The sequence below is a fragment of the Perissodus microlepis genome, chromosome 9 (genome assembly GCF_051167445.1).
Source record: "Perissodus microlepis isolate ML-2025 ecotype Zambia chromosome 9, ASM5116744v1, whole genome shotgun sequence".
Classification (NCBI taxonomy): domain Eukaryota; kingdom Metazoa; phylum Chordata; class Actinopteri; order Cichliformes; family Cichlidae; genus Perissodus; species Perissodus microlepis.
In genome coordinates, this window is record NC_140469.1 from 17576537 (window position 1) to 17718038 (window position 141502).

A 141502-nucleotide genomic window follows, 5' to 3' on the forward strand; every position below is an offset into this window, starting at 1 on the left:
TCTGTTGTATTTCTTCCTGCAGTGCTAGAAGGCAAGCGGAAAAGAACTTCCCATTCTGCTGACTCGTCCCTGAGCTCCCATGACTCGTTCTCCCAGTTCTCCTCAGTGGAGTCTGAAAGTGAACTTGATGAAAAGCACAGGCGTTACAAGCAAAAGAGACATTCGAAAAGTAAACGGCCTAAAAAGAAAAGGAGACTGTCAAAGAAGGACAAAGATGTGGATAGTCTGCCTTCCAAGCAAAGGTGATTTTTATTTATTTTATTATGCAAGTTCTTGTTCATGGTCACATTATAACGTTCTTTAATAAATACTTACACATATCTTGTGTGTTGTCAGTTTTCACCAATTGACTGTATAGACTTCAGTACTGACATCTGTAGGAGCTTTTTGTTGTTTTCTTAATAAAAATATAACTGCTGTCACAGCCCTGTGGGAAGAGAGCTACGGGAGGGAGAGAACGAGGTGGAAGAAGAGAGGGAGCTGGGTGGGAAGAGAGAGAAGCCCGTTGTTCGGCCAGAGGAAATACCACCTGTGCCAGAAAACCGCTTCCTGCTGCGACGGGACATGCCATCTCAGGAAGATAAAGCAGAAATGTCAGTTCAAAGTTGTTCTTCATTTATATACTTTTTTTTTTTTTTTTAATGAGCAACCAAAGCACTAATCTAAGTAAACACAGCAAGTGCTGCAATTTGATTTCAATTTCAAATTAATTTTCAGAGTTGAAAAAGAAGAAGCAACTCTTCCAGCTGACCCGAAACCAGCTGTGTCAAAGTCTGGACGGAAGATCAGAGGCAGAGGAACGATAGTAAGCTCACCTCAACTAAGATCAGAGATTGCTAACATAATGTATATGCAAATATTCAAATTTTTGGATTTCTTTTTGAGTCACAGGAGTGAATTTTGTAAAACCTGTTTATCTAGTCTAACTCTTATGCAGAATTAGTTTTAATGAATTGTTTGCAAATGCACAGTTTTTACTTTTTTTGTCTTTCGCAGCGGTATCACACTCCTACGAGGTCTAAATCACGCTCTGCATCTGTAGAGGAGCGTGGAAGCAGTGAAACTCCACCGCACTGGAAAGAAGAAATGAAGAGAACCAAAATTTATCAACCCCCAAGCATCGAGCGGTGGAGCAAAGGAGACAAGTATGACCAAGTGTTTTCCTTCCTAACTTTAAACACTAGTTTTCCTTCTATTTGCTTTCATGCGTCTTTTGGCTTAACAGATTGAATGACCATTCCTCAAGCAGATGGGACAACAGAAGCGACTCTGCGTGGTCCCAGTCTGCAGAGCACTCCTCAGACCGCAGCTCGGAGAGGTCCAGCCAGCGCTGCCAACAGAAGAAGGCGAAGAAGAAATCTAAACACAAGAAAAAGGCCAAAAAGCGGAAACATAACAAGAAGAAGAGTTCTAAGAGCAAACATCAAAACCAGTCAGATGGAGAAAGGTCTGTGTCTTCAGAGAAAGGGTTCAGAAAATCTCGTTCGCTAACTCGTTCTTCTTCGAGTCAACACCACTCTTCAAACAGAAGGAGACGCCGATCCTCGGGGTCATACGGAGATTCCCGATCCTACTCTAAGTCATACACATCCAGTCGATCCAGATCTCAAGGAAGGTCCCTGTCTTACTCAAGATCTAGAAGCCGGTCTGGATCTAGAGGGCGATCTTTCTCTAGATCTAGGTCTTGGTCCCATTCTCACTCCCGGTCTAAATCAAGGTACAGATCCAGATCCAGATCTTTGACGCCACCCAGAAAAAGGAGTTTTTCCAGATCTCCGAGAAAGAAAAAAACAAGCAAACCAGACGCCATGATCCCTGTGAGTGAGAAGCTTCAAGAGAGCAAAGTCGCACCTGTCCCCAGACCGCCAGCTGTCCCAGCTCCTGAAAGTGTCCCTGTGATCCCATTGAGCGACAGTCCACCGCCCTCTCGCTGGAAACCGGGTCAGAAACCATGGAAACCCTCCTACATCCATATTCAGGAAATTAAAGCTAAAGTAGCTCCCAGCAACATTTCCTCCACTGGGCAAGCAGTCGATAGCGCAGCAGATAAAGCTCAGACTTCAGCTACGCCAAAGTCTCTGCCAGGTGACTCTGAAGACAACACAGCACAAAAACCTTCACGGCGCTCACGCAGCAGGTCATCCAAGAGTAGATCTTACAGCCGTTCTTATAGTCGCTCACGGAGTCGGAGTTACAGTAGGTCCAGGTCCAGGTCCACTCACCGGCACAAGAGCAGGTCATCGTCCTACAGCAGATCAGAGTCTGAAAAGTCCCCGAAAACAAGTAACGCAAAGAAGGAGTCACTAGACAAGGAGTGGAAGGAGTACTACAGTTCTCTGAGCAGAGTAAAGAATTTGGATAAGTTAATTTCAGTAAGCCTTAGTCAAGATGGTCACTCAGAATCGGAGAACAGGACAGACAGTGAGCGCAGCCCTGGTGTCATTGGCTCTGTGGAGCAAATAAAAGACAAGGGAAGCTCAGAGGATCTGGAGACGAAGCATTGCAGTTCAGTGCCAGCAGAGACTTTCAATAACAGGTCTGAATGGGACAGTGACAGTGATAAGGTGAGCCAGAGCAACAGCGCTATCCCATTGAAAATGCAGATAAGGGTGGCTCAGTATGCCGAGTCTCTGGAAAAGAAGTTATCTTCTATCTCTGGATGGAATTCAGAAAGTGACTCTGAAAATTTAACAGCCAGGACATTAGCTATTTCTGAAAAAGAGGAAGGGGAAGCTAGTTCAGAATCAGATTATGAGATTTCCAGAAAAACATCTGATGGAGGGAATGCTCTGGCAGCTTCTGGTCAGTCAGAGGAAAGCCCAGAGAAAGCTGCAGAGCCAGAGAAGCACAAGAGCAAGAAGAAAGCTAAACGTAAGCATAAACATAAGAGGAGAAGTGAGAATAAAGGCGGTTCCCACCACAGTAAGGACAAGGCCAAGAAAACTAAACGAAAACATCAGAAGCTGAAAGAGACTTTTCACTGGCAACCACCTTTAGAGTTTGAAGAGGAGGAAGAAGAAGACGAATCCAAAAGGGAAAGACGTAGTCCTGGAAGAGTTGTTAAAAAAAGTGCTGACATTAATAACCTCAATGCAAAGGACCAAACTGCAAGCTGTAATCCTACTAAAGAAGAAGAAAGGGGGCAACAGAGGACAAAAGAAGGTATCAACAAAAATGCAAAACACACTGAACCTCATCTAGAGTCATCCAACAGGAATAACGCCAGCGATTCTCACTGGCCAAGTGTCCAGGAGCCGGCGACATTAGATGACATGGACATTTGTACTCCAGAGCATGATGCTGAAATTGTTGAACCTTCAGTCCCATGTCATCCTCACAACAGCGTTCCTAAAATAACCCTAAAATCTACCTCAAACTCTTCTGAGATGGAAAACAATGACACTGCTTTATCTCATAGCAAAGAACAGTCTGCCGTTAGTTCCACAACAACAGCTGGCGGATCGCAAGACAAAGGAACCGCTGGCAAGCCTGCTGCCACTGTAATCAATTTAAAATGGAGGCCACTGAAAGGAACGTCAGCTGTACAGACTGTGAATGCTCCCCCTGTCACTGTGAAAAATGTCCAGGCTCAAGAGAACCAGACCGGCAACATGCAGGGAGTGAGAATGGAGATAAAAAGCAAAAGCCGGGTCCGACCGGGATCTCTGTTCGATGAGGTCCGTAAGACCGCGCGGCTCAACCAGAGGCCGAGAAACCAGGAGAGCTCCAGTGAAGAGAGATCCCCCTCTGTGGGAAATGCAAAGGGAACGTCACGCACACGCTCTCCAAAGACGTCCAGGTCCTTGTCTAGAAAGTCCCGCTCTGTTTCCAGTCACCGGTCACGCTCCCGGGGGTGGTCCCACTCCTACAGCAGGTCCAGGAGTAGATCCCGCAGCTCCAGCTACTCCAGGTAAGTGAGAATAAAACACTGCGATGATTTACAGACACCACCTTTGAATCTTAATAAATTGTTTGATGTGAGTAGGAATGGTAATCAAGAACCGTTTATTTTTTTTGTAGAAAACCGATTCCCAGTAGTCCAATTCCTTGGGACTATTAGTCTGGCTGCTTATCGATCAATCTTGCACTCACGCTACAATCAGCTGACTTTAATTCACGTGACAAAGGAAAATACCAACTTAGTCTAGAGCGTGGTTATGTACGAGATCAATGGTAAAGTGGAAAACTGCATCCAGGACAGAAACAACCGTATTATGCTGCTAACACAACTTCAGTTCTTTGCAAACAGCATAGTATAACAAATTACTTGTCCCAGTAGTAATTAAGTAACATGCTGCATGACTTTTAAGAAAAGTGTTGTGTGTAATAATGACTTTTTTGAGTAACGACTCTAACACTGATCACAACAAAGAGGGGAAATCTCAACACGCACAAACATTTGACCCACAGCATGCATTTCATTTAGATGAATGTAATTTCTTTACTGCTGTGTAACAATGGCATTGACTCTCAAAACTGAGCCAGTGAGAACCCAATAACAATTGATAAGAGAATCGAATGAATAAGTGATGCTGATAATGGAATCGCTAAATTCTTTTCAATTTCCATCCCTGAATGTGAGTGAGATGTAAGTTACAGCATCGTTGCTGTTTTAGGAGCCGTAGCCGGAGTTGGAGGAGACGTGGGAGAGGACGATCTCGCTCTCGCAGCACCACGTACCGCAGTTACAGGAGTCACAGGTACACTATGAAACACTCATGGGACAAGTGCAAGATCTGATAGGGAATATTCTGTAGTTGGCATTTTAGATTTCTGTGTAGATTCCTAAGAAGAAAACTCAAAAATGTCTTTATAAATGTGCCCACAATGTTTTAACAGTTACTAACCTATGATGTTGAAGTTAAACCTCTGATTTTTGGTGTTTTCCGTTGTTCCCGTCAGCCGGACGTACAGTAGAAGTCATTCCAGAAGCCGCTCATATATTCACCGGAGAAGATCCAGGTGTGAGGACACTTAAGTCACATTTAGAAATGTGGAATTGTTCATAGAAATGCAATGAAGTATGTTGAGCTTAAAAAATGGCAATATAATTGTAACTGAGAACACGCATAGAAACGATGCGTATACGTTTGTAAGAGATCAGTTGATTTTTTTTACAGCCCTCATAATTTTGGCTGAATATCGCTGAGGTTGTGAATATTTTCTGCTTCGTCTTATTAAGCAGCAGGTTTACCAGCAGGACTGTTGGTCAGACAAAGAAACGTTTAGACTTTTGATAAATAGTATAGATATTTCAAAACCTAAAAGCATGTGCAGATCCATCAGTATTTTCAATAACATTTAATGTGGCACCAGAGAAGATGATTGCTTGAAACTGGAAAAACAAAACTCGGTACAGTCAGATTGATGGGATTGTTGTAATGATCAGACATTAGACCAAAAACAGGATCCATATGTCTTAAGATAGACACAAAACTTTGAGCTGAAGGTCTTTAAACAGGGCTTGAAAGGTTTTACAGTAGGGCTGTGTGATATGACCAAAATCTCATATCCCGATATAAGACGTCTATCGTCCTGATAACGATAAAAATCACAAAATCTTCTGTAAATTCTGTGAATCTCGGGCAGCTCGACTTGTGTGAAGTGTTTCCAGCTGGGCGTCGTGTACCTGGAGTCGAGTGTTTTAACTGACGCGTGAAACTATATATTTTTAGACATAAGTTGTAACGGCCGCCGTTTTCTTTGTGAGTATTTATTACACGACGTGCTGCGGGGAAACGCCTGTTCTAACATTTGAGACTAACTGTTTTTAGCACCTGACGGCTCTTTTTTGCTTCTCATCCGTAAACACTCTGCATACTGTTTCACGTGATTCAGTTTATTTTGAAAAGTCTCAACAGGATCTTGAGCTTTATTGTGAAAGGTTTATGTGGAAAATAAACAAGCGGACACGCGATGGTTTTACCGTCGTTGTTGCTAACGACAATGCATAAAAACAGGCGCTTGTCCGTCTGTAGTGTGGTTATATTACATATAAGAGAAAGAGAGAACTTTAATAAATTAATATAGCCACTACAGTGACCATCAAAACGATGAAAAAATATTGCCGTAAACAGTTTATTTTGCGACACCACAAAACAAACGATAGCGTAAAATGTAACGATAGACGTTTTTATATCGTCATCCGATATATATCGTTATATCAAACAGCCCTATTTTACAGGGTAGTAAAATTAATACTGAAAAGTCTGCTGTTGACACTAAATGTCACCTTTTAAAATACAGTGTGTCAAAGAGAATCATCGGAATTAAAAATATATTATATTTTATAGTAATGGACATAAAATCTTGAAGTAAATAGCTTAATATAAAATTTTACACACAAAATTTTAAATATCCACAAGTGCTCAATGTTAACACACGGCATATATCCATACGATAGTCAAACTATTCCAGTACTTTTGCGAGCACATCTGGAGCCACAGCTGTTGTTACGTATCAGAAACCACATGAAACTCACCAATCCGCTCTTTCTAACAGTACATTCTAACAGCCGATTCCCTGACACATTGTGTTCCCTTATACCTTATACCATTGTTGAGCTTGTTTTTCACTGATTACAACTATTAAAATATTTAAATTCTCAGTGATGTTGTTCTTGTTTGCTCATATCTATTATTTTTGGACTGCATGTCCTTTTAAAATGATAAGTAACTCACTTTTTGCTGCTTAAAAATAGTTAAAGTTAAGCTTATGAAGCCCTGATAATTACTTTTGAGCTGTATTTGTAACCGTGTCAGAAATGGGTCTTAAAGCTCTACATGTCATGACTGAATTCGGTGTCATTCTGTTGCTATTCCCAAAATAATATCTGTGTTGTCACCTGGCTGGATGTTAATGCAGGTCAGACTCCTATGACAGTTATTCCAGTCGGAGTCGGAGTGTGAGCAGGAGACGAGGGCGCAGGCGAAGTGACAGCTACAGGAGCTCAGACCGCCGATCGCGGTAAGACTGACTTCCCAGGTGAACTCTGACAGACACTAACGATGTGGCCGGTCTCACTTCAACCTTTTCGCCCTCTCAAATCTTTCTGTCCTGTTGAAAATCATTGTTTTTTCACATGTGTTTTGGTGTCTTTAAGATAAAAGAAGCCAAAACACCCCACTAAATGTTCTCCACACATCTGTGCATTGTAAACACCTCTGCAGTGCCTCAAAGGTGAAACGTTTTCTTTTGTCTGCAGGTCGTATGGCTCATCCAGTCGCAGTTCTTCTAGGCACAGGAGCCACAGTCGCAGCAGTCGGTACAGCTGAGCTGCGCCTTAAGGCAGCCTGCTGGTTTACACCCGATGACAAGGATCAGAACCACAAAGTCTGGACACTGTCATATATTCAAAGATCAGCTCAGAGGAAGAATTAAATCCAGTCTTATGGTCAGTTTAACATGGTTGTGTATGTCCACCTGGCACAAGCTGGCATTATAATTACTGAGGAAATGAATGTAAATTTATAAACCACTTTACAGGCTGATACAAAGGCCTCCTTTTTGGGGCTGTCACAACAAGTGGCTGAAAATCTGCCAACACAGTCCATCAAACAGAAAGTTTGAAAGTGAAATATACTCTGTACTTAATACTAATATTATGACAAATATACTCTAAATAATTAAATAATTTTATATTCATGGATTGTGTTTTCTACTTCTTTTATACACTGAAGTTGTTACAGTATAAGAGTCTAATCGTCTCAGTCTTGATGTGTTTTTGAGGTTTTGCATTAAGCTTTGAAAGTTTTCACTGAATGGAATAATTTGTTTTTATAACTTTTTTTCCAGTGCTTTTATTTTATTGTATCATGAATGTTCAAACTAAACTCAAAGTATGGTATCACAGATTTAGGTTTATTCAGTTCTAAATGTTTACATTTAATAAATACCAACACATGTTGAACTCTGGTCTGGTATTTTGTGTTTTTCTTTGCTTTCTCAGGTTCTCTGAATTATTTGTACCTCAGCAATGGTGCCATCTACCTTCAGTTTATATCTGTAGTGTGTTTAACTATGTGTGCTTAAGAGAACAAAACGGTAAGCCCCACCGTGAAGTCCTAACTGTGCCATATTCCGTCAAACGGATGATATGGATTCCAGTTTTCTTTCATTACAAATAGAGCAATGATTCCAATCATGTGTTACTTGTTCTAAGAGCTGTCCATGAGCTACATGTTATGCTCAATAACCACTGTATTAGGTAGTGCTCCAGTTTGCCTTTAGGACTGCTAAATTCCTGTAAACATTCCTCAGAGATTTGTCCATATTGACATGACATCATCACACAGTTGTCGGCTGCACATCCGGGATGAATCTCCCGTTTCACCACATCCCAAAGGTGCTCTATTGGATTGAGATCTGGTGACTGTGGAGGTCATTTGAGTACAGTGAACCCACTGTCATGTTCAAGATTGTGCTCAAAACAGCCAGGAGAATGTAGCTACACTGTGGTCATAAAGGGAAGGATGTGGTGTTTAAACTATGTACAGTCGGTTGGTACTAATGAGTCCAAAGTGTGCCAAAAAAATATCCATCACACATCACAGCACCACCACCAGTGGCTTGAACTGTTATTATGATGCAGGATGGATCCATGCTGTTTATGACAAATTCTGACTCAATCATTTAAAAAAAAAAAAATTCAATCTTGTCCAATTTTGGGGAGTCTGTGTCAACTGTAGCTTCAGTTTCCTGTTCTTTGAGTGGTGCTGGGTGTGGTCTTCTGCTGCTTCAAGGTTCAGTGTGTTTTCAGAGATGCTCTTCTGCATACTTTGGTTGCGATGAGGGGTTATTTGAGTTACTGTTGCCTTTGCCTTTACATAAAAAAGGTCATTTTTCAATGTTATAGAAAAGCTACGACATCTCCCAGATTAAAAGGCGTTAAAGAACAAAAGAAAAATAATATATTAAGCTATATCGCTTGTTCTTTTCTCTTGTTTTGTCTAAAACGTTGAATTCCTGGTTTACCTGAGCAACCTAAACAGCATAATGTGTTTGTTTATGCCTCCTGAACATGAATTAATACAGGTATGGGACTTTCTCCAGGTTGTAATTCTTCCCACCTTGCTATGATTCTACAGATTTACTAGAGGAAACCTAGCCTCGGCCCAGGACTCCAGGGATGTCAGGAGGTTCCAGTGAGTCGAACATGAGAAAATACAACTTTTGTTGGACAAAACATGAAAGGTGAAATCTTGTATAAGAAAACGCGTTTAGTCACTCCTTTCTGACCACTCAGTGTGGTAAAGTTGCCCTGTACCCTTAGCAAAAACACAGCCCAAAGCATGTTTCCACCTCCGTGCTTGACTGTGTGGATAGTGTTCTTTGGATCATACTCAGCATTTCTCTTCCTCCAAACATCAGGTTGAGTTCGTGCCGAAGAGCTCGATTTTGGTTTCATCTGACCATAACATTTTCTCCTAAACCTTCTCTTATTCATTTAGATGTTTACTGGCAAACTTCAGATGGGGCTTCTTGAGCAGGGGGAGCTGCAAGATTTCAATATATAGTCTGTTACTAATGGTGTTCTTGGGACCACAGGAGGAGCTTGTGGGTGGCTGTGGCTCAGGTGGTAAAGCAGATCAGCTACTGATTGGAAGGTTGGTGGTTCGATCCATGGCTTCTCTAGTCAAATATCCTTGGGCAAGGATACTAATCCCAAGTTAGCCTCTGATGTGTTCATCGGAGTGTGAATGTTGGTTAGTTTGCACTTGAGTTTATCCATGTTGTATACAACGCTTTGAGTACTCTGGGAGATTAGAAAAGTGCTATATAAGAATCAGTCCGATCCGCCACCTTTCTCATGATCATCCTCACTTGATGGGGAAAGATCTTGCATGGAGCTCCAGAGTGAGGGTTTGGAGCCCATTCCAGCCTTGTGCAGGTCCACAGTCGTGCCTGGATGGAATTGAAACTAGCATGAAAATAAGAGACTGTTTATTTCCTTTGAAGTGAGCAGACCACTGGGTTCTTCTTGTATATAAAAGATGGGCGGTGTGGTTCCGTTAAGTGTTTCAAAGCCATTCTTGGCCCCCAGTAGCAAGTAATGGGGCCCTTATGTAAAGGGGGAATTGCAGTGCGGATTTTTATTTGAAATTTTGCACATTTTGTGGATTATCTCTTAGTTACCATTTTGCACAATGTGCATAACATAACCATATTTCTGCGCTCTTAGCACGCACTCAAAAAAAAGAAAGTTACGATAGCGCAGATGTGTGGCGCCAAATGAAGTTAGGGTGACTTCTGTAATATGGGAAACCGGTGAACTCTCTGACCTCCGCATCTGTCTGCCCGCCCTGACGTCACACCGTTACAGGAGCGCACAGTGAGAGAAAGCGCACCCGGGGCTTTGCGCCATCTACGCCTGCGTCTGTATTCCTCCTCCTCGCTTTAAAACGCTCACGTGCAGTACAAAAGGAGGAGAGAGAGAGAGAGAAGCGCCTGTCTCGCAACTCCAGCGTTAAACAGTACCGTGTCCCTTTAAAAACGTCTGACAAAAAAGCCCATATGATCCCTGAGCTCCAATCACCAATTCCTTCTGCAAAAGCAGCCTCTGCATTTTTGTCTGTCTGAATGCTACAGCAGCACGGGGGGGAAAAGATTCAGGATAAGGCAAAAAAAAAAAAAACAAACTGGAGAAATGTGACAATCCAACGGTCATTTTCATGGCGAGGGGGAAACTGGTGCGAAAGGAGTTATTCTGGGACTCCTTTGAGCCTCGAAACGCTGGATCAAAATGGTAGGCTACAGAGCAGAGCTGCATTTTTGTTTATTTTTTTCCCTCTCTCCCTCTCTCTCTGTCCCTTCTTGATCTCTTGCAAATTTGAGCTACTTAGCAGGCCGATCAAACTTGCCACACTTGCGCGTCGTCGCGATCCCCTACAGCTGGCTGTCACACGCGTGTTTCGTGCTTTGTATCGTTTGCGGTGAAGTTTGTAACTTGCCGACATGGCACAAGTTGAGGGGGCTGGTGGTGGCGGTGTGGGGGGTGGATCGAAGCAGACCCCCTCTGAAAGAATGCGATGGCTACAATAGCCACATTGATGCGGAGAAGGAGTTAAATTCCTTCATATCGGACGCTTCTGCAAAGCACTCAGGTCGTGACTGGTGCGAGTGAAAGTGCCACCTTTCCCTTCCTTCTCCAAGCGAGCCAGACAGCCGGTGCAGGACAAGTTAGCGAGGCTTTCATGAGAGATGCCGCTCTTCTCGTCTCCATAACTTTATTTTGATTGCGGCTGACACTCAAGTAGAGGTGAAAAGAGGTGGAGATGGAAAACATCACCAGTGAGATCTGATAGAAGAAGCTGCCTGGTTATAAATAAATTAATAACGCAAACAAAGTCCAGCTGAAGCAGAAAATGTGCAATATTTTATTGGCTTGTGACGAGTTTTCTAGGCTGCTGCATGAGGTCAGTCGCTTTAGGGAGACGACTGATTCGTATTTGTACTGACTAATGCTCTCCTCATCCTCTTGTCAGCGTGGATAAGTTGTGTTTTCCTCCACGCGTTAGCAGATCGGAGGGTGATTGTGACGGAGAGGCTGAGTTGTGGGAATAGAGGCCGACAGTACAGAGGCAGACAGTCCGCTCTGTCTCCAGGGTCATTTTAGGATGCCTCATTAGGAAAGCATGTGGAGCTTGATGCAGCGGTGGAGTAATCCCAGTACGCGTTCACATCTGGAGGCTTGGGTTAATATCTGGGTCAGGTCAGCGGGGTTAGCCCTGGTGCTCGCTGGGTGGCTTCTGGTGGAAGCAAAGAGGGTGAGGGAGGTCTGATTGATGTTGTATTTATGTTCTACTTGTTTATTTTATTTTTTTCTCGTTTTTTTCTTTGCAAGTGCAGAAGAATAAACTGAGGTCAAGTGCACAGTGCACAGTGTGCATGGCGAATGCAATGCACCAGAGATCAGACAAAGTGAATCTTTTAACTGTTTTGGTGATTATTTCATAAATTAGATTGTTGATATATCCAAGGGGGGTTAATCTGGGTTTATGTTGATTTTAATCAATACCGAATGGCTGGATTACACAAAGGGTTTAGCAGCAAAGACAACAGGTGCCCACGGTATCATGGGGCCCATGGACCAGATCCTCACTATGCAATTGTCTCTTAACATTATTATAAAGTCGCTCAGATGACCAGAAATAGAAAAATAACTCAGTGGAAGGAGCAAAAAGTGAAAACAACAATAACAAAAGCTACACCTTTGGGACAAAATGTGTAAGGTGACACACGACAGATGGAAACAATCAACAGGGACTTTCAAAATTAGTACAGAGACACAGTAATAAATAAAAGATTGAAAGTGACCACAAAGATTAGTTGAAAGGGGAAAAAAAGAGACAGAACTCAACCACAGAGGGACATAAAACATCCTAAAAAAAGATGCAAAATACAAAAACGAATGGTCGCAAGAGGTGCAAAGCTACCGCAAAGTGATCTTTAACCTGTTGAGGTGCAGTGGTTAGTGCTGTCACCTCACAGCAAGAGGCTTCTGGGTACTATCCTGCTCGTTTGGCTTGGCTGCGATGCTTCTGAGTGCAGCTTGCGTGCTCTCCTTATGCCTGCGCTGAGTTTTGTTTGGTTCTGCTTCTTTTTCTCCCACAGTTCAAAGGCGTGCATGTCAGACTAGCTGCTGATTGTTAATTTGCGTGTCCAGCGTGCACTCTTGCTCCCTTCCCATCTCAGCCTAGTTAGGCTTCAGCTCCACCCCGACAGGTTTACTGTTGAAAATGAATGGCTGGAGTCTTTTTTCCCCATGTAGTTTGCACTGAGGGGGGACGTTTGCATGGAGATCCTCCTATTCAAATGAAAAGACTTTATTTGGCTTTTTTGTCTTCATTTATTGTGAAAATGTAAATCTGCCTTAGTTTCGCACACACTAAAGACACTTATACTGTACGTTTCTGGCCCTGTGATACAGTTTGGCCTCAGTCAGCATTGTGAGGTCCTAAGCAGCTCCTTCTCTATCCTCCCAGGGTGCTGTGAGTTTTTACGTAACTGCCTATTCAGGGCATTCTTGCCCACCCTTGACTTTGAGGCTTCACTGTCTCTGGGTGCTGAGTGAGAGAGCTGTCTTTAGTCTTTGTGACAAGTGCAGTCATTCCCCGAGACCCAGCAACAAACTCCCGCGGACTTCTCCGCTCTCTTGGAAACTCGGAGCATGCTGTAGGTGCTGCTAATTTATGCCCCTGAGATTAAGAACAGTGGACAAGGCTGCGCAGACAGCAAGGTCAAACTCACTGGGCTTATGTAAGGTTTCCTTTGTTCTCGTTGGTTCAAGTGGCACCAGCTTGCTTGAAGTACACTCAGGTTGTTGTTTTATTTTTTTACGTTTTCAAATAAAGATGTGGATTTATTCATTCTCAGCAGTGCCACCCAGTGTTGTTGTCTTTGTATCCAAGGGGGGAAAGTTACTCTAATTTAACACTATGGCATTAAAAAAAAAAGAAAAAGACATTGAACTCCATTATCAAAGAAGCCAGACAGCTTTTTATTTTCCTAATGCTTGATATGAGGATTTCTATTAGCCTTTCATTGTCAGGCATTTAAAGATATTAAGAGAGTTTAAAACGGAGCGGGCTTCTAAAGTGTTCTTATAGCTTTTAGCAAAATTCAGGTCAGCGAGAGAGACTTAGGAGAAGCTTTAGTACAGATGAGTTTTTGTGCTGTTTTCAGACACTTGCCAAGCAGAGAAGAAGGGATCCTTGATCTAGCAGTCATAAAAATGTGTCATAGACATAGATTAATGTTTGGATTTTGAATGGGAATGACATCATTATCCGTTTTAGCTGCTTATCTGTATTAAGAGTAGTATAAATAATGAAAATAATAATGCACAGAACTGATTTGAAACGAAAAAGGTCAAGTTAAATTAAAAACCTTGTGCCGCCTTAATCTAATATTTATTTATTCAGGATTAAGCCTTAAAGGAACAATTTGATGCATAAATGCATCTAGAAAAAGATAGAACTTGATTAAAGTATGAGCCATGAGATGGTGAGCTGAAGTTAGGCCAAAAGCGTGAACTTTTACCGGCATCATCAGGGAATCGCATCATTGTTCTCACCGGTGGCCTCACAAATCCATGTTTGAGACCCTGAACTAACTTCTTGCTAGATGTAGCTTTATATAAAAACAAGCATATGTTTTCTTATCTTACAAAGCAAATGTGTACATTTGCGAAATGCGTTAACTGTACTGCTGCTGGTGTTCCTTTAAGATTGCATTCATTATTTCCCTGCTGTCCACTTATTGGTTGCAGCTATAGAAAGCTGATGCTCCTACTCTACCTTTTTTTCCCCCTCCTTCTCTGTCCTCTCTGACCTTCTCATCAAACACATGCACGCACGCGCATTTTTGCCACAGCAGAGAGATTCCTGTGATAAGGAGCTCTTTAGAGGTTTGTGTTTGCCTCCTCTCTTTTTGTGTCATGCTATGAAAGGGATAATGAAGATATCAGAGTTTCAGCCTGTGTAATAACCCTCGGGTATGTCTGCACCTGCTCTCTGCTGCACATCAGAGTTATCTGTTGTCTCTAATAGATCACTTCAAAGGTGCATCTTTCAGCCAGTGTATCATTCACATGGACAAATTTAAATTTAGTCTCTTCGGACCTGATTTTCTTTTTTTCTTTTTTAGAAATTAAAATATCTCTGCAGTTTTTTGGGGTTTTTAGGTGCCACAGGTATTTGGCGTCACATCCCTGCGTGTATACACGCATGTGCACCCGTGTCGTGCACATGCGTGCGCGGTGCTGGCTTGGCAACAGCGTGTTATGACTCCAGTGGGGCGGTGGTGTGCGAACCATTGTAACGTGTGTGCGAGGAGGAGATGCCAGCACCACAGGCCCCTCTCTTGGCCGGGGTTCCTGACTCAGCGCTTCCTCTCCCAGCTCATTGGCCCAGACACAAACTTCCTGGCAGAGCTTCAGTGCGGACACTCTAACCTCATCACCCCACCTCCCCCCCTTTCACCCAGCTCCTTTGATTATCCCAACCGCTCGTCATCTCAGTTCCAAGCCACCGGCGGTTGATGTCTTCTTTCAGCGTCGCTTCTGATTGGGCGATGCAAGCACTGTCTCCAGCCTCCTCCAAACTGATAAAACCCGTCATCGACCAGTTCTCAAAGGACTGGCCGCTAAAAGGACTTTGCAAATCGTGCGGCCGAGGCAATCCCGCTCACGCTGTCAAATTTTAATGTACTGTACGTTGCCAAGATGCTGCTCATGCCGTGTTCTCATCCTTATTTTTGTTTGTGCTCCCCAATTTCATGCTCGGGTAAACGCATATCAGTTGTAGATTGGCTTGTCACCTGTGGTTGCATTAACATATAGATGGAAATGTATTTAAATCCAATCAAGGAAGCTGGTGGAGATCCACCAGGGCAAAGCTGGGGCAAGTCCAAACTGCTAGATTAGGATGAGGGAGGGAGGGTTGGGGGGGCAACAGTGTGAAGGGGAGATTGGATGTCTAGGATTAGAGCAGCATTAATGCTGATAATATTGTCTTTATTAATTGCAGCCAGCAGTGAATGCTGTGGTTAAGAAAGTTAAATGTTTTAATAGGCTAAAGGGAATAAAATAATTAGCTAAAGTGGTGGAAAGAGAAACTGAATAACCAGAAGCAAACTGTAAAGTAATTTGGAATTTACCTCATCCTATATCTGAAATCGTCTCGCTGTACATTTTACCTGAAATCTCATTTAGCTTTCAGGTTGTTGATGAAAGTCGTATAGAGTTCATTTGACTTTTTCCTCTTTGGATTTGAGGCTTCGTGCCTGCAACTAACAGTGATTCTAATTACTGAGCTTTGCACTTGGACTTTTCCAACAGAAGATCTGCTGTTCCCGCATCGGTTTGACAGAAGACATTATCCTAAAGCCGGAAATGTAAAAATACAATCATTTGTGTCTTTAATGACAAGTAAGTGAACCACTAGATAATCCATCCATCCACTTTCTGTTGCTTATGTAGGGCCATGTCACGGGGGCAACAGCCTAAGCAGAGAAGCCCAGTCCTCTCCCTCCTCCAGCTCATCCGGGGAATACCAAAGCGTTCCTTGGCCTGCCGAAAAATTTAATCCCTCCGGCCTACCCCTGGGCGCCTTTCTCATATTAAAACATGCCCAGCACACCTCACCAAGAAGGCATCCTCGTCAGACCCAAGGTTATTAAAGTGAACTAAAACTAAACGAAAAACTAAAACTAGATGTGAAAAACCTAAAATAAACTCAAATTAAAACCAGGTTTTTGAATAAAAACTGAAATGATTTTGTGAACTTGTAAAACTACCTAAACTAATTATTAAAAATATAGAGAAAAATATATTTAGTTTTGTTACAGCTTGCCTGTTGAGGCATTGATGAACATGTTTATTGAGACTGGAAGACTCCAAGACTGTGATTCATCTGCTTTCAAAAAGTTTTTCTTGTAATACCTGTGGCTGAGACACATGCAAAAACAATTAAAAGACTAAAACTAACGCTGAGACTAATAAAGACTAAACTAAAAACTAAACTGAATTACGACATACACAGATGCAAGCAAATATTTAATAAAAGGTAAACTGAGGAGCTGGCTGAGGAAGGCTGTTCCACAGGTTGGTCGCAACAACCTCAGGAGAGCGATCATGTGGTTTTAAAATCAGAGCGAGGGGAAGTCAGGAGACCCTGGTTAGATCGGAGAGACTGTCTGTAATGATAAGGTCTTAAAGGCCTGTCTGTGTAGAGCTTTATCTTTAGTAACAGGATTTTAAAGTGGATTTTGAATTTCACTGGAAGTCAGTGAAGAGATGCAGGAGTAGGTATAAGTTCCAGATGACTGAATGACAGAAAAGGTTTGTTTTTTTGCAATATTTCTTAAGTGAAGGAAACAAAAGTGGGCAAGCCAAAGGCGTAGGCCCTGCCGGTCCAATCCCCGGCTATTTAGTTTGACTCCTCCACCCATGGATGAATATTCTAATAACCTCAAATCACTGCAGGATCTGCTGATGAGACCTACCACACAGTTCAGGTGAATGTTGAGCCATTCATCTGCCTCAGCTCAGACGTGTTATTTGGATGTCTGGTGTGAATAACTCTCTTGGGGTCATTCCACAGCATCTCTATTAGGTTAAAGTCTTGGCTCTGACTGGGCCTCTCCAAAAGGTAGATTTTTAATTTGGTATATTAACTCGTGCGCCTCATCCATCTTCTGTTGAGCTTCAGTGGGCAGGCAGCGACCCTGATATTATTATGCAAGATACCTTGATAGACTTGGCGGCCCTGAAAACCTCTATGCTCCCTCCATCGTAGTTCACTCTGGGACTGTGTTCATGTTTGTAATTAAGCTGTATCCGGCGCTGGATGTTCTTCGCGAACAGCTCGTTTCATTAGCCCTCAAAACATTTTCTCAGCAGAGTTTAGGAAAGAGCTGCAGCTTTCTCTGTGGTGTCCTGCCACGGACAGCGTGCCTGTTCGGTGATTTTCTCATGACATATTTACAAACAGTGTTAACTACCTCCAGTGGTTCATTTAAGTCGTTAGCTGCTTCTCTGGTCTTCTAATTCACCTCAATGAGCAATCTGCAGTATGTGTCAGCCATCTCAGCGGAGTGCCTGCTCTTGGGGAAGCTCACCCTAGAACTAAACTGATAGGATTTCTAGACACTTTGGCTGTGGTTCTGTCAATAGTTAAACTGTTCATGTGTGACCTTTACCAGCTGTATGCAAATGAGGAGTTTTTGATTGGAGCTCTTCTCGTTCAACGTTCACAGATGCTTCTTATGAGAGCTCTACCTCACGCCTCCGCTATCGTCTTGATTGTACTCCAGGTTGCTCACTCCTGACTCCAATTAGCTTGAGTTGATGTCGTTAACCTCAATGATCGCATGTTTTTCAAACCCGCTCTGTGAGTCTTTTTCGGTGTGGGCGAGAAAGTTGAAACATACTAGGGTTTGTTTTTGTTTTTTTTAAGTACTGTAACTTTATAAAAATCTGAACATGTTTTGAAAAAAGCCCCAAATTATATGTCACTGGTGTTGTTTACAACTGATGTACTCACTTTTTCTTGCCATTGCCTAGTGCGGTAACTAATGGCATCATCCGAAAGTCATAATATGCTGACTGAGGAAAGTGTTCCAGAAATTATATGCGTACTGAACAATTTTGCACTGTGCAATTACCTTGAAACACCAACCATCAGTGCCAGTACAGCCTTGCATATCGAAGCAAGAAGCAACATCATCTTCAACTGTATGATCTGCAGTAACGTCTGTGTAGGTTCTCAGTCGTCCAGGTCATGGTAACCTAAGGAGCTTGGAAGGAAAACCGACTGGACTTCTTCAAAAAACTTAAAAAGAAGTCCCGTCATTGGTTCTGCCATGACGGGTCATCAGAGTCTTATTACCAAATACACTGTTTAATTTCTCCATACCAACAAATCATATATAATCAGATATTCACTGGCAAGCAAGGATTCTGCCCAGACCCTACACCCCTGCTGGACTGTATATATAAAACTCTTGTGTTATTGCCCGTCTAGTCTGGACAGATGTGGGCAGATACTTTTGCACTTATTCTGTTTTAGCTACACAGTGAGTCAGTAGCTCTCCATTGATAAATTCCGACATTATGGCCCTCATCTTCTATGTTGAAGCCTCTGGGCTTAACATTTCTTCTGGTGGACACCCTGCACTGTGAGTAATCTTACACATTTGGATGTCTTTGTAAGCTGTTGCTACATTTGGAGCTTTGGTCCTACCAGAAGAAACTTTGCAATTTAAACATCATGCTCACTCTTCATTCCTTAAATCTCCAAGAGTTGTCTTCAGCAGTGGAGCGCTACTCCAATGCTTTCTCTTGCTTTCTTTTCTACGAGTTAATGCTGATGTTTTTATCTTCCTGTCATGTTGGACTTGGGGCCAGCTCGATGCTACGTTGACTTTGCGCACCGTCTTGTGTTGCACAAAAGTATGGCTGGGCCCCATTTTAACTTCCACTGATATCTCAGTGCCCAGCTCGGTACCTTAGTGTTTTGGAGACAAAGTCATAGTGGTTTGTTCTTCTTCTTTTGAAAGCTTTACTTAAGTTAGAAAATTTGTAGCTATTTTTAGTTTCCAGTAAGTTCTCTTAAGGCACTTCCATAACCAGGATTCATAAGCAGTCTGTGGTTCATAGTTGTAGTGTTACCATTAACTGTCAGAGTTTTCATTGGAGGACAATTGTATTTGTATTTTTTAAGTATTGCCCTGCAGTTTGGTAGAATGGTTGGAATCGTTTTTGGCTTTGAGTTTGTAAAATCGCAATTTAACACCTTCATCTTCTATTGTTCTGTAAATGTGGTTGGAAAACAGCTTATAGGTGCATTACTAACACTACCAATCTTTCCTTAGATTTGACAGTTTCTGTAGTTTCCATGCGCAGGTATCATAAAAAGCTTTAAAAGAATAAAGATTGTTTTTTTGTTTTATATATTGCGTACTGAGAGTAGTTTTTAATATTCTGATATTTCTGACCACAAAGCTGTTTGATTGTTTATGATGGCTGATTTTGACTTTTTCCCAATCTGCCTACACTCACAACTAGTTTTCTGGATTATATACATAATCCCTTAGTCTACTATCACAAGGTATAACTGTCAGCCTTAATACCATTATTATCCGATAAACAGCGCCTGCCTGGAGAGTATTAAACTCCACTTTAATGTGGCTGTGCATGTGACCGTGCCGTATGTGTGACCTTAGCAATGAGCTACCCGCTGCTGTGGCTTCCCCTTTAGTCATTGAACACTGATTTTTATTTGCATTTTTTATCATAGTACTGTAACGATCACCACAGGGCTTGTTAAACGCAAGACCTTGTCACTTGTGCTATTATCAGTCTGGCTCATTTGTGCAAGAGCAACACGTCTGATGAAGGGATAGCGGGAGTCCGGTTATAGTCGAGCCTCACCTTTATTTCTGCAGTGTCGTCACCTATGCCAAATTTCTTTACTTCCTGTTTACTGAGGTAGGAGCAAATGCATGTTTACAATGAAGGAATGCATGCATAGAGTTGCGGGCTCATGGTTGGATGTGCTCATGCATCCGCTACTGTATATTCTTCTGTCTCAAGGTCAGCGGCAGGTCGCTGTGCTGATTGGATTTAGAGAGCAGAGGAGGGAGTGCAGACTGCAGACAGACGTGATATCTTCTACACAAGGATAAATTACAAGACAGCAGGCCCACGGCACAGACATGTAAAAGGCCCAAACCACTCCCAAAGAGCCGTACACCAGAGAATAACATTCATTTTTGTGCGTCTTTGTGATTCATTGGTGGTTTGCAGCTATTTTGTTGGGTGATCATTTTAATCATTTGGCTTCCCATATGGTTATTTTGCATCAGTAGTTGTTCTGTGCCCCTTTGTTGTTGTTTGAAGTGTATTTATTAACAAAAAGACACAGCTTTAAAGTTTTAGGCTTCAGATAAGGTCCACAACTTCAGGTCTTAGGGGTCCTAACAGTGGACTGCGCCTTGGGGTCTGAAAAAAAAAGCCAATACTAAAATGCCGTAAACCTGAATTCTTTCTCGTGGTCAGTAGGGGGCATTCTCTGTTGAAGCTTGTTTTCTGCCACTGAGACAAAATAAGGAAAGCGCAATCAATAACTCGAAATTTCAAGTTGGGTATCTCAAACTTTTGAGTTAATAAGCTCTGCCAATCAGAGCTTCCTGATTGGCAGAGCTTATTATCGTTGCTAACAAGTAAAGCTTCCGGGAAAGCTTCCTTCCTTGTTGGCTGGAAACAGAAGGCACAGATGCAGGCACACTCAAAATCAGGTAGTGGCAGCACCAGTGAGCTACCAGTGTAGTGCAAACATGAACAAATTGGCGCCAGATTCTCCAGCTTTGAGTGCCTTCTAGCAAAGGATAACTTCACAAAAGATGTGAAATCATTGTGTTCATGTCGAACTGTTGCTAAAGTCTTCTTTAGCAACAGTTCGACTGCTAAAGACTGCTAAAGTCTTCTGCCTTCTGCTGCAGAGTAACAACAAAATGTGTAACTTCACAGAGTTTCCTGATTGATAGAGTTAAAGGAGCTAACTTGATTGCAAAAATCTGATTGCAAACATAAGCGTCGTATTGAAATCTCTGGGAAAATTACTCTCACCTAAGTTGGTACACATCCACACTAAAAAGTCTCCCAGTAAATTGGCTCACTTGCTTGTTTTAAGTCTTATTGATTACAATGCGATATTTTTTTTGTTAAATCGTGGTTCTTGGTGGCAGTCATAAGACAATAAAGCAGGGTTTGCTATAGGGTGGGGCAACTTGTAAATAAAAAGCAACTGTACGAGCGAGCGGTTTCTCTCGGTTTTATCGACTCCACGCTTGTGCAGAAACAGGAACTCATGAATGAATGGGTGATACAGTGGCTACTTCCATCTTTTTATACAGTTTGTGTTGGTAGACCTATTCAATAATCTATCCACAAGCTGACAGTTTTGCAGGCGACTTTCTGTCCGTACTTTCCACGTATCACGAGCAGATTTCACCAGAGGATTAAGCCCTGCCAGGATATTCGCCCAGAGAGTCAGAATTCACCTCTCCTGATCAGCATCTCTGGGACTAAACCTGTTGTTTGGCGTCAGCAGCAGGGACCGGTCTGGTGAGCACACAGAGGACACAGTGTCAGTCATTACCCTGATGACTTTTTAATGGCTGTCTGATTGGACTCTGCCAGAAATGACATGCCCTTGTCCCGTTCTGTTTGGTTTTGTTTACTCGTGAGCTGATTATTTTCCCGCCACGTACAAGCGCTCTGACGTTACTGGGAGACTGAACTTGCTGCTAAAAAGTGGGTGATCCGTCTGTGGGGAGTTTATAATCAGGCCTGTCATGCTATGCTCCCGACTGACGATGACTCAGGGATAAGAGTGTAGGGGGTGGGCACTGCTCTCCTGCCATCTCCGTGCCAGTGAGTGAGATCTGGCCTGACACTGTGCCCACTCTCCTTCCTCTAGGTGTCAGTCACGTCGAGTTGTGCGCCGGACCCCTCAGCAGGAAGCCTGGCTGTGAAGAGGGCTGCTGAGTGTGCTTTTTAGTGCAGGTTGATGTGCTCTGCGGGTGGAAGTGGCAGAGCACATCAACCTGCACTGGCAGATCTCCTGCATCCCTGATGCTCATGTACAAATGGAAAGACTTCACCGTGCTTATGGAGAGTTTGGCATGCACTTATTTGTAGATCCCTTCAATGAGCTTTTTGTGAGATTTGTAGTGAAATCCTGCTGAGATTAGCAGAAACACTCTAAATCATTGTCATTGGCAGCAGCTTTGTGATCTGATGAATTATATCTCTGTTATTTGAATTAGGGCCACGTTAAAATGTCAAAAACATCAAAAACACAATCACATTTCACATTGTTTTTTTGATTTGTTTGTTTTTTGTTCTTTTAGGTCAAGATAAAATCCAAAACTGATAATTTCAGGTGGCCAGGATCACATTTTGCGTATGGACACTTGTGTTTTTGTAGGAGTAATTTCTGTTGTTCAACAGTTGTTTGTGGCCCGGCTCACACTTGATCTGTTTGTCTCAGTCACTGTTATTTGAAGTACATGAATCATGCAATACAGTGTCAAAGAGATGCCAGATAGCTTTCTCGAGGCGTTACTGCAGAGTGAGACAAAGTGAGAGTGCAGTTAACTTTGATTTTGGATTTTATTTCTACAAAGAAGGTCTGTGCCGCACCCTGGAGCTCTTTATTTTGTGTGTGAGTCGGACTGGAAAAACGTCCTCTGGCACTTTCTCCAAGTCTGCAGATTAAAGTTATTTAGCATTTTAATATGAATATGATTTTAATGTTGTACTGGGACAAAAACTGCAAGTAATCATGTATTGTGTCAATTATGGTTCTTAAAAAGAGACAAATTGCACAAAAAATTGCGATCCAGCATCCAGCTGCACATGAGATGAGGTAGTATCATCACATTTAAAATGCTGGAACATCAAGTTTTTCCTTTTTTTATGCTGTGAAAATTCTCAAACAGTCAGTTATTATTTCTTAGCTGTTGATCAATTTTCTGTTGATTTCTTTTCTTCCAATTCGTGTCTGAAACACTGACAAAAAAGTAATGACCATCTACAAATAGATTGTCTAAGGCAACAGTAATATTCCCATTGAAAATAAATGCTCAATAATATCCTGTGCTAATACAGTCACCAGCCACTTCAGCTCCTTGTAAACACAAATATCTAATCTGCCAGGGACATGGCAGTATCCTTGTGTCTTTAGGCGTGCAGACATGGTCAAGACGACCTGCTGACGTTCAAACTGAGCATGAGAATGAGGAGGAAAGGTGATTAAAGTGACTCTGAATGTGACACAGCTGTTGTTGGTCTGAGTATTTCAGAAACTGCTGATTGGCTGGGATTTTCCCACACGGCCATCTCTATTGTTTGCAGAGAATTGCCTAAAAAAGACAAAATATCCAGTGAGGCACAGTTAACTGCTAATATCTAATCAGCCAATCACATGGCAGCAGCCCAGCATATTTAGGCATGCAGACATGGACAACATGAGCTTTAAACTAAGAAGTTTGGACAGAAAAATTCCAAAAATTAGGAAATATTCTGGGAGCGGCGACTCTCTTGGAGAAAACGCCTTGTTGAGACATAGGTCAGAGGAGACTCCTTCGAGCTGATAGGGAGGCAACAGTAACTCAAATAACCGCTTGTTACAAACAAGATACACAGAAGAGCATCTCTGAACACACAACCTTGAAGCTGCAGCACACTGGAGCACTCAGCTGAGAACAGGAAACTAGAATTTGCAAGGGTATAACTAAAATTGGTGATTGATCGGCCCAAACCAGTACCAGTAAGGTGTACCTAATAAAGAGTCCAGAGACTACATGTGTATTGAATTGTATGTAATTTTGCAAAGCTATCTTTACATGCTTATTACTAATGTGAGCCACAGCGCTCAGACATGGTTGTGATTTAACTGGTGAAGCAGGTATTCAGTAAGATAATACAATAACAGATACACAGTAGTGGTCATTTTTGCTCTAGCCGGCTCTAGCCAGACTAGTCCCTTTTGAAACGATGAAGAAGCTGATGTAAGAGGACACTGAGTTCAGTCGAAGCAGTGTGTGGGCAGACTGAGAGAAAGCTTTAACCCCCTGCAGTGTTTTCCCCCTGGGACTCCCTCCTGCCTGAATACAACCTGCCCTCCCTCGCACTATTGATGCATCCGTGACTCGGTGCTATGCTCTGACATTGGCCCCTGCTAATGGCTCACCGGTCAGCAAGCAAACAAGACAGCCAGGGTAGATGTTGTTTGCCTCTCTCCTCGTAATTCAAGGTGTGTGTGCAAAACACTGACTGAATTATGTAGATTTTGTAGATGTTAAAAGGGGTGAACAACACTGAGTTTTACTGGGGATACGGATTAAGACATGCATGCGCTCCCCCTGCTAGTGGCCTCGCGATCGTTTTTAACAGATAAACATCTGCGTTGCCTGAATCGGACTGGGGAACCTTTAAAATGGCAGCTCTGCAGAGGTCACGGAGCAGTCGCAGCCTGTAGTCAGACCGCGCAGTGATCGAGACTTTATAGAGCAGTAAATCCACCCAGACTATCCGTGAAAAGGTGTGGGAGAGAAGGAGCATTCTCACCAGAGAAAGTCAGATTAGAAAGAAGGGTTTCATCCTCACGCTCAGCTCTGTCTGGCTCAGGTCCAGCTGCCGAGGCGCTGCCAAGAGCAGACCATCGGCTCTGACGTGGCTGAGCCGGGTGAGGATTCAGCACTTCTGATTTTTTTTAATCACTTTGACTGACGTATTAACTGTGGGCTTGACTTGCACCTTAGAGTCTGACTTCTGTATGAAGATAATTAAAGCAACACTAATTCGACAACAATAATTGGTTTTTAAAACAATGCTCTCGTGAAAGATGCAGGCACCTTTTGGTCCAACGTGACCCAGTTCCTATTCCATCACCTCTTTATCAAAATTAAATTAATGATAAAGAAGTTTAAAACCACCAGTTTCTATTAAAGCATTGCTACTGGCAGTTTGACACATGCACACATACTTGGGTGAATTATGTTTTCTTTAATACAGCTTCCCATTATGACCATTAAACAGTAGCTGGCTGTGGATTTGTATAATCTGTTGCCTTTCAGATTTTGACATTTACAGTCATTCTAAATCCTCCATCAGGTCAATTAGTGTAATGTTTAAATGGGAAGTACAGTGAAATAATACGTGTACAATAACAGTACCCCAAGTAAGTCTTCAGTGGATGGAGTGTTACCTTATTAACCTATGGCAACAACAAAAAACATGCTTTATTGCTTCTATGGGACTAAAATGCATCAGTCCTGAGAGCAACCTTGCAAAAGACAGACCTGCTAAGGCATGGGTGGGATAATAATTTTCCCAAGGGGCCACATGAGAAACTAGGAATGTTGTGGAGGTGTGCATCAATGAGCTAAACTCATTATTAATACTATCTCTTTATAAGCTTATTGATGCGGCCCTCCACAACAGTGCCAGTTTCTCATGTGGCCCCCGGGGAACATGAAAAGTCCACCCCTGTGCAAAGACCTCTACAGTGCAAAAGGATCCTCTCAGATTGTTGTGTTTGGCAGAAGATGAAATAAGCTGCGTGTAAAGGGTGCGCAGAGCTTTGATTGAAGCCGGTTTAAATGACGCCTCGTGTTGGGCGCGTCAGTAAATCCCCCTGGCGGTGTGTTTTTCGCAGGTCAGGCCACATATGAATAATGTATTGGGAGACATCTGACTGAGAGGCTGGTTAAAGGTGGCACTCTCTCTAATGACAGCAAACAAGCTCTCTCACTGACATTTCCAAGGAAAGGAGTGAGACGGAGAGAAAAGGGGGGTGAGCGAGGGAGCTAATGGCAGACAGCGATCAGGGGAGTCAGATGAGTCTTTCAATTCAAAGCACTCAGTGAATTTGTTTGGATACAGTGTGTTGAAATGTGACATCCACGGCAGTCGTGTCGTAACTACAGCTATTGGCAGATAGATTAAATCATTTAAAAGCATCTGTCAAGATGAAAATAATGGATTTGTTCACTGATTTAAACCTCTCTGTCATCTAGGAACTTTTAATAAAACATGTAGACATCCACCTGCAGAATGATGAAGTTATGCACAACCAGTTACTACAGATGAAAGACTTTATCACTAGTAGCTAGCTAGGTAAATTATACCAACTCCTTGAGTTGGCTAGGATCTCTTTTTGACTTTCTAGTGTTTTGTTTTGGGATTAACGGTTATGAAAGCGGTGAAACAAATCTCCATGGTGCCTTGTTACCTCCCACCTGGGCTGACCTGCTGCCATAATTACTGCTGTTAAGGTTTCCTTTTATTACTAATAGAATATGATAGGAAGTTAAGGAGGTGTTGTAAACGTGCAGCAGCTCAGTGCTTAAAGAAAACAGAGATGGTGAATCAACATTTGGTCAGACCACCTTTATTCTTCAACACAGCCTGAATTCTGTTAGGGAATCTTTGTTGTCATTTCTTTAAGTAGTTCCAGGAATGAACTCATTCAGATTTTTACTGACAGCTTTCTAAGCTCTTCTTCTTCTGTTGGCTGCCTTTTCTCCTGATTCCTGTCAAAATGATCCTACACTGCTTCAATAATGTTGAGATCAGAGCTCTGGGGAGGTCAATCCATGCCTGATCATGTTGCATTGTGTGTTTTTTATTGCACTGGCAGTACAATCAAACCTTAAATGTACATTTGGAGGCTACTTAAAGATGGACCACAGACCTTAAAAGAGTAGCTTGGTCTTCTGCTATATTGACGGCCACATTTTTAGCCAGATGAGTGTAAGTATAAATAAAATGCACATATAAATGCACACATTAGTCCATAATATCTCATTCAACATTTTAAAGCAAGTGCACATTCTATGTAACAAACCTAAGCGGTCGTACGCTCACTTAGAATCTTGTTTTTGTGAATCAATGTGGAAAACGGTATGTTCTGCCTTATAATTCAAAATATAGTTATAGAGAATAAACGCAATCTTTAAATTAAAAGATGCTGTTGGTTCTTTTATTTTCAGTCGTGGATGTATTTGAATGTATTGGTGCTCCTCTTCTAGAATTTAATCTTTGACCACATTGTCCTGTTTGAATCCCAGAAGAAGAAGCAGATCGTTATCACCATAGGAACATAACTTCCAGTCTGCAACTTATACTTGATCTGATTAAGGCTGCTGCGTTTTGCCCTTGGGCGATGTCTGTAGCCTTGCATGGAGAGAGATAACCCGATCTCCTCTCCTCTAGCTCAGAGTCCAATTTAGCAGCTCAAAACTATGAATAAATCTAACACTCCATAATTGAATTCTTCAAACAGAGCAGATTTTCAAGGTTAGGCCCCAATGCAAATCCATTTTTCAGGCTGCACAATGAAAAGTCATTTTCAATGATCTTAGGAATAAAATATGTCGTGAAGCAAGGAAAACAAAGTACTTAGATATATTTTTACAATAAAGGAGACGCACAAACATTGTAGGAGACATGAAGTGTGATTCATGCCCATTAAAAGTCTGTCTGTTACTTAAATACCATAGTTGTTATTGTCTGACAATGAAATGCATTATGAATAAAATTTATTTCTATCTTTTCTTTGTTACATGTTGCGCTCTGCACATGCAGCTGAAAATACTCAAAAATGAGAGGTGTAGAAGTGTAATTAGGGCTTGCCGCTGTATCGTCTCTGGCAGTGTGTTAACCAAAACAAGGCTTGTATCAATACTTATCCTATTCTACCTTCAAAAGGTGCCCTGAATTATAATTTCCATTAATTGTTTGGAGGGTTAGTTAGTATTTATTCAGCATGGTTTCCCTAATTATTTCTCCGGACGTGTTTTGTCGTGTGCATAATTCGTCATTCCTCTGGGACAGTGTTGTGAGTGGGTGTGCTGAGAGAGCCGGCTAATAGGGGGGAAATGGCATTGAATACCAATGCACAGAGCAGTCAGTCCTTGCAGAAGAGGCCAGACACTCTGTTTGTGTTTGTTGTGTTCGGCTGTGTGTGCGCGCGCATTTCTGCTGTCTTTGCATGGATGCACATCACATATCCGTGTGTGTTAGAGTGTGTGCGCGGTGTTTGCTGTTCTGTCCCCACTCACATCCCGTCTGGATCGAAACCCTGCCCTTCCTGTGCTAAAATAAACCCACCTTGGGAAGTTGAGGACCTTGCACAGAGTGCTGAGTGTTACACCTTTTGATTTTTCACTGACTTGTGTCTTGCTTCTTAGATGCAGTGGTTGAATTTGTGCCATACATCACAGTAAAAACATAAAAGTTTATTTCAGCATAATTGTAGCTCTTGTTACTTCTTATTTTGAGAGAGATCATTTGGCCAAAAACGTCCATTTATTATGGTTTATCTACATTTAAAACAGGGGTGTCAAACTCAAATACACAGTGGGCCAAAATTCAAAACTGGAACAAAGTCGCGGGCTAACATTAATATTTATTGAAAAAAAAAATCTTCCTCTAGATATAAGAATTAATCTTTTCTTATGGACTCAAACAAGTTTTGCTGAAAAACTGAATATGGAACAAGCAAAGCTTAATACTAAACAATATATATATATTAGCTGTATAATACCAGTAGGCCAGCTCTAATAGTAATTTGGTATGGCTTCGCGGGCCAAATATAATTAGGCTGCGGGCCAAATTTGACACCTATGATTTAAAACATCTACCAGTACCAAATACAAGAGCATTTATCTGCTCAGATCATTTGCCCTCTATGTTTGTATATGTTTTTACAACTCAATAAGAAAATACACCCAATGAACTGATGAAGTGACCTATCGCTACATTTCAAAAACTGTCTCAACCTTGAGTTTTAAACGATCCCATTAATGATTGACTTTGAGTTCTGCGGGTGAGGAGATGCTCGTATTGATCCTCTAAAAGGAGAAACCGTCTGTCAGAGGAGGTTTTATGAAAACACAAACACAAATCCCTATTGAGCCAGCCTAAGTTACAGAGGCCTCACGGGGTTTCTCCACACCACTGAGCAATCCAGCAGCCTTTCTAAAGTTACCTTAGCGAACACAACTCAGCATATTTGCATAGGGAAACCTGGGCACTTAAAGGACTTGTCCTTCTTGGCTTAAATCCACAATTGTATGTTAACTGAGCAGACTCAGATTAAGGTAATGTATTATGATGAAAAGCTCCAGAACAGTAACTGAAGGGGACACTGTCGTGGTAGTTTTGATGGTGAAGTTTAAAGAGCTTCTTTACTATAATATTTATTGGCTTTTGAATGATTATGACACATTTTTCTGTCTCACTTCTTCCTTTCACTTTCTCTTACAGCTCATAGTGGAGAAAACAACAGACTTCCCCTCTGCTGAGTTCTCTCTAGTGGAGGATGTGGCTCTGCACTTTACCTGTTTGATGGACAGGCTGAATGAGCAGCGCCTCTTCCAGCCTGACCTGTGTGACGTTGACATTGTTCTTGTGCGTCAGCACAGCACCTTTCCGGCCCACAAGGGTGTGCTGGCAGCTTACAGCCCTTTCTTCCACTCGCTTTTTGCCCAAAGCAAACAGCTGCGGCGGGTGGACCTGTCGCTGGATGCCCTGACCTCTCAGGGCCTTCAGCAAATCCTCAACTTCATTTACACCTCCAAACTGCTGGTGAGCAGCCGCACTGTCCGCGACGTGCTCAACGCCGCTACCCTGCTTCAGATGAGCGACATCGCAGCCTCCTGTCACGACCTTATCAGCAGCCACTCGCTGAGAACCACCTGCACAGATATGGCCAATCAAGAAGGGCATGCCAGCAGTGAGCCAGCTTCTGTAGCAATGCCCCCCAGCCAGATGTACCGTGAGATCAAACAGGAGTCAGAGCTCGGCAGGGTGTACACGAGAGAAGGAAACAGCCCTTTTTCTGTCAGAGTAGAAGAGACAGGCAAGACGGCTTCTCAGGCAAAGCAGTACTACCAGAAGGAAGAAGGCTCGGGAAGCGGGGTCGGCACAGGTGTGGCTAGTTTGTGTAAAGTGGAAGGAAATGGAGAGGAGTCAAAGACAGCAGATGGCCACGCCTCCTTCAACAGAGATCAGATCATCGTCGAAGTCAACCTTAATAACCAGACTCTTAACGTCTCAAAGGGATCAGAGGGCAAATCGGCCACTTCTACAGAGACTTCCACCATGTTTGGCCGCTGCCGTAACAACCAGCAAGATTCAGAGGGCGATGAGGATAATGAAGTGGAGAACGATGATACAGATGGAGAAGAGGATGTGGAAGATTTGAAGAGGGGTGACATATTGGGGCAAAGTAGTGAAGAGGAAGATGAGGAGGAGGATGAAGAAGAAGAGGAAAACACCCTCAACATTCCAGGCTTGGAGCAGCCAGCCATGATGGATCGACCTCGTCGGGGCACCAGAGCCTTGGCTATGGCTGGTACCACTGCCTCTCTGCGGCAGACGCTTGTAGAGGCCACACTGGCCAACCAGCGGCAGGGTGGGAAGAGGGCGTTGGACCCGGAGGGCCTGGGCCAAAAAGTGAGGCTGGAGGAGAAGCAACATTACCCATGTAAAAAGTGTCCTCGCATCTTCAACAATCGCTGGTATCTAGAAAAACACATGAACGTCACTCACAACCGCATGCAAATCTGCAATAACTGCGGAAAACGCTTCCTGCTAGAAAGCGAGCTGCTGCTGCATCAACAGACTGACTGTGAGAAAAGCATCCAGGTACGATTAAACCATAATCATTGTATAACTTATATGCTTGGGGACTATGTCTTTCAGCTAACATAATATAGATCTATGAGAATTGTTTTGGGCAGTCCAGGTGTCCGATCCCGGACAAGCCCCCATTATTATGCTAGGTCTAGCTCAAATACATTAAAGTTAATTGAAAAGATAAGTCAATAGGATGAAAAAGTGGTACAAGTGACCTCAAAGGTGCTGCAGAGTGGACAGAGAGAAAGGCAGGGAAGGACACATAAACAAGGAATCTACCTATATAAGCTCAGCCAACAAGCTAGCAAAGGTGCTTGCCCATCAGATTGGAGTTTGGAAAACTAAACACGTAAATAAAGCAGGATGTAACACCAATAACTAACCTTAAAACTCGTTACTTCCTGGCAGTGCTAGCTACAGTTGTCAAGTTATATGTTTTGCAAACACTACATGGGTAAAAAAAAAAAAAAACCCTAAAAGACACTATTTTTAATAAATTAAGGTTTAGCTAGAGGTGTGAAGCCAAACCTATGTGTTCTTTGAATCAGTTAAACTAAATATGACTTTTGTTTGTGGTTATTATACCTGATTTTTGTCAGTCTTTTTTGTAAGACAGCCCTCACTTCACACCAGAACTGTTCCTTTACGTCCTAGCAGTGCTACCTGTTCTGACATCAGTTTTATTTTAGGAAGTTGTTTTATAGAAAATAAAATAAACTGTCTTTTAATGCATAATTGTTATTTTGTTTCTAATTAATATATGCATAATTGCAATCACTAAAACCAGTTGGAGTCAGTAACTCAGTCAAATGGCAGTCAGTAATAATCAGTTCTGATATGTCTCACTACCTCCACTATTACCCCTCGGCACCGAGCAGCTGGACTCCTGCTGTGGTTTTGAAGATCATTTGCTTCTTTAATCTAGTGACTCTAATTGCTTTTTTGCTACAGTGCATGCTCAAGTGTCTGTATAAACACACACACACCTGGATTGTATTTGTAAAGAGTGTTCCAGATCACAATCTCTTCAATATCTCATCCCCAAGTAAATTCCAGTAATCATTCCATGCTCGCTCTCTCTTGTTTCTTCAAGTGTGTGACCTGTGGCAAAGCCTTCAAGAAGCTGTGGTCGTTGCACGAGCACAACAAGATCGTCCATGGCTACGCCGAGAAGAAGTTCTCCTGCGAGATATGTGAGAAGAAGTTTTACACGATGGCCCATGTCAGGAAGCACATGGTCGGTGAGTGACAGTAAAATCAACTATCCCGGTTGATCACTTTGTTCCCGTGTGTTTCTTTAGGCTTCCTTTTTCCACATCCCACTGATTGTTTGGCAGGATTTGTTGTGGGTGTTGCTTTCCTTTTCCATTTTCTGGAGAGATAAGCATCTTACTTCCCAGATGGGCTTACCTCACTCTATGCTACTGCAATTTAAGGAGTTCCTATTATCCAAGGACTATTAATAATATGGTCCTAATTAGCCACTTTCTAGTATTGGAGAGATTGGATAGTCATTTTCAGACTTAAGATGGAAGAAAAAGATGAAATGGACCCTTTGCCCTCAGGATTTATTTAGTGAAAAATAACCTCAGTGTTGTTCCTTAAATGCTTTAGTTTAATTTCAGTCATGAGTGGCTCAGTATTGAATCACACAAACTAAGCATGCTCTGTGTTTGTGCCTTTGTGTAGCCCATACGAAGGACATGCCATTCACCTGTGAAACGTGTGGGAAATCATTCAAGCGCAGCATGTCCCTGAAGGTTCACTCTCTACAGCACTCAGGAGAGAAACCCTTCAAGTGTGAGGTTTGAGCTCCTTTTATACACTGCAGCTCTCCACTTTACTTGAGTGATGAGGTAGATTTAAAGATATTTAAAATGATTGGCGCTGGGAGTGTCATTTAAATCTGAGAAATTCACAGGTTGAGATCAAGTAAACCAGAGTCAGATGTCCAGATGTGCCGGTCTCGATTAAAAAACACTGATCGTTTAAAAAAAACACACATAGATCTAGTCAGAGCATCTCTTAAGAAGTGAGAAGTATAGATGAAATTATTTCAGTGAAAGAATGTCTGTTCAAGTTCAATTTGGGAGGGTTTTTTTAAACAAGACTGTGACAAAAGACCACCAGCAGGTAGTTATTCAATACTGAAGCGTTTCACTGGGTGCTTATAGTGACATCATAAATTAGTTTAGGTTGGCTGAGCATAAAGACAAAAAATGGGGAAAATGCTACTCGATTAGATCAGTCCTTGATGATAGAGGTCCCAACTGGCTGCTGATTATGTCTAAGGTTCACCATACAGGCGTGAGAGTGGTATTAAAATCTACTTGTTTAACCCTTTGCAAGAAAGCCTATTTTTAAAAAATATCAACTTTTTTTATGAATGAAAACTGAGCGCCATGTCTAATAGGTTCACAGGAAGGTAAAAAAGGGGCAGTTTTGATTTAGTAGTACATTTTACAGCCTTGCTTAAGTCAGTCCCAGTGTGTTTTGTTGAAAACACCATACACGACTTCTGCTTTTTCTCCACAATGACTGAAGTACAACCTGTCGAGTCCATCTTTGACAACCAGCTGTAAAACGACTTTGCGTAAAACTGTTTCCTGTGCGCCGTTTCAGAACTGCAGCGAGCGCTTCCAGTACAAATACCAGCTCCGCTCCCATATGAGCATCCACATCGGACACAAGCAGTTCATGTGCCAGTGGTGCGGAAAGGACTTCAACATGAAACAGTACTTCGATGAACACATGAAAACACACACTGGTGAGTCCCTTTCTTTTGGTTGTGTTCATGTTGCTTCAGGGCAGAGCAACATTTATTTTAAAGGAGCATTTAAAAAAGAAAATATTGCAGAGCTGCAAACACTGACACCTTTGTGTCTTTGCAAAGCTTATTTGCACACCCAGCAGATGTGAAGCACTATTATCGTTCATGTTGGAGTTTTTGTGGCCTCCGTGTATTCTTCTGATTTAACTCAGCTTTGCTCTTTAACAAAACTGCTGAGAGAAACACGTGACTCTTTAGCTGCTTGATTGTTTTTATCTTTTATCCGTTTGTTGCCGTGCAGGTAACACCAATTGGACTGTTAGAGTCTTTTACTGGAAACAGCTGCCTGCCACAGCTGGAAGAGATTCTGGTGGAGAGCATTCAGAGTGAATTAAAACAGTCAAGTCACAGGCCATAAATCAAAACTCTGTTCTGAAAGATACTGAAAAGGTCAGAGGAGAACTGCAGAGTTACTGCAACCAGCCGCCCTCCACGTCAGAATCATTTGATGTATGGCGAATATAAAAACACTGATTCTGTGGCATTAAACTTAACGATGCATGTTGAAAACGTATCGAGCAGGCGTCTTTTGTGTCTCCCGTTTTGCAGGAGAAAAGCCGTACATCTGTGAAATCTGTGGGAAGAGCTTCACGAGCCGGCCCAACATGAAGCGCCACCGCCGCACCCACACCGGAGAAAAGCCATACCCGTGTGAGGTGTGCGGCCAGCGTTTCCGCTTCTCAAACATGCTCAAGGCCCACAGGGAGAAGTGCTTCCGCGTCACCAACCCCATGGTTCCCGACGGCAACGGTGACCCCCTGGGCCTCGACCGGCCCTTGGCGCCACCCGCTGCGGACTCTTCCAGTCAGGCCCAGCTGGGCACGGCACTCCCTGCCACGTCCGTGACTACACCCCCTGCTGCCTCTAGCCCCCACCCCCTCCACAGCACCCAGCTGTCCCTCCCCCTGCTGCACTCCATGGGGGGGCTGCCTCCTACCCCGCATTTACCCCCGCCGCCTCCACTGTTTTCTGCTGGTAGGATGAACTCCAACAACTAACAAATCTCTGTAGCATTAAAAGCACTTTGTTACTTTTTGTTTTATTGTTTTTCTTTGAGCTTTTAAGAGGACTCCTGCAGAGGGAGAGTGATGCGCCTCAGTGACATTTACACAGAGGGGAAGAACAGAAAAAAATGCTACATGGAGGCCTCGTCAAAAAAAGAAAAAAAAGGAGAAAAAAAAGAACAAAGAACACACACACATAGTAATAAATAATAATTTTTTACTCTGTTGAATACAATAGATAACCTCAGAGTCCAGTAGGACGTTCCACCGTTACTTTTCGACTCATAAATTTCACAGATGTGTCCTGGTTTCATTTGGGATTTTTTTTTCTGACAACTCGCCTCTCTCCTGAGCCTTGCACAATGTATTGATTGTAGCATCTTTTACGAAATGGTAGGAAGCGCTTCCTAAACCTCCACTCATACTGGGATCATGAGTAGAGGGAGAACCACGTGGTAACGAGAAGAAATGATTTATTTTTTGTTCTCGGCCAAGATGTAGCGAGCGGTTCTGGTCAGACCCAGCAATAACCAAATGCTGATTTGTCTTTGAGCGTATATATGTATATGGCGTTGCCAATAACCAAATCCTGTTAGCTCACCTGCTATAGTTAAGTAATGTAATTCAGCATTTATAATCGATCCTGCACCTTACATTTAACTCCAGTGATATTTAAAGTGTACTCCTAACCGTCTTCGTTTTTATTATTGTGAATAGTGTGTAATTCGTGGCACGTTACGTCATTTCTTTTAATTTTTTTCTAAGGACTTAAGGACAAGTCGGCCGTGCAATGCAGCGTGTGGCGTTCGTCATGGTGTGTGTGCGTGTTTGAGATGTGAGGCAGAGACTTGAGATAACAATCCTCAGATCAACGTTTAGCTAATCAACATGCGAGCTTTCCCGAGTCAGGAGATGGAGTAATTTGTCGACTCTAATCTTTTTTTTGTTTTTTGCTTTTTTTTGGCTTACATTAAGCAGGCGTGCATCGTCTCCTGCGAGATCTGGCTATGAGATGTTATGGCACTTTTCTGTGACTTGTTAGTAAAACCTGATGTACTCTGACCTACAATATACGTGTAGGATGAAAATTCAGTGTTACTGCTATTGTTATTTACTGCTTATTTTCCCAACTAAACACTGTCTGTGTGTTAGATGAGTGTAGGGAGAGCAATGTTCACAAAAACGTGCTTACGTAGGCGAATCAAATGGCCACATTTCATTGCAATCTGATGTAATCCGTGTTGTGAAGTGATAAATACTAAATTATAATCTAGCAATTAAAATTCTTAAAGAGTACTGGCAGAGATACATTTTTGGCACATCAGACGTGGCCACTAAAAGGAGCCCTTAGTGTTGAATTATATTATAACAGAGTGATTTATTTTTGTTAAAACAGTAACGTGTAGCAGCTAATTAAAACTGGGGAAGCACAGCGTAATACCCCTGAAAAAAAGGCTTTGGCTTGTGTACACTTTTGGCTATTGTGTGTCATAACCATAGTAGATCTGGAAAAAAAAAATCATGATCCGAGTATAAACTGCTTAAAGGATAGGTTGGAATTATCTTTATTTGCGTTCTCGTTGAGAGCTGAACAAGAAAACTGGTACCACTCAAATATCTTGACTATTTCTTAACCTGCACACCATAGTGACCAGAAATTGTAATTTTTTTGTACAAATTTAAGATATTTTACTTGTGATTTTTGCGTTGAATTTCACTGGCCACTTCATTAGCTACACCAGTAAATTGGTCATTCATGCAAAGAGCTAATCAGCCCATCACATGGCATGTAGACATGGTCAAGACAACATGCTCAAGTTCAAACTGAGCATCACAAAGCTGATTTGAGTGACTTTGAACATGGTATGGTTGTTGGATTCAGATGCACAGGTCATAGTATTTCAGTCTGAAAAAGACTATAACATAAAAATATCAAGTGAGCAGCAATTTGAGCAGATAGCATTCAAATAAGCACTTGCTGCTAACAAGATGTGCAGAAGAGCATCTTTAACATATTAGCAGCAGAAGACCACACTGGGTGGCACTCCTGTCAGCTAAGACCAGGAAACTGGATACACGGGCTCACCTTTGCCATTTGGATAGCAGGGAAGAATTAGGGATAAGGAACATAAAAGCATGGATCCATTCTACCTTTGGTGCTGGTGATGTAATGGGATGGTGGATATTTTCTTGGCACACTTTAGGCTCCTTAGTAGGAACTGAGCATTATTTAAACACCACACCCTACCTGAGTATTGCTCCTAAGCATGTCCATTGCTTCCAGCAGAATAACATGCTGGTTCGAATGATCTCAGACTGGTTTCTTTAACGTGACATTGAGTTTACTGTAGTCAAATCCACAGTCACCATATCTTAACAGAGGTCCAATAGAACACGTTTGGGGTGTGGTGCAACAAGAGACTCATATCATGGATGTAGAGCAAACAAATCTCCAGCAACTGCGTGATGCTGTCATGTCAACGTTGAATCTGTGCCATGAAGAATTAAGGCGGTTCTGAAGGCAAATGGGGTCCAACAACAACTAGCAGGGTGTAACTAAAGAAGTGGCTCGTTAAAGTATTTGCACAGAAAATGCAGAATCTGTAGGCAAGTGACGAGGCTTTCGGTACCAGAATCATTCTGGTTTTCTTCCAGTAGTCACCAATTCCCAAGAAAGAAAGCATATGCCAAAATGCAGTTTCGGAACCTTTGTCTTTTATCATTTAGTCAACCTTTAGGAAGCCGTCGCCTAGATGTGCTGGAAGCGTCAAAATACTGTCAGTTTTCCCCAAAGGTTAAGTTAGCAGGCTAGTTTTTGGTTTTCCTGACTGGGAGAGTGTCACTATCCTCGGTTTTATATCAAATCAATTTAAGAGTGGTGCCAATCACTTCATGTAACTCCTATTTGAAAATTAAAATAAGAACTCTTGTTTGACACTTCAGTCGATTTTGTATTCGTATCGGTCTCTCAATACGCACTATCATTCTGCTCCCGCTCACTTTATCTACTTATAGCCTAATTGTAGTATGGCATTAACCTGTAAATATTGTTAAGATGTGCTTCTTCCTTGTGATTTATTCCTCATGTTTACATTCGGAGAGTCAGTTGAATGTGCCCCAAAATGTGTCCTGGCTGGTACTACGGAAAGTTGGAATTTGTGGACATGCTTTTGTAAATTTAATAAGCTGTTTTATATTTAAAAAAAAATAAGCACCTTCATGTAGTGTTATGTCTAAGCTCACCCCCTATGTATTTCTTCAATTTCCACGGTTAAACCGTTAGGGCCACGTCAGACGTAATTTAATAATGGTACACTTTGTGTTTTTCTTCATGTGTCCGATACCTGTTTTGTATTTTGGTTTGCTGCTTTTGTACAGAGTCCTGTTTGAGACTGCCCTTTAAATGATTTAAAAGTGTAGAGTTCTTGAATTTAATGTAACTGAACAATATTCTGGCTGTGATTACAGTGAACTCCAGGATTGGAAGTGAGCTAAAAATGAGACATTTGGAGCACTGTGAGGAGGTAATGGCCAACACTGTCAAAGTCAAATGAAACTTAATTGTCATTCGTGACCATACAGTGAATAAAACTCCTCGATTAATGTGCAGAAGAATCTAAAGACATAATAAGACATATAGACATATATAAAACATGCCAGTTAAGATTTAATCTGGTAGGCTGATTGTTTAGTGCTGTTGCTCTCTTGTGGCAACTCGGTAAACTGCACTCCAACCCTTAGATGTACATTAATGTTCATAGTATGTGTCTCGTTATCATCGGAGAAGCATGTAAAAGCTCAAAATTGAGATTTTTCCCACTTCCCTGTTTTAAGAAGCACTAGCCCAAGAGACAACATTGAGATACTGTGGTTAGAGGTTGTGTGTTTGCCTTACATATGGAGGGATTTGAATGTTTTTGCGTTATGGATAGTGACAGTAGCTGACAGTAAAGGAGGAAGTATAGTAGTTTATACTACTGATTAATGCACTTTTGTTTTGTGTTTCCAGATACAAGGTGAAAATGGGTAGCAGACATCTATAAATTGAAGTAAATTCCAGCATTAAATTCCTTTTAGGTTTTTTTTAAGGGTTTTTTGTTCAGTGTTGGTCTGAGTTTGTGGTTAGTAAGTTGCACAGGTGTCAGCCCAGAGGCTGACCTTAGTTTTGTTTCCCTGAATAACTTTACTTGCTTGTGGTGTGGCATGTGGCACACCGAGGATGACTCTGTGTTATGTGTCAATCTGCTGGTGTTTCTGCATTCTGGTCAGTCTCTTTAATACTGTCCCACTGTTTAACAAGTATCCGTGACTCTTCCTTGAGGGTGCAATCAGTGCAGGCGGTTTCTGACTGGTTTGCTCACTTCCATTATCAAGAGAAATTACTCTTAGGTGTTTCCACTTTGCCTCTGTTGAAGGGACTTAATATGTGACTATTCTTTTTCATTGCATGAGAAAACATAAGGGAAGGACGGAGTTGCCAAATTCAATTACGAGAAAAACTTTTAGTGCACTTTATCCTTCAATCTAGTGGAGATACAGATATAGTAGCAGTTTCCTTGATCCTTCCTTTCCTTAAAATACTTCCTTGCCTTAATATGGGAAATTATCAAAATGCAGTTATTGACTAAATGTGTCCTTGGCAATGTTCAGTCCTCTGAAGTGAAATTTAAAGAGAAAAGGGACATCAAAAGTGTACCTGTGTGGAATCAGACCAAGAAACCGGCTCTAAATAAAGGCTTCCAAGCATGCATAGGATAGGAAATCAAAATTCATCATACTGCTCATATTTGAAATGATTTGATGATATTTAAAGCTCAAAATAGTGTATTTGTGCTAAGAATATATTTCTTTTATAACACTTGCACATTGTATCAAATATAGTATAAAGTGGAGGACACAGTAACCAGAGGAATTTGGGTATAAAACTCTAAATTGACTTGTTAATCCTCCTTTGTTTGTTTTTGTGAACTAGTCTTCCTTCAATCCAGCTGCAAAGATAAAGCCCATCTGTCACATCAGAACAAGACTTCAATGAGTTGTAAAGAGGAAATGTATCAGATATGGACATTTATTATCCCAGATATTACCTAAATTGTGAAAAATGAATTAAACAGGCTGTTTTATTATTATTTTTAAGTGTTTTACAGTGAAACGGCAGTAAAGCTACGATTGTTAGACATGAAAAGGGAAATGTCCTGTATTCCAGGCAGGTTGACTCTATGTATTTTGATTAGCCAAATTCTAATTTACTAAGGCTAGCAGCCAAAGGCTTGTATTAGATTAGGCAAAGGTGGACCTGTCCTTGTCCTTAAATGAAGGTTTGTCAGTGATTAAGTGGGTGCCTAGACACCACGGTGACTGTGCATTCTGCATTGCACCCAAGGTTGCCACATAGCAAACTGTGAGAGTGGCACTTCGGAGAGTGCTCATGGGATTACTAAGTTAGGTCTCTCTCTCTTTTTTTTTTCTTTTGAAAGCTGCTAATGATGAAGTGTGTATCCAAAAGAGTTTTATTCTGTGGCCTTCACCTTCAAGAAAAGTGTTGGGAATATTGCTGTCTTATTTTAGAAACTGAAACTCATGATGGATATTGGAGAGAAAGTATTGTATTTCTTTTTGTTCTTGAGTAAAGAGTTGATTTTTTTTTTCTGTTAAATCTGTTAGTGTCTGGGTAAACACATGGAGCCCCAAAACTGACAAATCTAATGATACCAAAAAGTAGCATTGTTAGTGCAATACAAATGAGATTTTAAGAGGTTTCACTTGTTCGAAACCACTCAAATATGGACAAAAGTAATTGACCACACACAAGGTGTAATGTGTAGGTTGCCCAGTACTTCTGTCCCAACAGTCTATATTTGGTTGGGTTCTTAAATTTTTTGATTGAGATGAAGCTAATTACCTCCTGGTTTTCACTAATGCCGCACACATTTCCACTAATTGTGAACAAGAAATTGTGTCAAATTTGATTACATTTATAGACAAAGGATTCATCTATTGTGGAAAAAAATGACAAGATCTAAAACTTTTTATAAAACTTCAATTTACTTGGTTAAACTTTGAAAAGCTAACATAACAGTCTAAATGCTAGCACAAAAATAGACTTTTGCAGTCTGTTGTGATGTCAAATGGCAAACTGTAGATTGACTATTACTAAGAAACTTTGTTTTTGAATACCTGTTGGCAAAAGAATAGATTGATTAACACTACTGTGTGTAATGCTGGCTGGCATAGTTTCATGATAGCTGCCTAGCTAGCCAACAATGCTTGTGGGCACTGTTTTCAGCTAAGCTAGCCACAAAGCGCTCTAAGTTACTCCACAAGTATTACATGAATTTCAAATTAGTCACTGCCATTAACAAATACTCATCCATATTTATTATATATGCATTAGGAGAATTTAACACATGGAGAGGAAAATGAAACCTCAATAGGTCAAAAAGCCTGAGTGAAGAAAAATGAGCAGGTGATTTGGCGAATAGTAACTGCAATAGTAAAATGAGAAAACCACAGAATACCTGACTGAATTAAATAATTTTGTGTTTGTTTTACTGAAAGTTTTATATGTGTGTGTGTGTGTGTGTGTGTGTAATATTCCTCAATTCAAGTTAAAATGAATCTTTTGCTACCTTTTGGCAGTTTGAGGGCTCCATATGAACTAAAAGTGGGAAACAAGAGTAATTTTTGCATGAGAAAGTTTAGTTGTTTTTTTTAAATATATGTTTTATGGTGGCTTTCCCCTGTTTTTGAGTGAAGCTACATGTGATGGTAACCATAAGCATCAATGCCATAGTCTATTCAAAGCTGTATTATTCACATTCGCATCACATTGCATTTCCCTTACTCATACTGCAGCGGTGTTAAAGAAACCATAATGTGTACTGTTATTTGCTGACTCTCTATAATGTTAACACTACAACTTAGTTAACTCTGGTGTACAAAGCCCATGTGTAGGCAGTAGTCGTCACGTTCAGCTATGATAAAATACTAAAAACAGTACAAGGACAGTAGTGTCTAGAGGTGCTAATAACATTAGACTGTATTTTCTGTCTTTTATTGTATTATTGACTAGTGTTTACTGTCTGTAACACAACAGAGCGTAATGAAATCATTTCAATATTAAACAGTATAGATATATTATTGCAAATTCAGATGTGTCTTTGTGTTTTGTTTTTTATATTACAGTAGTGCTTTTTTTTGGCAACTTTGCTGCCATCTGTTGGGAAATGCTTATATTTTCCAGTCGGATTTAGACACTTTAATATTTTGATTTATTCCACACAGTGCAACAGGTGTCTTTAGGTTACTGACTCTGTAGTTTTAGTCTGAATCAGATTTAAACTTGTAGAAAGACATATATAAAATTATTATAGATCAAAAAGAAACAAAAAAACAAATCCACAGTATTAATTTGTTATAATTAGAAAAGCTACAACAAAAAATCAAATGCGTAAAATAAAACGGAAGAGAACAATGAACACATTGAGCTGAATATTGATGTCTGTGGCCCTGAACCGTTCTTTGGACTCTGGTACAACAACTGTGAACTAAACAGGTTCATGTTCATAAACGGGGACTGGAGGGGGTTTTACATCTTGGTGAGACGCAAGGTATTCAGTCGCACCCCCAAAACTGAAGCCCCTGAGGCGTACTTGATCTCTCTGAGGATCCCATTCCACTTCTTCTCCATCTCATTATACCTGAGGAGGTTAAGAGACAGTCGTCATAGTTTTTCCCAGGGCTCCTATCTCCCTCATTTGCGTTTAAACTTAAGTAATTATATATCCACTATGAACTGAAGCAGGACGGTGGCATCTTATGTTGGGTTCACTGAGTAACATTTTAAATACTAACACAATTGAGTAAATACTAAATATAATTAAGATTACAGTTGTGCAAAGACAATTTAACAGTTGAAATAACTTTTTTTAAAAAGTCTGTTACGATCTACCTCCAGATGTCGTTCATCTCTTTAGGAAGAACCTCTTCGCTGTCCTCTAAAGGCATCATGGCAAAACCTCCAACAGCGTAGAGGGAACCAGCCAACGACACGAGATTCAGCGAGCTACGTTCCTGAGGAAACGGCACAAAGTCTGACCACCTGCACCGCGTTAACACACACACAGAAAGATGTTCAGTTAGATAAACCATTTAGCCACAGTTTTATTACATTTATTATGATGTGTTGTAACTTTACACTGACTGTGTGCTTTACAACAGATAATTAGAAACAAACTAAACTAAAAAATAAAGTAAAAGAAAAGAAATATAAATATAGGAAACTCACTTGTTGGTAGCAATATCATACACCTCCATAGTGTCTGTCAGGCCGTTGTCAGTGACGCCTCCTGCCACGTATATTTTGTTTTCATGAACGGTGGCTCCACATAAGGAGCGTGCGTGCTTCATGGGCGCGAGCTCCTTCCATTCAAAACGCTTGGCGTCGTAGGCACACATCTTCTTTAGACAGCTCCTTTTTACAAAAGGGACAAAGACTCACAATAGTGACCTCTGAGATAAAGAAAACCCTCCTTCTTTAAATCCTGAAGCCTTTTAGGGTCACACTTTTAATATGAACATTAATATTTTGCTTGAAGCATGTACTCACTTGTTGTCTCCCTTTCCTCCAATCACGTATACAGTGTCATTATGAGATAATGTTGTATGGCCGTAAACTGGGTATGGAATCGGCTCTGACTCGCCCCATTTAAAGGATCTGTGAATGACAAAACACATTATGTAGTTAATTATTAAGGATGACAAACTGAGTGCTTTTCCCCTAAAATTTCATACATGAACTCAAGGCTGTACTCACTGTCTGTCGTATACCAAGACTGAATCCAGCATGTGCTCCTGCTCCTTCAGCTCCTTTCCTCCCAAAACAAAGATGGAGTTCTCAGCCTCGCCCATTCCAAACAGAAAACGGGGAGAAGGAAGGGGAGGCATGCCGAGCCAGTCAGCACTGACCGGGTCGTACTGCGGTCACAGGAGTCAAACATTTGTAAATGTTTACAGTGTACAGAACTACAGTGTAGAAAAATATTTGCACTGAACTATATTCGTATGTGTACCGCATGTAATTGGAAGTTTTTCATCTTCTCTTTTCTTTCTACAAACTTTGTCTTGACGTTCTCCTACCTGCAGGAAGTATGAGCACAGTGGATCATCCTTGTTCTGTTCATCAAAGAATAATCCTCCGGCCACAAAGATCTGGTTCTCCTTGGTCACCAGGCTGGCGTGGTTTTTGGGAATCTGTGTGGAAAGTGATGCCAGAAAGCAGTCGTTCCCCGTTGGGTCATAGGCCACAGCGCCAGCATCATTAACCATCAGGATCAAGTCTCTGACAAACATCCCAAATCGAAGATTATCATTCAGGATGCTTGGGAGAAGGCCCTCTTCATCATCTTTATCTTCACTCTCTCCATCATTCCCTGCTCCACCATCCTCCTCCTCCTTGCTTTTTCTTTTTTTAACTTCTGGCATTTTCCCAGCGTGGGCATCCTTAACCAGCTGGAGTTTCTGCTGCAACTCGGGGTTAGAGGAGATAAGTTTGTGTTTCTCCACTTTTTCTCTCAGATAGTCCTCATTGACAAGACGCAAACGAATGCAGTCCAACAAATTCGGCAGCTCTTTCTCTCTGGTCTCTTTGTTCCGGGACACCCAGTTCATCAAAGCTTCAAATACCTCCTCTTCTGTCTCTACGTTTAGATTGTCATTTGATAAAATGGCTGCCAGCTCACTGGGAAGCAGCTGGAGGAATTCTTCATCTCTGGAGATGAGCTGAAAGCGCTCGCAGGCATAGTTTCGAGCAGAGATGGCCAATCTGGGACAGTCCAGCATCAAGCCGAGCCTGAAGATAGCCAGACAGTTGCTGAGGCTTAGGCGCTTTTGTAAGAAAGACACACATACAGTGAAAATTGAAGGGATCTGATACATATTAGCAACAGCAAAGATATCCTGGACATTCTGCTCGGTCACATTGATCTTGGAGGTGTACAGATACTTCACGATGAGCCCCATGACACCTGGCTCCACATCCTCCAGGATAATTTCCCTCTTTTTGCTCTCGTCCAGGTCGGAAAGAAAGATGGAGCGGAAGTATGAGCTGCAGGCGCACAGAACAAGCCGGTGGCAGGGAAACTCTTTGTCTTTGATCTTCAGCACACAGTCGACCAGCTTATCATTCTCCAGCAGGTCATAGAGGCCATCCTGGAGTAGAGTCTGCTGGTACAATCTGGGCTCGTCCGCTGGGTTTATTGGCAGAGCCATCGTTCCTGGCAGAAGGAGTATGAAGAGCCTTTCAGGGGCTAAAGAAATCAAACAAAATGTATCTCCTCTATAACTAAGCTGTTCTAGTTTCTAGCCTGGAAAGAGGATTTAAAGGAGTATTCAGGCACACCAGAGACAGCCCACTTCCTCAGCTGTCCTGACCCTTCAACTGAACTCCAACAGGAGGTTTATTTATAGACTGGGTGCTCGGTGTAGAGCAATGGGCTTTATTCTGGAACTTGAAATGTAATATCCATGCTTCCCCTTGTCCCACCTCGAAGTCCACACCGACCCACTCCCAGACAGCTGACACACTGCTTAATGGGAACTGTGTCCAGCATGAGTCATGGCGGACCCTGGAGTACATGGTTTAGTAGGCTTCTCTGAGGGGGTCATCTTAGCATTTTGTAGCATTACATACATGTGACGATGACTCTGTGGAAAACAGAGGAAACTCTGAAATGACTAATAGATTTATTTTAATACACAGAATGTTTAACATAATGTTCTTGTTCATTTCAAAGAGACAGTTATAAATAAGGATTTGGCAATATATTTGTTCAGCTGCTTCGCTCTTTTAGACCAGTCCTTTTGCTAAGCTAACAGTTCTCAGTTTACTGGTGATCTGATTCATAATCCACGTTGTGCTGTCCTCTGCCAGAAAAATGCAGATAATTTTCTAAATTAAGCAAATTTGTATGAAAAACATTTTTAATTACCAGCCCAATTTACCCTCATGTATTAGATAAAATGGGTTCATTTCAGGTAAAGTGGGCCACCCTCTGAGTTGAGTTTTTTAGATATTTTTAAAGTTCCCCATTTTAAAAATATTTTGATATATTTCTTATTCTATGTCTTACATTCCATTTTCACATTACACTACCTGAAAAAAGGATGAAAGAAACATGTTGACATAGAAGTGATAAATGTGACAGACATCAAATTGTTTTAAAAATACAACCAGTGGGTAGAGGAAAGGATGAGAGGGGCTTTGGCTGAGTACAGTGGGACATTTTCACTGATCAGCTGAACCATTTTACCCTGAACACTGCTCGTGTCAAAAAACATGGGGCAGCTAATGTCTCAAAAGCTGTAGAGGCTCAAACACTCATGTTTTATTGCATCAGTTTAACACAAAAATATTAAAAACATTTCAGGTAATCATGAAAACACAGTTAAATGTCACACATAATTTTTTTTCTTAGTGACCCAAGTGATTTGCTAAAATTACCTGGTAAATTTACCCTAACAAAAAAAGGGAACCTCCGCTGTTTGATGTCATTAAATGCATTTTATTGCCTTGTTCTGGTCAGAGCAGTGATTCACCACAGGTGTCTGTAGCACTCCCTCCCAACAGTATTCAAAGTGTTTTCCATGTGGAAGCAGCAAACAGGATTCAGTGACAAAGTGCTGATGTAATGCAACAGAAATGGCTCACGGTACTATGACAAGACTCAACACTGACTCATGTAGTGTAAAAAGCACTAGCAGTTTCATCAGAGAGAACAAAAACCTACATAAACACACAAAGTACAAATGTTTTCACTAATCTTTGCAGTTTACTTTTGCTCTAGACCAATCACAGTCCCGACAATGTAGTTTTATTGTTAGTCCTGGTTAGTATACAGGTGAACTTCACAATATGTTACAGTAAATATTAATTTACTGTAATTTTTTTTTTCATTAAGTTTTAAATTCTCCCTTAGGTAAAAATACTTTAAATTTTATTTACAGCGAGCTTGTCTGCATCCATTCAAACTCATAATACTGTTAGCATTTGGACAGAACTCACATTTTTCATCATTGTAACCATTCGTTAAAAATTAAATATCTACTCTGCTTTTTCTTTGCTGGGATCTGCGACCGGCTGAGCAGCAGTGGGTGCAGTTGCAGTGGTAGGACTGGTGGCAGCGTTTGGAGGCGGTGCCGGTGGGAGTGGATCGGGATCGTCTATGAGTGCCTGTCTCCTCTCTTGCTCCTTGATCACTTGAATCAGACAGTAGGTCACAAACATGACGATGATGGTGGTTATGGGGAAGCCTGGGAAGGTAATTCATTGTTAATAAGCTGGTAAGAAATGGCAAAGTTGCCTCATAATTAACAACCAAAATCACCTTTTAGAAGCAGCCGTTTGGCAACCAACTTTGCAAAGTCCAAACTGTTCAAGGCCAGAACGTTGTACAATACAATGCTCCAGAAGTTAAAAGTGTTGAAGATGGCTCTGATGCGCCGAGACATCGCTTCTGACATTGCCATCTGCAAATCATATTTATATACAACATGCACATTAAATCCCATATCCCTTATAAACTGCTTATTGATGTGTACAAAAAACTCATCTAACCAACCTCAAAAGAGCTAAATGGCTCCACGGAGAAGAATTTGGCTGTCCACAGCTCAAAGTTGAGACCAAAACAGTTCAGGAAAGCCCAGACCAGGACCACCTGACAGGGTCCCAACCAGAGGATGGTGATGCCGAAGGTGCACAGTGTAGCCACAAGCTCCTCCACCACGTTCTCATGCTTTCCACCCAGGTAATTATACACATACCTGTGGATTAGGGCTTCATCAGAACCTCTGCTTTTCAAATGATTAACATGACTTTAATATTGGTAGCCTTTTGGAGACACTCACTTGCACAGCCAATCGTTGATCCCTCTGTCGAAGTGACTACAAAACAAAATCAGCTTTAGTACTATAGAATTATACCACATGTACGCCTGGAACCACTCACATGTGTTCAAGCCTCACTCACGTTTCAGCAAACACATAGAGCATGGTGATGCATTTTGGTGGTTTAGGAGGGTCAAGGTGATCCAGTCTGGATACCGTGTTGATGACTCCAAACATCACAGCTGCTTTCACCCAGTCATACACCAGATTAAAGTAAGCCAGCCCCACTGGAAACAATGCAGTGACATCAGTTCTGCTGCAAGTTTCCTTTCATCTCAAATAATTGAAATTAAAACTGGAAATTTTTCATGTTAATGTTTGTTTGCATAAAGTCAAAGCTTTTAATTATATGTTAATGTTCAGTCTTCATTTGTGCTTTTTTTTTGCATGCCGTTGGGTTTAAAAATATTAAAACGGGAATTTTCGGGAAGTGGCACAGACCTAGAGCCCAGTCAGACAGGTGCTTCATCAGCTTCAAGTCAGTGGGGATGGTGAGGATGTACATGAAGTGGAAGAGGATGTCCACTACAATGATGACGATAAGGTGGATTACACCGTGCAGGTTGATATTCCACATCTCCCGCTCTTTCCTGGTAAGGTCACACCTGTTGACCTGCAGAGGGCAGCAAACACACGTCACAACTACGGAGAAAGCCAGAAACTTTCAGCCTCAGCAGACAAGAGCCCTGTTATTTAGGGATACTTTAAACGTCAGATTTTTTTTACTGATGGCGACATAAATGCATGTAAACTTTACATTATGTGTTCTAAATATCTTCATGAACAGTAAAGAAAAGTAAAAGAAACCATCAATTTTAGGTCACACGGGGTTCAAAATCCCCAGCAGCGATCGTTATACTTAATAATTTTGTAACCTGTAAAGAATCAAATTCAACTTACTTGAACATAAAATTTATCAAAAGTCATGATAGGCCCGAAATAGAAGAAAGGGAGGTAGAAGTTGTACTTGAGCAGCTCCAAGATGTTGTAGTTGCCATCTTTTCTTTCACAGTTCTCCAGAGCAAAACTCATACAACGCATGATTGTAAACCCACATCCTCCATAGAAGAAAACAGGACGCAACTCAAAGTCCCCTTCCACAAAACCTGCCTGTTTAGAGAAGACATGGGGAATCGACCATGAGAAATGTATAGACAATACACTGAGGTGTTTGGGTGCCAGCAGCTTACCTGCCAGGAAATGAAGGGTTCACACTTGAATGTAGCCAGCGTACAAAGACCAGTGACGAAGCAAAGCCAGCGGATTTTCACTAAAGAGATGCTGTAGAGCAGGATACAGTGGGAGAGGATGAGGGTGACATAGGTCCAGCCCATGCTGGTCCACACAGTAAGCAGGCCGTACACCATATATACCAAGGACCGATACTGTGGGACAGAAAAATGGTGTCACCATTGTGGTTTAAAAGTTTTCATACATTCATCATGGGCATGAATATCATCTTTAACGAGTGAATGATAGATACAGCGTCAAAAATGTACATATACTCACTTAAATCTTTGAAGGTTCTACAGTGTTTTTTAACTTGATGAACCCAAGAGATATAAACTTGCTCCAAAATCAACATCCTCTAGCTCAACTGAAATTTACAGCAGCCCACATGGACAAGCCAAATATCTCATGGAGAATAGTTTTTATGCTCAAATAAGAAAAAGATTGAGCAATTATAACACATATACAAGAGGTATGTTAGGACGAGTAAAGTTGAGGCTTTCAAACCGAAGAACAATGTCCCAAGTGTCAAGCATGGTGGTGGCAGCATCATGCTCTGGGGCTGTTTTGGTGCCACTGGTACTGATACATTGCACAAAGTGGACGGAACAATGAAGACTGAGGACAACCTCCAAGTTTTTAACCTTCACCTCAACAACCAAACGGTTAAAACTTAGAACCAACTGTGTTTTCTAATGGCTAAAGCAGGCTAACATTAAGCTTCTGGACTGGCCTTCCCAAGGGGTTGACCTCAACCCTGCTGAAAATTTTTAGACCACACTTAAAAGGCAGGTTCATGCAAGGAAATCAGATGATTTACATGAACTCTTGTGCACCCAGTTCTTGTTTTTAAGGTCATTAAAGATGTATGGTGTTAGATCATACCACCCTGGGAAAAGAGCAGCTCAAAAAAAACAAACAATTAAAAGCTCAAAATTGCCATGACATTCATACCTGTTTTATATGAAATCTCCCCAGTGATTATGGTTTTGTCTATCCACATGGTCCCATTATTCACCCACTGTTTACTGAATGATATAAAAATCACTGTGCAATGTTGTAAAAAAAAAAAACTGTGACAAAGAAGATTTTGAGGTTGCCAGATAATGGTGAGAAATAAACTTGGGTTCATTGCAGTTCAGTGCTTCACTCAGATTATTAACACTAGCAGTAAATATTGGATCTGTCCTATACTACATTAATCCGCCTACAGAAGCTCAATGAAAACAATCCATCAATCTGTCAGGAGAAGCACCTGTGGAGCCAGCATGGAGCAGATCTTGGCAAACAGCACATGACCAGAGAGCGCAAATATGATGTGGTCTCTAAAGGTGGAAAACCACATCAGCCACTCGAAATCTGCAGTTTCCTGTAGACCAGCGAGCACAACAATATTAGAAATATTAGAACACTTCTGCAAACAAATGATGACAAATGAGCTGCATTCATTTTCTTACCATTTTCCTCCCAAAGTAGTACCATCCTGGCTTCACGCTGGTTTTGAAAGTCTTTCTGTTTGCACTGGCTAACAATGGGACAATGGGGGGGGGGGAAATACAACATTTTATAGTTTGGTACAGAAGCCAAGAGTTTCTGTGCACCATGTTTTCTTTTCTTGTCCTTGAGTGCAAATGACAAACCTTTGCTAGATTGACAGTGAAACAAATGTAGGCCAAACAGAGGGCCTATTTTCTTCTTGTGCTCGGTGGTATTAATACCGACACCTGTTCTCCTCAGCGTGGTCTACATAGCTCAGACTCCTCAACCTTACACTGTGACACTTCCCCCATATGTATACTTCACAGTGTATTGTCTGTACGTGACTGTGCTACAGTCTCAGATGAACTTTGCATTCGAGGAATCTAATGTATGCTGATCAGGAAAAAGAGGAAAATAATTTAGTCAAGCTTTGTTTTAGTCTTTTTTATGATTTAAATTGCAAGATAATTTGTTTATAAAGTATAGATAGGCTAGGATAGAGTCACGGAATTAATATATGATTAGCTAGTACTTCATAGGTATTTATATGCTATAAATATAAATAGATATCCTTTAAACAAAATGGTCTTCTTAGTAGTTTTCTGTCACCTAGTCCTGTGCTGGTTCATCATATTCTGTACACGTTTAGTTGTTGGTCACCTCTGGCTCAAAAATCACATCATTCAAGAAATACATGTGACCAACAAGCAAGCAGAGGGAACTAACCAGGAGCTAGATGCAGGTCTCTGGCATGTGGCATCGACCAACAGGTCCACCTGGACTTTCCAGTTTACCTGGAAAGAGTACTCACCCAACTCTAACACTTTCTTTGCCACTGGTCTCATTCAGTTCGATCCCAGTGCCCAGCTATGTTGCAGATCAGAAAGTCTGGTTATCCACTAAAAACATTCAACTTTGAACTGAATTCGAGAAACTGTCCCCTAGCTACACTGGTCCTTTTGAAGTTGAGGTTCTGATTAACTCTGTGTGTGTCTGTCTTAAGCTACCCCAGAATATGAGAATCGACAGCATGTGGAACGTTGCACATATTCCAGTCGAAACCCACTTAGTCCAGTCTGTTGTACCCCCCTTCCAACCCCCCTCCAACCATCTGGGTCATTGATGGACAGCTTGCCTACACAGTTAGTAGCATTTTGGATGCTTCTGTGCAGAAACTCTTGAGAGAAATTTGGAAAGTTTGTTTAAAGAGATTCCTGTGGGAAAAATTAAGCTGTGGATTTACCTGTTAACCCGACATCAGACCTCGTTGTGTTAAAGCTTTCAGATACAATTCCTGGTATTTCATTGTTGTAAATAAACCTGTGAACTTTTAACTCAGAGTCCTAAGTTTGAATCCACCTGCACCACCAGTTAGGACAGTTTTCATTATAAATGACCAAATATAGTAGGCTTAATATTCGGATACTCTTTTTCTGTGTGCATGTGTGTGAGTGTGTTAACTCATACTCACAACTGGACACCTCAAAGATCCAGCTAGTGGCCCAGAACATGGCCAGACACAAAACAGTGTTGTAGAAATAAATCTCATACTTGGGAAGAGCAGCTTTGAGCCCCATGGCGATGCAGTCAGGACAGCACGGAGCTCCGGAGGCTCCTGAATATAAACCACAGAGAAGTCAGAGTACTTGGCATTTAATCTGTCTGTCACACCTAAAACAGGCGGTGCCAAATAGCATTCCTGAGTTATCCTGCCTACAGTAAGACACATATGCCAGAGGTTCATCCCCTTTCCCCTGATGTTATCTTTTATTTTGGGGATCCTTTGGATCCCACTCACTGCTGTGCAACAGGAAGGGTGGCACATTATTCTTCATGAACAGCTGTAATCCTAAAAATAAACTGAGCCTCACAAAAAGTGTCACAGTCCTACTGCAGTATTTGTATGAGGGCATTTATTACATTATTTTGTATAACCCAACTAAAATAGACCTCTAATCCATCGCTGATTCTAAATTTAGGTAACTGTCATCCGTGAACTTTCTGTGACACATTATCAGAGATGGAAAGTAACAAAAGCCATTTGCTTCCTCTTAACCTGTGACTATCACAGAGGGACATTCCACATTTTAACTGTACTTATCTTTGTACATTCATCAAATGGATTAATAACTACTAATTTTAAAGATTATTAGTCCGGCTGTCAACAAAGTTTCCACATCCGTTATTCAAAGGAAAGCAGAGCAGTAGGATTTTTTATTTTTTAACACCTCAGAGTAAAAAACCATCAGTGTTGCTATTAGATCACTCTTACTAACACATCAGATTTTAAATGGTACTTTTAAAATGGTATGTTGTTTTTTCTGGTTTATTTACACTTAGGTAGTTTAAATTGAGCAATTCTTAAGCTTTTTGGGACCAGGAACCACTTACAGGATTGCAGTTTTTGACTAAACCGATGACTTACTCAAGGATTTCTCTATGCTCACAAACTAGCCAGCTGGCTAATAAGGTAAGCTGCGTAGCAGCACGAGTGGCTGATTGCACCCTGAGATCTACGAATGACTTCATGACAGAATGACATGACTGGTCACGATGCTGTTGTATCAGAGTTTCTAATAGTCCAGTGATAACATGGGAAGAATTAAGTCACATGACATGCTGGTTTTACTGGCATAAATTAATCACACTTTTCATAGTCGCCATGTTGTGAAGGGTGGAGCTGACAGAGGAACTGAGAGACACTGAAATACCATAGGGGTCATGACTTTTCTGTTACATGGGAGGCCTGCCCTAAAACATATTGTATCATTATTATTTTTATTATTGTTAATATTATTATTAGTAGTATTTTGACTCTAATAGGCACCAGAATTTGCTTTAGTAAGACTAGAAACCAGCAACTAAGGAAAAGTCAGAGTCAGCTATAGCAAAAAATCTGTTAAACCTAAATGAACTGTATTAGTAGGCCTGGTCTGATAGTTTAATATTTGACGGTTAACCGTATCTTACAAGATCATATTTGATTTGATTTGCGTCTGCATAATAAACTGCATAATTCACTATAAGCATGCCCTCCTATTGTGCCAAAGAGTGGTTCCTTTTACTATTTATCTATTGCTTTGTGGATTCTGATGCATCTTCTTTGGTACCATAAGAACCTGCTTTCTCCTCCTTATTTAATATATTCTGTTCCAAAAACCTTGCTGTATAATGCCTGATTTTAAGCATCAATTATTTAAGAATATTGTTTCTTTGACTTGTTTGACACATTTCTCATAAAAAGGTGGAGGGTAAACTGGCCGATTAGAAAGTGCAGCTGCCTGCTATTTTTAACTAAACGATTTCTCTCTGATGAATTGCAGCTTAGGCTTGCACACAATGAAACAGCTACGTGTTGCTATAAGAGAAAAATCAAACTCAGCTAAATGAAGTAACAATGAACTACAGTAAAACCCCTTCCTGCTTTCTCTTCACTGTGTCTGAATGAGATGCATGCTGTTGAAATGCCACACGGTCATGCACTTCAGTTTGTCCTCCACACCACCTGTTGTGATACTGACCTTGATCGCAGTAAGCCCAAAGTAGTTGTTAAAGAAAATTCAGATTGTTTCAAAGGCACTTTAAAATGTCACATAAAAAAAGAACATGGAAGGAAAGGTAAAGTTTTGCATCTGCTGTGCTTCCACAGAGTGCAGGTCAAGCTGCAGGTCCCTTTGACTCCCTGAGAGGGAGCTGCCACCCATTAAAGGTGACATGATGTATTTGTACTTTGTCCACTGACACAGAGGGGGCGGAACGGGAGGACTGCTAAAACAGTATAATAGACTATGAGCCACACAACATTGGACATCTATTCAGGTCTCCTATATTTGCTAATAAGCAGCAAATAGTTCGCAAAACTCACTGAAGCCATATGTCGATATTTTCATATTTAATACTGAAAAGTCTGAAGTTGAAGCCCTCGTTATATTTACATAGTTACATGTACTCATGTCTGCATTGCGTCACACTGCTTAACATAACATACTTTGAAGATTTGAGGAACTATTTTTACTGTCAAAAGAAAAAAGACCCAGATATTTTATCTGTAAAATTTTTTCCATTCTACATGTTGCCAGGTCTGTTTTGGGATGGTCTACGCCTCCTGCAAATTTGAGCAGCCTGAAGCTCCGTGTCTCAGATTCTAACAACAGCTCACTGGGAGATATAAAACAACACGCAGTGCCAACTAGTGACAATATCTCAAAATACAATACAGTTTGTCATTTAAGCGGCAAATGAAAGGAACTGTAGGACAAATATTTTGTTGTTTATTTGACAATCAAACGTGACAATGTAGAAAATTATAGATTATTATACCATTCTCCTCCTTCATAGGAACAGTTCAACATGTCAGTTGGTGATTTGCTTGAGCAACACTGTTCTCCAAATGTTATCTCCAATTGGAGATAGGAGGTTTTGGGGACCTGTACAGAGTGTGTCCCACTTCGTGACATGAATGGGTGGATGGATAGTTACTCCTTCTTGCTGGACTCCTGTCCTTCAAAGATGGGGTACTTGCTCTCCACATCAGCCCACTTCAAGGTGTCACTAGCCAGATCTTGTACAATGTCTGGCAACTCTGTGATCTGTGATATATTTTAGTAAATTAGTATCCAAAAAACCAACGAAAAAAAAAAACAGATATGGCACCTTCAAAAATCAAAACAGTTAACTGGTTTACCTCGGCCCTGATTTGCCTCATAGAGTCACGGTCTCTCAGAGTGGCTGTGTGAGGCGTCTTGTTCACTGTGTCGAAGTCGATGGTGATTCCAAAAGCCACTCCGATCTCATCTGACCGCGCGTAGCGCCTCCCGATGGACCCTGAAGAGTCGTCTACTTTGTAAGACACACCGTTTCTGGTCATAGCCTCAGCTACAAGGAGGAAGATGATGACAAAACCATTACATTTGCTTAAGTATGAATATACAGCTATTAGCTGGGTGTAACATTAAGACTATAAATAGGAAGAGACTATTGCCAACCTCTAAAACTTGCTAAGTAATACTACATGTATACTCAGTATTCCAAGACCTACCATGACTTATAACCCTGGCAAAGTCACTCAGTAATCTGAAAAAGAGAATGTAAAAGCAGATGCTTTGGCAGTTTGTTGGTCTGGAGCACTCAGGTGTGTAATAACACAATTCCCAGCAAATTCAGCCCAAGGTCAGACCGTGCAACATGCACAGGAATTGCAAATGCCGCTGGAGCTATAGCTGAGACTCTGCAAGCCTTAGCATGTTAAATGTTAAACTTCATAACAATACAGACTAAACAAGTGTGACTAGTTTGGAAGGTTTGCCAGGACAAACATATGCTGTGTTTGGTGAAAACAAAACACAGCAAATCAGCGTGTGCACCTCATAGCAACTGTCATGCACGGTGGTAGAGGGGTGATGATTTTGGCTTGTTTTTAGCTAACGAACTCGGACACCTTGCAGTCACTGAAAATCAAATGTGAGGACATCTGTCTGACAACTAAAGCTCTGCTGAAACTGGACGATGATCCCAAACCAGCAGCAAATCTATAACAGAATGGCTCAAAAGGTAAAGAGTAAAGAATAAAGGTGTTGCAATGGACCAGTCGAAGTCCACACCTCAACCTGATTGAATTGGTGTGGCAGGACATTCAGAGATCTGTGCATAAACAATGCATGAGAACCAAACAGAAAACAATTAGTTAAACTAGTTACTGCAGAAAGCACTGGGAACAGAGATACACCCCATCATGAATCATGGGGTGTATCTCTGTTCCCAGTGATCAACTAAGGAAAATAAGAAAATCCTCTATTGAATTTGGCCAGGCTGCAGACAATGTCAGACTAAAGCTAAGCCAAGCTAAGCTAACTATATCCTGGCTCTAGTATTCAATAGTATTCACCAAATACTATTGAAAAGAGCATTTGAGTATTTAACTGTAACAGCCAACACTCTACTGAAATGGAAAGACTATACTCACCTAACTGGTGGATGAATGGCACAAAGTCCTGGTTCTGGCTCAAAGGCAGGATGGAGCATTTGTATGGAGCCACAATGGTAGGAAAGCTGAAATACTGACCACAGAATAAAGCATCTTAAATCAAAACAAACACGTAACCGTTACTCAGATCTGTTTTCTTGTTGTGGAGTATTCTTACAGTCCTCTGTTCATCCCCCTCCCGGATGTGGAATGAGTGCTCGTAGATCGAGTACATGATTCTGCCGATTCCAAAAGAGGGTTCAATTACATTGGGAATAATCTCCTCCACTGTGACAGGGAAAAACAGAGACATTTGAGGGATTTTTTTTTGTTGTTGTTGTTTTTGCCACCCTTCCACAATAACTTGCCTACTCTGGCATTAAAAAACAGGATTGATGTCACCTCTTACCATGCAGGGTTTTCTGGAACCTCTTCACACTGACCATGTCTTTGGTGAGTTTGAAGGTTTTGCCGTCTGTCTCAAAGCTGAACTCCCTACAGACAGAAACACAACATCAAGTCACAAAATGCTTCATAAATGAACTTTATGGTTGTTAAGAGCATGAACGTCATTAATTACCCTTTTTCACTGAGAAGCTTTTCCTGATCGCTGATGTAGCAATCATCACAGACTGCCAGGTACTCCAGAGCCAGCTTGGCATCCTTTTTGTAGGCCATTCCGATGGCACTTTTGTTGGGCTCAAACTGGATGACATTTACTGTTTTGTATGAACTAATTAAGGCCTAAAACTTGGAGAAAAAAAAAACATAACAATGGAGAAAGGATGGATAAAGCCACTGAGACATCAGCCACTGGTTGGTAAAGCCATGTTTTGAAGCCTTGACTTAAGCATTTTCGCCATCGCCATCTTGTGTTTTTGGAAGAAGACTCGGCTGAGAAACACTCCACATCCTATACATGGTTTAGGTCTATTTTACTCTAAATAGGACTGTAATTTCCAATATAAACACTACATCTATATCAAACAGGGCTTAAAACTGGCTACTCAGATCATAAACTCATAAAAAAAAGTGTTTACTGAGATCATAAAAGTGTAGTAGGGTTCTTTTCTCAAACTATATTGCCTCTTTTTGTAACCATGAGCCCCCTGCTGGCCAATACAAAGAATGCAGGTTGAAGACAGAGGCTTCATTTTTCAAACCTGTATCCACAGCCTGAGTGATTTTAGCATGAAATCTAACACTCCTCCTCACCCCCACGCAGTCGCAGTAATGACTCCCCCTGCTTGAGCTGGTTCTACTGGAGGTTTCCTGCTGATAAAAGTGGAGTTTTTCCTTCCCACGGTTACCAACTGTAGGGTCTTTACCTTTTAATATAAAGTTGTTGGTGTGAATTGGTGCGCTTTAAATAAAATTGAATTGAAATGAAGGAGAATTGTTCAAAGGCAAAAACCTATATTGTAAATAAATAAAGTTGGATATTTAAAATATTTTATTAATGGGCTATAGGTCTGACCTGACACATTTAGTGTAATTATAGTCAGGTTGTTTGACTGGGACCACAGAAGGATATGGGCTCTTTTAGCATCTTTTCTGCCACCAGAGGGACTTTGGTAGCTCTGGAGTGACACGAAAGGTCGTAACAGGAGCGATCCGCACAGCCCACAATTTCAATCCAACCCTGAAGAAGAAAAAACACAAAGGTACAACAAAAATTTAAAACTGGACGCTGTCTTTATAATGCTTTCAATGGTTTTATAAGTCTGTTAGTGGAAAGAAAAAATATTTACATAGGAGGTTTTGGACTCAGCATCCCAGCAGTCACATGCGTAATGAGCCATCTCGTTTTCCATGTGCTGACGGAAGCGCACTTTGTCTTTGGATAGTCCCACTTTGATCAGATACAGGTAGATTCTTCCAATGAAGTAGCCCAGCACAGAGTTGTTGATGACTCCCTGCAGCAGAGAGACAGTGAATATAAAGATGTGCGTCAAATACTGAATTAAATACCAAACTTGCTTCTAACCATTCATCTTTCATCTATGCTATAGTTTTGGTGCTCTAAGGTATGTCAGTAAAACGACACCTACCTGCTCCACAGCATCTCCCAGCCTCATCATTTGTGCTGACTGTCCGCTTGTCTGAGCCTGGGAGGAGAACAGCATGATCTCCAGGTCGGCCACATTGGAGAATTTAGGGTGGACCTTCTCATTTGGATCCACAAAGTGCTCGATCTCAGCCATGGTGAACTCCCTGCAAGCAGGAAATGCTGATATTTCACCCAACATCCCTTTTGAAAGGCAGCAATAATTCATTCTAAGCATTACCTAACACGAATGAGTCCAGAGCGAGGAGATATTTCATTCCTGAAGGAGTTTCCGATCTGAGCAGCAGCAAAGGGAAGCTTTCCCTGGTTGAACTCCAAAAGACGTTTGAAGTTGAGGAACATTCCCTGAGCTGTTTCAGGTCGCAGGTAGCTGCAAAAATACCAACGTGCACAATTTCAACACAGCAAAATAATAAACCTTGAAAGGAATGTTGCAAGTGCAGATATGAGTACCCAGGCATGTTCCCTCCAGGCCCGATGGACGTCTGAAACATGAGGTTGAAGGAGACAGGAGGTGTGAGGTCATTTCCTGTGGCAGGAGACTTGACGTTGTATTTCACAAACAGATCGGCCAGCTCCTGCTGAGCGTAGTTATCCATCTGAAACAGAGGGACCACAAATGCATCACAGGATTATTTCTTCACCAACACACCGGTGCATGTGTGTTTGCGAGGCACACACCTGTGTGATGACATCCTCCAATTCATTCACCTGCCCCGCTGAGCACGTCTCCTCACACATCAGTTTCTTTAAGTGAGCTGTGAGGAATAAAATGAAAAAGAAGATAGATGCAAGGATTAACACGCACATTTTTAGATTATTGTTTCATTGATGTGTTTGCCTGTTTGGTTTTAGCCAATAATGAGATCTAAGAAAACCAGCCAGTCAATAAGTCCTTTATATAAAATGTACAATAAAAAAAAGGATAAATGTCATACAAAGAAACCCATAGACATCACGAAACTATCTTCATGTGCAAAATCGCTCGAAATATCCCTTTAACTAAGAGTACAAGGTTAAAATAGGTATTTATTACACACTCTGTTTAAATGTTAAATAATTATTCTCATTTTCTTTCTTTTTTAAAAGGTCTGTTGACCTGCTTGACCGATGTCAGGTGGAAGAAAAAACTTATCAGTTATCTGTGCAGCTCGAAATCAATTCCTCAGAGGAGATACTAAACAGCAAGGCAGGTAAAAACCTGTTCAGAACTCACTCTGCAGGGAAATAAATATCACCAAAATATGTCTAACATCAGCAAGATTATGATGTATTTCTCTGTATTTCTCATAGTTCCTTTAGTTTTCTGTCATTTTCTGTCCGGGTCATGAAATCTGACACTTGTCAGAAAGTTTAAAACCACCTTTGAGAAGATGATCTGCCCGGTAGCATTCGCCTGTCTTGGCATCTTTCACCATGTAGTCAGCAAATTTATCCACATGCCCAGAAGTCCTGAAACAAATGGGGAGCTGGTTATAGGACAAATCCATTAGAAGCCAAACTTGAATTTGTGCTTACCTACTTGAGGACGGGCTCAGGGGTCAGCATGGTGCAGTCGATCTCCAGGATCTGCTCCTCCTGGATGAAGTGCTGCCTCCACACCTGCAGGATGTTGTTCTTCAGAGCACAGCCCACAGGCCCGAAGTCGTACAGGCCGCTCACACCTGAGGGACAAGTAGATTTTTTTAAAAAATAAAATAAATATTGATTAAAAAATGAAGCATTTCCACAAGTGTTTTCTTGGTTTTTTCAGCATGTACTCGGTTTTTCAGCTTTTCCTGTATCAGCTTCTGTTATCCTTCCTTTCTGCTACCTTACCTCCATATATGGCAAATGCCTGATCATAGAAGAACCTCCTCTTCAATGTATCTTCCATCTTCACTCGATCCACTGTGTCCTCTTTGGGCTGCAGAGCCAGTTCCTGTAATGGGAAATGATGGTGTGAGGCACTATTTCTTAATCAGAGTGGGGGTCATAAAAGTTAGCAGAGAGGCACGCGAGGAAAAACATGTCAAACTGAAAGCAGAATCAGTGCAAAGGCCAATCAGGAGCTGTGAGACTCTCACCTTTGCTTCAAGAGTCTTTTTCCGTGATTTCAGCTCTGCAGCAGCTTTGCTCACCTCCTGCTCCGGAGCACCTTTCTCCCTTAACTCACGGACCAAGTCACCCTGCAGAACAGAACTACACTTTACCTCCTCTCCACACTCGAATTATGTGGTTTTTCAGTTTCAGTACACAACAGCATAGAGAGCACAGACCGCGAGGCGTGATTGCGGGTGCCGCTCAGGTGCGTCTGTCTCCCCTGCAGCGGCGATGCAGACCACGCCCCGCCACACACATTAACCAGGTAAAATACATATTTAGGCAGAATATTGCAAATATCTATTTTTTTTTTTTTTTATCTTTTAGCAGCATAGTGCTTTTTTTTCCAATTATTTTTTAAAAAGCCAGGTCAACGCTCCAAAAGCCCAAAGGCGATATAAGGGTGGCGGCTCACAACGGTTTTTGTTTGCTACATGGATCATTTTAGTTCAGCTGGGTGTCTTTCCTTTTGTTATATTTCTTTAAGAGTTCAAAATGTGTTAATTACATAAATAAAATGTAATTTTCTCTGTAGCACTTAAAGGATTTCATAAGCAACACACCTTAGTTGTTCACACAAAGCACAAAGGTAAAAAACAATATATACAGTGTTATCTTCATTTGAGATGTCAAAAAGTATTTGCGGCTCCCAGTGTTTTCTTTTGCGTGGAAACCGGGTCCAAATGGCTCTTTGGGTGTTAAAGGTTGCAGACCCCTGGGCTAAGCAATGCTCTGATACATGTGAAAACAGAAATGGCAGATACTTGAAATGATCATGATCTATTTAACGAAACCAACTATGATTAAAAAGTAACAAGAATAACGCTTGTTGAAGAGCTGCTGTTGTTTGTTTGAGAAAAGAAATCTGGAAAACGAGCATGATCTTCAGATGAAAAACCTACCTGTTCCCGCACAGCCTGCCTAAAAGGAGCCAGTAATTCTTCCATGCTGACACTCAACACGTTGCTCTTGTTAAAGTCTGCTTCAAGCTTCCTTCAGTCTGAGACACAGAGAGGGAAATGTTTTCTTCTCTTTTATAGTCTGACTCTGGCAAAGAGGTTGTTGTGTTGCATCATCCAGGAAGCTCAAATTAATTCTCCATTCCAGGTTGAAAACGAAACCACACTGGTCCTGACTTTCTGTCAACAGTAGTGTTTAGTCATTAGCATTAACAGCCTAGTAATACATACACTGTGCAGAACAATGGCCCCAGGATAGAAATAACTTGATGTGGCTCTTTTGTTCCTCCATCCAAGTATGAGCTCTGACTACAATACTAAAAGATTTTTTTCATTTTCTGAGACACATTTAATAAATTAATAGCATGGTGCATAAATGCACAAAGTGAAACTATTTGACTATTGTACACAGTGAACTTGAAGCCAGTGTGCTTAACTCTGCAAGAAAGGGTTTTGGAAAATTTGTCCTAAACAAGTATAACGGAACATCAGTGATGTCTGGAAGTCAGAAATCTCATCCTGCTCATTCTCTGTGTCTCTGAGACGTTTTATCCTTAACAATTATTTAGTAGCAAAGTAACATCTGGTGTGAACATCTGTCAGATCAAGTCTGACAGTCAGTGCACTGTGATGACCCCCTTTGTGAATGAGGAAGCAGCTGAAAGCAGCTTTGGTAGAAGGCACAGTCTCATGGTTAACTGAGGTGAAAAAGGCTCCAAACTCTTGATCTGTACATGTGGCAGAATTATTCGTTTGTGGAATAAAGAGGCAAAGTAATCTGACTAACCAGCTAAACAAATATCCATTTAGGATGTTTGTGCATTAGGCCTTGGTTTTTTCTAAGTAATAGCAGTAATAAAGGAAGAACCCACACTTTAAAGCCTTTGTAACTTCACCTTAACAGTGGTGCCTTTTGTGCATGTAGGACCGCAAAAACCTGTTTACCTTTACCCACCTTTGAGAATTTAACAGGCCCTTAATAGAAAAAAAATTAAATAAAAATGAGCTAGTAGTGGAAGTAACAGTGAATCAGTGGTGCCAGCTAATGGTGAAAAATAATACTACCAGTCCTTTATTTTCCACCCATCTTCTTCCAATTCTCCAATTAAGCATCATGGGGGTGGAGGAAACACTGGAGCATATCCCAGCTGTCACAGGGCAGAAGGCAGGGTACGCCCAAACAATTTAGATTTGGTTAAAAATCAACTCTAAGTGCATCTTTGGAAGTAAACCAGAGTACAGAGGGAACCAGTGGATTTGAACCCAGGACCTACTTACTGTTAGGCCTGCTAATCACAACACCACTGTGCCGGATGCTGCTTTGCTTTGAATTCTCAGATGTTGAGCTATGAGGCAAAAAAATAAAAGAATCCCACTTTTAACAAAAACAATACAATCATGGTAGGACGCAGAATATCTGTCATACACATGAAACATGAATCGATATGCTGTGTTAAACACATCAACTTGTCACGTGTTAAAAACAATTTCGCTGACTATTCTTCTGTTTTTAAATCACACTGGATTTACTTGTTTCATTCATGTTGGCTCTGATACACCGTTTATGTTCAAACTAATAAAACTGATGCTTTGGACATTTTTAGTCCACATTTTTTCCACAGGAGGGGAAAAAAAAAACCTAGCCAAAAAGAAGCAAACATTCAAAACATGGTTTAAATTTCCAAGCATTAAGATTTTAGTTTTGGAGGTCATATTAAAAACTCCTGAATTACCGTAAGCTTAAGAAGACATTTTTGAGATCGCTGAGCAGCAGTGGCTCAAAAACAAGAAGAAAATATCACAGCTGTTTGTCCGTGTCCTGTAAGTGCCGACTCTTTTTATTGAAACTGTTAAATATCTCAATCAGATCTGCCTGAAACTGGAATGGTGGACGCTTCCTTCCACTGAAAACACCCTGATTACATTTCTCCCTTTTAACATCGTATTGGCATGGTCGTGCATGGATGAAATTCTGCTTGTCAATGAAACAACAGTCCTGTGCAAGCTTTACCACAACTGTTAAGATATGATAAATACATGACAATTTAGTGATTGCAGTGGTGTGGATCACAAAGAGGGCTCTGTGCGCCACTACAGCTCGTCACAATCCAGTCGCGGCAATCGTCGCGGCAGTGCATAAGCAACGAGTTTGTGGATTTATTATGAAGTGGCTGGCAGACGGGAGAACTCTACTCTTCGCTCGTGTCCTTCTTGCTGGTCTCCTGTCCTTCGAAGATGGGGTACTTGCTCTCCACTTCCGCCCAGGTCAATGTGCCGCTGGCCAAATCCCGAACGATCACGGGCAGCTCGCTGACCTGTGAGGAGAGAAAAAGAGGAGCGCTTTTACTTAATGGTGTTATATGGTGTGTGTGGAACTCGAGGTGAAATGCACTTGGAGTAGGGTTAAGTCATGTTGCAGGTAATTTTACTGTCGAAAGAATTATCAATCAAGTCTGAAGATATTTATGGCTCGTGTCTTGGCATCACTCTGAGCCCAACACAAGTGTAAACCAGAGAAAATGGACTTAAAGCCTAAAAACACAATTGATTTTGTTGTTGTTGCACGACTAAAGAGCAGTAGCACAGTTTATGCATGCAGCTGTACTGATGAGTAAAAGAGGAATCTCTGTTCCATGAAATGTGAGTGAAAGACTGAAATACATCATCTGCTGCCACACTAAGAAGCTCAGCCTCGTTGCAGCCATGCATGTCCTCACATCTTTCCACTCTGTTATTCTTCTGTCGAGGTCGAGGCACATTTTCAGTGTTTTTGTTTCCTTGTTTATCCCTTCGTGTGTTTCAACATGACAATCAAACAGCACCAAGCTGAATTTCATGAATTGTGGAGAGGTGAAGCACAGGCAAGGGATGAAACTCATTGGGATTTAGAATCATTTGATCTGATTTTTTTTAAAGTAACAGACATAAAAGCTTATGGTAAATTTTAAAATACGTGGCTGAACAGAAAGGTTTAGGTGGGAGGTTTAACACCATACTGTTAATGAAAAATCATGCTGCACAGCTGTCACAGACTCACAGAGAGCTTTCTCTTTATCGGTCGCCATCTTGAAAATTACTTATCATTGTTGGATGTCATCACTTACAATCAACTTCCTGCAACTATCCCATGGATGAACAGCAAGGCGCTATATAAATGGAATACATTAAACACCAATTCTACTGTACAGTCTATGTTTTGGAGACCATTTTTCATACCAAACCACGCAAAATGAATGAATGAGCTGAAAGGTTATGAAAATCACTACCACGGTTTCTCAGTTTTTTCTGTTTTTCTGTGCTGTGACAAAAGCACAGCCCTAGAGTTTACCTACGCAGCCTTAACGCATGTAAAAATGGAGTGAAGTGAAGCAGTACCTCGGCCCTGATTTGCCTCATAGAGTCACGGTCTCTCAGAGTGGCTGTGTGAGGCGTTTTGTTCACACTGTCAAAGTCAATGGTGATTCCAAATGCCACTCCGATCTCATCCGTCCTGGCGTAGCGCCTCCCGATGGATCCTGAAGAGTCGTCCACCTTGTGAGATACGCCGTTTCTGGTCAGCGCCTCCGCTAAGGAGAAAAGAAAAAAGCAATTGGAGAAAGTGCCATTTGTCTTCTTTGACTGAAATAGGATGTTTGATTTTGGAATCACTTACATAATTCCCTCACAAAAGGCATGAACTCTTGGTTTTGACTCAGAGGCAGGACGGAGCACTTGTAAGGAGCGACAGTAGCAGGGAAGCTAAAGTACTGCAGTGAAAATGAAGACACATCATTAAAGGAAACTAGCAAAAATAAAACAAAGCATGCAAAAATACTCAACTCTGTAAGGAGCTACAACAATATAACAAAATCAGGCAAATGAAATTAAGTGCTACTCTTTAACTTGTTAGTAAAATACACATAAATCAATCACAAGGATTCCACGTTCCAGATCAAAATCTAATCAAAAAGAAATAGATGAAGAGGATGAGTGCAGCAGCACTGAACATGGTGTCATTTTGTAAGGGCAGAAACATTGATGTTGTCAGACTTACCGTTCTTTGTTCGTCGCCTTCTCTGACCTGGAATGTGTGCTCAAAGATGGTGTACATGATCCTACCGATGCCAAACGAGGGCTCGATCACGTTGGGAACAACTTCCTCGACTGTGGATGACAGAGACATTATAAAACCGCTTGCTCCGGTATCATTTCCCTCACGTTTCTCTCGAGTGAAACTCACCGTGCAGAGTCTTCTGGAATCGCTTCACGCTGACCATGTCCTTTGTGAGTTTGAACGCTTTGCCTTCTGTCTCGATAGTGAACTCTCTGAGGAGCACAAATGTGAAAAACTAACTCTTTCCCGAAAATGTACTTGAAACAACCATCAGTATGATGGTTAGCCACAGCACTCACCCACTCTCACTGAGCAGCTTTTCCTGGTCTGTAATGAAGCACTCGTCACACACAGAGAGGTACTCCATGACTATCTTTGCATCCTTTTTATAGGCCTTCCCAATGGCTCCTTTGTTGGGCTCGAACTGGACGACATTTACGGTTTTGTGTGGAGAAGTTAAGGAGAAACACCGATCACCAACATCAAAAGGCTCTTTCGTGTTTTGAGACTTTCTCTGAAGTTGTGTTTCTACTTTGATTTAAGGATATGGGTTCTTTTAGAGGCTTTTCAGCAACCAGAGGGACTTTGGTGGCCCGTGCGTGGCACTGCAGATCATAGCAGGACCGGTCAGCGCAGCCTACGATCTCGATCCAGCCCTGCAGGGGACAAATATTACTTTGAGCATCAGCATACAAAGAAGCTGATAAAGCTGTGAGGAAGCGCTGCAGTGGAACGTACGTAGGAGGTTTTGGCTTCGGCATCCCAGCAGTCACAGGCGTAGTGAGCCATCTCGTTGTCCATGTGCTGTCGGAAACGCAGCTTGTCTTTGGCAATACCAACTTTAGTAAGGTAGAGGTAGATCCTCCCGATGAAATATCCCAGGACGGAATTGTTGATCACTCCCTAAGTGAGACAAGATACATTTTTTGTTGCTTTTCATCTTAAACTCTATATATAATGACTATTTTGGATTTGACATCATCATTGGTGTTCCAGTGTTATGGCTACCTGCTCTACAGCGTCTCCCAGCTTCATGATCTGTGCAGACTGGCCGCTGGTCTGAGCCTTGGAAGAGTATAACATGATGTCCAAGTCAGCTACGTTGGGGAATTTGGGGTGATCCTTTTCATTCGGGTCCACAAAGTGCTCAATCTCAGCCATGGTGAACTCTCTGCACAAAAATATATATCACACAGTCACATTCCCGTTTTCTCTCTCAGCTTAAAAACAAAATATTATTTGAACCAGAGGACACACCCCCTCCTCACCTGACACGAATGAGTCCAGAGCGAGGAGAGATTTCGTTCCTGAAGGAGTTTCCTATCTGAGCAGCAGCGAATGGCAGTTTTCCCTGGTTGAATTCCAAAAGACGCTTGAAGTTGAGGAATATTCCCTGAGCTGTTTCAGGCCTCAGATAGCTGCAAATGCAGATTGATTAAAAATCAAAATTAATGACACAAATGTGAGGAAACGTTTCTGCACAGTGCTGAGGAGTCATTTTACCCTGCCATATTCCCCCCTGGTCCAATGGACGTCTGAAACATCAGGTTGAAGGAGATGGGAGGTGTGAGCTCGTTTCCTGTGGTAGGGGACTTGACGCTGTATTTTACGAAGAGGTCAGACAGCTCTTCTTGGGTGTAGTTGTCCAACTGGAAACCGGTAAGCCCAAAAAATGCAAAATCTGTGATTTACAGCCACGTCAGAAACAAAGGTTTTTCAACATGACTCATTTTGTCTCAATTAACACAGACCTGGGTGATGACGCTCTCCATCTCAGCCTTCTTCTCTGCTGTGCACTTCTTATCAGACATCAGCTTCTGAAGGTGGGCTGTAACACACAGAAAAACCAGACAGTGGTGTTTTTGTTGTTTTTTGTGACTTCCCACCAACATCCCAGCCTGCCCCCAGCACCTACAGCGAGTCCTACAACAGTGCTCAACGTAAATATAGTCGTTATAAAAAGTTTGAGTGAATGCGTGTGTGCTCAGCTAACACTGTGCATTAAAAGAAGCACAACAAGTGAAGTCTAATTCCACCTGGTAGGAGACCGGGAGGCTAAGGCACCCAACAACCCCTGAACCAATCGCACCCCACAGACCCAGAGGAGGCCTTATATGTCCTCCACATTGGTTGCACAGACTATTTATGTCATCTCCTAATGTATAATCTGTTAAAATGGCAGCAAATTCATTCATGTTTATTTACATTGTACAACGTCACAACTCTGGGATATGTACTCACGACAGACAAAAAGCACAGTTGCTATGTTTTTGTAAGCTGCAATAACGATAACAAACGGTACGTGAAATACAAAAAACTGACCATATGTGAAAATGTGCTGCAAACTAAAAAGCTTCATGAAAACATGCTTGTTTTGTTTTTGTTCCTCATGTAATTTGAAGTACCTCTGTTAATAAATATTACACACTTTTGTGTTATCTGGGCAAATAAAAAGCCTTTTGGGACACGTCCCCAGTCCATCACAAGCTCTTGGTACAGTTCCAGTGTCTCGGATTCTAGCGGCTGTATTACTTTGTAAGCCCTGCGTGATTTCTGCTGGTCCAGCCACTTCCATCCCCCCCTCAGGCACAACAGCGATACTCAGAATAGGTAACGAGCAGCAGTTGCCCCTCCTGTCTGCAGAGTCCCATTAATAATACAGATCCACCTTTAGTTTACACAGTGCTGGAAAACTAGAAGCAAACCATGCTCACCTTTGAGGAGGTGGTCAGCCCTGAAGCATTCGCCATTCTTGACATCTTTCACCATGTAGTCTGCAAATTTGTCCACATGTCCTGAAGTCCTGGTGGAAGAAATAACGTAATAAGTGTATTAATGCCAAGGATTTAAAATGCATCCCAAAGAAACTCGTACATTCAACAGTGTATCTGCAACCGGGCTATGGAAAGCTGCTATTAGTGGCAGCTTCCATGCATAAAATCGCAGAAATCAATATGCGCCCGTTAACAAAAACCCACAGTTCAGCACTTTGGAGCTGACTCTAGGAACCACTAGGCGCCTTTTTTTTTTTAGCAGTTTCTGAATTACCCTTTATTAAATATAAATAAACAGCCTATTAAAGCCTAATATAAATGTTGAGACCACGACTACAACAGGTTCAGTGCACCTACTTGAGGACGGGCTCGGGGGTCAGCATGGTGCAGTCGATCTCCAGTATCTGCTCCTCCTGGATGAAGTGCTGCCTCCACGCCTGCAGGATGTTGTTCTTCAGGGCGCAGCCCACAGGGCCGAAGTCATACAGGCCGCTCACACCTGAGGAGCATTACTGCATGGTAACAGAACGCTTAAAGACGCCATCATACGCTGGCTTAAGCACTAACCGAAAGCTTAATTTCCACTGCTGGCTATCCAGGTCTTACCTCCATAGATAGCGAAGGCCTGGTCGTAAAAGAATCGCCTCTTGAGGGTATCCTCCATCTTGGTTCTGTCGACGATGTCATCTTTGGGTTGCAGTGCCAACTCCTGCAATTTTTATACAAAGTGCCAAGATTAAAATCACAACAACATCTGAGCATTAAAGTCTGTTCTTGGCCTTAAAACACAGAGCCTTCCTGGCATGGTTATTAGAGTTAACTAAAACTAGATGAAAATGCTTTCAGAGGGTTGTGTGTTATTATTGTTAAATCTGTGATGATTTTCCTCAATTTTGGCACTGACATACGCCATCCACATATTACACTAAAATACATTAAACACTTCCAAACAATAACAACCCTGAATCACAAATCTACTCTGGAAACAAACTGAAGCTAAACTGAATTAAAAACAAAAAGTCAAAATAAAATAAAAAAATAATTAGAAAATACAAAACCATAATAATAGCTTTGCTTCCAGGACCCTCTTACTTGCTTTCGTTTACCCGTCAGGTCTGACTCAGGTATCATTTTGTGAGACGTGTTAAGGTCTTTTATAGCTCAATATCTGATCGTCTTATACAGGAGAGAGTGAAAAAGGCTTAAAAATACTCAGAGTGATCTCAAAAACCCAGATTTGATCATTCTTTGTCATTTTGATATAGTTTTCACAGCATCCCAGCCAGGTGGACTGATGATACACTTCTCAGCTTTAATGAAAAGCATCGTATTTTCAGAGTGGTCTGGCTGTCTGGGGGTGTGTAAGCACTTGAAGAGCATATCATATATCTAAAGTTTAACTGCTCCAGAGTACCATGAGCTCAAGTGGACTTGATTTACTTACCTTGGCCTCCAGAGTCCTCTTCCTCGCCTTTAATTCTGCTACAGCTTTAGTAATATCCACATCTGGAGCTCCATCCTGTTTCATTTGGCGAACCAGGTCCCCCTAAACAGACAGAGAGGTGGCTTCAGACACAGATAAACCAACAAAACCATACTACACGAGTATGGGCATGCTTACAAAAAATATGCTGAAGGATCAGTGTTGTGTAGGTTTTTTGTTTTGTTTTTTGTTTTATTAGCAGTACAAATTTGGCTTCCAATCATAACCACGCCCTTTCCACAAGTGTATGCAAAAGCAGCTGCAACAGCAGCAGCTCAATGAAACGTGGCAGAGAGCGCAGACATAACTGACAGTTAACGTTAGCAGCTAGCTAGAAAGCAACTGATTCATTGACAGCGAGCAGCCGGGTCGTGTTAGCCGGCTAGCCTTACGAGCGAGAAGGCTAATGTGACAGAGTGGGAGGTACTAAAATATATCTAATCACACTGTGAACAACACTCTTTATCTATAACGATAAAGATAAGGCGATAAGTCCCAATTACCTGTTCTTTCACTGCAAGCCTCAAAGGGGCGAGAATCTCCTCAATGTTGCCGTCCATGGTTTGTCCTTCCGCCAGCTGCAGCCACAGGCTTGTTTTCTTCTTCTTACACAAGCACACCGACGTTGAAAACGGCCGGTTTTTACGCGGGTAGCGAAGCGACTGCCGAACAAACCGGACCGTGGACACCGGGCAGGAGCGGAAAATCTCAGTGGTGGTCCTCAGCAGTGCTGATGCTGCGCCGCGAAGAAGCATGGACCGGAGTAATGTGAGAAAGAGAATGATGAAATCTCTGAGAGCAAGTAAACACTGCTTCCGCCGCCGGGAAGCACTTTCTCTACGCCACACGTACGCTGTGTGCCCATTGTACACTCTCGGCAGATTCGTCACACATGCTGAGGGGTTAAATAAAAAAACAACAAAAAAAAAAACCATTTTAAATAAAATTTTAAAAATGAATAAAATAAACTGAAATAAAAATTAGTTTAGATCGATATTTTTTGTCAGCTAAGATAACAACTTAATTCTAAAGTATATATTCTGGATTACTGCTCCATCACCCAGTTATATCCGTTGCCCTTTTGATCTAACTAATTAATATGTGTGCACAAAATTCAATTCAATTCGCTCCAGTTTTATTTATTTGGCGCCAAATCACAACAACAGTTCCCGCGAGACACTTTCTATTCCAAGCTAAAGACCATACAACATTACAGACCCCAGCAATCAGACAAGCCCCCTACGAGGAAGCAAAAAAAGGAGAAAAATATCCACTGTATTCAGTAAATGTGAATATATTTGTCTATGGGCCGGCATTCATCAACAAATCTATTATCAGCTCATACAGATCTACAAGCATTTATTTCAGTTATTGACAAAAATAATGACATTTTCCGAGAGAAAAGAATAACTAAAACTGCTATAAGCCGATTTCAGTCTGTTTATTGTAGGGTATGGGCCAGGATTAAATCATTACAGTCATTCAGAAATGGTAACCTTGTGTCTCTCTGTGGATACTGTGGAGTTGTGCCCATGAAGCCCTCTTTCTATCTTCCACTCTTCTCACAAGAAAAGAAGGAAAAACAAACTTATCAGACCTCAGATCCCTCTTTCTTTTTCTTCTTCTTCTTCTTCTTCTTTTAGATCTGTGTGAATCCATATTTTTACAAGATTTTTTTGATGTCTTTTGCACAACTGGCTTTTTTTTTTTTGCAAGGGTGAGGAGCAGATCACTCTTCCAATAAGACAAATGCCAGACACTTCATGTGTCCCTTGGGGCTCAAATCTCATCATCTCATCCTCACTAAAATGTGCCCTTATTCTGCAGAGGAATGACAAGATGTGACCTGCAGGGTTTCCATCATTTAGCACTCACTCATCAATAAGAAAAGTTACTGGCATTTGATTGATACTGGATGACTTGTCAAGGTCTTTTCAGTGCAGATCCTACTATTTTTTTTAAACCTGCATGCTTCATCTGCTTCTTGCTTTACTGTAAACAGATAGGAGTGCAGGTTTTCATGCTGGGCTATGTGGCTATGTAAATTTAATTATTTACATGTTTTCCCCTCTGTGATATGCAAAATATTCAGTCTTTTTACAAATAAATATTCAAAGCCATTTAAAGCCGGTACAATCGGTTCCTGGAATAACAATGGTCTTCAGTATGTAAAACTATTAAAACAGTCGGCTACTGCTTGGATATTGCAGTTATTCAAAGTATAGGATCAAGTGGCCAAAGATGACATATTAGAATGAAAATAACATAACAAATAGTCCTAATGCCGAAAAACCGTGATAACACTTAATCCATAAAGGAATATTTCATTAGATTAGTTACAAAATAAGATATACAGAATATTCTTTTTGTTGCATATTCTCTCAAGATTATGTTCAGTCTATCACAAGTTTATATCTATTCCACTAGGTGGCAGCAAAGGTAAACTAATGAGCCAATACAGTCCGAAGCGTGATCTGTGCGACCTTTTCTTTCCAACTAGACGTGAGAATACCCAAATTCAAGAGTAGCCAGGGAAGTCAGCTTCATGCCTCCTTTTAGTTCAGAGAGCCAAGGCCCTAAACTGGGGTAGAAGTCTTACATTTTATAGTTCTGTAGTAGTCATACTACAGATCGGTGACACCAAAGTCTTCCCATAAAATCTCTGGTTACTCCCAGGTAAAATAAATCTCCAGGACACTGAGGTCTCTTATATCTTAAGGACTTCTCCTCTTTTGTAAATACACTTTGAGGGACTGAACAGGCTGAAAACTCATAAAATTTAGCATAAATGAAATTCACGAAAAGCCATGAAAAGTTTCATGTACTATGTGATTAACGGGTTTCGGCCATGGGTGTGAGAAAATGGAAATAATTAAAATTACAGTGAAATCAATAAATATAATGAGACAACTTCAGGTATCACTTCTGCTTCATCTGTCATAAATAACAATAACAGGCCACACCTGGTCATGAAACTGCTTATTACTTTTTAGTCTAAAAATGCGGGGCTGTCTATAAAAATGTATGCAATTTCTAAACAGTTAATGCAGTGCTGTTGTTTTAATTAAAACTGAAAGTCTGCACTTTGATCACATCTTGATAGTTTGATTTAAAATCCACCATGGTGCTGTGCAGGGGCAAAACTACAAACTTTGTGTCTTTGTCCAACAAATTATGGACCTAACTGTACATATAGTCTAAGGAGCTTGGAAAGAAAAGCATGTAGACTTCTTTAAGTTTGTTTCACCTCTCATCTGAGAAGTATCCATCTCATCAACTTTCATCTGAGAAACTTCTTCAGTTCTTCTTCAGCTTCTTGGATGAGAGGTGAAACGTCTTCAAGCAACTTAAAGAAGTCCAGATGCTTTTCTTTCCAAGCTCCATAGACTACGATGACCTGGATGACTGAGAACCTTCACAGACAAACTGCATGTAAATGAAATATGCGGGAAATATTGGCTGATTTTTGAAATTTTTACGGTGCGTTCTGCAGATGATATAAAGCAACATCACCTGACATGTGGACACAAGAAATTTCTTATAGTTCTCATCTAATATGAGCCCAGACCTGAATATGCATATATAATTTATATATCAATTACCAATGACCAAAAAAGCAGGGATGCTGTTTAAAATGTAAATAAAAACAAAATGCAATGATTTACAAATCTTACAAAAACATATATTATTAATGGTACCATAGAACACAGGAAAAGGAAGGAACAGAGTTATGTTTACTGTTGTGTAGCAGCCTAAATGTTTGGGAACTGAACAAACCAGCTGCTGGACTTTGGGGAGTCCCGGGTCTTTTTTGTTGTATTTTTTGTTTCGTGATGTTTTCAGTTGTTAAGAGGTCCAGCACCTGGACTCTTCTATATGAAGTTAGCTGTTTAACATGTATGTGGTTTAACATTTCTTGCTGAAACATGTAAGGCTTTTCCTGAAAAATGTTGCCTGGATGGGAGCAAATATTGCTCTAAAACCTCAGCATTGATGGTGCTGTTCCAGATGTGCAACCTGCCAGCTCCATAGGCACTTATGTATATATATATATGCAGTATTGATTTGGGGCCTTGTCTAAACTTTTTTAAGACATGTTGCTATGATCGAATTCAAAATGATCTAATATTTTTTTCATGGAACAGGAAAATGTCTGAGTTGAAACATTTGATGTTATGAGATTTGCACATCACTGAATTCTGTTTGTATACATTTTACACAGGGTCCCATATTTTTGCAATTGGACTTGTACATTTGCTGCAATAAAGCACCTGCAACTCTGAGTGTCCCAGTTTATACAAAAGTGTCTTTGGTCCAGTTGCAGCTTTAATACAAATGTGCTGCCTTACATTGCAGGATTCAGGCTACTCTGTGTCCCTTTACACGCTTCACTGTGCCACTGTTTATACAATGCTGAAAGGTATATACAGGTTTAAGAGCAACCTGAAAGGCTCAAGAATGTGCAGACACAGAGAGACTCATGCAGAGCGAGAGAGATTATTCAGTGATACCAGCTCCTTACTGAACTACACCCACACTCATAAAACATTCAAGCACCCCGCAGTCTGACAGCGCATTTGAAGGCAGTGAAAAAGATCATCTGTGTCCTATCAAAGTTAATATCAAGAAGATATTTATTTTAATTATTCATCAACAGAAATCTGGTGCTGGCTAGCGGTGCCATTTCCCCCCCGCCTCAGACAGAGAAATGTCAGAGGCCAACAGCGTTTGATGTCCATGATCAAAAAGTGACTCCACCAGTGTTTGTTCTCATATTTCACCGTAGTATTGGTCAGTCATGCATATATCTTTATCCTGCTGACACGCTCCACTCTCCAAGTACTTGTGTCTTGCAGCTGTTATTGCAGAGCCTAATCTGTGGCCCTGAATAAGCTTTAAAGTTCTTTATGCACTATTTATTCTGGACTGACTTTCTTTGGCTGCTGCTTCAGGGCCACAGTAAACTGATTTCTTTTTAATAGAACATGCAGAAGATCACCAAGGAGGTACTTACGTGTAATATTTATGTGCTGAACATTATATTTATGTGATACAGCTCTTTGATTACCTGCAGATGAAGAACTGTATATAATTGCATGAGTCGAGCAAGTGTAACAGTTAATCGTTGTGGTTTTATTTGTAGTGTTTCATGTGATATGAGATGCTAAGCAGTGCTACACCCGTGAACTGATCTGCTTTGGAAATACATGTTCCTATAATATTTTCTGTATATTTTTATGTTTATGAACTGATATCATGGGATGTTGAACGCCATTAATTAGAGTAACTTCACTCAAGTGTTGTTTCCCTCATAGTATCATTGCTGAAATTGGAAATAATTACATTTGAGAACCTTGGGGGCAGCGATTACAAGCTATGAGCAAAACACTGCAATATTATTTCCTTTTAATTTAATATGGTAACATCTGAGTAGTTCAAGTATAAGTTAACTGAAGCTTAAATGGGACTTGTATTTTCTGTAAAGTTTCTGTTTGGCCAAACCAAAGTCCTAAACATAGTTTTTTCACTCTAATTTGTTCTTCACCAACTCTACTGTATTTTTTAACAGATAATCATAAACTTTGTACTGAACTGTTAATCATCCAAACATACAAAAGGCACCTAATTCAAGAGCTGAACCAGTGTGAACTGGACTGAAAATCAATGACAACACGTCTGATGGAGTCTTGAATCCTAATTTGAAGATTTTGGTTCAAATCATTGTCAGCATGCACAGAGGAATTCAGGAAAGAGGTGAGACGCTACAGTTTACAGGCATCTGTAAGACAGTGGAGGCTCTGTCATGGTTTATGACTATATTTCAGACAGTGGTGTTGTGGATCTTCTCAAAACTGAAATTATGAACACGGAAAAGTGCCTTTAGATTTTGATTAGGCTTCATTTTTCAGCACGACAATGACACAAACAGCCTGACAATGCAGTAAAAGCATACCTGGACAGAAAAATACAAAATGCAACACTATCAGTCGTGGATTGGCCTCCACAGAGCCCGGACCTCAACATTATTGAAACAATGTGGGATCATCTTGAAAGGAAACAGAAGAAAAGGCAGCCGACATCCAAAGAAGACCTTTGACTGTCCTTCAAAAAGCCTGGCGAACTATTCCTGAAGACTACTTAAAGAAATAACAAGAAAGTTTGCCAAAGAGAGTTCTGGCTGTGTTGAAGAATAAAGGTGGATGCACAGAATATTCACTTTCAAGCTTATACAAACTCTGTTTTTGCTTTCGCACATGTAAATCGATGCCCTTATTTCCCACTTTCCCATATAAAGAAAATAGGGGTGACTCAAAGACAGTATTCTAGTCTAGAGGCTTTTCATTCATCAGAAAAAGCCCCTAATTGACCATCGAGCAAATGTGTTTTCTGACAGCTTATTAACAGGTATAACTGCACACTAAAAAGTTTATAGAAGAATGGATAGTTATGAACATGATTAAAAACAGTTGGGTATCTATTTATTTTCCAAATAGAAAGGATGCTAAGTGATTTTAGACAACATCAAAGCATTTTTACCATTTTTAATGAAGACATTGGTTTGGTTTTCTTCATTCTTCTTTGTGGGCCACATACAGCCCACTTTGATCTCAAGTGGGCCAAACCAGTGAAATTCCCCTCTGTTATTGTAAACAGTGCCTCACATGTAGTTTTTATACATGATAAAGAAATGCTGCTGTAATAAATAAAAGAAGCTGTCCAGTGGGACAGTCTGTGCTGAGCTGGTTCTGGCCCCTGGGCCTTATGTTTGGCACCCCTGTATTACAGGCTGTTAGCATGATGAATTTGTAATCCATCCAGTGTGGTTATGATTATGATTATTATTAATGCTAACAATCCTAAATCCTCTTGATAGACTGTTTCTAACAGGTTCTTACACAGATATATTTACTGCAACATTTGTATTTGCCTTTGATGAGTTATCTATGCAAAGTGCCCCAGCATGGTTACAGACATGCTCCATCCCCTCGGATTTCAAGAAGCCATGCAGTCTTGACAGATGCAGAAACCTGAGACAGACTGCCAGGTGGGGACAGACAATTGTGCAAAGTGGTTGTGTTGCTGTTACACATACATTATTGTAAACATCACAGCCGAGGCGCTGACCTGCAGTGAAAGCATCGTTTCAGCGGGGAGATTACATACTAATTATCAGAAGCATCGGTTCTCCTGCTGTCCGCGCGCAATCATACACGTGTCTCAGGTGGGGTCATTTAGGGCTTTGTGGGCTTCGGCTCCATTAAAGTGACAGCTAAGGTGAAGAGGGACGAACACTAAGAGACGTCATCGTTGGCAACGGACCAGAAAACCACTTTATCTCCCCTGTTGTCATTCTATGGTCCACTGAGGCTGAAACAGCATGAATAATGTTTGTTTAGCAGTGCACGTGGAGAATCTGCAGTGCACGCGCAGGTGTATACGGGATGGTTGTGAGCTACATGATGTAAACAAGCAGCAATTCATTGATTTTACGTGTAATTTATAGGCTGATCTCTTGGTTTCAAGACAATAACAAGCATTCAGCCATCAGGGTCATCTCTTCTTGGGATTGGAGAATGCATTTAAAAACAAATTCATTTAAGGCACAGGGCATGTCAGAGTCAAGCTATTATGGGATACTTGGAGTTTAGCCCCATTAGGGACAAACTGGCGATATCTCAGCTTTTGCTCTGCTCTGTGTTATATGCAATGCTTTTTGAAAAGGCTTGAACATTAAAAGTGGAAAGTGAATGAGTTCATTTTTTAAACTATCTTTCAGGTCGGTTGTTTCAAACATACAGCAGTACTTGACATATTTCTTCTTTGGATTTAAGCTGTCTGGGTTTCTTTTGTCTTTTCATGTAATCCCAGACTGACTGCATGATGTGGAGATCATGGCTCTGCAGGGGCCACACCATCTGTTGCAGGATTCCAGATGACCTCGGGTGTAGGTTTGGGATCATCATATTGCGATCTGAACAATCGCAAAAGGCGATTTTTGTATAAAAGGTTTATTTGTAATGAGAAATTGTTTTAAAAACAACAAATGGGCTAATATTTTTATAGCTTTGAGTTGCCAAAGCTATAAAAAAAAAGAGTTTGAGTGAAATTTTCTTTCCCCCCCCTTTTTTTCCTGGAAATGTTTACAGCCATATCATCACCCCCGCCCCCTCCTTTCTTTAAATTTCGGGGATTAATGTGTTTTTTTGTTGTTGTTAATTTTTTTTAAACATTTTTTTAAAATATATTTGTGCAGTGTTATTTTATTGAAAAGTTCATAATAATAATAATAATAATTATTATATATATATATATATATATATATATATATATATATATATATATATATACACACACATATGTATATGTATATGTATACATATAAAGCAAACGTAATGAAAAAAAATAAGATAAAAAATTACAAAGCAGGTCGTAAAACGTGTGCCGAGTCTGCATGCAGTGTGAAGTTTTTCTTTCCTCTCCCTGAGCTGCAGGGATATGAAAAGATAGCAACAATCGGTGGGTGGTGGGCGGACTGAGAGGGTTTTTCAGCATGGACTGACGAGGATAATAGAAATGTTGCAGGCGTGTTGCTGTTGTAGTCAGCCTGCAGGGCCGGTAGGACGACGGTCGCCATCTCTGGGTAAACACTGTAACCGTATCACGCAGTTGATATTGTAGTGTGTGGATAGAAGCTGGAGCGTACAGTAGCGGCAGCAGAAGGCGGGGGCTATGCTGCCTGCAACAGCCACATCGGACACGAACGGCTTCGATGCGGGACTGACGCTTTGTTTGTCTCCTGCACATCGGACTGTCACCTCACATTTTGGACCAGCCGTCGTGACCGCTTCTTCCTCTGTTTCTTCTTCTTCTCGCTGATATTTTGTCTCGCTCGTAAGCACCGGGGTATGGGAAGTGCAAAAATGGGATTTTAACGTTGCAAACAGCGGACGCTCCAAAGCCTGCGCACAGCCAGGGGGACTGTAGTGCGCCTGGTAATGTTTGCCAAGGAATAAAACGGTGTAGCCGAAGGTGCGTAACATCTCGTTTCCATGGACAACACGTCCATAATAACACAGGTTGCAAATCCGAAAGAGGAGGAGAGCATTTCTTCAAGTCAAGATAAAGGTAAGGCGCACAGAAATGTCACACATGACTCTTTTTTTCCACACAAAAATAATCATTAAAAAAAAAGCGTGAATTTTCGGTTTCCATGTATTCCGGAGAGCCCGCTGCTTGTTTAGATTGACTCAGTGCCCATCTGGAAGATCTGCAGCCCTCGGTGCAGAGAGGATACTGAGCTCCGGACTGCAACAGCAAGACAAGAGTATCGACGGAAAACCTCCATTGTTCAGCTTGAAGCAGGGAAACATTAAGAGCCAGAGCCCCCAGCTCAGCCTGCAAATATCTATACAGTCTGATGCTGGGAGTCCGCTCTAACTTTATGTCACTCATAGCTTTATTTATTTTAGCCAGAAATATCCCACCAGCATTTTATTACTTAACACATGTGCCATTTCTTTAGGTCTGAGTGAGCAGGGTTTACTACTGGGGGCGGGTACTCTACTACTTCTCCCCCCCTCTGCACTCTCAACATCCCTGTATCTGCCACTGACACTGTAAAATGCATTGAAAACAGCACACCACCAATAACAAGCAATCAGATGAGGTTGTGGTATTTGCAAACTGCATGCACATGAATTTAAACATGTGATTGTCTGTGCAAGGTCAGAAGATGGTGTCTTTATGCGCCTATCAACATCAAAGTCACTAGTGATAGGTTTGCACACATTTATCCATCTGAGCAATAAAATAGCACTGAAGCAACAACAACAAACAGAAGTTTGCATTATTATCTCTCTTCTGTACATCCTCCATAAAACAAGTATCCTCATGTAACTGAAAGTGTCTTGGCTATTCACGCTGCTGGGAAATGTCCCCTTGCTGCTGAGTTAAAAAACAAAAAGTGGCTGAAAACAACAGCTCAACAGCTGCTCTACAGATTATGCAGGCTGAGCGAAAACACATTTTCTTTTTTGTTGTTGTTGGTTTTTTTTTTTACGTAAGACTGCGCTTCACCATGTGGCAACGACATGAGTGTCAAATCCCCCTCATCAGTCAGGAGTTTTCATTAACTTTGAAAGTGGTTTTTGCCAGTCTCTTTAACCCTTTAAGACCTACCATAGAACCAAGTCCGCCAGAGCTTATATTATATTTTTACATGCTGTGGTGCCATTTTTGGGAGCATTTCAAGTTGCTATACATCAATACAACCATTATAGCCCAGATTTTAATAATATGTCTGCATTAAGTGCATAGTAATTACATAAATTGCAAAAAAGTGCAATAAACTACAAAAAAATTGAAAATCGTTTTTGCTTTTTTAACATATATTTCTAGTTAGAGAAATTTAAGAGGCTTATCCCTCAAAACTGTAAATACAAAAAAGTTGCACAAAATAGTTTCCCACCACAGGAAATTTATTTTGAGTGTCTTCATAGTTTTATTTTTGAAATACACCAATTTTTATATACTGCAGGAAAAACGAAAATAAATATTATACTGCAAATTTGCAAAAAACCAGCATATGCATCAAAATAAACTATTTCCAGCAGTGCAATATGAGTCCTAAGCATCCCAGAAACGACACAGAAAGTTATAAAGTCAAAGATAACTTTTAAAAACACCAGTATAGGCTCATGAGGCCCTGATGGTAAAAAAACTACATTTCCACGAAATGACGTCACTTCCGGTTTCGGGTAGGTAATGGCGGACATGCCAAAGTTCGCGCTGACGTCTATTCCAACGTAGGAAGTGTTATGAACAGCTGATCGGATCAGCAAAGCGTGTTTCTGGAATATTATGGTTTTGTTGCTGCAAGTGCTTTTTATGCAGTTTTTGCAAAGCTATATGTGGAAGGAAACTGTGACCGAGGACAAGCTGAAGGCATAAGATGGAAGTACAACTCCTCCGGTTTCATATGCAAAAAAATTTATTGCGCTAGCTTACGTGGTTGCAGAGCTACCGGGATTTAAAAATAGTTACGCAAAACAGAGCGTGCCCGCTCCAACCGGCTTTAAAGGGTTAAACTGATGCATATTTCCATTTTCATTTGAGCTGACATCTTGTTGTGTAACGAGCACTCGGAATCTGTGTGCTCACACTGGGGAGGTACACGAGCGTCCGCGGAGCTCAGGGCTCTGACATTTCCCCCGCCAGCCACCAGCACCCATCCAAGTGAGCCGCAGGGTGCCTGGAGGCCAGAGGGACCACAGCTTCCTGCTACACCCAGTGCTCTGTTGGAGAAAAGGTCACCTTCCCGCATCACCTACCACTGAGCAACACTGACATACAAGAGCCACTCTGAGTCACTGCTTTCCCAGCCTGCACTGTTAAAATGGGCTTTGCTTTAATGTGAAATTGACTCCATCAATTGTGATTTATTTCCCAATGTTTACCCCCCTCCCCAGCAGCTTACTGTACCTTCATAATTAAAACCCACCATAGACAAATCCATCAAAACTACCACTAAACGTACACATTCATCACCCAGTGAGAAGGAGTAAGATCATCCAGGAAATTAGTTGGAAAAAAAAATTAAAATATTGCTTCTTTCCTTCAGAGCGCTTTTTTGCACTTGTTTCCCACACTTTCCTGCCCCGCTCTTCTTGAACAGTAAAACCCAGATGACATGTGGAATCTGACAGTTAATCTGGCGGGATAAAATCCAGGGTCAGTCACTGACCAAAGAAGTCCTAACACACACCCACACACACTTACACACACAAACGTGCACTGTGGCTCCTCAAATGGCTGCTGTCGTACATAAAAAAGTATCAGCAGGGAGCTTCCTGAACAGCGCCCCCGGCCCTTCACTTCAGTCTCTGTCAAAGCAGACAGCAAACAGCACTTGTTGTCCAGGAAAGTTACTCTGTGGCCTGCTTGGGCTCCACTGAAGCCACAAATCATTACACTCACACACGCACGCACACACACTGAATATTTCAGAGCACAGGCAGGCTATTTTCAGAGTCCTATCGGTTTCATTCCAAGTAAAGACGTAGTAACTCATTAGCGCCATTTTTTAAAAACATTTGGTCAGGTGCTGATTAGAGCTCTATGCATAATGGAGGATGTTGAATGAGATGAAGGATTTAATCATAATGGGGATGGTGGATGAAGTCATGCATATCATACATTTGGAAAATAAACATTGCTTGGAGCACGTTCGGGCTGTTTTGCATCACGTTTTTCTTTTTTCTAATCTGACAAAGAAGCAAAATGTTCTGATTCAAGTCTAGATGTTTCGAAGCAACCAGAGTCATCTTTCCAAACTCAAATTACACTTTTCATTTGGCAGCCATTATCATTTTTATTTATTTATTTTTCTGATGCAATGAAATGCAATGGCTGGACTTGCAGCCGAGGAGGGGAACCACAAGGCCTGCCAGGCTCAGTCTCGCTAAGCAAAATCACTCAGGCTTTGCTCCGATAACTTCACAGCGAGGCAGGTATCAGTGGACGAGCCGTTTACCTTAATCAGATTAGGTCACATCTGAGTTTAGCTTTGCACTCCCGCAGAGTGAGTGATGACAGATACTTAGGGCAAATTACAATCTTGCGCTCGCAGTAATGGCAAAGCAAGAGTCTGTTTTGCTTGAAAATCTTACCGAATTGGCTTTAAATTGTGTCTTACTTACTCACAATGAAGCTGCTTCTTTTACACACTGCTGAATGCATTTGTTGAATTCAGCCTGGAGTCACTGGAACAACTCTAACTAAGAAAACCTTCTTGGAAAACCAACAAATACAAATAACGCTTTTATCCCTTTCTGAGGGCGAGCTATTTGCATTCTCCTGAACAGACGTAATGTCATTCTGCCCATTCGCTGGTCCAGCAGCAAGATTAGAGCCTGAGCAATACTTCAGGCCAATGCCAGCTGTGATTTAGTCAAGAGAACAAAAAATCTTAGAGTTAATGAAAATACTTTTATCATTTTCAAAGACTGGGGTATTTGCGATAACTTCCCGGCAATTATTTTAGTTATTATTTACACATTAATCAGCAATTTAACTAATCAAGACAGGTCCTGAGAGTATTGCAAACAATGATATCAAAAGAGCTCTCCTGGACAAAGAACTGTTCACCATTTCCACACTATCATCGCTATTTAACCCTTATGTTCGTTTTTATATCCAAGTAGGGCTGTTCGATATAACGATATATATCGGATGACGATATAAAAACGTCTATCGTTTCATTCGTCTATCGTTTGTTTCGTGGTGTCGCAAAATAAACTGTCTACGGCAATATTTTTTCATCGTTTTGATGGTCACTGTAGTGGCTATATTAATTTCTTAAAGTTCTCTCTTTCTCTTATATTTTATATAACCACACTACGGACGGACAAGCGCCTGTTTTTATGCTTTGTGGTTAGCAACAACGACGGTAACAGCATCGTGTGTCCGCTTGTGTTCCACATAAACCTTTCACAATAAAGCTCAAGATCCTGTTGAGATTTTTCAAAATAAACTGAATCACGTAAAAGAGCAGATTATTTACAGATGAGAATTAAAAAAGAGCCGCCAGGTGCTAAAAAATAAACCTTAGACTCAAACGTTAGAACAAGCTTTTCCCCGCAGCACGCCGTGTAATAAATACTCACAAAGAAAACGGCGGCCTTTACAACTTGTGTCTAAAAATGTATAGTTTTATGTATCGGTTAAAACACTCGACTCCAGCTTCATGACGCGCAGCTGGAAACACTTCCCGCAAGACGAGCTGCCCGAGATTCACAGAATGTTACATTTTTGTGATTTATATCGTTATCGGACGATCGAATTCTTATATCGGGATATGAGATTTTGGTCATATCGCACAGCCCTATATCCAAGTACTGCAGGCAGCATAGCCCAGCAAACATGGTTCAAACCCTGACATCATTGCCTTGGTCAAAACTGGTCGCAGTATGACACCAAAACCTGAACTTTAGCTGGACAGACGTTACGTTGTTTCCACATAGAATAGAGCTTAGTTCTTACAAAAGTGAAAAATACAAATCAAATTTCTAAGATGGAATATAATGTGTTTGTCTTTTTTAACAGCTAACAAGTTTAGTACACAGTTGCATACGACCACCTAACATCTTCCCAACGTACACAGACCAGTATTACCAGTCTATTTATGGTTTTCTGCACCTAAATTCAATTTCATTTGTTGTATAGTGAACTCTACATGTCAGACTCTTATAATCATCCCCTTTCTGTCCAACATACCAGCCTCATAAACTCAGGAATGCTAACATTCACATATGAAAGCAGTTAGCTCAGTAGCATAAGCAATGAACTCAAAAGCTTTAGATGAAGCTGAGTTGAAGCCACCCTTAAACTTTTTTTGTATGTTTGTTCATTTTATTCTAATCAATAAAGACAACAAGGATTTCTAGGCGTAACATTGAAGACGTGACTCGATCTGACATTGTAATAACGTCCACGGCTTTAGTTCATCTTTTCGTTTTGGAACTACTTTTTCATCCTGACGTTATGTGGAGAAAAGAAATGCTTGCTGGGATTATAGGACGATATTAACATATCTCGCGATAGGCAAATATTAGGGAATAGTATTGGCCAACCTGTCACACTTACGCCATCCTAGATGCTAGACTGTCCTTCACAGACTCCATTAACCTTCGATAATTAAAAAATAAACTCAGTCATTAAAGTACTCAGTCTGTTTACATGCAAGTGGAGATGTATAATATGAGAAGATGCATGGAGACGAAGAGCAGTCACTGGGATTTCTGCAAACCGATGGCATCTCCAAGTATGATTTCCTCCGAGTCTTCTTGGTCAGAGATTATTTTCGTTGCCAGAGAGAAAGGACAAAAAATACTTAAGCTGCAATTATGTATGAATCTGGAGAAACGCCCGTGGTTTCATCCACTCTTGGTTTTTGAGGTTATTCCTGGAACACGCTGCTGTACATTAATAAAGTGTTTATGATGTGTGGACCACACCTGCAGGGGTGTGTGCAGCATTCGGCTAGCGAGAGGAGCTACTGTGAGTTCTGGCTGGCTCAGAGTCCCTCGCACAACCTGCCACTCTGCTGTTTACAGCAATTTTCTATCCAGACCGGGCTCAAGTGTTCGACAGACAATCTTTTACCCAGAGCATAGCCTTCCACCTCTCTCGAGAATCACATTGGACTTCTGTGTGCGTACAGCGAAGTCGATATTCAGAGCGGCATTTTGATGGAGAGGAAGATAGAGAGAAGAGCTGGAGTCAGAGCTGTAAAGTGCAGGTCCTTATTAAGGATTTATGAATCTATTTCAGCCAGTGCTGCTCAGAAAAGCTGATTATCTGCACCTCCAGGGAAGTGTTGGAGTGTTAGATGTTTCCCAACACATCTTCATTAATACCAAAAGCATACTGGACAACTCATTGGGAAGAATTGAATGTTTTAGCCTAGCCATAAGCTCCTTGACTGAAAAGCTTATTAACTGTTTGTGTGGGATCAGCCCATGTCTCTGTGTTAAAATGAGCATGCCCAAAGCGGAAGTGGGGCGGGTGGAGGGGGACTGTAATAATTGATATCATTTTAGTCCTGCTACAGCAAGTGGTAGAGTTTAGAGTTAAGAAGATGTGAAGCAGCTCACAACCTTATATTATAACTGTTCTGTATATATGAAACCACAACCAGCAGCTGGTTATACTGTTCAGATTAATTCATTTCTTTTTAAATAGCACCAAATCACAACTACCATCACTTCAAGGCTCTTCATATTATAGGATATTTATTATTTAAATTTATATACCGTATGCCACTAAAACCCTACATGATCCATAGAAACTTTCTCACAGACCTGACCTGAGGAGAGATCAGAGAGACAATTTTGCTTAAACCTAAGGTCAGTTATCACCGTTCTCTCGATATTGCAAGTAGAAGGGAATTACTGTTCTCTAAAATCTATTAAAAACAGATAAATAAGCAGCATGCTTCTTAAAACCCTCTGCTGCTATAAATGCTTGCTAGCATCAAATGTGTCCCAAGCTGTTCTACATTTTGGATTCTATCATGTTTTAATTTTGACCAATTACATTTTGTACTTGTAACTATTTTGATTCATTCTGAATAAATTGAAGTGTAAAATAGCTTAAAATGGTAAAGTGAAGTACTTAAAAAGATACTATTTGTGTCCAGGAATAGGGGAAATGCATGCACCACCACTGTTCTATTTAAGTACATTTTTGCGGCATGTTTCGTATCATGTTCTTGCTTAATCAAGTACTAGAAGACCTGAAAGTCACATGAGTTTATGTTCCTGTTTCTCTTTACTATGAGTTTCATTCCTGTGTTTCGAGTATGATGGTCGGCCGGTGGATTTGAATTAGACTGACAGTCATGTCAGTGCAGTAATTATTTCACTTTAAAACTTGCCTGTGGTGAGTGAGCATGCATTTTTTTAAGTTTACTCCTTTTGGAAAAAGCACTCTGGGATGTTCTACAAGCAGCAAAGACTGTTTGAATTTAAGCATATATCAAAATTATTCATGTTTCCTCTCGGCTGGCCTCGAGGGGAACGCGTGTCAGAACGTGTACATGAAAAACTAGACGTGCAGTTTGTTGTCCCGTTTGTTGGTTCTTCAGCACAAACCAGCTTTGGGTTTTTCTGGGCCTCTTTTTATGTCTGTGTGCTTTGGACTGCGTGTTTGACAGCACTGTGGGGAAGTTTTATGTTCGAATGTGGCCTCAAGTGCAGCTCGTATGCTGTGGTTGCTTGTTTTGGAGCAAATGCTGTTTCAAAATGTCCGGCATGGCCTTTAAAACCACTGTTACAGTAGGATTTCAGTGAAATTCGCTATAAAACGATACACTAACCAGCAGACGTCCATCTTGATCTGGGTTATATTGATTTTCATGAGAAAGCGTGCGCTGCAGTTCAAGAAAAACATCGAGCATACCAAACTTCAGCGGATAACAGCATAGTGTTGGGTCTGGTTTCAACTATTGGTTTAATTGACTGCAGCTGTCAGGGACATTCGACCCGTCAAACTGCAGACTGAAACTCCTTCTAATTAACTACAGAAGATAAATGACTGACACTCTGGTTCTTCTGGTACGTGCCTGCCATACTTTGGTTTGAATGCACAGTATTGTTGTGGGGTTACATCACCAGCCTTTCCTGTATATCTTGACACATAAGGCATGCAGTGACTGTGAAGAGCAATTCAATGCTCCAAAAGCCACAGTCCCTTTGGAGCAAAAGGACCGTTTGCCGTGCGGCCACAGCAGCCTGCACGCTTTCTGCTCTCAGGGACGCTCCTAAAACGATGGAACCGTTGAGTTCTGGAGTCGGACGTGCAACAAGCTAACGTTTAATTGAGCATCCATCCATCCAAACGGACGCTGTCGAAAAAGATCAATACACTCAGAGAAAGTTCGGGGTCAAGAAAGACCAAGAAAGCGAGAGAGCTAGAGGTGTTTGTGTCAAGGAGGGAGAGAGCAGGAGAAAGCATCTGGGTTGCAGGCCGGCCCTTGACAAGGGGACGGCCTCTATGCATATTTTGCCCTCTTCTCGCTGGCATTTATCATCAGTAATTGGCTATCTGAGCAGCAGATCATGTTTTGTCCACAATGATTTCCTGTCACCCTCCCTGAATTATGCTGCGCCCCAGTTTGTGAGATATTTGACAGAAGAGCATAAAAGGTTCATACATTTTTAAACAGATGATCCGATAATAAGCAAACGCACATGCACCGAGCCTGCGGGAGATACAGAGAGGCAATTCCCCCCATCCCCACCCACGTCATCCTCCAGAGGTAAAAGGTGAATACTGTTTAACTGTAAGTCTCGGGGGACTCTAAGTAGGACATTCTCTGTGTGGAAATGTGGAGATGAATGCCCCTCAGAGAGCAGACGCACGAGAAAGTGTAACAGCGAAACACAACCAGGTCTACTACATGCTCACACCAACACATACACACAAGTATATGACCTACTTGTTTCCCATTCATTCATAACAAGCAGCATTTTAATGAGCAATACTTAAAAAAATCTCTTTTTTTCAGTGCCTACTTGTTTCATCGATGACTTTGTACTTGAGAATAACACTGAATACTGAAAAACTTCATTACTCATCACAGGAAGCACTGTCGTATAATGTCTTTCTTATCTCTGCGGGGCCCTTTAAAGTCTGATATCAGAGATTTCTTTAGGAGGATGTGGAGTTTGAAAGACACGGTTATTTACCATGCTAAAAGGGGCTGTTGATTGCATTCTGGGAGATCAAGTGTGATGGAGTTTGACTCATATTAGAGACTTAATAGTCAGCTTTGATTTTAACCAGTTTTTAATTTCTTTCATTTAAGAGCCCTAATTCTCTAAAAGATCCTCCTACTCTTGGGTCACTGAATAGTTAAGCTTGTCTGTATTAAAGTGGAGCCTAAAGACGTCCCTAATTACATCTCACATTAATTTCTTTACTGTCGTAAAGAAGTAGATGGGCAAGGAGGAGTTCCCATCAGTCACTGAGCCTCTGGCTTTCAGCGCAGAGTAGTAGATGAGAATATACAAGGATATATTAATAATGAACTACCGCAGCAGCCCCAAACAACGTGGGCTGTGTTGCTGTCGGTTGCGTAACTCCACCAGAATAGTCAGATCTCTCTCATTATTCCTTCCTGGGCCCTCAGTGGGCTAATTCCCCCGCTCTTGTCATCTCCTTCATTTCACTGAGAGCTCGAGAAGCGGCAGCAGCCTTCATCCCTGAGGGGCTGTAAGCAGGCTGGCACCGCCACCACAGCGCCTATGCCGTTGTGCAACTAAGAGAGGAAAGCAGGGGCAGACCCACCCACGGCTGTGTGTCAGAGTTCACACAGCAGCGGCGAGAATTCGTACCTTGCATGCAGTGTGTGCCAACCAAATGACTTATGCGTTTTGGTCCCTGCAAACCACATCTTGGCTCAATCAAATAACTGAGTTACTGAGTAATTTTAGTTATATAAGATTATGTAGGATGCACATGTACATGTAAATCCTCTCTATAAGTAGGCGAAATAAAGCCAGAAGGGCAGCTGAGGGTCAGTGAGAGTGACTAAAGGCATCTGCTGGAACTGAATGTACCTCCACAGCCTGTAATTTTCACCCCATCCTCAGCTGTCTGTGTGGGGAAGTAAGGAGGGTTAATGGGAGTTTATTTTATCATACTGTGCTATTATTGCCCTGATGGCCTAACACATAACCCACCCAGGACCTCGGCACAGTGAACGCACACAGACTGACAGACACAACTGTCAGTCTCAGTTCATCCAGTGCTATCTAACGCCACTCAGCTATTTGGATCAGCTGAGTGTGCTCGATTCTGCGCAAACGCATGTAACCAAACACATGTTCGAGTGCAAGCAGATGCTCTCTTTGGTGTTAATATTGTTATGGAAGCCAATCTGTTGTAATTGTCTTCTCCTTTCTCAGTGGGATTTTTCTCCTGTGTCTGTTTTTAATGAGCAGCAGTGGAGGTTGTTTATAATTCTGTTTTCAAGGGTTTTTCTTTTAGCATCCTTTAACTAGTTTTTGCTCATTGATTTGGATGCTTTAGTCCATGTGTGTTAGCATCCACGAGTAGGGCTGCCACAAACGATTATTTTGATAGTCGACTAGTCACCGATTATTTTTGCGATTAGTCGACTAATCAGATCATCATCCATTGGACATAAAAGTACAGCTTATTGCACCAGCAGCATCTGCTCTTATATAACTATCATTAGCTTACAGCTTTAAGTGTTTAAGGTATGTGCTAACTAAAAATAAAGACAAGATGATAGTTTATTAAATTTACAAACTATCAGACGTTTATTCAGCTGTGTAAAAACTATAACTTTAATCTCAGCCAAACCGATTTACTCAGGAACAAATAAAATACTAAAAAAAAAAAAAAAAGCCAAACAATAACATTTTTAAGTTATCTAAGTGACTCATATATCATGTTTAACCTGAGTAGCGAAAGACGGCGGTGGGTTTGAAAACGATTTGCCGGGAGTCCGGTGTTCTCACGGCTCTAGTGACCCTTGCCCCCGGCTCGCTATCGAGCTAGTGGGTAACAGACGTCTCCGAAAACGTCGGAGCGCTTTTGAAAATATGTGGTGTCTTGATAAACTGAGCAGATATTTGAGGTTTACACAGCTACATTCTCGCCTGAAAATATGTTAAACGTTTATTTTGTGACCCAGAAAGAATAATAAGAGTAATATTAAAACTAACTAGCTGCCGCCATTGTTGGAAACTGAGCTGGGCCGCGCTATGAATTCTGGGACACAGCTTCTTCTTCTTCGGGGTTTAAGGGAAGCTGGCATCCTTGTACATGCAGTGCTGCCATCTTCTGTTTCAGTCCGTTATTACACTCTTAAATCCTACTACTCATTCCTGCGTCTTTTGGCATCTTACAAAGCTTCAAACGACGCGTCGACTATTAAATCAGTCGTCGACGATTTTGATAGTCGACGTAATCGTGACTAGTCGACTAATCGTGGCAGCCCTATCCACGAGCAAGGAAACTAATAGCTGAACTGACTCTTGGTGTATAGCATAGTAGTTTGAAAAAGTGTCTTTGAATACAATTATCTGCAGAATACTGAATTGATTTGCTAAAAAAAAAGAAGAAAAATCTAGTTATAGCTTCTCGTGAGGGAGCATTTGGTGCTGCTAGTCTCTGTTTTAATAAATCTTGAGGTTACACTGTAAATGTCCAGGAATAGGGGAAATGCATGCACCACCACTGGTGTCTGTTAATTGTCCTGTTAATTTTCTGCCAGTATTTAATGGATTTTTATTGAAGTGTATGGGCATTTCTATCATTGGTAAACAGTAAAATTACATGCATAGTTGAAAGGAAAAAAAGGAAATAATCCATCCATCCAGCCATCTTCTTCTGCTTATCCGGGGCCAGGTCGCAGGGGCAGCAGCCTAAGCAGAGAAGCCCAGACCTCCCTTTCCTCGGCCACCTCCTCCAGCTTGTCCGGGAGAACACCAAGGTGTTCCCAGGCCAGCCGAGAGATATAATCTCTCCAGCGTGTCCTGGATCTGCTCCGGGCCTCCTCCCGGTGGGACATGTCCGGAACACCAACCCCAGGAGACATCCTTGTCAGATGCCCGAACCACCTCAGCTGGCTCCTTTCGATGTGGAGGGAAAAAATCCTTTGTTTTTAAAAGGGATCATTAAACTGTATTTTTACAGAATTTTTTTTGTTGCTTTCTTCAGTGTATTCAGTGTATTGCTGAATTTTATTGGTGTCCTATGGTCACCACATTGCTGCTGTCTTCCTTCTTGAGTGTGTCCTTTTAGAGTGTGAGTTAGACACAGTAAATTTGAGGACCTCTCCCTAGATATCATTTTCAACAAGTGGTTTGAAACTAGAAGAGAAAAGTTTTATTTACATTCTGTTGCAGATATGGACATAGACAGCTAGAGATCCGACAGCTGAGTAGTCATTTCTGTTTTACATATTTGAAGTCCACCACCTGGGATGCATCCATAGTTTGATTTCTGCATGGACCCTCACGCTTAATATCCGATGCTGAAATTTGTTACTCAGACTCCAACTCTGAGGGGACCAAAGCAGTTGTGCGGATACAAAAAAATCAAGGCTTAAGGCTGTTTTCACATGGTTTGTAGTCATACAATGCACATTCAGTCCAATTATTGGTCTGATATGTCTGAAGTGGGAACAACATATAGAAATAAGAAGGTGCTGTCTTCTGGACTTGTAGATAAAGTATCTGTCCAACTGAGGTCTTGATTTATTCTATGTCTCGTTGCTACGGTTTGTAAACCCTGCCACATTTTTTTTTTTTTTCTCCTCCTTAGATTAAATTATGGGTTCAGCCTGGACTATCGTGGTATGGGAGAGCGGGGCTCAAGGCAGTGGTAGTTAAGTGTATGATTACGGACTTTGGTAAGGGGGGAATCATTGCCTGGGGATCCCCGGCATGGTTGAGGTATTGTTTTAATAGTTTTGTTTTCTGTGGGGGTTTTTTTCTTTTGTTAATTTTTGATGCCAAATTTGCTAGTCATTATTACAGGTTTCTGAACATCCCGCTTTATATGTACCTTAAAATTATCTATAAGTAGAAATAATCTGCGTATCATGAGCTGGAACGTCAAGGGCCTCAATAATCCCATTAAGAAAAACAAAATATTGTCCTTTATAAAATCTAAGAAGTGTGATATTGCATTTGTTCAAGAGACCCACCTATTGCCTCAAGATTCTCAGACGCTATGCGTGGGTTGGGTGGGATATGTAGGGGCAGCCAGTGGTACTAGTAAAAGCAGAGGAGTGGCCACTTTGATTGGTAAACATTTACAGTTTAAATGTATCCAAAAGAGTAAGGATGACGCTGGGAGAATGATGTTAATGTTGTGTGAAGTTCAAGGGAAGGCGGTCATCTTAGCTAATGTATATGCTCCTAACGTAGATGATCCATCCTTTTTTGGACAATTAGAGAAAAAAATATCTGACATGGGGGATTACCCTATTATTATGGGGGGGGATTTTAATGAGGTTATGGACCCGGTACTGGATCGGAGTTCCAGATCAGTCTATGCTTCTAGGGCTCATAGGGCCCTAAAAGGGCTGACTGAAGCGTGTGGCCTCATAGATGTGTGGAGGTTACAAAACCCCTCTGGAAGGGACTATACTTTTTTCTCCCCCCCTCACCATTCCTTCTCAAGGATAGATTTTTTTTTGGTATCCCAATCACTAATGCCTGCTGTTGTATCGAGTAATATTGGTACCATAATCCTCTCAGATCATAGCCCTGTTTATCTTCTCATGCTACTATCTAATGATACAGCTAGGACGCCTAGATGGAGACTTAATTCGACCCTTTTATTAGATGCAGCATTCAGAGAGTCTCTTCGATTACAAATCAATCTGTATATAGAGACGAATGTCCCTACTGCCCCTTCAGCAGGAGTAGCATGGGAAGCACTAAAAGCTTTCCTGAGAGGCTATATAATACAGTATGCCTCATTTAAAAAGAGGGAAAATATTACTAAACTTCAAAATTTAGAACGTCAAATTAAACTTGCTGATTTAAAATTTAAAAATGATTGTTCTTCATTGAATTTGAATGAATTGACCAAGTTAAAATATGAATTTAATGCAATACTGTCACAAAAAGCTGAATTTTCTCTATTTCGTGCTAGACAAAAACACTTCGAGGAAGGGGATAAGGCCGGAAGGCTCTTAGCGAGATATATTAAACAGAGAGAGACTATGGCTGTGATCTCAGCTGTTAAAGATAATAATGGACGTCTTTTCTTTAAACCTAAAGAAATTAATACAATATTTAGTAACTTTTATAAAGATCTTTATAGCTCGGAATCAAGAATTTCAGAGAGTGATATAAAGAAATTTTTGTTATCTTTAAATCTTCCTAGGGTGACAGTGGATCAACTGAAATATTTGGACGCTCCCATTACCGTTGAAGAAATAGTGGGAGTTATTAAACACCTGCCCTCTGATAAAGCACCAGGCCTGGACGGATATACGGCTGAGTTTTATAAATCCTTTCCAGAAGATCTAGCGCCACTGCTTTTAAACACTTATAACGAATCTTTTCAAGAGGGTAGGCTCCCACCTTCACTATCTGAAGCCATCATTACACTTATCCTAAAGAAGGATAAGGACCCCACTGACTGTAAAAGCTACAGACCGATAAGTCTAACCTCCTATGATAGTAAGATTTTATCTAAAATTCTGGCTAATCGATTAAACCGGGTAATAACCTCTCTTGTACATGTAGATCAAGTTGGTTTCATAAGCTCACGCTCTTCAGCTGATAATATTAGGAGGTTAATTGATATTATGTGGGCGGTTCAGGACAGCCATTCTCCCATAGCTGCGATTTCGCTGGATGCCGAAAAGGCATTCGACAGAGTCGAGTGGAGATATTTATTTGCTACTTTAGAGTGTTTCGGTTTTACCAAAAGCTTTATTAATTGGATTCAGCTTATATATGTACACCCCAAGGCATCAGTACTCACAAATGGAATAATAGGGCCTTCTTTTGAACTAGGTAGAGGAACCAGGCAGGGGGATCCCCTCTCTCCACTTCTTTTTGCTCTGGCCCTTGAGCCGTTGGCAGTGGCTATTCGTAGGGAGCCCAATTTTCCAGGTGTCAGTATAGGGAGAGACTGTCATCAATTGATGTTGTACGCCGATGACATTTTGCTTTTTATATCAGACCCAGAAAAGTCTTTAAACTCCTTGCAGGCAATAATAAATACGTTTTCAGCTATTTCTGGCTATAAGGTGAATTGGACCAAATCAGAGGCCCTTCCGTTAACTAGTTATTGTCCTAGGTCACTTTTTCAAACCGGTATGTTTTCCTGGCCTCAGAAGGGCATTAAGTATTTAGGCATCACCTTCCCGCCTCATTTGTCAGACCTGATAAAGATAAATTTTGAACCTTTACTCAGCGATATGAAAATTAATATTGATCGTTGGTCTCAGATGTATCTCTCAATGTGGGGAAAGGTAAACGTAATCAAAATGGTATGTACACCTAAGTTCAATTATTTGTTGCAGGCTCTACCAATCCATGTTCCTTTGAAATACACCAAACAGTTTGACCAGCTCTGTAAGTCATTTATATGGAATAATAAAAAGCCTAGATTGAATCTGAGAAAACTGCAGAAACCAGTGGACAGAGGTGGGTTAGGGATGCCTAATCTACTTTTATATCATTATGCTTTTTCTCTTCGGCATTTGGCACATTGGTTCTTACCCCCTGAGAAAGCGCCTCCTTGGTTTTCCATTGAAAGTACTGCTTGCTCGCCATTTACACCATTATATAGCTTATCAACTAATTTGTCCCCCCGTATCCAATCACATCCAGTACTTTCTCATTTGAAAGAAGTATGGAAAAGAATGTCCAAATTATTCAAATTTGATCCATATCTTAACCAATCTGCTGGTATTTGGTATAACCCCAAACTTTCTATTGCTAAACTACCCTTCTTTTGGAAGCTCTGGTTTCAGAAAGGTATAACAGTGTTGGGGGATCTTTACGAAAATAGTATATTTAAATCATATGGAAAACTTGCAGAAGAATTTGATTTACCTAGACAGGAATTTTGGAAATATCTACAACTAAGACATTTGATGGCCAATACATGTGGTTCTTTCGCAAAGTTCCCTTTAAGCTGCGACTTTCTGGAGGAAATAAAAAAAACCTTTGGGCGTGGGCAAGAGGCATCAGCTTATTACAAAATGCTTTTATTAGCTTCTGATCCTAACACACTGTCCCTCAAAAGAACGTGGGAAATGGACTTAAATCTCAACTTTACAGTGGAGGAATGGAATGACATCCTCAGGAATCTGAAAAAAATGTCACGCGAATTACGTTCAAGATTGGTTCAATTTAAGATTTTAAATAGAGTATACTGGACACCCTCACGGTTGCATAGGGTGGGTCTAGCGACTGATGATGCATGCTGGAAATGCCAGCAAGGAAGTGGCACACTTTTACATTTGCTTTGGGGGTGCTCCAAAGTCCAAGATTATTGGATTCATATTCACACTGTAGTAGAGAAGGTTGTAGGTCAAGGGGTCCCATTTATGAACAGTCTTTATGTATTAGGAGACCCTTCAGCTTTGAGTCACTTATCCACTTCTCTTGCTCATTGGGTACAAACGGCGATTATGCTGGGGAGGAAGCTGCTGGTGAAAGAGTGGAAGGCCTCATCGACTCCTACCTTCTCTCAGTGGTATATCTCTTTGGGACAAGTGGCAGCTTACGAAAGATTATCATATAGACTGCTAAATAGACTGGACGATTATAATGATAAGTGGGCTAATTACTTTTTACATACAGGTCAGTGACGTATCCGGCTAAAGTAGTTAAGGTCGGACTAAATAGGATAGCTGTAATCTGGTCTATGTGAAATGTTGGCATCACCTTTTTTTTTTTTTTTTTTTGGGGGGGGGGGTCTGGGTTTTTGTTTTTTTTTTGTGTATATTAAAATTTAATAAAGTTTGAGTCATAAAAAAAAAAAAAAAACCTGCCACATCCAAGAATGAGAAGCATGTCCCGCTACAGGAAGACTTTTAGCTCAAACTTGAAGTGTACACCTGGTAGTTGGGTCAGATTGAGATTGGATCACGCCATGGAGTCTGTTTGGAACTGGACCAAAACCACATCCCTCTTGGTGCATTTATTTTGGGCTGCATCTGAGTGTGATTACAGTATTCACATCTGCACCAACGAACCGCACCAAGGGTGAAAATGAACAGAGTTCCCTTTATAGAACTAACTAGTGTAGCACAGGTTTAAAACCCACTTGGGCAGCTATGATATCCTGGCATCTGGCATAAAACTAACACAACATTTCATAAAAAGATCATCAAACAAACAATCAAACATGGTGGTGGTAGTGTGATGATCTGGGGCTGTTATGCTGCTTTGGGACCTGGATGACTTGCTGTAAATGAACATGTCCTGATCCTCAAGCGCACTTTCGCTACGCAGCAGGACGATGATTAGAAACACATCAGCAAGTCCTCCTCAGAATGTCTCAAAAAACAGAAAAATGCTAGAAAACCCTCCAATGTGGCTGAATTAAAACAATTATGCAAAGAAAGGTGGTCCAAAATTCCTCCATAGCGATGCGAACCACTCGTTACCAATCATCGCAAATTCTTGATTGCAGTTCTTGCTGCCAAGAATGGCATGAAAAATTAGGTATAGGGGGCAATTAATTTTTCAAACAGGGCCATGTAGGTTTGAATAACCTTTTCTAAAAAAATAAAATAAAATCATCATTTAAAAACTGCTTTTTAATTTTACTCGGGTTATCTTTGTCTAATATTAATATTGTGGACAGATTTGCCCAAACTGACAACAGTAGTAGTTTTATGTTAACATTAATTTTAATATCTTTGGGTTTTTGGTTTTTTGTCACACATAGCATGATAGCTTGTGATTTCGGAAATTGTAAGTATTTCCCTCCTTCGTTCAAATCCTAGTTGTAGATATAGCACATTGCTGCAGGGATTCCTTCCACACTTACTGTGCGCAACAAGGAATCCCCCCCTTTCTGTTCTGGTAGTGGTAGCATGGGACAGAAACAGCTTCTTCACATGATTCTGAAAGCTGTTTGCTGAAGAAATTAGATCCCAAGCTGCAGGCGAATAGTGGATTACCTATTGGTGTATGTGTTTGTGTGAGAGCCCCGTTCTTCAGTCTGGCTGTAGGTGAATAAGGATTTTATCTGAGCTTTAAACAGCTTCTAATGAAAACACCCCACTCTCAAAAATCTCAGTGAGGGGTGGCAGCAGATAATCTGTGAAATTACGCCCTGTTTCCCGAAGGAATAGCAGGATTTTAGCATGTGATATTTGTTGTCAACTTGTGTCACATTTCACCATCTGAAAGCTTTTGTTCAGTTATACAGAACAGAAGACACATTGAAGTCTTCCTATTTGTTGATTGTCTGTGAACTAGCTGAGTGTACTATTTAAATCCGACCTCTTTTCCATCTAAATTATTAAAGCACCACATTCACATGCACTGTTCTCACGTTTACCATCATACCCCCAGGTACTGTACACTTTACCCGCCTGGCTGCTTAGCTAAGTGTTACTGGAGTGCCGTCAAAGCATGTCGCAAAGGCACTACTAATATCACTATAATGGTATGTAATCCTTCTCACTAATAAGAGTGCTCTTTTGATTGGCCGAAGGTTGTCCTGCACTCAAGTTGTCTAAGTTACATAATTTGTTGTGTTAGCAGCCAGTAGTTTGCCTAAATTTGGATGGTAAGCCTTCAGCTGCAGATAGGACTTGGATTTAAGGGCTAGAATGCTGCATTTACTCAGTCAAACAGGATAACCGAATGACCTGAGAGTGTGGAGGCTTTTAAACTGTTTGGGAAAAACAGACAATAAAATTCAAATAGCGAGTAATATAAAAACTCTAAACTGCTTTGCTGCTAAATATAAATACTTATGTTTCTATAAGTGTTTATTATACATAAAATATAAAATGAAAATGATCAATTAACTAGCAAAGCTTTGCCTTAGGGCTCATCTTCCAATCCAAAACTGCTGTTCAGTGTAGCTGTTTTTGATGGCTTGCAGCTGATCTTGTGATCCTTTCTCCCCATTTTTCCTTCACCTGAGGTATATGCTTTGCCTTTACTTGGAGTCGGAATGCCATCCTTTTCCATGGCAAAACCGTGGATTTAAGACTTAAAAGTGCTGATCCACAAACCAATTAAGCATTCATACTTAATTGCACATTGTTCCTTTATATGCTGGTGAGAAAAGAACATCGTCTGCAAAAAGAAGCACGATTGAATGTAATGGCGTGACATCATCAGGGTGAGAGGTTTAATTCCACAATGAAAAGAACTTGGCTCTTTGGCAATGAGAAGAGGCAGTTTAAGTGGCTCCTGTTAAAGATGTCCTTGGGGCAGCGCCAGCTGGAGGTTTACCTGGCATGATGAACTGAGACAAAATCTTGAGGTTGACTCATGACCCACTGGAATGATCATACATACCTGTTGGCTTGGGTTTGGTTGGTGGATCGCCAAAGATGAGCTGAGAGCTGTGAGGATCTATCACAAATGGGCTTCTCTGTCACCTTTTAAAAAGTACTATGAGAAGAGGAAGATACTAAAAAGACAACAAAAACTACACTGAACTTTGTTGTAGTAGTGCTCCCTTGTTATAGCAATTAACACTGTGAGTAAATTGTTAACTAATAAAAATAATGGCCAAAAGCATGTATCATAAACAAAAATAAACCTTGAATTGTCTGCCTCTCTGGGCAGTTTCACCCAGAGGGAGATGGATCAAGAGTGATGGACATCCTAATATAATACTATAAGACCTTATGTGCATTGTTAAATGTGACATTTTTTGTGCCTTCAAAGGAACAGTAAAAGAGGCCAACTCAAAAGTCTCAAGGTAAAGCAGAGATCACAATCCCTCTTGGAGCCTGGAATTATTCCACACTGTAGGTCACAGGGTGATTATCTCTTCCTGTCAAGAATGCTGAGAATTTCCTGCATCCCCCTCACCACCTCCTCTTCCGGCCGTGTTAGTGGTTGTGCCTGAACATGTGGCAGAGAGCTCGGGCCTGGCCGTCTCTGTTTGAGTAGCGTGCTTTCTGTTACTGTTACCTAACGTTCAGCTGGAGCTTTAACATAAGCACTGAATTGAAGAGCCGTTTACACAGTTCTCAGATCAAGCAGGGATGCTGAATCGGTTGAAGCGTATTCAGCAGGGCAAATAATGTGCACCTGCACACATTATTATAAGAGGCTACAGACATGGCCTGATATTGCTCTCTGTTCTTTGAGCTTTGTGTTGGAAAAGGACATTTTCATGCATCACCTTTTACCCTAGATTATGTATCTGTTGCTAACTAAGCCACATACTGCTGAAGTGCTAACTAATTATTATAAATCTAGAGCCTTTGTTCAAGTCTATCCGCCTCTGTTTTTAATGGCAAGTGCTGCCCTTTAACCTTTCTCTGTTATTCCCAGAGCTGACGAAAGTTGCATTACTATGCAAGGCGGGCTGACTCCACATTCCTCGGCAAGGACACTGAAAGAAACGTTTCTGTGTGCCTCAGTGTGTGAAGTATGCTATTTGTTGATCACTGTGTACTTGGCTCTCTGCCTAAACATGTGAACATATGCTACATGCATGCACGAATGTGTGTGTACAGTATGTGTGTTTGCTCAGGCTCCAGCAGCAGTCAACTCTCAGCTATGTTGTTTGTGTCCAAGGCAGAAAGGAAAGCTCTGTTTGTGTAGGGTGGTGGTGCAGGAGGAGGTGGAGTAAGAATCAGACCCAAGTATAGGCTGTTTCACCACAGTAACTCTCTCTCCACCCATTCTACGCCCTTCTCTCCCTCTGCGTTCTCTCCCTCGTGCACTCCCACCTGCTTTTTCAGGAGGCCGACCGGGGCACCAGAACGGGGCGGGAAAATGTAGACGGCCTCAAAATGGAGGAGCGGAGAATTACACGAAGGCGTTTGGGGCCAACATAATAAAGAGGGGAGGTGATTGAGTGTCTCAAATGGGACATATCAAAAGATATGATCACAGAGTTGAAGTTTTTATGTTTTTAATACGGTTTTCTGCAACCACGTGGATAGGTTTGTTAAATTTTAAGACATATCTGTCCTGGAGATTTCTCCCTATGTCACAAAATAACGAAAGCAAATGGAATTTATATTGTGGTGCGTGAAGAATGACATTTTCCAGAAACGCTAACCTTGTTACTTCAGGCATTACTTTGTCTGTGAATTATCCAGAGTGACACGGTTTAGGAACAAGATGCTGCTGTCATTGATAAAGTCATTAACAAAGTAAAGGCTAACAAGCGTTTCGCTTTCTGATTAAGTAATTATAGGTGTTATAGTGTTTCTGCATTAGAAGTCCAAGTCAAAAAGTCAATCGGGCCAAGTGATTTCCCCCGTGTGTGATGAAAATCTCCGCAAATGAATCTGTGGATGGCAAAAGCCTGCTAAGCCCAAAAGGGGGATTTAGCTGTTTTTAGCTTGCAAGTTTAGCACATCCAGCATTGCTTGGATGCATTCAGGAACCAATTTGCAACTCTTCACAGCAATAGATAAATTGAAGTAAAGACAAACAAATACTGTCAGTCAGCATGGAGAGGAATGCTAGAATATGTGTTTGCTAAATCAATAGCACAGCATCAACAAACAGTTTGGTGGCTCTTGGGACACCAGTGTTCCTCCTTGGGATTATGGCTCACAAGGACACGGTTAGCATTTAGTTTCTTTACGAACAAGAAGTGGATTCCCTACTGATAAGATCAGCATATGGAGCTTATACTATGTGTTTAATTCCACCAAGCTACGTATATGACTTTATGTGGACTGTTTGTGTATGCATATGTGATTGGTGACCTTTATCTACTGAGGTTAATGCTTTCAGCGAGTGCAGTGGGTCTTTCCTATAATCAAATGAATTCCTGTTGTGCTTCAAACAGTAATGCGCTGTCTCTGTACCAGAGTGTATTTACTTTTATATCCGCAAAGAGAAATATAGAATGTCAGCCGACAGACTTTAAACTGTGGATCATGTCTGCATGGGCAAAACATCTCCTTCAGTATCCACGCGGGTTTTAGTAACACAGCAGGTCGCCTTTCTTTTCCAACCATTTAGTTGTGTTTGTTTACTGAAGTGCTGCTTCTCTGGAACATCTATCAGAATAGAGGAAGAGCCACACCGAGCTTTGGACTACAAAGATGACGAAAACAAAGAAGACGAACTGCCCACAGCCTGTCAGATCCAGTCTGAGCAACCCGAGGATAGTTCCAGGCGTCAGTCTGAAGGCTCTCAGAACAGGAGCAAGCTGCAAACAGCCCAAGCATGCATGGCTAACTGTGCTGCCTGTGTCACACGGCTGTATGAACACGTTAACAAAACAGTAGCAAACAGGGACACTGTTGGATGCCTTGAAAACAGTGATTTCAGCTAAAGCCAGCCTGTGGACGCTTTGAAGACTTGAACAGATTTGGGATTTCCAAGTCCGAGAAATCACCTTTAAAGCAATTAAGCTGGCAGAACGTCTGCTTCGGGAACACCTTGTGATAATTGCACTGTCAGATTTTAGCCATTGTAGTACCGCTGCTCAGATTTCTATTTTTATGCTCTAATCCTCACTAGCAGAAAATGTAAAAAAGAACATTAATAGAGGCCTTAAAGACTATTCAAGACTGCTTGTTTCTGTTCTGTCGGTGTGAAAGTAGGCCATGGGCTTCAGAGACTGAAGGAGAAATGATGTAACTAGGGACATACATGTGTATGTTGTTTTCTCCCAGGAGCCCCTGATCAACCCTTCTTGGCAAACACGTAAATTTTACTTAATTCTTGTCAAATAACAGAAATTATCTAACATCTATCTATCTAGACAGTACACTTTAATCTATATCTTGACCTCTCTTCTTCTCCTGATGTTAATTAACTGGACTACCTTCCCCAGAGGGCTCTCTCAGACGGGCTATTTTTATCCCAGTGCTCTGTATTGCATGAACTGATGCCTCACTATGTGGTACATCTCAGCTCCTTTTGTCACCATAATGCAGTTATGCACGTGAAACACAGTCCAGCCCCAACGCAGAGGATCGCTCTGTTGTTTCTACTTCAGACATTCGAACAGCAGCATTTGATACACTGAGAGGAGGAAATGTTGAAAAGTCTAAAAGCTGTAGGTGTTTTCTCATGTTTGTATTTTGATGTTGACACCGTTTTTGAAAATGGTAAACCAAGTTCTATCGCTCATTTGGTCAGAGGCACGGCTCACTCAGGTTGTTTAGTATAATAGGGATAGATGGTGGGCAGTGTGTCACACTTCTTTACAACGAGCCACTTTAGCTGTTTCCCACTAATTTCAATCAACGCTAAGCAAACCGTCTGCGAGCTATAACTTCCTACTCTCTGCTTTCCAAAGTCAAACGCCATCCATTTATCTCTCCATATGCTTAACTGCGTAAGTATGTGAGTTGCAAGTAGGCTTGGAGTCTATCTTGCATGATGATGAGCAAGAGATAAGGTGCACCAGGGATTGGTCGCCGGTCTCCAAAGTCATATTAGTAGCAATTTCAGTGCAGGTCTTTAAGATAAAAGAATGTCATGTAACCGCTCTCCTCTCTTACGCTTTTGGCTTTTATTTCTTTCAGTCTCCCAGTCCAACAGCAGCCTAAAGAAGCACCGGAGCCGGAGCATTTTCAGCCCCTTCTTCTGCTGCTTCCGCAACTACAATGACTACCACGTGGAGCCACCACCTGCCAACAACAAGACACTTTCTCTGCCCCCGCCCCCAGAGGAGAACGGCAGTCCTCCCAAGGTAAAGCTCATTTATCTCTCCTGTCAGAGTTGGCCGCAGTCCAGATTCCATACCACTTACATCTTACGTGTCCAAACACAAGAATTAGTTCATATTTTATGACTGAAGTGCTAGTTCGACTGGAGTTCCAGTAACAAGTAACATTTGTTTGGTTTTGTTACAGAGACCTTGTTAGGGTTTGCCTTTTCCTGCAGAGAGCTGAGGCGCACTCAGCCTCGCTGAGCTCCCTCAAATTTTTCCAGCTGCTTCAAACCCGTTGAACCCAGAGGTTGTTTACCATCCACTGCTTGAAAAATACGGGCTTACTTCCCATCTTGCATTCTTCGATATCTGCCTACGCACACAACTGCACACAAAATAACACACTGAGCACGCCGAGAAGCTCCAAAAAAAGACGCGCACTGGCTCTTTCTCACGCACGAACCCACTACAACGCATGTACGGACACACACAAACACACATATGCACTCGAAAAACCCTCCTGCTTCTCTAATCCCCATAAAGTGGGCCTTGTGTGTCGGGGGGTGATGGATTGCTTGGCACCCACGCCTCCCCCTCTCCTCACTACACTCTGACCAGTGTAGTGAGGATGTGTGAAGAGAACGTTCTGGCTGTGGAAAAGGCGCCAAACCCTGAAGCTCCTCTACAAACACAGTGTTCTGCTGCCAAGGCAGGTATACGGGGCTAAAAATGGAGCAGACGTATCACATTTCCACTCCTGTTTACCTGTAAATGTCTCTCATTCAGGGGAGGAATGTGTGGCCCTTTACAGGCACTATACATGTGGTCAGTAATGACCCGCTCTGGACCTCCTCTTAACAAATGAGTTCCCGTTAATTTAGAGTGAACCGAGCGAACCTCGCCATAAAAAGCCTTGTTATAGTACGCGGCTGATTTTTGAGCTGGGTCCGTGCCCACAGTCCCTCCCAACAGTGTACTGTTGCTGGATTTCTGGCCAGCCGTATTTGTTACTATGGCAGCTGTGTTTGTTTTTGACTGAGTTGTTCTCACTTTCCTCTCACCGTGTGTACTATACATCCCTTCCCCCTGTCTCTCAGGCTCGCTTTCTCCCCGTCCCATTTGCTGATTGGAATATTGACGTTGTGGATTTCTTTTTCACGGTTTTTCTTTCGCTTCCCTCTTTCTCCCCCTCCCCCCTTGTTTTTCCACCCTGTCTCCCTTAATCTCTTTCTCTTTTTCTCTCTCTTTGCTTGTTTTCTCCAGTGTGACCAGGTCCAGGTCATCCCCATACCCAGTGTATGTATTATTATCTTTTGTTTTTCATCATCTTGCTCCAGCTCGCTAACCTCCTCCCTCTGCTTGCTGTGCCTCATCATTCTTGCTGCATGCAGCTGTTGACACGGAGGTGATTTTTCTTTGCTGTCAGATGAAATTTTGCACTGTCCCCTCTCGCATGATCATGTAGCTTTCAAGGCTTTCCTTTGTGCTGCTTTGTCTCCACTCACAGGACTGATAGAAAGAAACAATTCAGTTCCATCTGCTGTCGCATGATTTATGTGTGGCTTTGTTGTCTTTTCCATCTCTACCCTGCTTCTCCAACTATTGAAAGAGAAGAACATGAGAGCGATTTTTCTCCGTAGATCAGATCGCAGCTCCAGTTTTGGGTAAACAAGTGGACAGACCTGATTGAATTAGGCGTTCGTCTTCATAAAAAACAGCTTTATTGGGATTATGCAATCAATGGTCAATAAACTGCTGTTAGTCCATTAGAAGGGGGCTTGGTTTCAGCGACTTGTGCTTCATCTGATGCTCACCAGAAAAGGGGAATCATCTGATCCCTGCTTTGTTTGTGCTGAAATGGCAATTCATTTAGCTATTTTGGAATCTATGTGGTGCCTGTGGTTCACTGTAATTTAGGATATTCACACTCACAGCATCCCACATCGCAGCCAAGCTTTAAACTACACCACCCAGCAGACACCTCCCTGCAATAACAGGAAATGCATGCGGCGGTGAGGTCTGCTCTTTGTCTTGACGGGTAGGTCCAAACAGGCGGCTTTAAGATCTGCGTCTGAACTGGACGGGTCACAGCTGCGTCGATTGTTGTTGTAACACAGTGTTAAAAGAAGAGACAAAATATTAAAACAACAAATATCACAGTAGCAAGTAGAGTCCCAATAACACATTTAAAATGAAGAATTTTTAAATTCTAGCTCCAAAAACTCATCAGAAATACAGAAAGATGTCAAAAATAACAAACTTTAATTTCAGGTTAATCTTCCCTGATCAGAAAACATCCAATTTAGACTAACTTGAAATGTTTATAACAATATGAAGAAAGTATGGAGACATTTCTTATTAAATCTTTTTACCTCAAGATTCTAATAATTTATTTTAGAGCTTTATAAATAAATAATTAAAAAGTAAAACATATCTAAAACAATAAGACACGTATCACTTGCAGTACTTTGCAAAAGACTTGCGTCACCTCTCATTTCTTTATAATTTGCTTTTAAGGAGACCGGCTCTTTATTAAAGTGATCTTGAGCAATAGTTCACAGCTTTTTCACTCACTTTTTACTCCGGTCCTCGTGTCTCACTATTTCAGAGGAATATCTTTTTCTTAATCCACTTAACACTAATCATTCAAGCATAAAAAAAAACACAGCTAACTCAAGGGACGCGTCAGTGTTTTTTCTACACATAACAGACAACTTAGCAACGAGCCGATTTTAAATTGGACCTTTAGGCAACTTCTCATTAGCATTCTGTTGCAAAAGCACAATTTATTTCCATTTCTTTAGCTGAACCCAAGAAAAATCCCAAAGATAACACAGTCTGCCAGGCATAAAAAAAAGCTATTAGCTAAAAACTTGGCATAATCGGTATGATGTGCAGCCTGTCCTTGATAAAAATTTAAGGAAACTGGCCAAGTGGAGGACAAAAGAAGAAGTGGCAGGACTAAGAAAAAAAATGATCTACAGCAGGTGAATCTGAAAGTCATGTTCTTAAAAAGCAGGAAAAAACTGATTCATCTACCGTTCACGGTGGAGGCTCTGTCATAGTTTGGGGCTGCATTTCAGCCTGTGGTGTTTGGGATCTTGTCAAAGTTGATGAAATCAGAAAAGCACCATTAGATTTTAATCCATCATGGCTTAATTTATGAGCATGACGATGATCCCAAACATACTGCCAACGCGGTAAAAGCATACCTGGACAGAAAAACACGGACTGACATCAGTCCTGGACGGGCCTCCCCAGACCTCAACATTATTGAAGCAGTGTCAGATCATTTTGACAGAGAACTCAACGAAAGCCGGCCAACATCCAAAGAAGAGCTTTGAATGTCCTTCAAGAAGCCCAGAGAACTATTCCTGAAGCTTGTGGCTCAAGACTTTTGTGTGTAGCACAAATGCAAATGTGTTGGTTACTTGGCCAATTCTTGTTATTATCTCAAGTGTGGTTCTCTTACATTTATTCAGTCAGCCCGTTCTCACTCCCGACCCATAATGTACTGACGATTTGTCACGTCCCGAGGCGCTCCATGGGAACACGAAAGGTGATCTTCCGTATTCCTATGCTACACGCCGGATTGTGGATGAAATCGAATAGAATGACGTTCACGCGGTAACACGCGTTCCAGTATTCCAGCCCTGACCCTAACTTTATCCCTAATGTTAACCACCACCTTAATCATGTTAGATAGTGTTTTCCAAAGCGATTTAAGTAAAATAAAAATACGTGTGTAGATTCATTCCAAACGGTTCTCATGTTTCCTAATGCTTCCGAACTCATTTTATAGAGACGTGTTGGGTGGCCGAAAGCATAATATACAGACGATTTGTCACCTAGCGTAAAATGTTACTCTTTGGGAGCGAGAACGTGTTGATTCAGTAGCAGTAGTATAGACATTTGCTTCTCCTCTCTATATGCTCTAATAATAATAAAAGTAGAATTTCTGTTGCAAGGGATTGCATGTACATGTCCTGTGGGTTCCTTGAAGACAAACTAGGACATGTTGGAATTTTCATTTCCTCATAAATCCAAAGAGGATAAATTTGTCTGTTTATTTGATCTGTTGCTTCCAGCTGATCAACTATTTTCAATCAGTTAGCACATTTAACAAGTCTGTGAGAGCGCTCCCCGGCTGTGCCTTTGGGAGCACGGTTATTTTAACTGCTGGTGAGAATGTCAAGGTCCCAGTAAGCCTTTCTTTCTTTGTTCAACCTGCATGTGTAAATCACATTCATCACGGCCTGACAGGATGCCATTCAGTGCCCTTGCTCAAAAAGAATGTTTCCTGTGATACATCAGCATGCAGTCCTGCCATTAGGCATAATAATTCAGTCATGGTGGACCAAAAAACACACACAGAAGTACACATACATGCATATGTATTTAAGGCTGGCAGAGTCGTTGATCCCAGCCTCTATGTGTGTGGATGAACGTGTATATGCTGGTGCACGATCTGTATGTGTGTGTGTGGTTTGAGTGTGCGCACCCCCATGGCCGGACCATCTGCCCCGTGCCTGCCTGTAACCTCAGGCTCACCTCGTAGAGGACAATGGTGTCCCACCCGATCATAAAGACAGCATAGTCACCAGAACTCTGTCATCATGAGGTAACACAGAAAATATCAGCGCCGAGGAGAGTCCAGCAAGAAAAGCAGGCATGTCACTTTGAATATTATCATCTGAAGAAATAGCTCCTAAATTCACATACGATGGCATTTAATTGGACATCAAGTATCAAGTATAATGTCAGGAAAAAACTGCTCCCTGTTGATGCTCTTAACACATTCTGGGGATAGTCTGGAAATAAGCACTGGTGATGTAGACATCAGGGTCGAGCAGAGATAATTGGAGCTCTTTTTTCCTTATGTAGGATAGTCAGATGAGCTCATATAATTTGGCTAAATCATACAGCTTGTGGCTACACACTAAATCCCTTTTCCTCTCCGTGCATCGACGATTTTCTAAGCAGTTTCAAGACTTCTTGTTAAAAAACTTTAAGTGAAATCTATATGACTTTGTGATTTTCGCATACTTTTAATAATGTAACATCTGCAATCAGAGGAGAAGCATTCCATGTTGTCAAAGTGCTGATATATCTCTGAGCCGCAGAAGCTTAGGGACACCCGCCTGCAGGTCATTAATCCTGAGAAGTGTTTCTTGAGTGTCACCCCAAACACCCGAAGTGATCTTAACCAACACTCTGACTGAGCCACCAACACACCCTCAGTGTGTGCGTGTGTGGCCGCCTGTTCCCGATAATGCACTTCTCTATATGCGTACCATTAAGTATGCATGTGTGTGTTTTCTCTGCAGCCTCCAGCCAAGTTCCTTCTGCCAGAGGTCAGCATAGCAGACTATGGCAAGAACTGCGTAGTGATCGATCTGGACGAAACCCTTGTACACAGCTCCTTCAAGGTACGGCAACTCCCTACATGACCTCAAACACACTGTGCACTTTGAAATACGCCAACGCTGCGTTTTGTTTTTCCTCATGCTGTTGCTGTGCAGCCACAGTTGGATTAAACAGAAATAGGTCCTGAAAAATGACTCTACTGAGGACAAATAGCATGAGCCCTGTTAGCATCACTGAGCTACACATAATCGCATGAATCTATGTCCTTCAGAGTATAAAGGGTTCTTAATACCTGTTAGAACAGGTGAGAACGAGAAAGAGCAAGAACAGCTATCTGACTAAGAAGACCTGGAAGACTGATTTTCTCATCAAGTTTCTGTCCATGCATCCATTGCAAACTGGGTTTCAAGGGAGGTGAAGCATCAAGTGATCCATAAGAGAAAACAGTACAGCACAGCACACCATTGATGCACAGCATCCACATCAGTGGCCAGTTTATGCTTCTCAATTAATGTAACGTGTCTTTAGTCGGTTGGAGGAAATTCACATGGCAAACAGGGAAAACCTGCAAGAAAAATCAGCGAGTTCGAACACAGAATCTTCTTTGTGGTGCTTAATATCAATTAATTAATTAATCATCAAATATCGGTATCGGTCTTCAAAATATATATCAGCCTACCGCTGCACCGCTGGGTTGCCCAACAGTTAGACATGATCATACCACATCCACGTCTAATGGTTTTTTGTCATCTAATTTCATTACGATAATTAAAATAATTTGATTTCTCAAACCATAAATAATTCAAGCCAAGTTTCAAACTTAAAATTCATGACATTTGGATATTTGTGGTTTTCATTAGACTGCAATTTGTATGTAGCTTAATTGGTGCCAGCCCTGCTTTTGTTTTCAGTAGTGAGCAGTACTACTTACAGGCTGAAAATATGCTTAAAATGCTCCATCTGTATATGTAATGGCACAGATGTACAGCTATTTTTCACTCACAAACATGTTATAGTGCTTTTTTCAGCCTGCTGCAGGCACTTAAAGGGAAAGCCCAGTATAGTAGGTACTAGTACACTATCCTTGTAAATGGCTCTTGTCTCTCACCATCAAAAGCTCCCTCTACTGACACACCTGGCACACCTAGTGACCCATTTGAGCACAGCTCTGCCCCGGCTTCAACTGATCTCGTTATACCTGTGAGTACTACCTGCGCTTGAGTGCTTTTGCGCTCAGTGTCGGCGAGCTACGCAACAAAATAGCTCAAAGTAAAGTTGAAGTAGAAGTTTTATGTTCCACTTGAGTGGAACTCCTTTTAATTAAAATGATTGTAGAGAAGAAAAAAAACTTTGAGTACATTGACTCGATTGCTTTGGACTGTAAAAGGACGAAAGGCACACAAACGCACACACAAACATTGAAGCGGACACACCCATCAGAATCACATGCCAGCAGGTCAGGGCCACACACTCACACACACACACACACACACACAATCATACAGGCTCACCCACACACTAGGGTGTGTCCAATGCAGTGTACTCTTGGTTTGAATGGCTGTGGAATGGACTGTGCAGAAATCCTGGATCTAATACACTGCAGGCCAAAACGAGCCCAAAATTATTCTTTTTTTCCTTTTGATCAAACTCACACACCAGATACCCAGTCCATCAAAATTCATTTAGTTCCCAGATCAGTGTGCGGTATGAAATGGATTCACAATGCATTAAATGGAAATACGTTGAGAGAGGAAGAGAGGGAGACAGAAAGTGGCACAACGCAGCATTTTCAGTTCCTTTCAGAAGCATAGCAGGATTTCCTGTAGCTTTCCCGTTTCAAGGTGATTTTGATGTCAAATATTAAGCATTTTCTTTCCAAAGAAAATACATGCTTCTACTGGAAATTACACAATTATAGCAGAATAACAACAACTGACAAGGGATAGAGACGCTGCACAGATGGACGTAGACTAAAAAAGAAACGTTACATAACACATCACATACTCTTGCTTTTATCCTGCATATTATGGATGGGGAGATAAATCCTGAGCCCTCTCTGAGATTAGCTGCTGTGTGTGTGTTAGATGTGCACAAGTAGCTGAAATGAATGAAGACTGATCGGCATGCTGTACACTGTAGTAATTTGAACAGCGTGCATTTGCAAAGCACTTGTCAAAAGATGTCTTGCTCAACATCTGAGCATTAAAATTCCACAACAGCCTTTTCCTCTCTTGGGATCGATTTCCCTGATATTTTTTGGGTCCTGGCTGCAGGGATGCAGTCCCGTCCAGCTACAATGGTATTAGTGAGATCAACACCCGCACTTGGTGTCGCAGTCCATCTTAAAGATGTTGGATGGGGTTTAAGTCAGCACTCTGTGCAGGACATTGCAGTTCATCTGATTTATGTACTGAGAACTGGCATTGTCCGGTTAAACTGGGTCTCATCCCTGAAGCAGAAGGGTGAAAAAGTGCCAAAAAACATGGTCAAGTTAAGAACTTTGGCCATGCAACATGCAAAATAATCATAAGTTGCTTCCCTAACAGTCTTTTAATACAACCTTTCTTCTTACCTTACCCAGGGACATCTAACTTCTTTTACTGTACACATATGAATATAATAGGCCAGCTAAAGTTTGAATTAATTGGAATGCTAGCCAATGAGAAAAGGTGTATTTTAAGTAATTTGTGATGTTAGGGTATGCTGTAGAATTACATGGAGATGTTTTTAATGGCACTAATTCTCATGAAGTAAAGGTGCGTAAATGTATGTAGAGCCCTGATTCTGAGCCAGAGTGTGGTCAGCAGGTGAAGCAACCCACGGTTCGGCAGAAATCCATAATTACACAACTGCCCGCATAACGTTTACCTTGGTTGCCCCCCCACATATGTAATCCTGCTGCATTTCCGCATCTCTTGCCGACTCTGATCCGAGTCTGTTACAGAGCAGGGCAATTAGCAGCTGTTGTGTCTTCAGTCTTCAGATGATGGAGTGATTCAGCAGAAGAGCAGTAGGCACAGGAGCAGAGCGAAGTCTGTTTCTGCATCTCTGGCTCCTTCTGTATCGCACTCATCTCTTCCCATTCTCTTTGTGACGGTATGCTGGCATCCTTGTCCTCTTTCCAGCTTGTCACTGTTTTTATTTTTTATTTTTAGACAGTTTTAGAAGAGCTTCAGTCATTTTTGCCCTCTGGTGTAAACATTAACCAAAGCTAAATATCATAATGCAAAACCGAGGCGTAGAATAAATACTGTTTATCTAGGGAGGCTTTTACTGTTAATTGACTCACTCTGGTGTCAGATAAAGGAAGAAGAAAGCACCTCTGGTTGTCACACTGATCCTATTAGACTCACGTATGGACATTTGGAAGGTCAAAGTGCTGCACTTTGTATTCCTATAGCAAACACCCCCTCTGCTGGATGGTACTGAACTGTATTTTCTAACTGGAGTTTAATGCCAGAATAATCGCAGTAACAACACACATGCATAACAAGACATTTTACAGGCTTTTTAAAATGTGCATTAGTTGCGAGTACTGTACATACAAGTTTTAAATAATTGCTCTGTATCTCACTATATTGTAATTAATTTAAACAAAGAAAATGCAATTAAACGTTTGGGCTTAAATACAGGAATCTTTTGATATGGTTTAACATGGTATCATTAGCATGTTACATTAGCATGTCTATAAAGCTAAATAGCAAAAAAAAAAATCACGATAACTAGAGCAGCTAGTTAAGAATAGATGCTCTCTCATTTTGTCTTATCCTATATGCTAGATTTGGGGAAATAGCTTCTCATGCTCCGGTGCAGTGGCTGAGTTTAATACGTCATTAAAGCTGTAGGTAAACGTAGTTCAATTAAAAGCTAATCTGAGGAAAAAGCAACAACAAATAAACAAGTTGGCTAATTAGCCTAGCTTCGACACTCTTTAGTCTTCAAACAGTGAGGGCAGGATCTGATTTTATCTGCCAAATGTTTTATTTTTGCGGGGAAGGAAGGAGCTAATTAACATTTTGATTAAAATAGCTTTTGAACTTCAAACGCTTGTTTGTGTAGCCACTGGTATTTGACTCTGTAATGCAGAATTAAGCAATAAATTCAGAAGCAAAGTTGTCGTTCCCGGACATTATCAAAGACCAAGCTTTGGAGATTTCTTTAAAATTGAGCAGTGGAATTTAAATTAAGTGATATGTCTAAATAATCTTCAGTTAGTTTTCTTTCTATACAGCAAACTATAAGCTCCTACATAAAATTGTGTGTCTTTGAAAACAAGCAGATTTTCCCTGTCACCTGTTTTTCTTCCTTTCCCTCTCTGAAATGACACCGTCGTGCCTCCTACCTAATCCTTTCATCCTCCGTCTTTACACCCTCTGCTCGTCTTCCACCCACATCCCCTCTGGCATCTATCTTCCTCTTGCCTCCTGCTCCTCTCCTCTCCCCTTTTCTTGCATTAGGAGAAAAAAAAATGACACAAGTCATGCGGAGTAAAAAGGCAGCACTCCTCCTGTCCGCGTTCAAGTCTGTCATCTTGTTCGGCTCTCAGGTTTCTCCCCAGAGTCTCACGCCTGGTTGTTATTTAACACTGAGATACGGAGCACTGGAGCAGAGGGAACCACATTATGCTGAAAGCCTTCATCATTTGCCTGGGGCACCTTACAGGAGTTTTTAACCTGTCTCTCTTTTTAAACCGCATGCAAGCTTGTGGCTGGACTGTTTCCCTGTCAGAGTGAAGTTTTTGAATCTTTTCCTTGTTTCTTGTCGTCCTGCAGCCCATTAGCAATGCGGACTTCATTGTTCCGGTGGAGATTGATGGCACCGTTCATCAGGTAATACTGCACCGATATGGAGGGCTTCCAGAAATGGGCTTGAATAAAACAATATGTGTGAATTTATAAGAGTGGAGACTTTGGCTTCACTTTACTTTCCTCTGTATTTATTATTCCCTTTTATCTCAAAGCGATTTAAGCTCAAACTGTTTAGTTGTCTTTGATTTATTCTTTGAATCCTTGCTGCGGTAAAGATAACTGGACAGTGACGCGAGTGTTTCGGCGCACAATGTTGAAGCTGCTGTTGAGTTTGTAGCAGAAGAGATTGTGCACTGAGTAGAAATGTGCATAAAGGGCGGCGTCCTTTTGAAGGTTTAATTGTCTGTGTCCGGTTTGAAGCAAAGGAAGTGATATTGTAGCTGTAACCTGGTTCAAGTAATCCAGGATAGGCTTTCTGCATCTGCTTTGGCCTATGCTTGATTACTTGCACTTGGAGGCAGCAACTAACCTGCAGAGATCTACTAAGAAGGACGAAGATGACAAGCAATGAAAAATAAGACCTCAAAGCATCCAAGTATTGCTCAAAAATGTTTTAAGTTTCATTTTTGTATCCCAGTTTTACTAAAACACAAATCTGCAAGTGGGTAAAATTGAACTGAATAGTTATAGAGCAGCTAAAGAAGATTTCAAGAAGAAGAAGATTTCTTGTTTGGGTTTTTGCTCCAAAAAATGTATTTTGAAAATAAAAGACATAACGAAGACGTGTTCGTTACGTGTCTCGGTTTCAGGTGTACGTGCTGAAGAGGCCTCATGTGGACGAGTTCCTCCAGAAAATGGGGGAGATGTTTGAATGTGTCCTCTTCACAGCAAGCTTAGCCAAGGTTGGTTCCCAGCTGCTTTGACAGTTACAGTAATGCTTCTGTTCATTTGCTGTGCGCTGCTCAACCTGATGCGCTTTGGCCTGTTTAGTATGCTGACCCTGTGGCGGACCTGCTGGACCAATGGGGGGTGTTTCGCGCCCGTCTCTTCAGGGAATCCTGTGTTTTCCACAGAGGAAACTACGTCAAAGACCTCAGCCGACTGGGCCGAGAGCTCAGCAAAGTCATCATCATAGACAACTCACCTGCCTCTTACATCTTCCACCCTGAGAATGCAGTAAGTTATTTTTTAAAGAGATTTTTGATCTAAAACATACAGATTCAAAGTCATTCATTCTTGGTAGCAGGAAGTAGAACACTGTGGAAAAGTCTTGAACTACGCCTCGTTTGTGCATATTCTGCTTCCAAGGAACCGGATTTTCTTGGAATTTTTTAAAGTGGTCTTGAGCAATAGTTCTTCAGGCTTTCAAGGTCTTTCCTTTGGACATTTGCTGTTTTATCAACAGTCCAGTCATTGTGTCTGACCATTTTGTTCTTTCTTCAGAAGTAGGCGCCAGTTTTTTATCCACACATAACAGATAACTTAGCAAAAAACTCTTGTTCACATTTGTTCACATTTCTTTAATTAAATGTATGAAAAATGTCAAAGACAACACAGTTTCACAGACACAAATGAGTATTTTGGCATCGTCTACTAGCTAAAAACTTGGCATATCTCAGCAGTGTGTCATTAAAGAATTTGAGGAAACTGGACAAGAGAAGGATAAAAGAAGAAGAGGCATCTGGCCCTTCAGTTGATGCATCTACTGTTCACTGAAGCGTCTTCAGAAATGGTCTCAGTGGAAAAGTGGCTGTCAAGAAACCATTCATAAACGAGAAAACAGGAATAAAAGACAAATTATGCAAGAACTGGACTGAAAATCTGTCAAGGCCGAAAGGCCGGTAGGTGGGAGTGGACCCAAAAGCAGACTCAATGGACACACGAAAAATGATTTTTAACAAACTTTGAATGCAAGGGAAAGGAAGCGTGGGAACGTAGTATGAGTCCCCGACACAAAGGCACTGAAACAGAGGGAAAAGGTGGTCGATATCCAGAGCTTGGGTGCAATGGCCAAAGGTAAGAATGAGGTAAGGGGTCAGGCTTATGGGGATGAAAGGTGCGAGGCTTTGGGGAGGGTAGCCGAGTGAGTGTCTGGAAGGGTGTGTGAAAGGGTGAGGTTCCAACCTTATGCTTCCAGTGATCCAGAGATGATGGCAGGCAGGTGTGAGTGGTGAGTAGTTGAGTTTCCAAGGAGTAAAGTTGCAGGCTGGATCGGTGAGTTGTGACTGAAGCAACTAGCGTCCAAGTGAATACGCAGCAGGTGGGTTAACTTGGAGTCTTCACAAGCAGACTGAGGACACATTGAGATAGGGGTTAGTACCAGGGAATAACATGATGAGAGACAAGTAGGCCTAGTTACCACAGCGAGGTAGCTAACGAACTGGCGAAGACTGGAGAACTAGGCTAGTCTTAAATACTGCTTTGCTGATTGCCGTCGATGGGATGCAGGTGGGAAGAACAGGTAAGGAACCCGAGTGCAGTAAAAGCATAACTGGATCCAAATACGCACAGTGGAACACTTCGGGTCATGGATTGGCCTCCGCAGAGCCTGGACCTCAGCATTATTGAAGCACTGTGGGATCATCTTGACAGAGAACAGAACAAAAAAAGGCAGCCAAGATCCAAAGAAGGGCTTTGTATGTCCTTCAAGAAGAAGGAAGCTTGCCTAAAAGATGACAGACTATGCTGAAGAACAAAGGCGGTCAAACAAATATGAACTTTCAAGCTTGTTAGAATTGTATATATTCATTTATAGTGTATTTCCACGTATGTTTGCACGCTTCTGCACCACGTGGTGCAGAGACAACAACCTCCTGCTAAATGTTAGTAAGACCAAGGAGATTATTGTCAACTTCCAGAGAGGCCACGCCTGTCACCCCCCATTGACCATCGACGGCGCTGCGGTGGAGAGGGTGAGCAGCACCAAGTTCCTGGGGGTGCACATCAGTGAGGACCTCTCCTGGACCACCAACACAGCATCACTGGCCAAGAAAGCACAACAGCGCCTCTACTTCCTGCGCAAACTCAAGCGGGCAAGTGCTCCACCACCCATCCTGACCACATTCTACAGAGGAACTATTGAAAGTATCCTCTCCAGCTGCATCACTGTGTGGGGCGGTAGCTGCACTGACTATAATAGGAAAGCTCTACAACGCATTGTGAGAACAGCTGAGAGGATAGTTGGTGTACCACTCCCCTCCCTGCAAGACATTTACACCACTCGCCTCACCCGCAAAGCCATCACAATTGTCAACGATGCAACCCACCCCGCGCACTGTCTGTTCAGCCTCCTGCCCTCTGGAAAGAGATACAGAAGTCTCCGCTCCCGCACTACCAGGCTCACCAACAGCTTCATCCACCAGGCTGTGAGACTGCTGAACTCTCTTCCCTCCCGGCTCCTAGCCAGCAGAATCACCAGATTGGCAGAAGTATAGGAAGACAGACTGGACTCTACCCCTCCCACCCCCCCCCACCCCCACCCCCCCACACTCTCCAACAAGAAAACACTCTCTGAACCAAGAACTGGAAAACATTCCTGACTGGAAACAACTACCTCTGCATTGCAATTGCACACACCTGCTGCTACATATTTTTAGTATTTCTTTTAGCATTATTTATATTATTATATAGACTAGTATACTATTTTCCAGAGAACACTGTTGGAACACTTTATTTTATTTATTTTTAGGTCCCTATTCAATATTACCTTATTGTTAGGGCTGTTTTTTGTTATGCATCTGCACTTTATTGTTGTCAATGTCTACGCATGGGACAGTGTGAAACGTAATTTCAATTCCTTTGTATGGCAAGTACATTTGAAGAAATTGACAAATAAAGTTTTCTATTCTATTCTATTCTATTCTATTCTATTCATTTAATCACTGCACCTATTTTCCAGGCAAAATATAAAGAAATTAGAGGTGGCGCAAGACTTCTGCACAGCACAACTCCTTTTCACATGATCCCAAAACATGTGACATCTTAAGAAGTTTTAAGGTTAAGCTAAATGGCGGCTACAATTGCACTTGTTGCCTAATCAAGAACGGGGTCAAAATACACTGCTGTGATGGAAATAAGTTACTTATGAAGTGATTAATGATGTCGATGATTATATCTGTAAGACACTGTCAGAGTTTTTAATAATAATAAAAATAATAATTTAATAATAATCACCATTGTTCTCGTGCCAGAGGCAGTGTTCCCAATTTTATGAGAGTTCTCAAGTCTGTGGAGAAGTTGCTGCTGCTGCCACTCTTTGATTTATTTCCCTCATTAATTATTTACACAAAACACCCCGACTGTAATGCAACATTTAAGCGTCTATGGTATCTATTGTCGGCCACTTCTTCCTTCTTTAAATAAGATCGGTCTTTCTTTTTCTTTCTGATTCTAATGTAAATGTGGGTGTGTTTTTCTGCCACAGGTCCCAGTGCAGTCTTGGTTTGATGATATGACAGACACGGAGCTTCTGGACCTCATTCCCTTGTTTGAGGGTCTCAGTAAAGAGGAGGACGTTTACAGTCTGTTACAGAGCCTAAGGAACAGGTAGCAGACAGCCACTCCAGCTGATCCCTCCTGCCTAAGCCCTGCTGAACAGAAGCCTCCCCTCTCTGCCACGGCCCCGTAGCCCGACTCCAGTCCTTCGAAGAGCTCTGGGAAGCTTCCCCAGTTGGTGGATTTCAGGCAAATGATCTACTCTTGATCAAAATAAAACAACAGTGTGGATTCTCTGGGTTCTTGGACTCTTTGTACAGGACTCTAGCTGAAAAAAGATTCTATTACTGTATGTACATATTAAATGTTTCTAAGCGCAAGACAAGCATAAAGTAATTTTTCTATCAGAGAGAGGAGGTTTTACTATTCCAAGTATTTTAGTTACCGAAAAACGATCAAATACACAAATTTTTCGATTTTTGTTTCGTTTGTTTCTGAGAATCGATGACCTGTTGGGTTTTTGTGTTGAGCAGTGCTATGCAGGCCGTCGTTCCTCGTTTGATTTTTTTTCGTTCTAACCAACTGTGATTTAACTTCTCTTTACAGAATGAAGTGCCTTCATTACTGTGCTGATTTTCTTGTGTCGGGTTATGGGGTGAGCATTTTTATGCTGCATATTTAGTCAATTCTCCAAAAGTGTATTCACTGAATCTTTAAATTGAAGTTGAAATGGAGTCTTTGATAACGTCATTTAATCCGAAAGAAGTGAAATGACCACTTCTTGGATTAGAGGGGGAAGAAAAGTAGCTTGTTAGTCCTGGATGACTTTTGATTTTCAGTTATGTAGCATTGAATTGTTAAATTTACCAAAGGTTTTTACAATTCAATGTGATTTGTGACTAAACGGCATCATTTGATCCTCGGTAGTGACTGTAAATTGATGATTCTTGAGGACTTTGAAACGCCGTTTAGGTAACTGAAGAAAAAAAAATATATCTGTGATGACATCACTGTCCACCAATAAATGTTTGAGGAAAAAAAATAGAAAGATTAGCTTAGATATATAAAATTCTATTTATTCGGGGAAAGGGTCCTGGGTGCATTGTAAAGAATGCTGTTGAAATCGTACTGTACAACGTTATTAAAGTTGCAAGTTTGCACACTGTCTGTGTCTGTCGTGGAGTAATGATTCTCACAAAACTCACTTAATGGCAATAACTGTGATAATCACTTTACAATGAACTAAAGGACCAGCGCATAGCATTTAGCGATGCCTGAATTCAACTAATGCATGGGCTGCACACACCAGCTTTCACAAACCTCTGTAACAACCCATGTCCTTAACACAGAAAAAAACATTAATAAGCCATATGAACAAAGCCCAAAACACAGCAATGTGACAGCTACAGTAAAAAAATGAAAACACAAAATATATGAACCTAAAAACATGCAGAAACATATGAACACTTCATTGATTACAATGTTTACCTGCTCATTAATGCAAATATCTAATCAGCCAATTACATGGCAGCAAGTCAGTGGATGTAGGTATGTACACATGGTCAAGGTAGCCGCTGAAGTCCAAACTGAGCACCAGAATGAAGAAGAAAACTGATTTAAATGACTAAATGTGGCATGGTTGTTGGTGCTGTGTTGATGCCTCAGGAGAGTAGATTGATGGACTTCTCTGAGCAGACGGGAAGGCAACAGTAAGTCACAACCACTTGTAATAACAAAGGTTTGCAGAAGAGCATTTCTGAATCTAGAAGCACATGGGCCACAGCAGCAGACGAGCACACCAGGTAAGAACGGGAAGCCCACAGTTCACACAGGCTCACTGAAAGCGTACACTGGAGGCCAACTGACTCTTCCCATTGGCCAGAAAACATGACTCTAAATGAATGATAATGTGCAGATAATGATGAAAGTCTAAATATAGCATAGTTTATCAGTGCTGTATTTAATGTTAGCAGAGGTGACAAGGATTTCTAATATTTTAGGAGAAATTTTGAAGCAACTGAAGGAAGAGTTTGCCTTAAACAATTTTTCATTTGAGTTGAAAATCTCACCAGAAGAATCAGTGCTGGAGCTCTGTGCACTGTAGTTTGTGACATTTTAACATGGATGAAAAAGCTCTTAATGATGCTAACTGAAGGAATTGCCAAAACATTCAGTGTTTTCATTTGCAATCAGGTCTTTGGCTCTCACACAGTTTTCTTATTTACAATTTTATTCAAAAGGAACTGATGTTATTGTGTTTTAATCAAAACTGTAAACCCAAGGAAATCCCAAGAAGTTCACACTTGAGCTCCGCTGTTCTCTGATGTGGCTGCTGGGTTAAGTACATGAATTTATGAGCACGAGCATTTATGAGCTGGTTAATGTGCAACCAAAGGAGAGCTTAGCTTCATGTGATATCTTGATGTGAACTTTTAGCTTCCGCTGGCGTATCAGCTACTTTTACTGCAGCAGTGGATTAGGTATTACCGAGCCCTTTGTACAAGCTTGGAGAGCGCTTGTTTCTTTTCTCCTCAGATATGCAGGGACTGAAGTTCAGTGCAGCGTTTAAGTCATCTTCTGGTCATAATGGAAGCCAAGAGTGAACGAAGAGTTGAAAGGTTAAAGGTAAGAGAAGCTTTAGCTTTCAATTTGTGGTCTAAGATGGTTATATAACACTGTAGTGTTCAGACTCGCAGGCAGGGATTGTGTGAGTTATATGACACAAAGACAAGCATAAGCGACGTAACGCTGAAGGTAAAACAGCAAGATAGTCTGATCTGTGATTTAAGCACCGACTGCAATGCACATTAAAGGGACTTAAAAGATTGCTCACTTACTTTGTAAATGTGTGGGGTACCAGCAGATGCAGGGCTTGGTGGTCTTGGTTGGGAAATAAAAGAGCTTTGATTCTGAAGTGTTTAACAGCAGTCAGCATTCACAGGCTCTTTTCAATTCTGATCTATAAGATCTGGAAGATTCTTGCACTCTTTCTTCTCAAGGGTGTTCTTAACTTTCTAAGGAACCAACTCATGATTGTTTCATTACATTAACTTCAGTGTATGGCTTAGGAATAATGTTTCCCCCCCTTCTATTACTGTGCAAATGGCTTTGGATGAAACTTTTAATATCTCTGCACATTTTGCAAATAAATGTAAGCACAATCTGCTAACACCTTGTCCACTGGGAGCTTGAACGCCCGGTGCTGTAAACCTTCGATAATGTCAAGCGTTCTTCAAGTGTCGGTATGAGTAGGCGCAGAACGAGAGATTTAGCCACGGAAAAGCGTCTGACTCCTTTCCAATAGCACTCGGAGCTTCCCGAGTCCAATTCCCCCATCTGCTAGTTGTAACGGTTGTAAAATGAATAATTGGTGTCAAGTGGTCCCTGTAATGCCCACTGTGCTGCTGAGGACTCAGACATAAACACAACTGTGATTGGCTTCTATAAATCACAATCAGGACACAGAGCGAAGCTGGGGTCTGTCTCAGTGGCTTTTTTTTGACTCTGTGGTGTATTGTGCAACACACACACACACCTCCCTTTCCACCTGCATCAAGTGTGACAGCTGGGAAGAAATGAGAGGGGGCGTATCTAACACCGTGGCACTGTAAATATCGAGATAGAAGATGGCAGGTGTGTTCATACCTGGGTGTGGTAACAAATACACCCAGCCCTCTATGCCTCGCACTGCAGCTTGCGCATAAGAGGAAAAGGCAGCGGTATCTTATAAATACAGACCTTTTACATAAATCACTATCTCCACAACTTGTAGGAACCAGCCAGGACTTCACCACGGCAGTCACAGGACAACGTAAGACCCATCCTACTACTATTTCTTTGAGAATAGCTACCTTGTTTTCTGCTTTGTGAACACACCTCTATTTATTTTCACTGACTCAGTGAAATCTGGAAAGAATAACATCTTTATTATCACATTTAAGGATTTTATAAACACAGGTTTCCAGTGGGGTTTTTTTTTTTTTTTTGGGAGGCGGTTGGGGGGGTTTAACAAACGTGATTTTACACGAGTTGAAGAAATACGTACGGTGCAGCATTAACAAAAGTGATTGTGTATGCTCCACCAAAGGACAATGCAGGTTAATTGATAGGGAACCAGTCTTTCCTGTCTGAGTAATAGAAGCAATGCCGCTCGCAGGTTTATCTTTCCTGTGTTATTTGCTCAAGTTTTCAGTAATTGTTTTAAGCAGGGATCAGATTGCACAGTTTATTTATTTTTTTATAACAGGGATTTGCAACCACAGCTGAAGCCACTGATAACTGGCAACCAGGCGTGATCGTAGTTGAGGTGATTACTTTCAATTAATCAAATATCACAGTGGTGTCACTTCTTTATCTAGATGTTTGTTTTTTATCCGTATGTTATAAGGACTAATCTCTGTGTACATACACTTTACAGCTGAATGTGTGCTCTGTTTGAAATGGAACTATGGCATTCCTGTCAAAATCTAATGGGTAATGGACAAATGTGCAGGGCAGGGTGTACCTTGTTTTTAAGAAAAGGGAAATAAAATATGGGGACTACGTTTTAACAATAAACACACACAAAGTTAATTTAAAAAGAATGACATTTAAATATGTATCGTGTTTATTTGTCAAGCTGTTAACAGACGCCTTCAGTCTCGTGGCTGATAGTAAGTTAACAGGGCACGACCAAAGTTTAGCACAAGTTTACAGACACTTTGAGATTGCATTACTTTTTAATTTAGACAAAGTTGAGTTGAAAAACAATAAAACACACCCTGTTTTTGTTCACTGGACTTGGGTCATTATGTTTGATAGAGCTCCCTGTTTTGACCTTTATCTAGATAAATTTTTGCTGTGTAGCTGATATTTCAATCGACTGATTACGATTAGATATTTTAAGTCTTTATATTTTTGTCAATGTTACACCTGTACTTCACATGTACATTTGGCAACATACACTTTTGGCACCTGGCTCTACTGGATGCCTAAACTTGGATAATCTCTTTTTAAAGCTGCTCATACGCAACCTGATTAATTGCTTTATAAGCTAACATAAGACGTTAGCTTAAAATTAGCTATTTAAGCTCAAGTGCTGTCTCTTCATTTTCAAATCTCACCTGCTTCTTTTGTTTGTCGAGTGTGTGTCACCTCTTTATCAGAAGACATAAATACCAGAGCCTGTTAATAATACTATAAAGGGTGTGGTTAACTAAGTGTTCATCTCACACCACCAATCACTGCCCGGATAGATATTTTATTACTAGACCCGGAACAAAGATTAGAGCTAGTACATGTAATAGTGCTTTATATTACTTCTCCCAAGAATAAGTTCAACCACATCTACTCCAGCTGTTTCACAATGTCATATTATGGCATCAGTGTTGCAAGTGCGTTCATAATATGTTCTTGTTTCCATACAGCCTAACGTTGGCTCAGCTGGTGATACTGTTTGCTTATCAGTGCTGTTGTTTCTGATATCCCAGTCAAGAGGCTGTTAAAGCACCGCTGATTGCAGGGCTTGTATTTTCCTACAGCACCAAGCTGATACTCATTAGCAGGATTAGAGGTGCTTTGCTGTCAGAGAGTCAGTCCTTTGAAAGCATTCACTTGTCATTTTGGAGACATCTGTTTCCAGTGAAAAGACAGCGATGCCAGGATGAGTAAGAGTGAGGAAGAGCTCTCTAAAGTGAAATATCGTTTCTGTTCAAGTACTGTTTAAGGAGCTAGGAGTGAACATGTATTTTTCAGTGTGCTAGTTAATCTTCTAAGTATTTATCTCTTCAGAGTTTGTGCGAATTTTATATCATTTAGCTGTTTTATTATACATTACTTTTTTCTTCTTCTTCTTTTTGCAAAAAACAGTTAAAAACAAACAAACAAACAACAAGCTTTAATTAATTCTTATAGTTTTTACTCTTTTTCCACAGCTAGCTAGCTATTACCTTTTGCTGAAAAGCTAAAACAAGCTAGTGGTGGTGTCAGTGGACAACATGAATAAAAAGGAGATCATTATGTAACAGGGTTAGCTTATTTTAGTCACTTGGCAAAACACAGTGAAAAGTCCATAAACTGTAGCTACCATGATGTCATTTCTTAAGTTCTTCTTTTTTACCCTCTTTTTTTTTTTTTTTTTTTTTTTAAAGGCCTTGATCATATTTCTTGTTGTAGTTAATGAGTTTATGCTAACGCTATCAACCTGGTTTGATTAATAAGGTGTATGCATTAATGACTGTGTATTAAGTGGGTTGCTAGCCTTGGCTAACAAAAATACAAGCTTAAAAGAAAGTGCAGAAACCTCTGAAAACCTGTTATTTTTAAGATTTTTTTGTCTTTTTTACTACAGTGAACGTCCTCTTTCATTTTAAATATGGTCATAATTTACTAAATGAATGTTGTGTGAATTAGTGTCTTAACAGCTTGTTGTCACATTGTGGCATGAAGATGTGTTTTTTGGGGCATTAACAAATGTGATGACACAGTATATAAACCCTAGCAAACCTACATCAATAGTATTCATGCAAATATGTAAACTGTTTGTGACAATAACGATAAGTAGGGGAGACCGGGGATAGTTGTAACGTGGGTCAGTTGTAACACTTCCAATTTCTCCAATCAGGGCTAAGTTTCAAATGATGTGACTCATCCTGTGCATGCCCAATTCAGTTCTGCTATCACATGTGAAAAATCAGCACATTTTGTCAAACACAGACAATTTAACACGAAAAAAAGTAATTTGTATGTCAAAAAGTAAGTTTTTCTACTTTATTTCAATTTCTAATAGCATTATCTGCTTTGCAGTTAAACTCATCAAACTTAAATTATGTTATTTGTATGTCTATGGGGATATATTCTGTGTAGGTCTTTAGTGCTAATGTTTTAGCCGTTGGCTGTAATGTTAGCTAGTTCATGGCTATAGGAGTCTGGGTCAGTTGTAACAGCAACAGTCTGGGTTAGTTGTAACAATAATGCAGATGTTACAACTTACCACACTATTACTTTAACTTATATTAAACAAGTTGGGGCAACGACTTCAGCAGAGAGAGGTTCACTGGTCGCATTTGTATATGCGGTTAATGCCATTGGCAACACAATTCCTCCACTGTTTGTGTTCCCACACATACATTATGCAGACCACTGTGTCAGAGATGGACCAGTAGGAAGTATTGGTAGTGGAAATAAATCAGGATGGGTGCAAGAAACAGATTTCCTCATCTTTCTGAAGCACTTTGCAAACCACACCAAGGTATGATAAAAAACAATGGAATTGCGATGCTGGTGAACAACTACATTTTTTCAGCTTCATTGTTATGTTCAAAATTGTTGCAAGAGTTGTAGGTTATAATGCCCACTGAGCCAATGAGGCGAAATCAAGGAAGACCAACCAAAATTAATGAAATATTCAGTTGCAGAAAATTCCATAATTTGTCTTTTTTGGGGGGGTTGGAATATGTTCAAAAGCTAGATTTCTACATTCTGTCACACACACACACAGCTACATAAATGGATGTAAGTGCATTCATGTGTTGAATAAACAAAGATTACATGTTAATGTTTTGTTAGTACCCTTATTTCATTGTGTTACATTTTACCCCAGGATATGTTACAACTAACCCAGACTATGGGGTTAATTGTAACATTTCACTCTTTGTGTTTGAGACCATACCATGCAATGGGTAATTGTGCTGCAGAGAAAATAGCTGCACTATTTAATAGCAGAGACATGTAAATACTTTGCATTACATTTTGAATCCACTACCTTAAAAGAGCTCCAATTTACAGACAGAAATGTCAAAAATGTTACAACTATCCCCGGTCTCCCCTACAAATAGGTTTTTTGTTTTTATGTTTACAGTTCAGCAGAATGATGAATGAAAACAATAATGCATTTAAAAATGTCCGCCGAAAGCCAGGCCTTCAGATATGGACCGTCAATGTGAGTCTAAAACGCATTACACGCACCCTATGTTGTTGACATTGTTGTCCACACTGCTGAGCTTTATGTAGAGCTGCGGCATGTTGAAATCTCATATTTGTTTGAGGTCTAAATGGATGTTTTCTTTACTCAGAAAATGCAAATGGATCCCGTTCCACCTCAAGCCTTTGGCAATTTCTTTGAGGGAGACTGTTACATAGTTCTATATGTGAGTAAAAAACTGGGTGATTTCATGAGATATATAAATATATATACATATATCTCATATATGTGTCACCTCTCATGCTTTTAATTATTATCATCAGATAAGTGAGAATAAAGGCTCCCGCCAGTCTGCTGATATCCACTACTGGGTTGGAAGAACCTCCTCTCAGGATGAACAAGGTGCTGCTGCCATCTATGTCACCCAGCTGGACGAGTACCTGGGTGGGAGTCCGGTCCAGTACAGGGAGGTGCAGGGCTACGAGTCACCGCGGTTCAGGAGTTACTTCAAAAATGGCCTGATGTGAGTTCCCGATGAAGGCAGCTGGTGTTTGAACGAAAGGGGGATGGTGACATACTCAAGGGAATGAGTCTCTCCTATACACACACAAAAACACACACACTTACGTTGTAATCTTCCTGAGTCATGGCTTACAACACTAATCCGCCTCTATGAAATGATTATGACACAAAACACACTTGTTTTCTGAGGCCTAGCATTAAAAAACACCAATTTCTCTTGCCCAATTTATTAACCTTTAACCTTTAGTTGCATGTTTGCTTTATGGTTATACAACCTTAACGAAGAAAATCATACTGATAAAAAAAAATGTTCCTTTAATTTTTTATTTTTTTAAATGTCCATTCAGTTTCAAGTCTCTGGGTTTATGTTTTTATTGCACTTGAACTTTGGTAAAGTACACTTCTCTCTCCACAGCTACAAGAAGGGTGGAGTGGCCTCAGGTTTCAACCACGTTGAAACAAACGCCTACAACGTCCTGCGACTGCTGCATGTCAAAGGGAGGAAGGATGTCACAGCAACAGAGGTATTCAGAAAACAAATTAAAGGGATATGAAAGGCTTTACGAGAGCCTTACTCCCTGCCTCCCTCTGCTGCTATCAGTGGCTTCACACAGTCACGCTACAGAGAGGTGTTGGCACCCCTCCTTAAACAGATTATGTCTTGTTGTCGTAGCTGTCTGTGTAGGTGTTAATTGCCCGAGGGGTGGTATGAGAGTGTGATTAATTAATACGCTGTATTGTTTCAGACGGTGTGTACTGTCCGTTTGAATGAAGCACAATCAGTTATTCAACTCTCCACTGTGTTTGCGTTTGTGTGTGTTTTTCCATGCAGGTGGAGGTGTCATGGAGCAGCTTTAACAAAGGAGATATATTTCTTCTGGATATCGGGAAAGCTATAGTGCAGTGGAACGGCCCCCAGAGCAACAGAAGAGAGAAGCTCAAGGTAATCCTCTGCACTGATTGGTTACAATAAGCAGCGGCATGAGAAGTACTCAGATCTCGTGAAAAATGCACACCGTGGAAGCAAAGTGAGAAAGAGGAAAGAAATTTAACATTTTACGAACAGAAAGGTGATAAAATATGTCTGCACTAAGGCTGTTTCTGACAAAGGGAGAATGACTAGATTGACTAATGACTAATAGAATGACTAATTTAATTTATTCTTGTGTGTCAAGTGAATTTTATGAACTCAGGGCCTCGGTTGCATTAGGAAGGACATAGAAGGTGTGCCAAATCAAACGTGCATCCATCCACTGTGGCAAACCCTTGGAAAATTAAGGAGCACTGAAAGTGTCTGTAAAGTGATTTTTTTTTTAATTCTTGAAACCTGTCGGCTGTGGATCTTCAATAATGTACACCACTGCCTTTAGCAGTAAGCTTTCAGTTGCCTGTGAAATTGGAAACATGCATGCAAGAAGAGTTAGGAAGGAATGGTAACAACAGAAAAGGAAAAACCAACAGCTATTATTTATTTATTTTGAAAAGCGCTATATAAGAATCAGTCCATTTACCTTTTAGGAGTGGCTGTAGCTCATCAGGTAAAACAGGTGGTTTGATCTCCGCCTGCTCCCGTCTGCATGCAAAAGTTTCCTTGGGCAAAATACTGAACCCTGAGTATCAATGTTAGATAAACATTAGGCACAGAAAAAGTGCATGTGTTTGAATGAGATATGTGTACTATATAACAACCAGTTCTTTTACAGTGATAATGTAGATTTTTGTGTAACACAGGAACCTTTAAGTCACTGTTGTCACTGAGCGAACAGTTTTCACTTTTGTGTCTTTGTTTCTCCCTCCGTCTTTCCAGGCGGTCTTGTTGGCTCAGGACATCCGTGACAGGGAACGCGGAGGTCGCGCTCAGATCGGTGTTGTGGAGGGAGGAGATGAGCGGAGCTCGCCCGAGCTCATGACAGTCCTGACGACTGTGCTCGGACCAAAACCGGCACAGCTGAAGGAGGCCACTTCCGATGACGTGCCTGATAGTGCGCAGAAAAACAGTGTCCGACTCTACCAGTAAGTACATTATGCTTCCACTGCATTGCTCACACAAAACTGTAGAAATTGATTTCAACTATTTACCAATATCACACCCATTTTTTCTGATTTTCTTCCTCAGTGTTTATGATAATAGTGGGAATCTAGTGATTCAAGAAGTGGCCAAACAACCTCTGACACAAGATCTTCTGAAATCCTCGGTAATTAGTGCTCGCTCTTTGAGAATGTTCCCTAGATGCTAGTATTAAAAAGGAAAAGTGGTTCAGTTTCAATGTTTTGTTTTGTTTTTCTTTTGGTGTTTCAGGACTGTTTCATTCTGGACAACAAAGGGTCTAGTGTGATGGTCTGGAAAGGAAAGAAGGCCTCCAAAGAAGAGCGACAAGGAGCTATGAATCGGGCACTGGTGAGTATACAGAATGACGACTGCAAGGATCTCTTAGTGTCTCCTGTTCTGTCTTATAAATTAATTGTGTAAATTTTAATCCTCTTTCTCCTTAAATGATTTTGGATAAATATAAATTCATCATTTTATTCTTTTCCAAGGATCGCATGGCTTGAGGGGATTATCTCAGTTTTTATGTGCTTTTTTTGGAGATGTTTTTCACTACAAGCTTTGTCCATCAATCTTTTCCTCCAGAGCTACATTAAAGCAAAAAAGTACCCAGCCAGCACCACTGTGGAGGTGATGGCTGAGGGAGCAGAGTCAGCAGTCTTTAAGCACCTGTTCAAATCCTGGACAGACAGAGACCAAACTCAGGGCCTGGGTACCACACACAACGTTGGAAAGATAGGTAGCCTCTTCAAATCTACTGCTCAATCCACTTCTTCAAAATAAATTCCAGCACAGTTAACATATTATCTCTTGATATGCTATTTAATCTTATTTGCTGATATTATGCTGTTCGTCATTAACTCTGAACATTTTGTGTCCGCACAGCTAAGGTCGACAACAGAAAGTTTGACGTGATGGAGCTCCACGCGCACCCTGAACTGGCAGCACAGTACCGCATGGTGGACGATGCATCAGGAGACGTTAAGGTGGGAAAACATATGCAGGAATCTTCGAATACAGACAAACACAGTGCAGATACTTTTCAGACTTCAGCTGCATTGTTGCGTGTTGTTTGAGCTGTTGTTTGCCTGTGTCAGGTGTGGTGCATTGAGAATTTGGAACTGGCTGAAATAGACCCAAAAACCTACGGGCAGTTTTATGGAGGAGACTGCTACTTGGTGCTGTATTCATATAAAAGAGCAGGCCAGCCGCAGTACATACTCTACATGTGGCAGGTCAGTGTCAAACCAATCCATGCTTCCTTGTTCTCCATTTCCTCCTGCTTCTGGAAAACTGACAAGCACCTTCAATGTGTAAACTTCTTTTCTTTGTTACTTCAGGGACGCCATGCCACAAGCGATGAGATTGCAGCAAGCGCCTTCCAGGCTGTCAATATTGATAACAAGTACAATGGAGCCCCAGTTCAGGTCAGAGTGGTCATGGGAAAGGAGCCCCGCCACTTCCTGGCTATTTTCAAAGGCAAACTTATCATTTTTGAGGTATGATTTTATGATTTTCATACTGAAAATGATTCTTAACTGGATTAGAAATTTTCACTAACGACAAAAATTAAAATATCTGTATGGTTTGTGTGTGAAATTATGACACATGGAAGTAATCCAGCAAAATCTAAATAAAAAATGAGTTTTACATGGATACAATAAAAGTATCCATGATGCAAAAATAGATCGATCAAAGCTTTAAATAAAAGTTGAAAGAAACTGGAAACTCAATGTGTGTGTGTCTAAAGGGAGGAACAGGTCGACCTGGTGTGGTTAACCCTGCCAAAGATGCCAGGCTCTTCCAGGTGAGAGGGACTAATGAGCTGAATACTAAAGCCACAGAGGTGGTGGCCAGGGCCGCTTCTCTAAGCTCCAATGACATCTTCCTGCTGAAAACTGACAATATCTCCTACCTGTGGTATGGAAAGGTATGCATCATGGGGCTGTGTAGCAGGCTTTGAAATAACATTAATATTAGTTTGGTTTGCATTTGACACATTAAAACCATTTTCCCCCTGATTTCTGCTTCTATCCCAGGGCTGTAATGGGGATGAGAGAGAGATGGGGAAAGCGATGTCTGATGTGCTGTCCAGGCATGAGAAGCGGGTGGTGATGGAGGGCCAGGAACCTGCTGAATTCTGGATAGCTTTGGGTGGAAAGGGCTCCTATGCCAGTGACAAGAGGTAAAATATTTTAATGGCAGCATCGCTTTTGCATATTGTGACAAAAATAGGATATTTTTGGCTTTTCGCTTAACAACACCCTCCAGCAGTCAAGTATTTACAATGAAGGGCGCTCAATCTGGGTCCAGAAAGTAAAAAAATAGCCAGTATAATAACAAATTAGCAAGGACTTCAGGATTCATCCAAAAAGGCTCTTTAATCATATTTTGAACCATTTCCAAGCTTACATTAAATCTGCCTGGATTATATTTATACCAAGGTCAGTGGAATATGCCCAATGTCATCATACACAGAGGGAGAGAGAGAGGGAAGATTATCTGCTGTTACGACAGGAAGGCCTGTGTCATTTCAGATTCGAGAGGGAGGAGCCGCTTCACAGTCCCCGGCTGTTCGAATGCTCCAATCAGACGGGGTGCTTTAAGATTACTGAGGTGGATGATTTTGCCCAGTGTGACCTAGATGAAGATGACGTCATGTTGCTGGACACCTGGGAAGAGGTAAGCGATCAAAGGAGCTGAAATCAGTCAGACCCTGCTGTTGATTTGGGGCCTGCTTCCTGTTTATGAGCATCTCATCAGGAAGATTGTGAAGCTCACTGCACATTGACTAATAGATATGAAGCAAACACTATACTGTATTACACAAGCTTACTGTTTCCTCCTGTTATGGTTTCTAATTAATCTATACTGGTGGTAGTGACTCAGCTCAAGGTTATTTATGTAATACTTCACACGGAAAGACAGAATCAAGCCTAAAGCTCAGTTTTCGGCAACTTACGCAGCAGACTCTTTGAGTAATTTGTCCCTTTTTCTTGTTTTCTGTCTCGGAATCTCAGCTTTTCTTGTGGATCGGTAACTCCTCCTATGAGTATGAGACCAAAGAGGCATTGAACAGCACGCGGGATTACCTGAGAACTCACCCGGCTGGACGTGACCCTGACACGCCCATCGTCTTTGTCAAACAGGGATACGAGCCGCCCACCTTCACCGGATGGTTCAACGCGTGGGATCCCCACAAGTGGAGCGTGAGTTTATAACAGTTTCCCCTTTCATCTTTCTGGGATCCCATAGAAAGCATGATCAAGGCATTACAAATTCCCATTACAATAACATGCAATCAATTGATTTAATCATCTCAGAAGCTAGGAACAACTTACAAACACAAGTGGAGGATTCAATGGATTAATTGAAGATGAAAAAGTCACTGCGCGATTACTAACCTTTACTGTGACGAATCTTGGTTCCGTTGATCTTCTGAACAGGGAGGCAACTCCTATGAGGAGATGAAAAACAAGCTGAGTGATTCAACATCTATCTCACAGATCACTCTAGTAAGTGACTCACACTGATGTGCTAATATCACAGCTGTAATACCTACTAACATCTTTAATGTCATATATAGTAGTGTTGCTAACCTGTGAATGTCTACATCTCAGAGGTTTACCTTTGTTTTTTTGTGAAACTGCTTCTGTAAAACTTCTCTTTCGTGGCTGCAGGACCTGCAGAACACTAAGCTGAACAAGACTCCCGTTGGGGGAGGTCGGGGTGGTTACAGAGCACCTGGGGGCCCCCTAACTTCTCCGCCACCCAACAAGGCCTACTTCCAAGATGAAACAGATTTTTTCCCCAGACCCTCTAGTCCTACAAGACCCCAGTCTGGGATGTCCTCCTCCTCTGCTAGTTCCTTGTCCTCTTCTGGAGCTGGAAAGTTTTTTGACCCTGAGCTCCTCGTCAACAAGACTCCAGACGAGCTACCAGAAGGAGTGGATCCCACCCAGAAAGAGGTGTGTGTGCAGATCAATTATAAATGGTAAAAATCAGCATTTGATTATTGTTTAACGTCCTTCTCAGGGCATTAATTAACACCTTTAAAAGTGACATCTAATCATGACAATTACAATTTAGAAGTTATTGTTTTTGGGGTTTTTTTTAGTAAAATTAATCACATCACCATAAAAAAGACTTCAATATGATTCGACACCTATTTAGTATGTTTACCTGCAGCAAAGCAGATTCTTGTGACTGTACTGCCATTTCAAGTCAAAAATCCACAGCCACCAATCGTGTGATATGTTGTCTAGCATACACAAAAACATAATATGCACTTGTTAGCAAGTTAAAAGTATTATTTCCATCAGATGGGATTCTTTCATTGCTCTGAATTTGGATTAACATGTAGTAATATAAATGAAGCTATTTTAATCATCAACTGAAAAGGTCACTAAACAGCTGCAAATGGATGAAAAGTGACTACAAAGAGATTAAAAGTGACTGCAGAGCCGCATAAAATGCTTCTAGCGAGTCATGAACAACCGCAAAAAGACACAAAGACACTACAAAGAGACAATATGGGGCTTTCCAAGAAAGGGTGGGAGGCCTTGCCATTGTCTGTGCCTAGAGCTCTGTGTACAGCAGAGGTCAGTCTAACCGTTTCCCATCCTCTGTGCTCCGATTGGCAGGATTATCTATCTGACCTGGACTTTGAGAACCTGCTCGGTACTACTCGCGCAGACTTCCAGCGCTTGCCAAAGTGGCGCCAGAATGATTTAAAGAAGAAAGCAGGAATTTTCTGAGAAGGAATCACACATCTCCAGCCTGTCTGCTGAGAAATTCGCTTGTAAACCAAACTATACGGCAGCATTTTAGCTTCTGACCTTCATCTCAATATTTTGTTTTGCTGTCAGAGGGTTAAAAAAAAAATCGACCAACATCCCAAGTTGTTTAGATTTAACAAATGGTATTTATGATTATGACCATGAATGTAACTTGTAATAATTTAAAGGACGTGACTGACATTTCTAAGATTATTTTTTTAATTATTCTGCTTTATATTTATCTGTATATTTTTTTTCATTTCATGTAGATCATACTGAGATGATGTGATCTGAATCACAAATGCAGTGAATAAACAGAAAACCATTGACCGGGGATTCGGGGAGTGGTTTAATTCAAGAGCTAGTGCAAAAATGTGTGAACTGTAAAAATGCTGTAGAGCAATGGAAGACACAAATAAACCATGACACAAAATATTAGAACTTGTTTCAGGCACCATCTTGAAAATCTTCTATATACAATGCTGGGAGCATTCATAATGCATTCATAATGAAAGGACAGAAGCACACAGACAAACTATGTCACTTGCTATCAACATTGTCATTATCACTCTTATGGCATCAAGATGGACAAAGTTTAAATCAAGTCTCATAAGACTATCCCGTAAAGCTGCTGAGAATCTAGTATATTTCAGGTGGGATTCACACAAAACTCACATAATAATGCACATTAATTATTAAACTTCTCCAGAGAATGGTGAATATAGTTGGCTACTTTTCCTCTCATTCACTTCATTCTTTCTTTGTCACTTTAAAGGCTCTCCACCAAACCGGCTTTTAAAAAGCTAAAATTATACAATGACCTAAAAGTGTCAGACACTTGTGAGTCAGCAGCTGTGGTATGTAAAAAAACAAAACGAAAACTAGAGTCAAGTTATTTAGCTTTAAAATCTGGGCTTTAAATTCCATTAGAATTTACAAAAGACGTGAAGTTGGTTTGGTTTTCTTTTTGCAAACAGGCCTACGGGGCATCCAGGAGCATGAGGTGCACAAACAGACTGGCAGAAGAAATGTTGTCCCCTCTCTTGTTGAGCACCGGGACATGGCGATATCCTGGAAAACAGGAAGCGAACGTGAGCTTTGTCGGCAAAATGAGAAGCTGTTTCCTAAAGCGTAGCACAAAAAAAAGATGCAAAACAATCACTTGAGCTATGATTTGCATGAATTTGTATCTGTTTAATTTCTGTGTTGTTGCGGTCCACACAGAAGAATTAAATAAGGGAGAAAAAGTATGTTTAAAGTGGAATTAAAGAAGATAATAATGTGATAATAGTGCACAAAGAAAGTCAAAGCTGTGAGCGAGCACTGAAAAGAGAGGATGCTGTCTTAACACTTCGATATTTTAATTACCGCACAGACCATTTCAGTCATCGGCCTCTTCGAAAATTAGATTGTTGCTAACTCTGAGTTGGTGTCGCGTTGCTTTATCGTGTTAGCTTCATCAAATCTGTGAGCTTTCTTACCGTTCTGTACGCTGGTGAGTGGCAGACAGTACTGCCCGATAAAATCGTTCTGCGATGCTGTGTCGTGGTCCTCCAACAGAAATCGCACCAAGGCCAGCTCTGGCACACTTATGTCAAACTGGAATTTCTTATTCCACATAGGGTTGAATCCTGCAAGGACGAATATCTGTGTTTTTCTAAATTCTTTGAAAAAGTGTTTGACAAGTAAGTGCACTTATGCTATACTTGCACATATAACGCTCACCATTATTTTCAATGTGATGTGTTTCCTTGCTGGCATTGTCTGCCTGGACACCATGGATCTCCACCTTCACCAGAGGGTCTACAATGGATTTTTGCTTTTCCTTGTTGATTTTAGGTAACTGCTGAGCTGAGATCACCTGTTGAATTGTGAGACAAAAATGCACAGACGTGATCACGTGACAGTCCAACTACAGTCTACGTTCAGATCTGATTAGATATCTACAGCATGATATCCAGCTTCCACAGCACGCTTCGATGCTTTCACCACCAGCATGATGATTAATCTGTTTATCAAGTGGTGGCATAATCAGTGGTTAAAAAAGGCTAAAAATCCACTTTCTTTATTTTAAGTGCTACTAGCTACTGTGCAGATCATAACTAGAAATACAAAATGTAATAAAAGGACTTGAGGATTAAAAAACATTAAAAGTAGCTCCTCTTTTCAAGATAGGTTATGTCAGTAACTATTCAGCCAATGATTGTGTTAAAATTCCTTTAAATAGCTGCAAGCTGGCAAACAAAGATAAAAGGATTCAAACTTCTAGGCCAGAGCTAGGGGAAATGATTAAAGCTCATTAGCAAGTTGACACTACACATACTGTAAACTTTGTGAACTTTGTTTTCTTTTAAAAAGGAAATTCCACAGGACACCGTTAACCTCTAATATAGGCTTATCTTTCTGGAAAAAACTCCCACCATGACATGAAAGATCTTCTTCTTCAGCCACGACCCTTCGGTAAGTGTGTTGGGGTTAAACTGAGAGGACAGGCTTCTCTGAAATTCAGGTTTCAGGATGTAGCCGCAGAAGCCGTTCAGCAGAAACCGTCCCTGGTTTAAGTGCATCTCCTTTGAGTTAGTCTGGAAGTTCAACGCCACTAAAAACCAAATCAAAGAGGAAAAAGCGTCAAACTGTTTCATTAGTTTTAATTGGTTTACGTTAGTTTGCTTGCTGCGTATTGGAGCACACCTATCTGGCAGCCAACGTTCCACATGGGCACCGGATTATAGTTGGAGGAGTCGGTTCTGGAGCCAGCAGGGTAGATCCTGCTGAGTTTGTCCATGTTGTGGTGCATGAAGGCAGTAGCTACAACAAGTTAAAGCAGATGTTTTTTTTAAACTGTGAGTTCTAGCATGGCAGTAAAGACAGTTAATGCAGCATGCGTTTACCTGAGGTCTCAGCCAGGTTGAATGCTTTACTCTCCTTGAAGGACGACATTTCATAGAAGGCCTGGTTTTCTCTGGCGTGTTCAAAGCTGTTAAAGTGCACGCTCTTACAGTAGATGACGATGTCTGAGAGCTCTTTGTCAAGTTTGATATTTGATTTCTGAAACAAGAACAGAGAGACAAATGTGAAATCTGAAACTGAAAATTGTTATTTCAATTCCTTGTAAATGAGTAAAGAGCCTTTGGCACACCTTTGGTTTTTCTTTCTGGCTATTCTCCTTACACTCTGCAGCTTCGTCCTCCTCAGACACGGTGCCATCCTCTATCACGTTGTTATTGGTGAAGATCGAATCCAGTTTGTTCAGTCGTTTTCCCTTGATGAGGAACTTTCCCTTAAGTGCCTACAAAGAGACACAAAATGTGTTTTGTTGTGTCATTTCTAACACTTAAGGTACACACGGTGCTGTGCTTTGGAAATCAAAGTTGCTTTGCTTAATATAGAAAGGCACACATTTAACTTTGTGACAACAGAGACTGCGTTCCTGATAGTCACCCTCCAAACAGCCAATAGACTAAAGCATAACTTAAATTTGTGTTGAGGCTGAAAATGCCACAGGCATCCACTTCATGGGAGCTGAATTTAAAATATTTTTATTTCCTCTCTCTCTCTCTATTTCTTGTCTTTTTCAGTTGTCAAGGTCTTCCAATCATTTTGTAGCAGATTCCCAAAGTAACACATAAAAGTGGGGGAAATAATGATTTGAGACCCCTGTCGAATTTGTAAGTTTGCGTACTTACAAGGAAATGAACAGTCTGTAATCTTTATGCTAGTTTCCTTTTAATGGAAAGGGACAGACTGTTATTTAAAAAATCCAGAAAAAGTACAATAAGCAGAAGTTAGAAACTGATTCAGCCGTCATTGAGGGATGTTTTTAATCCCTTTTTATCCTCAACCAAAACACGACTTAGTACTTAGGTTCTTGTAGTTGGTCACCAGGTTTGCACATATCTCAGCAGGGGTTTTGGCATTCATCTTTACAAACACGCTCTAAATCTTTTAGCTTTCTTCCCAAAAAGTTGATTCTGGTTATCTGGATTTTCTTTTCTCCCACTCCCAATGAGTGACAAAACGTTTCTTGCACTGAAAACCCTACGCCCACTTTTGGGGATTTTCTTACCTGAAATTTTAGCTTTTTGGCAACTCAAACTTTCAGCTCCCTCCACAGCTTTTCTGAAGGACTGAGGTCTGGAGACTGGGTAGGCCTCTCCGTGAGCTAATGTGCTTATTCTTTAGCCACTTATTTGTTGCCTTGACATAATGGTTTTAGTCACTGATTTGAATGCTGGGTCATGCTGGAAGACCCATCCATGACCCATATTTATATATATATTTTTTATAAATATTCAGGGAAGGAGGTTGTCATCCAAGATTTAATGATATATGGCTCTGTCCATTGGCCCCTCAATGAAGTGAAGTCATTCTGTACCCTTAGCAGAAAAACAGCTCCAAGCATAAAGCTTCCACCTCTGTGCTTGACTGTGGGGATGGTGTTCTCTAGATCATATTCACCATTTCTCCTGTGGAGAGGTTGGAATGGAAAAAAATTGTTTCTGTGGACAGGTGAGCTTTAAACACATAAGAACCCAGTCAGTGGGAATCAGCATTGTGGCTGGGTTGTAGGTGATCAACACTTATTTCATGTATGACATGTAAATCTGTTTCTAGCATTTATTATTGTATTGTATTTGGAGACTAAATTCTGTTCACTAGAAGTCTCTGTTATCAAACAAGGTGTTGTCTCAAACACACTCACTCAGCTGTTACAGCAAATCATTAGCTACTCAGTAGGTGCAAAGTGAGACAAGCTTTATCTGAGGCTATAGATCGATGATGTCTTGTATCACATTAGCTTTGTTTCCTAAACAAAACTTGGGTCACGTTAAGGAAAACAGCAAAGTGAGAAATCTGGCACAGTAGTGTGTTAGGAATGAAAATGTTAAGGTGTGGTCTTCCTTTGGTTATTTTTTTTATTAGGGTAAAGATCCCAAGATGATATATCGTATGTCATTGAATACAGATAATGGGTTCCACACCTCAGGTGATGGGAAGTTAGTTGGCATGGTGTCACCCAGAGGCTTTTTGACCAGAGCATCACCCAGGAAGAAGACCAAATGACGGGCCATAAGCTTCTGTTGCTCAACTGTACAATGGTTCTCCAGAGACAGAATCACTGGGTACTGGGAAGTCTGGAAAACAAAGGAAACAATGTGAAGGTGAACTTCAGACCTTTTCCAGTTTCTAATGTGTTAAGGCGAGGAAAGGGCTGGGAATTCAATGCGGTCTCCAACATAGGCAGAGTAAAACATCCAAAGTCAGTGAATATCTCACGTACTTTGAAGGCGTAGTCTTTGATGGCTTTGATAACATCTTTGAAGAGCACTTTGGATGTGAGTGTATGGCCATGGTAAATAACAGGTTCTCCATTAGCCCCGTCCCAACAGTCCAGTTCCACGCATCGGCAACTCTTCATCAGCGCTCTGCAAGCAAAGAAAACATTCATGACCAATTAGTGATTTTACATCCCTGAAACTCATGAACTTTGCCTGTGAAAATAGAGAGATTCCTGTGCTGTGACTTCTGTTCCACCAAAAACTCCTGGATCCCAAAACAGTATTTTATAAAGGCCTAGGAACTACTAGGGTGGTCTAAAACAGGCATGTCAGAACTTCAGTTCAGTCTACCTGGAGGCTGATGCATATTTTTAAAAGATAAGCCATTAATATTATAAAAAACATCTATCCAAAGTAGCACATTTATTCCATGCTTCTATTTCACCTTTGTTTAATGCTGTCGGTATAAAAGTAATTCTGCAAAATTTACTTTATGTAGGCTTCTGTGCTGCTTGGCCCTTTGAGTTGGTCTGCCATCAGGTATGTGTTGTGTGAGGAGGAGATGTAGTAATGGTTGAGGGGCTGGTTCATGTCCTGATACACAGATCTGTGGGCTGGGTTCAAAATACAGCCGTCGTCCTGCTGCAGGTACATCAGGAAGCCATCTTTGGTCATGCGATTGTTCTGCTTTGCTGTGACACAAATGGATGAAAGTGTTGAGTGGAAAATTGTGTATAACACAGTTGAGTTAAAGCTTTAATAATATGGTTACTGTAATTTTATCATTCTCTGGTGTCCAGAGTAAGTCTACCTGTTTTATCCACTTCATATTTCTCAATCAGCCTGTGGGCGTCCTCTGCAGTCGCCTGCTCCCGCTGCTCGTTCAGCAGAAAGTTCAGCAGGTCTCTGTCGCTCATCTGACCCTCTGTTTGAGCATATTTCCCATAAATGACATCAATCTCCTCACGGTGTGTCAGCATGTCGTAGAATTGCTTGATCTCTTCGCCTTCCAGGGTACCTGAATTGGATGTGTCACATTTCTGTGCAACACAATCAGTGAATTATTTAACCAGATCTAACATTTTATGAAAGATTAACAGTGAATTTTAAAGATATATTTTGTAATTTTCTGACAAGGTCTCACCTTAAAAAGGTCCGCTGCGTAAGAATCATCAACCTCAACATTGATCTGCCTCAAGAAGTGTTTCACCTCCTTTAGTGACATCATGTTGTCGCCATTCTTGTCAGCCTTACGTATGCAGCTGAATATCCAGCTGGCATTCAGATGTAAGGATTTGATGTATTACGCACAAAAACATGCAAACACATTTCTCTATTTAGGAGTTTGCTAAGGATACTGTTCGCTCTTCTTCTGGTTACTGAGGTTGTGCATGTTGTTGATGACCTTCTCCAGGCTGCTGACCCACTTATTTACATCTTCCGGAGATTCTGCCATCAGGTCGAGATTCTTCTTGCGCCCCTTGAAGATGATGGAGAAGCAGAGGTCTTCAACGCTGGCATCGGTGTATTTTTTAAGGCCCTCAGAGTGGCGGCCCTTTCGAACCGATTCAATGTCATCAATGGAGACTGTTTGGAGAGTGAAGGGGTGTTTGTTAGAAAGTGTGGCCCTGAGAAATCACTGAAGGTTAGTGTTTTAATAGCCTCAAAGTCAATATTTGGTAAGCCCATCTGTATTCTTCAATACAGCCTCTATCAAGACGATCCCACACTGCTTCAGTAATGTTGAGGAGAATGTTGCTCTGGAGAGGCCAATCCATGACTGTTAGTGTTCCAGTTTGTTATTTTCTATCCAGGTATGCTTTAATAGATTGGCAAAGTGTTTGGGATCACTGCCATGATAAAAAAAAATGAAGCCATTGCCATTCAGATGCTTTGCAGATCAAAATCTGACATGACCACTGGCTGAAATGCAGCTCCAAACAAAATTTTTTCCTCTTTCTTAATAACATGCTTTTTGGACACTTTTCATCTGCAGTAGATAGTTTTTTAGGTATTGCACGGTGGGTTAAAATCTCACTGTACTTTTCTCCATGCATAATTAATTTTAACAAGATCCTCAAAGTCACTGCTCGGACTGCTCCAATTCCTCAAATTTTTTAAGGACACACTGCACACCATGCCAGGTTTTTAGCTTGTAGCTTGTTGGGAAAAGTTATTTGAAAACAATCATCGTGTACAAGGAGTGGACTGAGGAAAAGTGAAAAAGCAAAATATTTTTAAAAATTCAGGTATGACACCTCTAATCTATATCATAAAAAGCAAATTGTGATTATTTTAATATATTCATTATTAACTGCTATGTTGTCTAAAATGTAACATCTTTTATTTCTGGCATTAACAACAGCTATCAGGATGGTAGCATTCAGCCATTATTATCCCTTGACACACAGTCTTTCCTAAGATAAGTCCATATCTTGTGGCGGCCGACTTTTTGTCCCAGTGGTTACAACTGAAACTGTTTTTCTATCTTATCTACAGGAAGGCTTTTGTCTCAACAGGCCACATCTGTTGCCTTCACTCACAAATCTGCAGCACAAAACTTATGTCTTCCAGGCAACTTTCTGCATGCACTGGTGGGACCCCGACAACATTTATGAATCAAAGGCTGACTTTTTGATATTTTATGTGTGTAAAAAATGCATAATGTGGTACCAAGAAAGTGCTACCGTTGCTTTTTTAGCAAGCCTTGTCTATTTACAGGACATCAAAATTAGCATAACATTTTTGTTATATTTTTGATCACTATAAAGCCTTAGCCAATGGCCTTCACAAACTCTTGAGAGCAGCTAAATGCTGCACCATGTTCACGAGCTAGTCACTATCTTTTTTTGGTACAAGACAGTGTGTAAACAGTTGGCTTATCAGAGCTTTTCTGTGGAAACGGATGAATCCTGCTGAAAACAGAGCTCTTGACTCAACACTGTAGGCCATAAAAGCAAAAAATTAGGCAAAAGAAGCTAAAATGGTCAACCAAGTTGAGTTGGGAAATAATTTCATTACAGATAATCCTTGCTAGGATGAAAAAATTTGATTTATGCAGATTAATCTGTAATAGACTATTTACAACATTGCAACAGCAAGTCTTCATGAATGTCCTGCTGTCAAACGTACTACTAAATCATGTTTATAATAAACCAGATTGAGCCATTTTACCCAAACAGTCTTAATGTTTAAGAGTCGTTTTTAGGCCTAACAGATGGGTTCTCCAACATTTTGTTGTTATCTCCTGTAAACCTGAATTCTTTTGCAACACAAGCCCACTCCAAATTTGATTTTGACTTTACTGCACTTTAAAACATTTTTATACAATCTGACCTCTCCTGAACCTCTTTTCAAACACATGCACCCATACAATCAAAGTGTCTCGGACTAAAATGTTTATCTATATCACCCATACAAAGGCAACATACATACACAAAAGGTCACTGCACACTGATGCAGCCAATGCATCGGAGGCCAGCTCTATTGTTGTGCAATAGAGCTGGCCTTAATGTACGGAAGAGCATGCACTGCCGCGTGTGATGTCATTGCACTACACAGCAGCACAGGCCCTTGTAACAAAACAGCAAAAGACTCCAGGCTTAGCCACGAGGCCATATATTATGGCTGGGCCACAATCACTCCACATCTACTCCCTGCATCCCAAAGTTAGAGAAGCTAATGAATCATTCTACTTTGAAGGAATCTAAAGTTCAAAATAGGTAAAAACAAAAACAACACATTGAGGGGGCAGTGGAGTGAAACACACCCATGTTTTCCAAGCCCTGCCTCAGCTGATTGCTGGATGACTAAAATACCTTAAAAGCACTCAGCAGAAAATGGAGTGTTTGGTTGATCTGTGCATGCACATTATCTCCAACAAAACAGAGGTTGTGAATTTGGACCAATTTCAGGGAATCCCATCTGGAGAGACTTGCCACAATGTCCAAGTCGTGTTATCC

The 141502-nt window shown here is 41.1% G+C and overlaps 9 protein-coding genes and 1 non-coding gene across 16 annotated transcripts in view; 4 read left to right on the forward strand and 6 right to left on the reverse strand.

Annotated features, from left to right (window-relative positions):
• Positions 1-7914, forward strand: part of nktr (natural killer cell triggering receptor) — a 17144-nt gene extending 9230 nt beyond the window's left edge. For 4 of the 5 annotated variants that reach the window (XM_084939359.1, XM_084939361.1, XM_084939363.1 and 1 more), the window contains 9 exons: positions 23-242; positions 426-593; positions 718-805; positions 997-1145; positions 1226-3910; positions 4617-4700; positions 4903-4962; positions 6865-6966; positions 7205-7914. In XM_084939359.1, coding sequence (XP_084795485.1) covers positions 23-242; positions 426-593; positions 718-805; positions 997-1145; positions 1226-3910; positions 4617-4700; positions 4903-4962; positions 6865-6966; positions 7205-7274 — 3626 coding nt within the window. In that variant the 3' untranslated portion in view covers positions 7275-7914. The remainder of the gene's footprint in view (positions 1-22; positions 243-425; positions 594-717; positions 806-996; positions 1146-1225; positions 3911-4616; positions 4701-4902; positions 4963-6864; positions 6967-7204) is intronic. The other variant, XM_084939360.1, reaches the window with a different exon arrangement.
• A 2568-nt stretch (positions 7915-10482) lies between these two features.
• Positions 10483-41700, forward strand: zbtb47b (zinc finger and BTB domain containing 47b). Its single transcript, XM_084939366.1, has 6 exons — positions 10483-10744; positions 29342-30724; positions 31809-31956; positions 32405-32520; positions 33338-33482; positions 34095-41700. Exons 1-6 carry the CDS (start codon positions 10742-10744, stop codon positions 34541-34543), a joined length of 2244 nt encoding a protein of 747 aa, XP_084795492.1. The 5' UTR covers positions 10483-10741; the 3' UTR covers positions 34544-41700.
• klhl40b (kelch-like family member 40b) lies at positions 41133-45147 on the reverse strand. Its single transcript, XM_084939367.1, has 6 exons — positions 43688-45147; positions 43365-43525; positions 43158-43265; positions 42837-43022; positions 42501-42650; positions 41133-42249 (listed from the first exon to the last, which is right to left on the reverse strand). The coding sequence occupies exons 1-6, from the start codon at positions 44816-44818 to the stop codon at positions 42138-42140; spliced, it is 1848 nt and encodes a 615-aa protein (XP_084795493.1). The 5' UTR covers positions 44819-45147; the 3' UTR covers positions 41133-42137.
• A 47-nt stretch (positions 45148-45194) lies between these two features.
• On the reverse strand, positions 45195-53878 carry hhatlb (hedgehog acyltransferase like, b). The gene is made up of 12 exons (XM_084939368.1): positions 53722-53878; positions 51672-51815; positions 50179-50246; positions 49977-50090; positions 48682-48876; positions 48392-48601; positions 47933-48104; positions 47574-47718; positions 47453-47488; positions 47167-47368; positions 46933-47074; positions 45195-46858 (listed from the first exon to the last, which is right to left on the reverse strand). Exons 2-12 carry the CDS (start codon positions 51775-51777, stop codon positions 46650-46652), a joined length of 1599 nt encoding a protein of 532 aa, XP_084795494.1. The 5' UTR covers positions 51778-51815; positions 53722-53878; the 3' UTR covers positions 45195-46649.
• Positions 53879-54022: 144 nt separating this feature from the next.
• LOC146380363 (glycine--tRNA ligase-like) lies at positions 54023-62981 on the reverse strand. The gene is made up of 17 exons (XM_084939370.1): positions 61215-62981; positions 60297-60398; positions 60049-60151; positions 59753-59894; positions 59594-59682; positions 58912-58988; positions 58684-58829; positions 58451-58600; positions 58214-58376; positions 57914-58078; positions 57697-57804; positions 56743-56888; positions 56572-56657; positions 56341-56450; positions 56163-56256; positions 54885-55075; positions 54023-54789 (listed from the first exon to the last, which is right to left on the reverse strand). Exons 1-17 carry the CDS (start codon positions 61257-61259, stop codon positions 54676-54678), a joined length of 2031 nt encoding a protein of 676 aa, XP_084795496.1. The 5' UTR covers positions 61260-62981; the 3' UTR covers positions 54023-54675.
• Positions 62982-63088: 107 nt separating this feature from the next.
• On the reverse strand, positions 63089-70428 carry LOC146380364 (glycine--tRNA ligase-like). The gene is made up of 17 exons (XM_084939369.1): positions 70125-70428; positions 69583-69684; positions 68745-68847; positions 68496-68637; positions 68079-68167; positions 67116-67192; positions 66868-67013; positions 66633-66782; positions 66373-66535; positions 66103-66267; positions 65912-66020; positions 65664-65808; positions 65491-65576; positions 65305-65414; positions 64924-65017; positions 64647-64837; positions 63089-63586 (listed from the first exon to the last, which is right to left on the reverse strand). The coding sequence occupies exons 1-17, from the start codon at positions 70374-70376 to the stop codon at positions 63461-63463; spliced, it is 2250 nt and encodes a 749-aa protein (XP_084795495.1). The 5' UTR covers positions 70377-70428; the 3' UTR covers positions 63089-63460.
• Positions 68245-68381, reverse strand: LOC146380365 (small nucleolar RNA SNORA84). The gene has a single exon (XR_014801406.1). It is a non-coding gene; the product is annotated as a small nucleolar RNA SNORA84 (small nucleolar RNA).
• Positions 70429-78092: 7664 nt separating the features above from the next.
• ctdspla (CTD (carboxy-terminal domain, RNA polymerase II, polypeptide A) small phosphatase-like a) lies at positions 78093-118181 on the forward strand. Of its 2 annotated transcripts, XM_084939371.1 has the most exons (8): positions 78093-78747; positions 102338-102504; positions 103729-103761; positions 107793-107894; positions 112605-112661; positions 113390-113482; positions 113571-113756; positions 117004-118181. In XM_084939371.1, the coding sequence occupies exons 1-8, from the start codon at positions 78672-78674 to the stop codon at positions 117127-117129; spliced, it is 840 nt and encodes a 279-aa protein (XP_084795497.1). In that variant the 5' UTR covers positions 78093-78671; the 3' UTR covers positions 117130-118181. The 2 variants fall into 2 exon arrangements, with proteins under 2 accessions (XP_084795497.1, XP_084795498.1); XM_084939372.1 differs by lacking the exon at positions 103729-103761 and having other exon boundaries at positions 78097-78747.
• A 6679-nt stretch (positions 118182-124860) lies between these two features.
• On the forward strand, positions 124861-132543 carry vill (villin-like). The gene is made up of 19 exons (XM_084939376.1): positions 124861-124932; positions 125066-125140; positions 125238-125437; positions 125852-125960; positions 126269-126379; positions 127244-127449; positions 127553-127631; positions 127736-127834; positions 128069-128222; positions 128369-128469; positions 128581-128718; positions 128824-128982; positions 129234-129413; positions 129523-129668; positions 130021-130165; positions 130504-130692; positions 130930-130998; positions 131164-131451; positions 132127-132543. The coding sequence occupies exons 1-19, from the start codon at positions 124861-124863 to the stop codon at positions 132238-132240; spliced, it is 2634 nt and encodes an 877-aa protein (XP_084795502.1). The 3' UTR covers positions 132241-132543.
• A 43-nt stretch (positions 132544-132586) lies between these two features.
• The window catches only part of plcd1a (phospholipase C, delta 1a), a 13977-nt gene continuing 5061 nt past the window's right edge, over positions 132587-141502 (reverse strand). For both annotated transcript variants that reach the window (XM_084939375.1, XM_084939374.1), the window contains exons 3-15: positions 138899-139127; positions 138685-138814; positions 138352-138580; positions 138031-138232; positions 137543-137687; positions 137244-137396; positions 135401-135550; positions 135153-135309; positions 134953-135069; positions 134682-134860; positions 133987-134122; positions 133743-133892; positions 132587-133332 (exon numbers count right to left, since the gene is read on the reverse strand). In XM_084939375.1, coding sequence (XP_084795501.1) covers positions 133241-133332; positions 133743-133892; positions 133987-134122; positions 134682-134860; positions 134953-135069; positions 135153-135309; positions 135401-135550; positions 137244-137396; positions 137543-137687; positions 138031-138232; positions 138352-138580; positions 138685-138814; positions 138899-139127 — 2069 coding nt within the window. In that variant the 3' untranslated portion in view covers positions 132587-133240. The remainder of the gene's footprint in view (positions 133333-133742; positions 133893-133986; positions 134123-134681; positions 134861-134952; positions 135070-135152; positions 135310-135400; positions 135551-137243; positions 137397-137542; positions 137688-138030; positions 138233-138351; positions 138581-138684; positions 138815-138898; positions 139128-141502) is intronic.

What these genes read in the sequence shown, in the direction of transcription:
- vill (XM_084939376.1), top strand. Translation starts at nt 124,861, where the DNA reads ATGATGAATGAAAACAATAATGCATTTAAAAATGTCCGCCGAAAGCCA. An exon ending in AACAGTGTCCGACTCTACCA is followed by an intron (nt 127,450 to 127,552) that starts GTAAGTACATTA and finishes TTTCTTCCTCAG; the next exon opens with TGTTTATGATAATAGTGGGA. An exon ending in GAGCTATGAATCGGGCACTG is followed by an intron (nt 127,835 to 128,068) that starts GTGAGTATACAG and finishes CTTTTCCTCCAG; the next exon opens with AGCTACATTAAAGCAAAAAA.
- klhl40b (XM_084939367.1), bottom strand. Translation starts at nt 44,818, where the DNA reads ATGGCTCTGCCAATAAACCCAGCGGACGAGCCCAGATTGTACCAGCAG. An exon ending in GGAGGAAAGGGAGACAACAA is followed by an intron (nt 43,023 to 43,157) that starts GTGAGTACATGC and finishes TTTTGTAAAAAG; the next exon opens with GAGCTGTCTAAAGAAGATGT. An exon ending in GAGATGAACGACATCTGGAG is followed by an intron (nt 42,250 to 42,500) that starts GTAGATCGTAAC and finishes TAACCTCCTCAG; the next exon opens with GTATAATGAGATGGAGAAGA.
- LOC146380363 (XM_084939370.1), bottom strand. Translation starts at nt 61,259, where the DNA reads ATGGAAGAATTACTGGCTCCTTTTAGGCAGGCTGTGCGGGAACAG. An exon ending in TCTGGACTCATTCGTGTTAG is followed by an intron (nt 58,377 to 58,450) that starts GTAATGCTTAGA and finishes TCCTGCTTGCAG; the next exon opens with GGAGTTCACCATGGCTGAGA. An exon ending in TGGGAGATGCTGTGGAGCAG is followed by an intron (nt 58,079 to 58,213) that starts GTAGGTGTCGTT and finishes TCTCTGCTGCAG; the next exon opens with GGAGTCATCAACAACTCTGT.
- LOC146380364 (XM_084939369.1), bottom strand. Translation starts at nt 70,376, where the DNA reads ATGCTTCTTCGCGGCGCAGCATCAGCACTGCTGAGGACCACCACTGAG. An exon ending in GGCCTTCGCTATCTATGGAG is followed by an intron (nt 68,638 to 68,744) that starts GTAAGACCTGGA and finishes AATGCTCCTCAG; the next exon opens with GTGTGAGCGGCCTGTATGAC. An exon ending in GGCTGACCACCTCCTCAAAG is followed by an intron (nt 67,193 to 68,078) that starts GTGAGCATGGTT and finishes TGTGTGTTACAG; the next exon opens with CCCACCTTCAGAAGCTGATG.
- ctdspla (XM_084939371.1), top strand. Translation starts at nt 78,672, where the DNA reads ATGGACAACACGTCCATAATAACACAGGTTGCAAATCCGAAAGAGGAG. An exon ending in AGAACGGCAGTCCTCCCAAG is followed by an intron (nt 102,505 to 103,728) that starts GTAAAGCTCATT and finishes TGTTTTCTCCAG; the next exon opens with TGTGACCAGGTCCAGGTCAT. An exon ending in TTGATGGCACCGTTCATCAG is followed by an intron (nt 112,662 to 113,389) that starts GTAATACTGCAC and finishes TCTCGGTTTCAG; the next exon opens with GTGTACGTGCTGAAGAGGCC.
- hhatlb (XM_084939368.1), bottom strand. Translation starts at nt 51,777, where the DNA reads ATGGGGCTCAAAGCTGCTCTTCCCAAGTATGAGATTTATTTCTACAAC. An exon ending in GATCTTTGAGGTGTCCAGTT is followed by an intron (nt 50,247 to 51,671) that starts GTGAGTATGAGT and finishes TCCCATTGTTAG; the next exon opens with CCAGTGCAAACAGAAAGACT. An exon ending in CTCTATGTGTTTGCTGAAAC is followed by an intron (nt 47,489 to 47,573) that starts GTGAGTGAGGCT and finishes TTTGTTTTGTAG; the next exon opens with TCACTTCGACAGAGGGATCA.
- zbtb47b (XM_084939366.1), top strand. An exon ending in ACTGTGAGAAAAGCATCCAG is followed by an intron (nt 30,725 to 31,808) that starts GTACGATTAAAC and finishes TGTTTCTTCAAG; the next exon opens with TGTGTGACCTGTGGCAAAGC. An exon ending in TGTCAGGAAGCACATGGTCG is followed by an intron (nt 31,957 to 32,404) that starts GTGAGTGACAGT and finishes GCCTTTGTGTAG; the next exon opens with CCCATACGAAGGACATGCCA.